General features: G+C 40.5%; 1 protein-coding gene across 1 annotated transcript; it reads right to left on the bottom strand.

Moving 5' to 3' along the window:
- Window positions 1–59,325: 59,325 nt before the first annotated feature.
- On the bottom strand, window positions 59,326–139,665 carry SLC39A12 (solute carrier family 39 member 12). The gene is made up of 13 exons (XM_029954476.1): window positions 139,627–139,665; window positions 137,190–137,536; window positions 129,318–129,599; window positions 125,296–125,503; window positions 113,352–113,524; window positions 108,404–108,575; window positions 102,695–102,867; window positions 99,864–100,016; window positions 97,656–97,766; window positions 93,473–93,539; window positions 89,309–89,467; window positions 87,247–87,434; window positions 59,326–59,857 (listed from the first exon to the last, which is right to left on the bottom strand). The coding sequence occupies exons 2-13, from the start codon at window positions 137,448–137,450 to the stop codon at window positions 59,729–59,731; spliced, it is 2,076 nt and encodes a 691-aa protein (XP_029810336.1). The 5' UTR covers window positions 137,451–137,536; window positions 139,627–139,665; the 3' UTR covers window positions 59,326–59,728.
- Window positions 139,666–144,179: the final 4,514 nt, after the last annotated feature.

Below are 144,179 nucleotides of genomic sequence, written 5' to 3'. Positions count from 1 at the left end.
TCCTAGAGTCAGTGCTCCACACAGCAGCCTGAGTGATACTCCTGAAATGTAAGTCAGATGGTGTCGCTCTGTTGTTGAATGCCCTGAGGTGGCTTCGCATGTCACCTGAGTAAAAGCCAAAGCCTTGTTGACTTCCAGGCATTATGGTATGGTTCTTGTAGCTTCCCCAACCTTCTCTGGCTACTCTGCCCTGGCTCCCAATCTCTCTGCTCTTCTTCCAAAATTCCGGGAAGATCCAGCCTTGGGGCTTTGCCATGATGTGGTGTCACCTTTCTGCATGCTCCTCCCCTCAATATAACCCCCCATCTTATCTCCTCTCCATCATTTACTGTCTGCCTCACACAGGATGCAGACTCTCTGAAGGGCAAGATCTTTCTGTTCTGTTCACTGATGACTCTTGAGCTTCTGAACAGAGCCTGGCACCTTAGTTAAAAACTCAATCATCATTTACTGAATTAGAGACTCCCATTTTCCCATTTTGAAGGGCCTTACGTGCAGTGGGAGACAATGTAGGGACACAATTAGTGTATTCAAAGTTGTTTGAGAATACAGAAAAAGAAGTCTTTTACTGTATTAGGTGTGGGGATGGGGCTGGTGAGCACTTCAGAAAAATGCAACAAGTGTCTCTGAGCTGAATCTCAAGGGAATGAGTCGGTCAGTGTCCCCATTTCTCTATTTCACCCACCTCCAACCCTCCCTCTTAAAACAAACAAGGAAGCAAACAAGACCAACAAAAGTCTCTTAACCCCTTTCTTAGCAAAGTTAGACTAGCAGCCCAGGGAAAGGGCAGAGCACTCCAAGTTCATTGGACTCTATTCTGTTGGCTATTTAAAGCTAGAATTCTTGAATCAAAGAAGGACAGAGAGGTCAAAATTTCCTGCATAAGGTAAGATCAGGAAGACACCTGGAGGGAAAGATCCAGGAAGGTGGATGAGGCTGGGGGTGGTAGTAGGGATAGGGCCAAAAAGAAAAAGGGGGCAAAGCTGGTAACTTTGAGCTACTGCCACAAAGACTGGAACTTATAGAAAAAAAAATCTGAGTTGTACAAAGTGTTCTCTTACTCACCAGAAAACTTCGGTAAGGAACAACATGGCAGTCCTTGCTTTTTGGAGTTAATTTGTGTTGGTTTAAAACACCCTTTGGCACTCCTATTAAGAAATGTGTGTACACACACACACACACACACACACACACATTCGTACAATTGATTTGGAAGTAGACTCGGTAGCTGAATTGACTTAGAAGGTAAAATTCAGAAAGTTTCTGAGGTTAGTAAGCCAGAGGCTTTGGTAGATGATGACACTACTTGGCCAAGAAAATAACTCTGGAGGAGAATGTTGGCAGCTAAGAAAGGGCATTACAATAATGTGTCCATCTTTAAAGACGGTGAATTTGAAAATCTAAGGGATATTCGAGGGAGATGTCCAAAGAGCCACTGGAATACAGATCTAAGGCTCAGAAAAGAGGGAAATGGAGAACTGGGTGCCATCACCAGACATGTGATTGTTGAAACCATGGACATGGACATGGATATGATCACCTAAGGACAGTGTGGAGAGGGAAACAAGGCATCTAAGGACTGCTAGAAAGGGGGTGGGCAGAAAAAATGAAGCCAGCAAAAAGATAAAGCAGTATAAAAACTGAAGGACACCCAGAAATTGTGTCATGTAAACAAAAGACAAGTTTCAAGTTTATTTTTGTCTCTCTCTCTTACACACACACACACCCACACACACACACACACACACACACACTCCCCTCCTTTTATGATCAAATAAGGTCCGGGGGTCTAAGCTGGGAATGGCTGAGAGAGAACACTGTCCACTCTTCATCTCCTCACATAACACCTTTTTAACATTTTATCTAACTCCAGATCCTTACTAGGAACAAGGAAATAATAATAACAATAAAAGCCAACCTTTGTTAAGGACTTGTTACTAAACTAAGACTTGACATACACTATCTCATCTAATCCTCATGACAACTCTATAGAAGTTTAAAATTTCTATTAAATATGCAACAATGTAGGCACAAATACTTAAATAATGTTCAAAGGTCAAAGATCCGAGCAAGTGGCCAAGCCGGGATTTAAGTCTGAACAGAACTCTGGGTTGGTCCCCACTTTGCACTGCACCTCAATGAGTTGCTACATTTTGAGTATTTCAGAGGTTGAAAACGATGAAGAATCCCACTTAATTATTTCCTTTGTAAGGCAGTTGGAAGATGTAAAATAAAATTTTAAAATCAGTGATTTTTTAAAAACAGTGATAAGGGCACCTAGGTGGCTCAGTTGGTTAAGCATCTGACTTCAGCACAGGTCATGAGCTCATGGTTTGTGGGTTCAAGCCCTGTGTCAACCTTTGTGCAGACAGCTCAGAGCTTGGAGCCTGTTTCAGATTTTTTGTCTCCCTCTCTCTCTGCCTTTCCTCCACTTATGCTCTGCTTCTGTCTCTTAAATAAATTAAATAAATTAACATTTAAAACATTTAGATAGAAGAAGGCAATGCTGGCATTTAAGAGCAAACATGAGTGTCATAAAAGAGATTTTAAAACATGAGATTATGAAGGGGCTACAGGAATATAAATAATCTCAAGTGTTGGAATATTTATTTTATTAGAAACATAGAAATACAAATGTTAGAAAAGCACTCACAAAAGCAAGCTGGTCTTCATTCCTACCCTGTAGATCACTTCTGACCACACGGCTGCCTCTCTTCCCCTTGTTAAACTCCTAATCCAGATAAATGTTTAGTCATTTCACTTTATCAGAGAATGTCCAAGTACCTGTCCTCAAGCCTTCCCTACATGTCCAAAAAAGGATCACATTTCCTGTGTTATGCTGGCTATTTCTGATAGCGGAATCTTCAGATACATTCTTTACGAGTCCCATGATCTAAGTCTGTTTTTAGAAGAACATTTTTCAGCTTAAATAAATGAAGAGCAATTTAACTTCATTTGTTATTAAAGATTCTGAGATTTTCCCCTCTCAGGACCCAAACTGCATTCTCTTTATAATATTTTACCTTTCAAGACTAACCTGAGTTGTGGGTTTATGGGTATCCGTCAATCTACTAAATTTGTTACTGAGTGTCACCATCCTGATGGTGTGAAATACAGGGAGTGGTAGGAAAGCCAGTGACTATTAAAATTTTCTATTTTCCAGATCACAAGCTATCTAAAATTGGCTCAACTTTTATGGTGTGGAGAATATGGTCAGATATATTTCAGTTTCTTATAATATAAACCCATTAAGAGAGAAACCTAGGTAGGTTTGCTAATTTTCAAAATCGCTGACTCTCTTGACTTCTACCTTTCCTACATTTTGCTATCTTACAAAACCATACCAGATAACAAAAACGTTGAAAGACTCACTTTGAAAAATCCAAAAAAAGAACAGAGAAGAACGATGCCAGTCACCCACCCTTGCACTCTTATCAGGAAGAGCAACTGGGAAAAAGCAGATAAAAGGAGGGCTGAGTGACATTTGGTCCTTGTCAGTGCAGGTGGGTGGTGGAATGCAGGGGCCCATTTGCCAGAAGTCAACAAATCGGACTTCGTTTCTGGGCTTGTCCGATAAGTAATTATTGGACTAGTAATAGCTCTTGGTAATATCAAGAACAGAAGCGATTTACTCAGCCATGTAACTATTCCTTCAACAAACATTCACCTGCTATACAACTAAGTATTTGCCAGAAGTATTTGCTATAGGTTTGGGTTGGTTGCTGGCAGAGCCCTACCCAAGTTTGACTTCTGCACAGAGCAAGTCTTGTTTCTCAGTTTCAGCCTCTCCTATGATGGCAGATTCCCCTGGTTTTGAAATACTATATCCCAGCAGAAACCTTTCTCTAACAATACAAATAAATAAGAAAATGAATACTTTAGTTTGCCACAAGTGTAGATTTTCTACACTTCACACTTTCCCTGATAGTTTTATTTACTTATTTTCTATCACAGGGTAGACAAAAATGGATGTCCTGGAGAACATAACAGAATGTTTTAGAACTCAGAAGGCTAAGAGCGTGAAGCAGGCACGTTTGTAACTTGTCATTAAGTTGGAAGCTATTGCATTTTTAACTTAAGTAAAATCCAGAACAAGAAGAAAAATTCCAAGGTAAAGTTTTTATGAAAAGATAGTTAGAGAGATCTTGAAGTCATGGCCATGCTAAAACAAAACAAAAACAAAAACAACAGGATGAGTTATGCTACTCAAGTATGAAAGATCAACGAAAACTAGGCTGAACTAAAGCAATGGTTATTACAAGCTAGTTATTAGTGAGAAAAGATACCTAAGCAACAATACGCTTTTAGACTTCCTTTAAATACTTTTACAATTTATGAATTGAAGACAATTTTTTTAATTTTTTTAATGTTTTATTTATTTTTGATACAGAGAGAGACAGAGCATGAGAGGGGGAGGGACAGAGAGAGGAGACACAGAACCGGAAGCAGGCTCCAGGCTCTGAGCTAGCTGTCAGCACAGAGCCCGACGTGGGGCTTGAACCCACGAACGTGAGATCTGACCTGAGCCGAAGTCAGAAGCTTAACTGATTGAGCCACCCAGGCGCCCCTGAAGACAATTTTTAAAATTTAATTCTATTATCATAGAGCAAGCACAACTGAGTGGGAAATTGTGGAATTTCTTTGACTCAGATGCCTTTGGACCAAGATCCCACTGAATAGCAAATACTGGAACTTCAGAAAAGTGAAATTACAGCCCCTCCCCCAGACTTCTCATCTTGCAGTTCCAAACCTGCAATGTGCAAAGACCAAGTGTCCTCTCCATTACCATCTCAGATCCTTGCCAACCTTCGTGGTTGCACCCCTTCCTCTGACCTCACATCCATCACCTGTATCCCTACAGTTCCCTCAAAAGCCTCTGAGTTAAGTTATGATCATGCTTTTGAGGTAAAGGCAAATGACTAGTTTGTTATTCTTTAGGCTTGAACCCACTAAATCACATTTCCAGTGTGGTTTGTTCAGTGAGTAATATTGGTCAGAAGGTACAGAATATCAAGTGTATTAAAAATTGGGTTGCTGTTCTAGATACGTCTCAATGATTTAGGATGTTTCTGGAAATGCAGAGTCAAACATTGGCCCGACCATTCACTGTATTTTGTCTACGTGTCCAAACTGCTGGACACACGTCCTTTGTCATTAATCTTCCAGACACAAAATGAGCAGGCCTACACCCAAAGGAAATATGGAATCTACAATGCCAAATATTTGTGGTAAGCACACAAGATCAGGATACAGTCTTCTTATACTAACAGAACGGTGGGATCTATAGTCCCAGTCATGAAGACCACCAACGTTGTCATTATGCACATATGGACATTTTCACCTCTTGCCATAATTACTAGCTTACCAGACCATGTTTAAAGCCAGGTCTATGATTTGTTCATTGTTATATTCTCAGTGTCCACATTGCCTGGCACAGAGTAATGGATCCTTGAGTGTTATGTAAATGGCATTTTTTTGGATGGACTTATGGGTTACATTGGAAGAGCTATAATCACTGGTCAGAGACAGAGAAGGATGCTGAATTTTCCCTTCCTAAAATCTTTTTTTTTCATTTTCTGTATCAGAAAATACAGGCTGGTCCAGCCAAGGGCAGCGTAACAAACTCTGGAACTCATTTCCTGGAGGACATGATGATGAAAGACCCTAGGACAGTAAGAGGTCATTGGTGTCTGAGACATCGAGTTATTGTCACCTACCTGGTACAGAATATTAGTCTCACTCATTTTTTCTTTAAAAATACTTTGACACGGTTTTGTATGTCCAGTAGGAGGTTCAGGAAAGAGAGAACCACCCCCCTCCCCCCAGTTTCTGGACGACTGCCACGTCAAGGAGAGGGCATCCCTTTATCAAAGTGAATTGGTGCTGCCTCAAGTGAACGCACATACAAATAGCCATCACAAATCAACATATTGTAATATGGCTTTTTAACAGAAAGTATTGCCCAGGTTCTCAAGAGGGATTCCATGCCCATGAAAACAGGACCAAAAATAGAAGTTACTTCAAACAACCCTGAATGATTTAGTGTGTTTCTGACAAGGGGAAAGACAAAGGGCATTTATTTTGCCTGCCACTGAACACCAGAAGGCATCAACATTATTTTTGGCCACGAGGAAGAAAATGCAAATCACTGCCAAAGTTTATCCTCAAAACCCTGTGTGCCCATTCATTTTCTAGAACACGTGGAAGTATTTGGACCATTCTTTTTGGAACTAAGCACCAAAGGTCATACTGAAAGTAATGGTGTGCCTAAGGTATTGATTTATTAGAACCTCTAGGGATTATGCTTATAAATTTTATTTACCATCTCATTTGAATAAATATGGAACTGTTAACAAATATGGTTTGTTGGAGAGCATGTCCCTTTCAGAACATTCCTTCAGAACACCCTCATTGTAGAGTTCTCATCTACAATGTGTGATGCACTCAGCTGGTCTCCTTTGTTACTGTCTTCACGGAATTCTGTCTATTTTCCTAACATCTAGATTGAGGGCACAGAAAACAGAAATTTAGTTGATCGAGTCCCTTGTCACCACCTTCCTCCCTCAAGCTTTTCTTGTCCCTGGCACTTAAGAAAAAGTACTTTCAGCAATCTTTATTGATTCCTTACTAAGGGCTTTGCATTGGGAAGTACACAGAAGAAGCTTAGAAGTTGTTCAGGCTTAGGGAAATCCTGCAAAGTTGGGGGCTAAGAATTAGGAGATATTGTCTAAAGATGTTCCACCACAACATTGGGAGTATATTGCAATGGTGAATTTTGTATGTCAACTTGACTGGGCTGGATTTCACCAAACTTTATTCTGGGTGTGCCTGCGAGGCTGTTTCTGGGTAAGATTAATATTTGAATCCGTTGACTGAGTGAAAAAGAATGCCCTCCCTAATGTGGGTGGGCCTCACTGAATCAGCTGAAGGCCTGACTAGAACAAAGGGACTGACTCTTCCCTGAATTAGAGGAAAGTCCTCCTGCCTGATTGCCTTTGAGCTAAGGCATTTCTTTTTCTTTTTCTTTTTTTTCCCCCCCTACCTTTGGGTTTACACTGAAATGTGGCCTCTTTTTGAGCCTCAACCTTGCTGACTTTTGGACTAGAATCACACCACTGCCTCTTCTAGGTTTCTAGCTCTCTAACTCACCTTGCAGATCTTGGGACTTACCTATCTCCATAATGACATGGGCCAATTTTTTTTCTAATATTTATTTTGAGTGAGAGAGAGAGAGACAGCATGCACATAAGAAGAGGAGGAGCAGAGAGAGAGAGAGAGAGAAGAGAGAGAATCCCAAGCAAGCTCCCAGAAGTCAGTGTAGAGCCTGAGGTGGGGCCCAATCTCACATACCATGAGATCATGACCTGAGCTGAAATCAGGAGTCTGATACTTAATTGGCTGAGCCACTCAGGTGCCCCACTGGGCCAATTCTTTATGATAAATACCCCTCTCTTTTTGTATGCATATACACATACACACTATTGATTCTGCTTCTCTGGAGAGCCTTGACTAATCCATATACCTAGGCCAAGGCTGGAAGGATTCACCCATTCACTACCTACCCGAGGAACTCTGCACTCAAATTGTAGATTGAAATTGATAAAGGTAATGACTTGGGGAAAATAGGATGAAGTTTTCTTTCCAGAACCACCATAATGAACCCACTTTAATAATTAACAATGCCATGTACCTAAATTCCAAATCTATCTCCAGGGTTCATCAATAAAATATAAAGGAGATTTTTCTCTATTAAAAAGGGAAAGTATTTGAAATGGAGTCAATCTGGCTTTAGCAGTTTTATTTCATTTGGGTTTTCAAATCAACAAAGATTGGAAAAAGTTACTATTGTTTTTGTTTGGTGTAGAGAGGATTGGTAATTTTAGTTCAAGCAATGGAATGGGAAAACTGGCAGAGTGAATGTATTCCACAAAATTTGCTTATGTCCCCAAGGCTGACTATGCCCTCTCATTAAAGTCAGTCATTCTCACCATATTAGGTTGCCTGAAACAAGATTTTGGCTTGACATCTGAAGAAAGGACTGTATATTTGTGTATGTGTGTAGGGGTGGGGGGGGAAGGGGGAGAGGGAGAGGGAGAGGGAGAGGGAGAGGGAGAGGGAGAGAGGGAGAGAGAGAGAGAGAGAGAGAGAGAGAGAGAGAGAGAGAGAGAGAGAGAGAGAATGTTGAAGCAAAGGTATTAGGAGGGTTTTTCTTCTTTTTCAATCAGAAGTGTCTCTAAAGAATGATTAAAGACAGAGAGAATTATCTTAACTATTATACTCAATCTTCTTATGACTGGAAAGGACATAATGTAATTCTAGTTCTTGATACTTACCTCCCATTCTTCTAAAAGAGAAATCTTTATTCCTTTAAAAAAATTCGTCCCTGCTTCTGAGAAATTCTCGTTTCCTAAACTTTTCTTGAAAACCCAAAGTATTCTAGCAATAGTTTTAGACACTAGACTACTTGTGAGCAATTTCTAACCTTGAGGACTATACAAACATAAGGGAGGCCAGATAGGTGGTTGATGGGTTCTGGCATTAGATAGACCTGGATTTTAACTCTACTGTTTACTGTGTGCACTTGAGATGGTTTCATGATGTCTGTGACCCTCAGTTTCCTCTTCTATAAGTAGGTTTATGATAGTACATACCTCAGAGTTGTCATAAGAGAGAATTGCAATAATGTGTCTATGTGTTTTGTATAGGAAGGAACACACAGTAAGTACTGAGAAGTGTTAGTGAAGATAATGGTCATGTTTACAAATCAAACTTATAGTAAAAATTATACATAATCAAATATAATAACCTTTTGTTGTATATGGTATTCCCCAACACCCCCTTAACCTCAGATGTCACAGCCATGTTTTCGACTCTAATGTCATTTATTTAGTATCTTTAATTGATGAAGAAATTTAGCTTTGTCATAAATAATATTTGTGAAATCACAGATTTAAGGTGCAAGTTGATTTTCTCTAATACATAACATAGGCTAAAACAGTTAAGAATGGTTGTCTGTACATCACTTAGAACCATCTCGTATCTCCCCAGGGGGCCACACGTCACATTTTAGGAATCAGGGAATGACATATAAGTGGGTATAAAGACAAACAAGATAAAGATAAACTGAGGAAGGCTTTGTTGAGAAGGGAGATTGGAGCTAGAGCTTGAGGATAAATAAAACTGTAAGACTTGTACAAGAAACAAGTGTTGAGTGAACTCACTGATGGACCACCAAGTCCATTAGACCGTTGTGTAAGAATGAGAAGAACACAAATGCTTGGTCACATTCCTGACTTAATCTGTGGTCCCCGGGCTGACCGGAGACTAACACACATGGAAAAGTTACAGACATGCTACTCTATCGTCTTATGTGGGATCACTCAAAGTAGAACAAAACAAAGCAAAACCAAATACCAGCCCCTAATTTCTTGTACGAATACTCTCCAACTCTGCCACTTCCTGGCTGTGTGGCCTGGGTAACTTATTTTCTCTCTCTCTAGGCCTTTGTTTCTTCATCTGTAAAATGGAGCTAATCCCAGTTTCACAGGTTATCATGAAGGTTCCATGAGAGAGTGTGTGTGAAGTCTTTCTTACTGGGCTGGTAAGTTCTCAATAAATGGTGGCTATTAAATTATCAGAATAATAGTTAATGGTTTATCACAAGAGTGCATATCAGTTTTGGCAATGAAGTATGAAGAAAAATCAGAGGGGTTCCAAGTCTGGCAAAGGAAATATTTCTATTGTCTGTAGGCACTTGGGGATATAACTAAGGCAGTTTAGTTGTCTCTGACAGAAGCACACACTGGGGGCATCTGGGGGGCTCAGTAGGTTAAGCGTTGGACTCTTGGTTTTCGCTCAGGTCATGATTTTGCGGTTTGTAAGTTCAAGCCTCCTGTCGGGCTCTGCTCTGGTACTGCCAAGCCTGCTTGGGATTCTCTCTCTCTCTCTCTCTCTCTCTCTCTCTCTCTCTCTCTCTCTCCCTCTCCCTCTCCCTCTCCCTCTCCCTCTCCCTCTCCCTCTCCCTCTCCCTCTCCCTCTCCCTCTATGCCCCTCCCCTGCTCACTTGCTCTCTCTCTCTGTCACCCTCTCTCAAAATAAATTTTTTTTAAACTTAAAAAAATAAGAATAAATAAAATGAAATAAATGCACAACGGTTATTCAGCACACTTCGGATACATCTTGTTCACATTCTCTTCTCTAAAGGACCCTGGGCACTTTCAAATGGAGCTTTTGGTAGACAATAGAGTGTGTGACAGTTTGCTCTACACCCTGAGGGTTCACTTAGCTATTTTAAGAGAAACCCTGGTCACTCAAGAAAGGACCAAGGTGTGGTCCTCTAGAACCTCTCAGGAGCTAAAAAATCTGTTGAGAATGATTCACATGAGCTCGTGGACTGATTTTGAGCAGACACCTGTGCATAGCTCTTCCATTAGTTACCTGTAGTGAAACAGTTATATTTGTGACTTGGTTTTACCAAGTGTGATTTTCAGACTACCATACACATGAAAATTCACATAGAATTGATTGGAACCAAGACTGTAAGGTCTTCAAGTATCAGAAACAAGCACATGGGCAAATACGATTTAATAGAAAGAGTATTTTACTAAAAGGTTTAAAAAGTAACCATTTCCTAGTACAAGCTTCTCTCTCTCTGAAGAACACAAAATATTTTACAAATGAAAAACGTTTTTAATTTTTTTTAAATGTTTATTTACTTTTGAGTCAGAGACAGAGTGTGAGTGGGGGAGGGGCAGAGAGAGAGAGAGAGGGACACACAGAATCCGAAGCAGTGAGCCCAACACCGGACTTGAACTCACGAACTGTGAGTTCATAATCTGAGCCAAAGTCAGACCCCTAACCGACTGAGCCACCCAGGCGCCCCATGAAAAAGCTTTTAATTTTCTTGCAAGACAGACAGGAGGACAGTACTCCCATTTTGCCAAGGAGAGCAATGAGATGATTTTTTTGCAGTCATCACCTCCCTTCAGAGTTTAATGATTTGAGCAATCTGTTGCCTATGACAACTGTTTAAATCTGAGCAACTTGAAATATTACCAGCAGGGCCTGGACAAAAGATGGTCAGCTCTTCAAAGGGGCGTCCCTGCAACTGCTGTCATCCATCTTCCAAAGCCAGAAAGCGCTCTGGGACTTGGGCTCTGACTCACCTTGCTTGTGGAAAACTCCTCCCACAGAAATAGTGCCTCACCTTCCTTGTTCTTCTTTCTCCTTTTAAAAACAACCCTATTCTGCATATTCCCAAGATCATAAATCACTCATTTACAAACAGATGAATGAGTAGCCCATGAAGTCAAATAGCAGCACTATTTCTAAGTGTTTGAGGTATTGACACTCAGGAACTCCCTGCGGCGCCAGTGAGCAGAGTTGTTTCATACCTTCCCAAATGGGGGCGGCGGGGAGAGTGACCTTGCATGAGTGTTGAAATGAAGGGTGAGTGGAATTGAAATACTGAGTGCTCTTGGTCATGCCTTAAAATCTTTTGAAAATGGGACTATCCCACAAATATTCTGGAAATTCTTTTCCCAGCCTTGGCATTGATGCCACTCTCTGAAACAGCAAGGTGTTTACAGATGGTACTATGAAGAGGAAAGGAACGTTATGAAGGCCATGGCATTGTGCTATGTAAGTCACAATTACAGGAAAATAATCAGGGACAAAAAGCCCATACTGACTCATCCTCGCAGATTAGGAGGAATGATTATTCCTAGCTACAGGCAGTTTTGTGGGTAGGAGTCAACCAGATGACGAGTTGTGGGGGTGACCAAGTCTCGAGGCTGAGCCTACCTGCCACAAACAAATCCAGAAGGTACTTGAATGGGGAGTACAAAAGACAGCACTTGCTCCCTCTTCATTTGTGATGCTTTTGTGTAGATGCTCCAAGGTTACAATTCCAGCGGCCTGGCATCTTTGCCAGAGATTTGGTCACTTACCAAAGGAGGACAGACTACTGATTAATCAGGATCCTTTTATCGCTGCAACAGGGCCTGAAAGAGGCTAGAGAGCAAGAAACCAAATCACCTGCCATGGAGAACCAACCACACAACTGTCCCTCGACAGGCACAAACCTAATTACAGAAAGATGGAAAAAACCTAAGCCCCAAACCCTTTATCATTTTCATTACATCCCTAAAAAAATTTGTTTGGAGGGGTGCCTGGATGGCTCAGTCGGTTAAGTATGCGACTTCAGCTCAGGTCATGATCTCGTGAGTTCAAGCCCCACATCAGGCTCTTTGCTGACAGCTCAGAGCCTGAAGCCTGCTTTGGATTCTGTCTCCTTCTCTCTCTCTGCCCCTCCCCCACTCATGCTCTGTCTCTCTCCATCTCTCAAAAATGAATAAACATTAAGAAACCTTAAAAAATTGATTAGAAATCTCAGCTTTTCCTAAACTCTTTGGAGCCTCTCAGATCTAGTTCATTCTCCTATGCTGGCTGTATAGGGGAATGTGGAAATCACACTGAACCTCCACCATATGCTAAGTTCTACAAATTGTATTTGTTTGCTACCTACCTGCCTACCTACTAATAACTAATCTTTAAGGTTAGCATTGGTATCTCAGTATTTCCTATGTAAGAAATATCTAGGGAAGTTAAGAATTTACTACATGTTAAAGACTATGGAGCTAGGATGAAAAGTCATGTGATACACACACACACACACACACACACACACAATGGAATATTATTCAGTCATAAGAAAGAACGACATCTTGTCATTTGGGACAACATGGGTGGACACAGAGGACATTACATTAAGTGAATTAAGTCAGACAGAGAAAGACAAATCCTCTATGACTTCACTTATATGTGAAATCTAAGAAACAAACAAAACAGAAATGGACTCATAAATAGAACAAACTGGTAGTTGCCAGAGAGGAGGTGGGGGAGGGATGGAAAGAATAAAGGAGAGTAAGAGTTACAAACTTCTAGTTATAAAATATATATAAGTCATGAGAATAAAAGCCACAGTGTAGAGAATACAGTCCAATATTGAGTACTAACTCTGTATGGTCAAAGATGCTAACTGCACATAGCATACATTTCATATTGTATATAGTTGTCAAATCACTGTTGTAAACCTGAAACGAATATAACGCTGTATGTCAACTATACTGAAATTAAAAGTTAAAATTTTTAAATCTAAAAAATTTTTAAATTAAAAATTAAATCGTGATGGTTGTACAAATGTGAAATAAACACTTGCACAAGATTTTATTCATTGACTAAGGATGAGGGAACCAGTAGAATGAGACCCACTGCTTCAAACACGAATGTCTAAAAATACACACTTAGATGCTGAAAGAAATGGACAGATCAAAGTAAAAGTGGTCAATGCCACATGGCAATAATCAACAGCATCTCCACATAATTTGCATTTTTATAAACAGAATCATTCCTATCACTACAGCTCTTCTACCTTCTAGAGTTGTAAAATAGCTCAACAGACAACAAAACCTGTAGGTCACATAGAGGGGGACTCTGGACACCAAGTCATTTTTTTTTACCCATTGCGAAATCTTTCACAATTTTTCTGGGTATCTTTTCCTCCTTCATTCTCCAAAGAACATTACTTTATACCTATATTTATTGGAGTTTAGGATTATTAAAAACTGGGACAATAATGTAGCACAGCATAATTTAGATAAGCAGGTGACAACTTGGACTTGGATATTGGGTGTCACTATTACTCCCCAGTCTCTTGGAGCAAAGAGACTTTCTCACTGGCCATCTTTCTCCTCAGAGAAAGGTCATCCTCACCAATGTCTGCTTTTCTTTCTATCCAGATAGATTTCCTCTCTTATCTACTAAGAGGACAGACTCTCTCCTTTTCTCATTTGGACTGGCTCTGACATTTATTTGTAGAACCTAATGGTGTTGTTAGGTATTTTCCCATATAAAGACCATTTTCCCACTTAAGCAGGATTCTGTCCCTCTAGGGAAGTCTGTCCTAAACTGGGCCAGTTTTGACAATAAGAGCATTTTTTTCCCTGCTTACCCAAGCATTTGGGCTCTTTGAGAATATCCTTGGGATTTTCACCACTTAGCACACAGCGAGTCTTCAATAAAATCTTGTACTTTTGTAGTTTATGTAACTGAACCCAAAGGGTACCCACTGATCTCAGAAGCCTTCCTTCCTTATACTCAAGGTATTCAGCTCTGAACATCATGATCTGGTCTGTCTGGGGACTTTTCCTAAGTCTTCTGGGGGGTGTATTATTCTTAGCCAAGAGAATATACTCTTGATTAATGTGAAAAAAGATCTCCCCCCGTCTCAAGCAAACTTTCAGCAGCCCGTCTTCCTCACCTAGCCTGTGGGTGGGAAGGGGTTAGACAAGAAACCTGGCTGATAATCTGAAATAATCAGAAGGCTAAAAAATAATTCAAACACAACGTTTCTGGTGCTTTAAATCATTGCTATTTGATGTATTTCCAGACTGTAGTAAGCTTTAACACTCAACTCTGTTATTGCAGAAGTTAAGCTTTCGATTTTTGTATTTTAAAAAAAGGCACTCAGTTAGGAAAAGATGGGTTTGTTTACAAGATAATTGCAGCGAATACAGAGACATTCTTAATTGGAAGGCCAAATGAAGGCCTGGTTAGAAGACTCACTGGGACCGAGGACAGTAATGCTTCTACATTACAGAAGTGTGTGCTTTCATTGTTTTGCTTTCTTAGGTTGCAAACTCTAATATCTACTGGGGTAGAGGGAAAGGCAAACAAAGTAAGTGTGCAAAGTGGGGCTTCAGAAAGGCATTTGTGAAAGGCACAGATTTTCTAAGTACGGGGATGATGGCATTGCAATGTGAAGGCAAACATGTCCTGTGAAATCTATGGCTGGTAATCGGCAAATCCATGGTCTACAACTTGGGACTGAACACGCCAGGTGTTCTTCAGATTTGCATACACTTCTGAAGGAAGAAAAGGAAAGGGGTCCTTTATGCTACGAACCTTCACCTACACTTAATCCTCACAACAACCTTCGGGAGCACTCATCCTCACTAGATTGCCCAAGGTCACGCCACTAAGAGCCCAGGTTGGAACATAGGCTTGTGACTCTCCACCATATATCCTCATTCTATTTTCTGTGCATATGCCACAGCTAGAAGACTGGGTAAGAAGGATGTAATCTTCAATGTACTCAGAAACTCAGCAAACATTATGTTTAAGGATATTTAGAGCATAAAATTGTAGGGAGAAGGAAAAACAAGAAATAATTAACAGTTCTTATATTTCCTGGCATGTATTTCAAAGACCTGAGCTACTCTCCATTCTCATCATTAACACCCTTGCCCAAGCTCTACCCACCACATGCCTGAATGGCTGTAGCAACTTCTCCGTGGGCTCTGTGACTCAATGCAGGTCATCCCTTCATGCTCCACCAACACACACACACTACTTGTCTCCACAAGGTCACACATGTGTTTTCATTCCGTTCCTCATTCTACCATGCCCAAGCTCTAGCTACCCATGAAGGTTTCTCAGACTGGCCCATCTCTCATGAATGCCTCTCTTCTCTGATTTCCTATAGTACTTTGGGCTCCCCTCTCTGAGTTCTATTTCCTTACTTAGATCATAATTTCTTTGAAGTGACTGAGTCTCAAGACTGGACATGTAGAAGGATCTATACAGGGCCCTGAATAGTACTGACCTCACAACAGGCATTCAACATGTGCCAATGAACTCTATCATTAATGTCAGAATATTAACAGAGTGGATGCCTGGGTATCAGTTAAGTGACTGACTCTTGATTTCGGCTCAGGTCATGATCTCACAGTTCATGAGTTTGAGCCCCACATCAGGCTCTGCACTGACAGTATGGAGCCTGCTTGGGATTCTCTCTCTCTCTCTGCCCCTCCGTTGCTCATACTCTCTCAAAAGTAAATAAACTTAAATACAAAAGAATATTAACAGAGAACAAAATGCCTTCAAAAAGTAAATACCTGCCTTGTGTGAGGGACACATAGGAAGGAAAAGAAATGTAAAAGGTGCTCCCAGCATTCATCAAATGCAACAATATATGAATGCAATTTGGAGCCACTTGACTGAATCTCAAGAATATCAGTATAAAACATTGTAATAAATTCCTCTTTACAATATTGCAAATTTAGTCAGGGGCTCTTCAGAGTTACTGTGTTCCCTCCTGGTCCCACTCTCCTTATGGTTCCCCCCTTCAAGGGCTGGGGAGGGCCTCACAATGCATGCCTTTCCAGGTCCATCTCCTCCCTCCAAGTACAGTCAAAGAATTCCAGGTACTGCCAATTCACTAAGCCTGATGGTGATGGACCCGAGTCAATCCCACTTGTGGTAAACAACAGATGATAAATGAAGTGTGTGGACCTGAATGAGCTCATCACTGACTCCATGAGGAGACTCATCTAGAGTGGCAGATGGGATACTTGGGCAGAACTCAAGCACCTGCTGGATGCAAGCCCCATCCTAGGCTGCCTGGTTCAGGTCTTCTTGCAAGAGCTCAAAGAGGTGATGTTGCCAGTTCAGACAGTCAAGGTATAAAAAGAGCAGGAAAGAATGAATGCAAATTGCAAAACTGCCCAGGCTCATGAGTAAGCTCATGTCCCAGGAATTCTGAAGGAACACTTAGTAGATCCTTGAAACTCAAAGAGATGTTGACTTAGCCCCTAATGTGCATTCCTACATGTATTTGCCAGGGAACGCCTGTAAAATATACTCATTGTAGCCCAGTTGACTTTACTTTGGAACTCTCAATATTTTCCCAACTATCAGAAGATCCTAGGTGACCCCCCACCAATCTATCCAATTTCCCACTTCTTGAATGGGCTTTGACTCAAGCTTTATTGTGTTCTGTCTCTAACTGTTCAGAGATTTACCAATTTCTCCATAAGTGGCATATCTGAACTTCCAGAACATATAGCCTTTCCAATATTATTTTAAATATTATAAGTATTCCTTCTTTGAAACCCCCAAAGATTATACTCTCTAAAAACATGAGTCCCCAAGCACTTGATCATTCCTTTGTCCATTCATTCATCATTGATTTGTTCATTTAGTCATTCAACACATAGTTACTGAGCACTTATAACTTGCAAGGCACTTGCTAGGCTCTGGGGAAACCATCCAATAAGACAGAGTAATTTTCCTGAAGGAGCTAATAAAATATCTATTGAAGAACTAGTTTTTAATTGTCTTATTATATACTTTAATCCTCATCGATCCACAAAGAATTATTCTGATTATCCCTCAAAAATTATCCCAATGTAGGCACCAAGGTGGCTCAGTCAGTTAAGCACCTGACTTTGGCTCAGGTCATGATCTCCTGGTTCATGAGTTCAAGCCCTGCATTGGGCTCTAAGCTGACAGCTCAGAGCCTGGAGTCTGCTCTCTTGCTCTCTCTCTCTCTCTCTCTCTCTCTCTCTCTCCCCCTTTCCTGCTTGCTCACTCTTTCTCACTCTCTTTCCCTCTCTCAAATAAATAAATGTTAAAAAAAAGAGAGAGAGATAATTGTATTTTGCGTATCTTTAAAGAATGGTGACGAGTTAAGGGAATCTCTGAAGATATCAAGTTAAATTTGAATAAAGGAATTTTAATTTGCCCCCTCCCAAGTTGGTGCCCATCCAAACCAGTCATCCAATCTGAAATCTGCATAGGCACCAAGTTGGAATCCTATCATTTTGGGGAAAATTATGTTATGGGAGTTTATACACAACTGCTCCTTTCTACATAAAGCCTTTGTTCCAACTACTCTGTAATTTCTAAAGCTTTGACATTTTGTGAAACCCACCCTCAAAATACAGCTTGGGTAAAGCTGCTGATTAAAGGCAACAGCCAGGGATACTAGGTGCAAGGAGACCAACACATTCTGAAATGGTTGGAGATCAGGCCACGAAGAGGAGCACCCTAGTCTTTTCTAAGACGGCGGCCACCTTTTATCTCCTGGGACTCGGAATCTGTTCAAAAATGGAGCTTTGAACTCTGCGTCGGGCACGCTTCCCAGGAACTCCACATATCTTCCTCTGGCCGGCGGCCAACAAAGGACAGCTCAAGGAGGCCGGGTTTGTTTGTTGGAAATGCTCTGAGAATTCTGGCTTCTCCTTCTGGGGGTGTCCACCATAGGCTGAGCTCTCTTTTCAGCCAATTGGAAGTCCTTCTTCTGAAAACAGTTTTGGCCCATGAACCAGAATGCAGGCTCCAATTCTCCCACTTCACCTTCCTTAACAGTCCCTAAGACTTCCAGAGAAAGTAACAGCTGTGTTTCCATGTTAAATTAAGTGCCTGTGATCAGTTGTCCTGCTCCATGGTCAAACATTTCCTTTTGAAATAGAGCACATCCTTCAGGTCATGGTCACCAAGTACTACGCTGTGAAATTAATGAGCTGATTGGGCCAAAACCACCAACAATGCAGACCTAGGACCCCCAGCTCAAATGTTGCAGAATTGGCTTTACAAAAAACATTTTTTTAATGATACTTGAAAAAATATATATGTGAAATGCCAAGTTGAATAATACTGTTTAGCATATGTTGCTCTTAAGACCTCAGTAAGTCATCAGTGACTTACTCTTCATGGAACTTTTAAAAACAATTCCTCACACATCAGGGTTTGAGTAACTCTAGAAAGGAAGGTCGCTACTGTTTTGTCACAGGGTCGGACTGTATCCCAAAGGAGGCCCAGGTCCCCACTTGATTGTTCCTGGTCAAAAATAGCTCCCCTGTGTCATCTACCGATTCACTTTTTGTTGGAAGTAGTAAAAGCTCAGCTTTTAAGAGGCAATCTGTGTGGAGAATGATCATGGCAGACTTTTTACCTATAGTGCCTACAGATTTAACACCCTACACAAACTCGGTTGCTCTGAGGAAAAGGGGGTTTGGAAGGGAGGATGAGGGAGGGAAAGAGTGAAATGGGGAGGCAACTCTTTTTTAATTTATTGGGAGAGAGAGAGCTTGAGTACGGGAGAGGAGCAGAGAGAGAGAATTGCAAGCAGGCTCTTGCTGTCAGCTCAGGGCCCCACGTGGGGATCAAACCCATGAACTGTGAGACCATGACCAGGGCTGAAATTAAGAGTTGGATGGTTAACTGACTGAGCCACCCAGGTGCCCCCAGGAAGGCACTTTTGGAAACAGAATGGCTGGGAGGGAGTGCTTAGTCATGAAGCTTTGACTAGTCCAAAGGAGACATCAGCACACAGGCGTCCTATCTCCTGGGGAGGGAGACAGAGGGTATGAGGAAGTAGAAGGGGAGGTGAGCTACTCCAGGACAAAGTCCGTCTGACATTCCCCTAAGCCCCTGGTAGCTGTCATCTCCTCCCACCACGCAGCAGGAAGATGTCCTCTCAGATTATCTACTCTAAGCACAGAACTTCATTCTTTAAATTTTGTTGACTGGTAGAGAGCTTCCTAAAGTTCACTGAGAAGGTAACTTTTGAGCAAAAGAGGGTGAGGGAGTTCACTATGTGGCTCCCAGGGGTATGAGCTCTCCAGGCAAAGGGAGGAGGGCAGAGGCTCTGGAAGGGACGAGCGCGGCACGTTCAGGGATACATGCAGAATGGAGGCATCGAGTTGGAGAAGGAAGGTCAGGTCTTGGAGAGCCCTGGATGTGATGGTCAGGGCTTGGGTTCTTACTCTGAGCGAGGTGGGACGAGTTGGAGGGTTTTGAGCAGAGGAGTATCATGATCTGATATAGATTTTAAAAGGTTCTAGCTGCTGTGTTTACTTAATAACTAACTACTGCTTGTGAGCGCATGCTTTACTCCAATAAATTCCAAATCCACTTATCTATACATGGACGATGTCATTCTTTAGCAATTCCAGAATGTTTATCTCAGAAGCACCCCAAACTAAGTAGAAATCATGTTATATATTGCATTGGAATATCTACTCTTTTTAAAAAATTTTTAATGTTTTTTATTTACTTTTGAGAGACAGAGAGAGCGTAGGCAGGAAAAGGTCAAAGAGAGAGGGAGGTACAGAATTTGAAGCAGGCTCCAGGTTCTGAGCTGTCAGCACAGAGCCCGATGTGGGGCTTGAACCCACGAACCGTGAGATCATGACCTGAGCCAAAGTCGGACACTTAACCGACTGAGCCACCCAGGCACCCCTGGAATATCTACTCTTATACCAGTTGACTAAAGTGTTGGGAACATTAAACACCTGTCATCTACAGATATCTAATGAAACTTGGCTTGACATTACAGATGCCTAGACAGTAAACTGACCTCTTTTCCTTATCCAGAAATTGAAGCATTTGAACCAGTGCATTCATTCATTAATTTTATCAAACATTTATTAATAAATATTTCTATTAAGAGCAGGGATTATGCTGAGGGAAGGTCCCCTTTCTTCTCAAGAAATTTTATTCTACTGGTGAGTGACCAGAAGTATTAAAGAAGTAAGTGATATATTTTGTTTTGTTTTGATGGGTCGAACTAAGTATTTTTTTTTAATTCTGAGGGAAAGGGGCTATAGATAAAAAGATATGGAAGATTCCAGAAAGCAGGAAGACTATCTATAAGCTGTGCTTTCTGGGAAGAAGGGGAGCTGGCCCCCAGAGGCCAGACAGAGAGGGTCATGTGACCCTTTGTGATACAAGTCTTACTAAAGAAGGTCACAGGTTCTGCAGGCTGGAAGGTGTGAGAATTTTATCATTAAAAAGGCTTCGATTTTCCCTCTGAAGTCACCTGCTAAGCATGAGAAGGGTGCTATGGGGCAGAAGAATTGAGAAAAAGCAGTAAACTCTTAAAATGGCCACTGTGGAGAATGGAAGAGTGAGGGCCCAGAGACAAATGCCTAGTGGTGCCAATCTGTACTTTCGGTGATTTTTATGTCCTGTGAGTACAAGTGAGGGGAGAACACAAGCAATTCAGTTGGTTCAAGGCTGGGGCATTGCTACACAGCATAATGTGGAGACCTTGGTAGCAAGGGCTGGAGGAAATTGGTAAAGACTAGTGGACGCACAGAAGGATTTGTTCTGGTTGGATGGGAGTGGAAGGGGAGGCTGGTGGGATGAGAGGAAAGCAGGTGGGAGACTGGGGTCAAAGGGAGGGGGAACCTCACTAAGACAAAGGCAGGTACAGTAGGAATCATGAGAGCGCTACAATGAGGCAAGGTAGAGTCAGCAAGGGCAAGGTTTGGATTTGAGATTTTACACAAGAGAAGTCTGAGGAATATGATATCAGGGGTCTGGTGGGGAGAGTGGACAGTGAGAGAAGAAGGGGGTTATGAGAGCTCAGGGGGCCTAAGAACTCTTGAGATGGGACAGGAGGATCACGGGGTTGCTTATGTGGAGATGAAGGTCACTAAAGGACCAGTAGGGTCTTGGGCAGAGAGGGTCATGGTCCCTTGTAGCTTAACATATTTTTGGGAACATATGAAAGTAACCAGTAAGTAAGAAAATCATGACTTTTGGTGAAGTTCAGTGAGTGATACTGGATAAAAAGGGGTTAAGAATTCCTTTATTTGACTAAAGTGATTCAATGTTCATCTCCAACCAAATATTATTGTATCATGGCATCATGGAAATGGGGTGAATTTTGATTCTGAAGTCAATCTGATCACACCATTTAGGATCAGTGTGGCTTAACTTTTCCAAGAATTTTTCATTATTTGTAAAATGGAAATGATTTCCTACGGCCACTGAGATTTTCGTATACTATGTCATATATGAAATGGGTTCGTAAGATGATTTGCTTGGTAACCCATCTTTCAACCCCCTGCACGTCCCTCCCTGGGTCCATGTGGAAGGTGCCACATTTAGGAAACATGCATGTCCTACGACCCAAGATTGGTTCCAGGGTGAGGACCTGGGCCAGGGGAAACCAACATGTCACCCTCTAACATTTTGCACTCCAATAACAATGAGCACGGTTAGTGTCCCCACCATGGCTGAAATCCTGGGGTGTCAAATGTAAAAGGAATTCTTTTTTTTTTTTTTTTGAGAGAGAGAGAGAGAGAGAAATGGAACTGATCTGTAGATAGGAGCCAAGATGTCCCCTCCTTTGCTTGAATGGCAGAGATGAATTTCTTGAAAATGTTGCAGACACAGTGTGTGAAAGTTACTAGCCGAGCACCCAACCCAGTTCACATGTTGCACAATGACTTTTATTTTCTTCAAGCATGGCTACGCAGCAGAGGAATTAGGACTCAGGAGTAATTACCTGATTTATCAGACACTGCACACACATGCAGGCATGTGACCGAGACAGAGACAGAGGTAGGACAGGAGGAATTGGAAGGCGGGCAAACACAAGAGGGAAGAATATGAGAAATCGCACCTGAGAAGGCTTTTCCAGCGACAGGATAAACAAGTCAGCAATATCCGCTGGAAGTACTGAACGTACTTCCTGTCCCCTACCCTCTCCATCAGGCAGCGCTCCTGGGGAAGGCACAAAATCATCAGATGCCTTAAAACCAGAAGGCAAGGAGAGAAACACAGTGACGAGGAGCCGGGAAACGGGGGAGGGTGACTGTTCTACTGGAAGTGCACCTTAGACTTCGAAAAACTTAGTCACCAGCCTCTGAGAACAGACAACAGAGCGGGAGGCTGGACTGAAGCACAGGAGAGGGAAAACATTTCCTAAGATTCAGGTGCTGAGGGCCGAGCTCCAAAACTCGCAGCCTCTGAAACCAGAAAGCTAGAAAACCAGCTCATGGGATAAAGAAGAGAAATCGTGTTGTATTTCAACGTGCAAAAATGACCAATGCCCATCTGATGGAGGCTTTTAAAGATGGAGACAATTCCAAAAGTATCATCTACCACCGAGCTCAATTCTATTCAATCCCCGAAAAATTCTCAAAATGTGCCTCAATTTTGAAAATTGCCATTTTGTGTCTAAAGGCCTTTTTCAAAACAAAAAATCTCCTTCACTATTTCACTCAATCTCATTATCCTTAGAGTTCTAACCATAAGCTTAAGGAAAACTGCATTAATTTTTTTCCCCAGTTCTGTGGGGGACAAGCACGCAGAAACAAATGTGGATGGTGACAGTGTCAGCACTGGTTATAAACACCCAGATGACTCAATATTTGTTTTAATTTTAGATCTTGTCATCAGAGTAAAGACACCAAAATTTTAAATGTGTATGGAGAAAATAAGAGATCCCAGAGAGGGGATCACCAAACTCTGCCAAGACCATGGACTCTGGTTTTAGGGATGCAGGGCCTGAGAGCCACCATGGTAAGAAAATTTCTTGCTGGTTTTGAGCAGGGTGACCTGGTCGGGTAAGGGGGTAAGTTGGAAGCAGACCTACCTCGGAGGTCATTGCAATAGCTGAGGAGGAAGGTGAATAGGCTGAAAGGCCAGAAGAAAAGGGAAGAGAGGATGGGAGGATTTTAAGAGATGGAAGGTTCGATGGCTCCTCATGGCTCACTAGAAGGACAAAGAAGGAGGAAACCGTGTTCCTAAATGTAAACCACATAACATATATTTTTGGTTTCAAGGATCCTCTTCAAAACTATATAACGTGGCAACAAGTTTCTGTGGACATCTGATGAAACAAAACGCTCTAGAAGGTATACGTAGGCCCACTTCAAGTGGGATTTGTAATTAGAACCCCTGGGCTCTCTGGTCAACTCTGCCAGTTCTGGGAAATTGAGGCCATCACAGTTTTGTTCCCCGGTCTGTAAAACGGTGGGTGTGGGGGGGAGAGGACTGGATGTTCGAAAAGAATCACAGAACAGCCTAACAAAAACACCCAGAGGGGAAAATGGTGCCAGTCAAAAATTAATTCTGGACGCCCTTTGGTAAATTATATCCACTAAAGTGAACTTCGTCTCTAAAAGAGAAAACCATGAAGTCAGAGATAAGATTTTGAGAAGTCATTTCAAATCATTGCTGTGTCCCCGGCAAACAGGAGTGAGCAGCTTGGCTTTCTGAATAAATGGCCATTTATAGCTGTCACCTCCGGGCAGGGCCACTAGCACAGCCACCCAGATCGCCCCCACACCACCTAATAGGGTCAAAGACACAGAAAGAATTTTCATACAAAAGGGTCTTTCTTCTAGCATTAGCAGCCATTGAGTCAGATTGTGATTGAAAAGCAGCACATTTATATTATTCGCACACCGAGGTTTGATTTTTGTACTGGCATAAAGAATGGAAAATTACCCCTTTTTTACTTCAAAGAGTCATGCTGATTTCCTCGAAATATGTAGCACTTTCTTGTTGCTCAGGGCAACTGATTTAATTCAAAGAGATCCTGCTTGCGACTGACAAGGAGGAAAGGTAAAGTTTATTTGTAATAGATTTGAGAATGGGTTATGCAGAGAGATAGCAAGCGGTTAGGGAAACAATGGCAGATTTCAGATAAGTTTAGGGAGCTAAGAGCCCATCATGTAAATCTGAGTTCTTGAGAGAATTTGCATGCGGGCTGTGGGTAACTTCTAAGAAAGAGATTAACCCGAGGCATAGAAATAAGTACACAAATCTGGCTAATGCAGTTTCACCCAGGGAACAGATGTCGCTTTGTAAAATTCAGTCCAAAACATTTTCTCCAAAGCTCCCCAGACTGGGTTAGAAGTCAGACAAAGGTATTCCATACATACATTAGTGAAACAGGCAGTCTGAAGTAGACTTTGGAGATTGCATTCAATCGCCTAAGCTCCCGATTTTATATCCAGTCATGGTAACGTATGACTGGATATGAAAATGATTACTGTCATTTTGTTGGTTTACTTCCCTTTGAAGAAAATAAGCAATGGGTAAAACTTCCAAAGACACGCATTTTCAACCAAAGAAACATCTGAAAATGAATTGTTTGTTGAACATGGCGTCCGGTGAATTCCAATTTGGTAGCTAAGTCTATAGCTTGACAGTAGTCATTACTGAGTCACACAGTGACTGATTTCAGATTGTGCTCAGAGCTTGTCAGAAACCATGAAAAGCACCTACGATATTCCCAGAGTCCTGTATTGTTTTATATGTTCTCCTCAGACCAAGATAGACCATTTATCCTTTTGTATTTCTTTGGTACCACATAGTGAAAGCAGCACCTAGGGCATTATATTTCACTTAAATTTCTTCCACATCGGTCTCCTGCTTGTACGAAAGCCTTAAAGAGCAAAGAATGAGGCTCATCCTTCTGTTTTTCGCTCCTGGCCAAGTGCTCGGTACAGCAGTACCCCTCAATAAAAATGTAGTAAATGAATGAATAAATGAATGGATAATTGCTTTCTTCAATTTTTATTAACCTTCACACATCAAAATCTAATACCATTTTAGAAAGCCGTTGAAGGGAATCAGAATAAGTCATCCCAAAATATGCCACTGTGGCATAAAGATTACTATCAGCTGGAGACAATTTAGAATCGACAGATACAGGAAGAGCTCTCTGTCCTTTCCTTTTCTGCCTAAAGACAGGGCACACATTTCCCTTGGAGGAGGTGTTCCTCTCTCTTCCCCACCCTGCCCAGAAAGGGCAACTCACATCTCCAGAGACCAGGGAGGCTGCAACAAGGTTAATTTGCTTAAACAGATCTTACTACAATAACCTTGATCTTCCCTTTGTTCTCTCACTTATTTGCTAGTTACTTCCCCAAAATGGATGGTGCCCTGAAACCCAGCCCCTCCTGTTTTGTTAAAAGTGAATGTAACCCAAGTCTAACCACTTCCTTGAGTTTTGCTTCTTTTGGTGAGCTCCCATTCATGTACATATTAATAAAAACTATGTGTCTTTTCTCTTAGGAATCTCTCTTTTGTTAATTTAATTGGCAGCACCCCAGGCTCTCAACCTAAGAAGGTAGAAGTTACACTTTCCTCCCTGACACCATTATATTTATTTCTTTTTTTCTTTCCTTTCTCTCCTTTTCCCTTTCCTTTTCCCTTCTTCCCTTTTTTCCTTATTTCCTTCCTTCCTTCCTTCCTCCTTTTCTTTCCTTCCTTCCTCCTTTCCTTTCCTTCCTTCCTTTTTTTCCTTCCTTCCTCCTTTCCTTCCTTCCTCCTTTCCTTCCTTCCTTCTTTCCTTCCTTCCTTCCTTCTTTCTTTCTTTCTTTCCTTCCTTCTTTCTTTCTTTCCTTCCTCCTTCCCTTCCCTTCCTTCCATCTTTCCTTTATTTTTTTCTTAGATACTACATGTATGTGAGCATGGGAGAGGAAAAGGGAGAGAGAGAATCTCAAGCACAGAACTCTACGCAGGGCTCAATCTCAGGAACTTGAGATCATGACCTGAGCCAAAATCAAGAGTGGGATGCTCAACCAACTGAGCCGCCCAGGCTCCCCTATTGTCTTTACTTCTTATCCTCTCTTGCCTCTTTTAACCCTTCAAAATACAAAACAAACAAAAAACAAAGTCTATCTTGACCACATGGGACTCTTCTTAAAGTCTTTTCCTCCCTGTTAACATCTCAAATCAAAAAATAAAAGATATCCATTTTTTTAGCCTCTGCCTTGATTACTTACTCTGTTTCTATACCTCTGGCAAGGCAATTTTCTTCTTTCCAAAGGCCACCCCCAAAGCTCATCTTTGTTATCAAAGACCACCGTGTCCTTGTGCAAATGTGAGTCAGCCTGCTCTGACCCTCTCCTCAACGAGGTCTCAACCTGGGGACTTTGGTATCCATCTGTGCATTGCCCAGTTGTAGCAAAAATCCTGCGAAGTCACGACAGAGAAATTCTCATGCTTGATAACTGATCACTTTGATGTCTGATCAAATTCCTGACACCCTCCCTTCCCCAAGGTGATGTCTAATCCCATGGCCTGCCTTCAGCAAAAGTCCTGTCAAGCAGAGTTAGCCACAATCCCCATGACCCCTGTTTCCTTAGTAATGTCCCAGTCGCTGACTCCCACCCTGCTCGTGGGCCATAAATCTCCATTAGCACATGCTGTCTTTAGAACTGAACCCAGATTTGGAGCACCTGTGTGTCTCAGTGGGTTAGGCATCCAAATCTTGACTTTGACTCAGGTCATGATCGAACAGTTCACGAGATCGAACCCTGAATTCGGCTCTGTGCTGACAGCATAGAGCTTGCTTAGGATTCTCTTTCTGCCCCTCTCTCTTTCTCCCTCTCTAAACAAATAAATTTTTTTTAAAGAACTTGTCCCCGTTCTATGTGGAGGCCTCTCTTCCCCTATTGCAATCATTCCTGAATAAAATCTCTTTTTTTCACTTACTATCAGGTTCTGATTTTCCTTAACAAGATGTACCGAAACCAGGATCTCAAAAAGGACCTCTAGCAAAGGCTCTTCCCTCCATTTGTCACTTGCTTTGCCCTGCTAGAGTATAACTTTCAAAATTTTCCAACATGGCTCTTATTCCGCTCAGCATCTATCTGGTAAGAGTCACCAAACAGACTGTAAAACTAAACTCCTCCTCATTGTGGCAACCGATGAGAAATGATGTAGCGGCCGTGCACAGAGTAGAATCGAAAGCAGCATACACACGCTCAGGAAACCGAAAACATTAGAGAGGACAAAAGAACCTACAGAACAGAGAGTCAGTAACAGAGAGTTAACGTTCTTTTGCTTTTTGTTATTCACTCCAGGAGCCAAGGAAAGATAAGGTTGGGTGTATGTGGCCCCTAGGGTTTACTTTGCAAGCAGTGCGTTTTACCAATGGAGCCCACTTGAACATGGCCCTACACCCTCCTACATCCTTAAGATATAATTTTTTAATGTTAAAGACCTATATCTCATACATATTTCAAAACTGAACATGGGGCATGTGGCTGGCTCAGTTGGTAGAGATGTGACTCTTGATCTTGGGGTTGTGAGTTCGAGCCCCATATTGGTAGAGAGTCCTTTAAAAAAGAATCTTAAAAAAAAAAAAAAAGAATGTGTCCAAGATTTTAACCAACTCAATAATCAAAGAAGGAACTGGTAAGATATGAAGGCTATTTCAAAAGAGACTAAAGAGGGCACTTGGGTGGCTCAGTTGTTAAGCATCTGACTTTGACTCATGGTTCATGAGTTTGAGTCCCACAACAGGTAAATAGAAGCCCCACTTGGGGTGGACCCTGCTTTTCTCACTCTCTCTGCCCCTCATGGGATTCTCTCTCTCTCTCTGTGCCCTTTGCTCACTTGTGCCCTTTCTCTCTCTCCAAAAAAAAAGAAAGACAGGAAGGAAAGAAGGAAGAAAGAAAGAGACTGGGGAACAGAGATACAGAATCAATTAGAAATACTGAAATAAATTTGTTAATAAAGGTAAAATGTGTTAATATCTTCCAGGGCAATCAGATGTAATGTGATCTTTTATACTAGGAGGAAATGAACTGTTTCTTTAGTGGAACAACATTCATTTGCATTGTTGTGGGGCAAGAATGATTCTCATGGCTATCTGTTTTCTGCAAGCTAAACCTCTTCCCTTACGTAGATGTACAACTGCCTAGATGATAAAGAGCAAAGGTACACATCACTACAGAATCAGATCATCTCCAAAGGAATTGCCAAGCCCTTTGTTGAAAAGATCCTTGGTAAGCTCTTTCACCTACTTCAAAGTCTTGGACAATTTCTCCTGACATCGTTTTGGAATCTTATTTATCTTCCCTATTCCTCTTCCTTTCTCATTATTATTTCTTTCCTTTTCTTCTCCTCAGGTGTATACTGATCCCTTACTGTGTTCTAGATCAGCACTGACCAATAGAACTCTTTATGATAATGGAATTATTTTCCATCTGTGCTCTTAAGTATGGGAGCCACTAACTGCACATGGCTATTGAACACTTGCAGGGTGGCTAGTATGACTAATAAATTGTAATTTGGCTTAAATGTGACCACTTTAAATCTAAATAGCCACACGTGGCCCTGGGTACTGTAAGGGAAGGCACAATGGTAGCTACTGTGCAGGATTCATCTGCGTGTAAGGTATCGTGCCCTCAATTCCCATCATTTTTCCCTATAAGCTTTATATGTTCATAGAGATGTTCAGGCAATAGGAAAGTCACTGTTTTAGAAGGAGGAACGTGAGCATGAAGACACGGTCTGTAAATTCAGAGGGGAGACCACTTCCAGTTGGGTGGATCTGTGAAGGCTTTAGACAATGTTGGATAAACCACACACTTGCCAAGATGGTAGAGAGAGACACTCAAATAGAGGGAACCGAACAGCACAAATACCAAGGTGCAATGCGTATCAAGAGACTAAGGAGTTATCTGGGAAGGCCAGAGCACAAAGCTCAAGTAGGCCAGTTGTGAGAGCTGACGTTTTCTAGAAATGAAAGGGGCTTAAAAACAGACTGTAAAGTCCTTTTGAAAATTACTGATGAGCTTAGGGGTTTGTCCTGTAAAAGTTATGGGAAGTCACTGAATGCTCTACACCAAGGTTGATATGACCAGATATTTATTTTTTTAAGAATCTCCATAAAGACATCACAGAAGACAGATTTAGCCCCAGTGTTGAGGATGCACATTGGAAGGCTGTCAAAACCACTGATGTGAGAGGTAGTGGGGTCTGTACTAGCATCGTGGTAACCAGTAACACGGGAAGCATCCCTTCCACGTTGCTATAGCGCAAGAGTGAGTTTAGTTTTGGATAGAATATCTATATATGTATGTATGTGTATATATGCATGTATGTATATATAGGTGTGTATGTGTATGTATGTATGTGTATATACAGGTACATATGTGTATATAGGTCTGTAGGTATATACAGTTATGTAGGTGTATACAGGACATATGTGTATATAGGTCTGTAGGTGTATACAGGTACGTATATGTATACAAGTCTTTAGGTTTATAGAGATACATAGGTATATGCAGGTATATGCAAGTAGGTAGGTGTATACAGGTACGTATATGTATAAAGGTACGTAGGTATATATAGGTATGTACGTATATACAGATACATATATGTATACAGGTCTGTAGATATATAGATATATGTAGGTGTATACAGGTACGTAAGTGTATGCAGGTACATAGGCATATATAGGTATGTAGGGGTATATAGGTATATATGTATATATGTACACACACGCACACACACACACACACACACACATTTTCCAGGCAGAATGGCTATTAGGGGTGAACTTAAACACAGCAACTATAGCTCTGACCATAAACAAGAGGAAAAACTATTTTAGTTTCTACACTCAGCTCTGTGAATCTCTATGTGATTCAGGAACAGGCCTTCAATGACGTATATGGGGTCAACCTTGGACAAAATTGTGAAAGGCTTTAGAAGCATTCAGCTCCCCTTTTCCCTAGTTACCTTGCATAGCTAACATGTATTTATTGATAACTTATTATGTACCTGGACCTTCCTTAGGATCTTTAAATATTAATTTCCTATGGCTGCTATAACAAAGCGCCACCGGATTAGTGGCTTGAAGTAACACAAATGTATTATGCCACACTTCTGAGGATTACAAATGCGACATCCTCACCAGGAAACAGTCACGATGTGAGCAAGGCTCCGTTTCTTGCTTGAGGCTCAAGGGGAGGATCCATTTCCTTGGACTTTTCAGCTTTGGGAGGCCGCCTGTATTCCTTGGCTCAGGGCCACTTCCTGCACCCCAAAGACTGCAATGCGGGTCAATTCTTTACATCCCTTTGACCTTCTCTTCTGCCTCCTTCTCCACTTTTAAGCATCCTTCTGAGGACACTTGGAGCTACACAGACAATTCAGGGTAGTTTCCCTATGTTAATTCCGTTGATGTGTATCCTCAATTCCACTTGTAACCTTAATTCCCCTTTGCCATTTTCCCATTCCAAGGTCCTTAACTGTAATCAACCACAAAGTCCCTTCTGACATATAAAGTAACATGTTCACAGATTCCTGGGATTAGTGTGCGCACATCTGGAGGGGGTAATACTCTGTCTACTACAAATATGTTATTTCATTCAACTCCCATCACATTATTAACATGATTATTTCCATTTTAAGGAGACTGAAGACTCTAGTACTAGGTTGTAGATAATGAAACTAAAGCTGAGGGAAGCTGAATTCAATGACCCAGTGGGATGTTTTGAGCATGAGCTTCTCTCCGTACTTCAGGGGAATGGACAGTGGTCTCCTCTGCTTACTGTGGGGAGAGCCTGGGTCCCAGGCAAGGCTTTGAGGTCAGCAGTGACGAGATTCCGAGAGTGTTGTGATCTCGGAGTCATGTCGGCGGCGCCTCACTGCCCTTCTTGTCCTGGGAGCCATCCACTCGCAGGATCAAAAGACACACTGGCGGCATACATTCAAACTTAGCTCCCCCTAAATAAAACATGAAGGTTATTTTTAAAATGAGGGAACAGCTAAAATGCTATGATAAGCTATATACGAAATACGTGCACAGGATCAGATGTGCTCATTTCAGAAATCCAGGAATATCAGGCACATTCGGTGGAAGCTCGTTTTTGAAAAGATCGGGTCTTTATCTTGAAAGATAGGGTTATTCTAAGGTCCGTTTGTTTGTTTTCTCGCCCTGGCCTCCTTCATCAGCTAAAAGTACAACGAATCAGCTGGAGGTCTCCTAGGTAGTACTGGATTTCTTTATTTGAAGCTGGTTTTACAGATGTATTCACCCTATGCAAATTCACGGAGCAGTGCACTTATGATTGGTGCCCTTTCAGCGTGTGTGTGACACTAATAAATTAAAAAGACACTAACAGGGGCACCTGGGTGGCTCAGTCGGTTGAAGTGTCTGGCTTCGGCTCAGGTCATTATCTCACGGTTCATGGGTTCGAGCCCCATGTTGGGCTCTGTGCTGAGCACTAGCTCAGAGCCTGGAGCCTGCTTCAGATTCTGTGTCTCCCTCTCTCTCTGCCTCTCCCTTGTTCATGTTCTGTCTCTCTCTGTCTCTCAAAAATAAATTAATGTAAAAAATAAAAAATAAACATAAAAAAATGAATGAAAAAAAAAAGACACTAATAGCAGAGAGTGAGTGCAAAGGGATGGAAGCAGGATTGCCGGGTAGCAGAGGGCTGTTTATTTATCCCAGAGATAATGCTCTAGGGCCCTCTCCCCTCTGGGTTCCCATGAGCAGGAGACACTGCTAAGGAGCAGGTGAGTATTCTGGGTGAGGAAGGGAAACCAGACTCCCATCAGAAATCACCTCCAGAAAACAGGAAAGAAGAACAGATTTTGGACAATCACAGGAGTGGTGTGATCTGAGCAAGACTATAACTGGCTCATTCTCAAACTGTACAGAGAGAAGACAATTTGAGTGCTGTTGTAGAAGCCAGGAAAAGAGTTTGGAGCCTAAGAAAATATCCAGGTAAAGACAGGAGAGCTGCCTGAGGGAAGAGGAGGTAAGGAGAAAAGGGATCCGATTGTTTACCCTTGAAGGCAGAGCAATAGGACTTCCAGACAGATTGGATGTAGGTTAGGAGAAAAGGAGAAGAGTCAAGAATGTTTCTAAGCTTTTTGAACTGAACAATGAAAACATACAACAGCCTCTAACAGTCCTGGGAAAATGTCAAAGGAATCATAAAGAAAGTGAAAATACAGACCACAGAATGGAAGAGAATATTTACAACTTAAATCTAATAATGGTCTAGTCCCAGAATATATAAAGAACACTTATCATTCATCAGTAAGAAGACAGGTAACACAGTTAAACATGGACAAAGGATTTGAATAGATATTTTTGCAGGGAAGGTATACAAATGGCCAACAAGTACATGGAAAGAAGCTCAACGTCACTAGTCATCAGACACAGAAATTAGGGGGCATCTGGGTGGCTCAGTCAATTAAGTGTCTGACTTGTTATTTCTGCTCAGGTCATGATCTCACAGTCTGAGGGATTGGGCCTGCATTGGCCTCTGTGTTGACAGTGTGGAGCCTGCTTGGGACTCTCTCTCTCCCACTCCATCTGTTCTTTCCCTGCACACTCACGCGCACGCACACACACACACACGCACACATGCACTCACACACTTGCTTTCTCTCTCTCTCTCAAAATAAAGAAACATTAAAAAATTAAAAAGAAAGAAAAAGAAACACGGAAAGCAAAATCAAAGGAGGTACCTCTCACACTTAGTAGAATGGCTGTATTCAAAAAGATGGACAGTGAACAAGCATGGGGAGAAATTGGAACCCTTGTACATTCCTGCTAAGAGTCTAAAATTGTGCGCTTTGGAAAACAGTTTGGGAGTCCCTCAAAAACTTAAATGTAAAGTTACTCTATGACGACCAATTTGACTCTTTGGTATATAACTAAAAGACTTGAAAACGAAGTTCACTCAAAAACAGGTACATGAATGCTCACAGGAGCATGATTTATGACAGTAAAAAGTAGAAACAAATATCTATTAGCTGATGAATGGATAAACGAAATGTGGTATATCCATACAGTAGAATATTATTCAGCAATAAAAATATTCAACACTACTGATACATACTAACAGACGAAACTTGAAAATGATCTGCAAAGTCAGAGAAGCCAGTCATGAAAGATCACATACTGTATTGTATGATTCCATTTAATTTACTTATTTTTGAGAGAGAGAGAGAGAATATGAACAAGTGGGGGGGGGGCAAAGAGAGAGGGAGAATAAGAGCCCCACGCAGGTGCCAAAATGTCAGCATAAAGCCTGACATGGGCTTGAATTCATGAACTGTGAGATCATGACCTGAGCTGAAATCAAGAGTCAGACGCTTAAGCAACTGAGCCACCCAGGTGCCCCAGTAGGATTCCATTTAAGTAAAATGTTTAGAATACTTAAATCCATAGAGATCAAAAGTAGATTAGAAGTTGCCAGGGGCTTGAGGAAGGCAAATAGAGAATCATCACTAGTGGGTATAGTTTCTTTTTAAGGAGGGGCACCTGGGCAGCCTGGTTGGTTGAGTGTCTGACTTCAGCTCAGGTCATGATCTTGCAGTTTGTGAGTTCAAGCCCCACGTCAGGCTCTGTGCTGACAGTTCAGAGCCTGAAGCCTGCTTTGAGTTTTCTGTCTCCCTCTATGTCCCTCCCCTCTCCTCTCCTTCTCTCTCTCTCCCCACCTCCTCAAGAATAAATAAACGTTAACAAATTTTTTAAAGGTTGTTTTTAAGGTAAGAAAAAGACTCTGATTAGAGTATAGTGATGGTTACAAATACACTAAACACCACTGGAATGCACACCATTAAAGGGAACATTTTACAATAGGGTGAATTATATCTCAAATTAAAAAAAAAGAATGAAGTCTTTTAAAGTTATTCCTAAAAGAGAATCTATGAGCAGGACATGCATCAATTATTAAGACTTACAATGAACACAGTTAAATAAAACCAGTGTAGTGTGGTTTCAAAGTAGACCAATAAAATAGAAAATAGAAGTCAGAGGCAGATCCATGTACACAGGGAAATTTAATATATAGTCAACTGGCACCACAAATCAATGCAGAAAGAATAGATTGTTTTGTAGCTACTGTTAGCAAAATGGACTAGTATCAGAAGCAAATAAACCTGACTTACTAGCTAACACCAGACAGACAGACTCCAAATGGATTAAAGACCTAAAGTTATTGGAAACCTAGATGAATGTTTTTTGTGACTTTCAATGGGGAAAATTCTTTTTTTTTTAAGTTTATTTATTTATTCTGTGAGAGAAAGAGAGAGAGTGAGAGAGGATCAGTGGAGGAGGGGCAGAGGGAGAAGGAAACAGAGGATCTGAGGCCGGCTCTGTGCTGACAGTACAGAGCCTGATAAGGGGCTCGACCCCACAAACTGTGAGATCGTGACCTGAGCCCAAGTCAGACATTAAAGTGACTGAGCCACCCAGGTGCTCCACAATGGGGAGAATTCTTCAAATAAAACCTCAAACAATAAATCTCAAACTTGATGAGTTCCATTACATTAAAATTTAAAAAGTCTGTTCAGTTAAGAACATCATGGACAAAATTAAGGATCGACAGAATGGAAAAATGAACCGCAATGGTTAAAATGAACAAAAGATGAGTAGCTGAGAATACAAGAGACAGTTTCATATCAAGGAAGAAAAGGTAACAATTCCAGTATAAAGTCAACAAAGGATACAACGAGGCAATTTACAGCAGAGAAAAGTCACATGACTATAGAACATAAGAAACAATGATGTGATAGTGACCAGAGACAGGACACAGCCCCTAATAAACAGGAAAACTTAGAAAGGTGGAAAATGACAAATGTTGACAAGGATGTGGGGACATCTGGCTCCTCATGCACAGCTGGAGGAACTGGAGACTGACGTTGTCCTTCTGGAAAATGAACAAGCACTTACACATACCCTGAGACCCAGGGACCCTGTTCGGGGTGTATGGTCAAAGAAATCCTCACCTGGATCCAGAAGGAGAAGTATTTGAGTATAATTATTGCAATATTGGTTTTGGTAACAGGAAGCAACAGACACTCTTGCAATGTATCACTTAGTAGAGTACATAAATAAAATACATATACAGTTTAAAATTCACCCACCCTTATGCGTGCACCCGAACATGCACGCCAGATATAAAAGCTCAGTAGCCTGAAGAAGAACTATATCTTTATTTCTGCAAATCTGATTTGCCTGAGCCTAGTCCTAATTCTAACCATAGAGCACCTTGTGTTTTTACTTGAGTCTCAACTCACCTAACTCCACACAAACCTTAGCAACCCAGGTTGGGATAACACGATTTCTAAAACCCACACTCTCCTAACACTCTGCCTGAAAGAACTATGGTTTTGCATTTTTTTCTACATTCTGAATTCCCAGTGGAGGTAAATACTGGTTCTTCAGGTTATCCTGTGAGCCCTGGAGACACACTTGATTTGTCTCCGTTTTCCTTCCAAGAGACTGGATCTTCTTTTGAAACAGAACCTAAGCAGGAGCTCTGGGTCTCCTGACAGATTCAGACCACTTGTCAGCTCTCGAGTTTGATCAGGATAGGAGTTAGTTGAGTTCTCTGAGACCTTGAATTTCCCCCTGTATGACGAAGGCTTCCTGCACTTGGGCACACTCTTCAGGACCCTGCCATAGGTGGCTCACCTGTCCTCAGGTCCTGGCCACCCCCATCTGCCTTTTATTCTCGCTTGAGGTGTAGGCTACAAGGCCCAATGCAGTAGGCTGATGGTCCCTGAGTTGAGTCCTCTTCCTGTATTCTGGCACCTGTGACTCTTGCCTTGTTTGGCAAAAAGGACTTTGCAGATATGATTAATTTCAAGGTCTTTAGAAGAGGGAGATGACCCTGGATTGCCCAATGGGCCCAAATGTAATCACAATAATCCTTGAAAGAAGAATGATGAAGGAGGTAGAGTAAGAGGAGAAGGTGACCTGAAATGGAAACAGATGCTGGAGTGATAGGCTTTGATCATCAGGCAGTGGCCACAAGCCAAGGAACACAGGTGGCCACTAGAAGCTGACAATGCAGGAAACATCAGAGCCTTCGTGTTGACAACTTGATTTTAACCCAGTGACACAGATTCTGGAGTTTTGACCTCTAGAACTTGAAGAGAATAAATCTGCATGAATTTAAGCCATTACATTTGTAGTGACTTGGTACGACAGCAATAGGAAACAAATAAATGCAATAAACGCTCTCAACATGTTATACTGAAGACCTGCTAATCCCTTCCTTCTGAGCATCTCCTGGGAGGCTGCCAGAAGCAGCAGCAGGAAAAATATGGGTTTTTAGGGGAAAAATCCAGATCTGGTTCTAATTAGTGTTTCCATGCAAGAATTCTTTCTTGTCATTTCTCAGAAAATTTGTATGTTTTTCTGCATCTTGAGGAAAATCAGTTGAGAAACTGGGGAAGGGAGGAAACATAATTCTCCAGCAAAAATGAAGGCTTAGCCCTCCACACAGAAGGGGAATATTTATGATCTAATTAGTTAGTCTTTCTTGTAGCTGTTGCTATATGTGTGCAATTCTGACTTCACCTGCTGCTAAGAGTGAGTCATTCTGGCACATAAAATAAATATTAGTAAGTTTATACACATTGAATGCTCTATTTAAGTCCTGTACATGATGTTTTAAGAAATAACAACCTTTAGAAGCAAATAAATCCTTAAACTGGCAATTTCTATACAAGACTTTTTGTTAGTTCTGGTAATCTTTTTAGGAGATCCAAATTAATATTTGAATACTAGCCAGTGCTGTTTGCTGGCATTTTCCAATGTTTGGACATTTGTTGTACTTTAATAATACTACTAAACTTAACATTTCTTACTTATTAAACACAAAATTTGAGATATCCATACTAATAAGTAACGTGCGTAAAGAATGCTGGAAGTATTTTAGGAATAACTTTTAATTTGGGGGAATTCCTGAGAAATCTTATAAATGATCATATCTCGTTCTTGAACCCCCCCAAATTAGTGTCTATTAGAAATTTGGATGCACTGGTTCAAATTCCTGCACTATCATTTTACAAGTTGCCCAATCTTGGGAAAGGTTTTATTTTAAGCTTAAAGGTTTTTCATTAATCAAAAGGGAACAGTAATACCACATAGATTTGCTGCAAGGATTAAATAGGATTATATATGGAAGGTGCCTGAGAAATAGGTCTTCAAAGAAGAAGTTCAAAACGACATGGGGTAAATTTTCATAACCTTGGATTTGGCTGTGGATCCTGAGGTAGATGACAACATCAACAGCAACAACAACAGCAGCAGCAGCAACAGCAAACAAGCAGCTAAAGGTAAAGGTGAGGGGCGTCCGGGTGGCTCAGTCAGTTAAGCATCTGACTCTTGATACCGGCACAGATTAGGATCTTGCGGTGGTGAGACTGAGTCCCACGTCAGGCTCAGTGCAGAGCCTGTTTGGGATGCTCTCTCTCCCCCTCCCCCTGCCAAAGTCAAGAAATAGAACTTAAAAAGGATTTTAAGGGTACAGTCGATTCGTTGAACGTCAGCAAAATTAAAACCTTCTGGGCATCAAAACCTATTATCAAGAGCATGAAAAGACCACCAACAGACTGGGAGAAAATATTTCCAAATTATGTATCTGATATATACTTGATCATATGTCCAGAATATATAAAGAGATCCTAAATCTCAACAACAGAGACCCAAACAACCTGATTTGAAAACTGGAAAAGATGTGAATAGGTATTTCTACAGAAAAGATACACAAATAACCAATAAGGACACAAAAGGATCCCAAGCATCCTTAGTCATCAGGGAAACACAAATGAAGAGCACAATGAGATGCCTCTTTACACCCTCTCAGATGGCAATAATAATAATAATAATAATAATAATAATAATGGAAAATAGTAATGTGAAGATTGAAACACTCACGTTGCTGGTGGGAATGTAAGGCTACAACTTCTGTGGAAAACAGTTTGGTGGTTCTTCAAAAAAAATGGTAAATACAGAATTGCTGAATGACCCAGCAATTCTGCTCCTATATTTATACCCAAAACAAGTGAAAGTAGGGACTTGGACAGACACTTGTGTGATAACATTCATTGCAGCATTATGCACAATAGGTAAAATGTGGAGGCAGCCCAAATGTCCATCAGCAGGTGAGGAAATAAACACAGAATAGTATATGCATACAATGGGTCATTCAATCATCAAAAGAAATAGATGAAGAAGGTGAACAAGATAATGGGGATTAAGAGTACACCTATCTTTTTACAATATTTGTGTATGTGTTTATTTATTCTTAATGTTTAATTTGAGAGAAAGACAGAGAGAGTATGAGCAGGAGAGGGACAGAAGGAAGAGGAGAGACAGAGTCTGAGGTAGACTGCAGGCTTTGAGCTATCAGCACTGAGCCCAAGGCGGAGCTTGAATTCATGAACTGTGAGATCATGACCTGAGCCTAGGTCAGCCACCCAACCAAATGAGCCCCCCAGGGGTCCCAGTGTTTATTTATTTTTTGAGAGAGTGGGAGGCAGGGGCAGAGAGAGGAAGAGAGAAGACACCAAGTGGGCTCCACATTGACAGTGCAGAGCCTGGAGTGGAGCTCAAACTCGTGAACTGTGAGCTCATGACCTGAGCCAAAGTCAGAGGCTTAACCAGCTGAGCCACCCAAGCGCCCAAGAGTACACCTTCCTTGATGAGCACGGAGTAATGTATAGAATCGTTGAATCACCATATTGCATTCCTGAAACTAAGAATGCACCATATGTTAATTATATTTCAATTTTAAAAAAAGATACTGAAGTTCTGCTACAACATGGATGAATCTTAAAAACGTTAGGCTGAATGAAATAAGCCAGACACAAAACGACAAATGCTGCATAATTATATGAAATTCCTAGAATAGCCCAATTCAAAGAGATGTAAAGTAGACTAGAGGTGACCCAGGCTGTGGTGGACATGGAGACTTCTCGCTTATTGTTTCTGGTGGCATGGTGGAAGTGTGACATGTAAGTAAGGACAGTAGCACATTCTGGGAATGTCATTATGCTTCTGCACTGTACATCTAAACATGGTTAAAATGCTAATTTTATATGAAATATATTTTACCTTGCCCCCCCCCCCATTCTCATTCTAATGGGGCTTCTTCATGAGATTGTGCTGGAAGCAAGGTTTCAGTGGCTGGGAGACAGAGAAGCCACTTTCCCACTGGGTGCTGTCCCTAGAGTACTAAAGTGTCCCTTGTCTTTCAAAAAAAATTTTTTTAAGCAGGCTCCACACCCAGTTGGAACTCATGATCATGAGATCAAGACCTGAGCTGAGATCAAGAGTCAGAGGCTTAACGGACTGAGCCACTCAGGCGCCCCGAGTGTCCCTTGTCTTAACAGATACTTTATTCCTTTGCCCGATAAAGTCTCTTGCATTGTTTGAATCTTCTCATAACAAAAGACGAATAAAAAGAATATATAGAAAATTCCATGTGCTCTGACCACAAGCATCATGATTTCACATGGTATGTGCAGAATAGAAATAAGAGAGAGCACACTCCCATTGGCTCTGTCCCTTACCTGCCCTGAGTGGGCACTGGAAAAACTGTGTGAAGGGCACCTGAGCGGCTCAGTTAAATGTCCGATTTGAGCTCAGGTCATGATCTCGAAGTTTGTGAGTTCAAGCCCCGCGTCGGGCTCTGTGCTGACAGCTCAGAACCTGGAGCCTGCTTCAGGTTCTGTGTCTCCCTCTCTCTCTCCCCCTCCCCCTTTCATGCTCTCTCTCATTCTTTGTCTCTCAAAAATAAATAAAAGTTAAAAAAAAACCTAAACGTTATATGAGACAAGAACACAACTCCCGGTCTGATCTAAAGTACAGCAGGTACGGTCGGTGAAGTAAGAAGATACCAGAAGGTAGAGAGGCTACCACTCTTAGTCCTGCCATGTTCACAAACCTTCAGGAGACCCTGGTAAGGGGCAGGTGTGGTAGGGAGTGGAGTGGGTTTGGGGTGGGCCTCACCAGGCAAAGACGACAAGCCCCCAGTGCAGGGCCAAGTGAGGTGATGTGTGGCCCCCCACGGGGTGACTGTCCTGTTAGCTTTTCCTAACACCGGATTCACTGCATCAAGAGACCCCGAGCCAGCCTATCTGTCACCATAAAACACCACCACGAGCCCAGGCCTACTGCAGAGTTCTCCTTATCTGAGAGGCATTATGCGATCAAGGAAGATTTGGCAAGATTTGTACATTCAGCTCCCCAGAAAAGACTCAAGTGCTGATTTTCGCTTCTCCAGCTCATTTCGGCTCAGCTAAATGAAGGAACAGCAAACGCGGCGTCAGTGTGATGACTGGAAGGACACAAACCAGACACGGGCTTGCTAAGTTAAGTACATTCAGTGAAGAAATATTTATATTTTACATTTTAAATAGTCCCCGAGGGAAGCGCGGTATGGTTTTCATCTCGCTTGTGTTTAAGAACTTATCGTGCTTACAAAAAGCAAAGCAGGCCCCGCAAGCTATGGATTGAACTGACAGGGATTTTCTTATCGTGCAGATCAAAATAACAGACGTGGAATCCAAGCAAGGCTTTCTGGGGAAATGCGTGAAATAGAGGTTACGCCGAAGAAAAGGGAAAAATCAGTGTACTGACAATGCGTGTCCATTCCGTCACACCTGAACCCAGGCAGCCGAGGTCATATGTCCCCACACTTCTCCAGTATCATTATGGAACACAAATGCGCATTTTTAGGGATCTGTCTCCTGAGATTTAGAGCAAAGGATATAGAGATTGGTGCAAAAGGGGAATTAGGAACATTCTAGAAAAACTCAGGGAAGGGGGCAAAAAGGCATATAGATTTCTGATCTGGGTTGGCCTGCAAGATACCGTGTGGATGGAAAAGGTGTTGTTTTAAACTGTAAGTCTCTAGAGGGACAAAGGACCACCCAGGTTGATGAAGACAGAGAGAGAAGTGGTTGTTAGGGGCTGGAAGAAATCATTATCTAGGGAAATGAGAGAAAGAGGTGACATAGAGGACAACTGAAGATGACCCTCATTTCCATATTTGCTCTGTCCCCTCAGTGGGAAGAAGGCAGGAATCAGCCTGCTAGGATTCTAGTTCCGGCTTCGCCTCTTGGTAGCTGTCTGACTCTGGCCCAGTCACAATCCCTGTGAGTCAATATCTCTATCTGATAAGTGAAAAAATAATAGTATTTATCTTTTTAAATTTTAATCAACTCTTATAGCACTTACTATATACCAGTTCCTGTGGTTACTACTTACACATATTTACTCCTTGATTCTCATAATGGTAAAGGTGGTTGTAAGCATTAAATGAGCTAATACAAGTAATTATTTATAAAACAGTACCCAAAGCATAGAAAGTGCTGGGCAAATGTTGCTAATGTTAATGTTATTGTCGCTTTTGAATGAACTCAATTTAACCTTTAGTTATTTTCTTATTTCTGGGCTGATAAAAAATACTATTAACAAAACATTAGTAACAAAAGCAACAATATAATGACAGCTATCATTTATGGATTGCTTGTTACATTCTAGGTTCTAGGGTATATTGCTTCTATATATCCTATCAACAAGGCAGAAAGTGCTACATCTGTCTCAGATGGGAATTCAGGTCCAGAGTGGTTACGGAATGTGTTCAAGTTACACAACAAACAAGTGTCAGAGGCCGGCCTTGGAGACCATGGTCTTTCTGTATTCCAGGCTATGGAAGCCGGAACTAATAAACAAGTTGCATTATCACTGAACAAACCACATGAAGAAGTAAATTCATCTGAGCTGTTGAATGATACCCATATGTGGCTCTATGTGTTCTCTAAACATCCACGGACTCACGTAAGAGTAACTTCCTCTAAGTAGTACATCCCCTCACATGCCTGGTGCACATTGGTGCTTCACAAATCAAGGGGGTGGTCCCAGGGCCAGCAAGGGTTTGGGGGGTAGCTGTTCCCTTTATGTGATATGATGTAGGTGTAGAATGATCCCCAACCTTCTCGTTCTTTCAGTTATAGAGTTACATACGTAGTATTGTTAATCCTTTTGCAAGGCTGAACAAAGAGACAATGGAGGTCCCAGAAAGAAGACCATAGCAGAACGTAAACTCAAAACAGACAGGCAGCGTGGAAGACCGAGGAGGAGTCAGGAGAGCTGGGTTCTGGGCTCAGCCCTGCAACTCACCAAGTGCAGTGCCCTGGCCAGGGTCAGTGTGACTCTCCAACCTCCATTTCCTGGATTCCCAAATCCTGTGATGGGCCAATAGTAGAGTGAGGCTTGGGGGTGGTGTTGAAATTCAGACACACTGATCTAATCTTGAGATACAGTGACCCAGCCATCAACCTTGTCAGACTCTCAAACCCCAGCTCGTCTGACTTCAGATCTTTAATGCTAATTGGAAAGAAAACTTCTGGAATTAGGATTGAGACTGTGAAACCCCTTCCAACATTGTGTCTGGACAGTTTTCTCTCACTTTCCCAGCAACTTTCCCCCCAAAGCCAGGTCGGTTTCTCTAAATCTCCTGCTGTAGTGCTCTTTCCTTTGCTGCCAACACTGTCATCTAGAACCTCTATTTTCCCCAAACATACTTCTAATCACACCACCTTGTACTAACCTCCTGCTTTTTTAAAGTTCTACTTTTGTAAAATGAAAGATTGAGCGGGAAGCCCTCAAAGTTTCCTTCTAGGCCAAGCATTCTCTGATTCTGTACACGGAGTTGTATATATTCACGTTACATGTCTATTTCAGAGAACTCTGTTTAACTTTTAAGGCTCTGACTTATCAGATCAACAATAATCCTGATGTAGGACATAATTACACAATCAGACAAATATTATTACGTGCGCTCAAATTTGAGTACGTCTCCTCTTTAAATAAATTGTGCTGAATGAAATAAGCTACTATTCATGTAGAAACGTACGGTTTGCAGACTCTCTCAATTGCACTGTCTCACATACTTCTTACAATAACCCTAAAAGATAGATGTTAACCCCTCACCAATTTCTTACAAACATCAGTGAACACATGTAAGAAGATCTACCTCAAAGTTGCACGAAGGGTTAAAGGAGATGAGATGTGTAGTATCTGAAACAGTGCCTGGTACACAGTTAGTGCTTAATAAGTGAAGACCGTGGCCGCAGTGCTGGCAGTGGCGTAAGGGGTCGTCAATCTCATCATGTGGAACGCTCCCCCAACCCTCATCTCTAACATCACTAGCTTCTAAAAAAACATACCTAAACCATGACCCTGTCACATGTTTTACCTATATTTTTCCATGTTAGTCAGAAAGGAACCTTCTGAATGGTGTCATGCCAACAGTTGAGTTCTGCGGCTGGAGTTCGGAAAAACAATCTATCAGTGGCTCACTAGCATTGCCTTTCCTGAAAACCACGGTGTCTTCGTCTGTTTGGGCTGCCCAAATAAAATACCTGCAACTGGGTAGCTTATAAATACCAGAATTTTACTTCTCACCGTGCTGGAGGCTTGGAAATCCTAGATCAAGTTATGTGTCCGGGGAAGGCCTGCTTCCTGGATAATAGAGGGCTGTCCTCTTGCTGCGTGCTGCCATGGTGGAGATGAGGCAGCTCTCTGGGGTCCTTTTCTAAGGACACTAATCCCATTCCTGAGAGCTCACCCTCATGACCTAATCACCTCCCAAAGGCCACACCTACACATACTATCCTTGGGGGTTAGAATGACAACAAATGAATATGGAGGGGGCACAAACAACATTTAGTCTGTAGCGCGAGGCTAACCATTTTATCCATCTTGTGACCCTATTAACATAGTAATGAAAAGACTTTCTAAGTAATTTATAAAAACACAAGACAAATGCTTGTTCAACTATGGGTAAATTCTTTGAATATCTTACTTGTGATCCCATCCAAAAGATTAGGCTGGGGCTTCATGAGATTGGTATCTTCTTTTCCACTCAGCAGTTTCAGGTCTGGAGGGTGATTGATAAATTTTAGCCCAGGAGAGAAATTGAAGAGATAATCCTAATTTCTTGATAATCTAAGCCTTCCAATTAAAACATTACTGGAAACAGAATTATATACTATTAAAACATACACACACACACACACACACACACACACACTTCTACAAAGTAATTCTTTGTAGCCTAGAGATTTGCAGAACTCCACCAAGGATTAACACTGGTCACCATAAATATCTATTTAAAATAAAGTAATGCATATTTCTAGACACACCTCAGCTAGTTTGGGAATCTATAGGGTAACCAGATAATCTGCTTATGGGAAGCAAATGGGGATAGTTCCTTCCTTTCACTGCCGTTTAGGTAGATTAGTTCTGCTTCTTAGTGAAGACAAAGCAATTTGGCATCTCTGTGAGGTTTCCTATTTGTTTTTCAAATAGACTTTGAAAACATTGAAACAAAACTTTGAAATATTGGTTGAATTTTCAATTCAGTTGCCAAAGCACTTTAATTGATTTAGGCAGCTATTAGTCAAATAGTTACTAAATGCCTTCTAAGGGCCAGGTGAAGGTCATGGCTCTGTAGATATCAAGATGAACAAAATATAGTATCTGTTCTCAAGAAGATTGCTGTCCGGTGGGGAAGAGCCTTGTCTAAACAATGACATACAATGGGAGGCATGGCTACCTGGATAGAGAGTGAATGGAAGGAGAAGAGATGGTGATAGACCCCCTGGACTTGGTGAAACTTAGGAGGAAGAATGAGGGAAGAACTCAAGGGAGTCACGGCCAAAGCATGCCAGATGGAGCGAACACCTCAGAAACCCACGGAGGTGAGACACGGCAATAGTACAAGGAAAATATACAAGCAGTCTGATATGGTTGGAATGTAAAACACAAACAAAGAGGGAATGAAAATGCAACAGAAGTCAAAACAGAACAAATCATACATTTGTTAAGTTATTCCATGTTAAGTAACTTGGACATTTTCCTGAAGGCAATAGGGAGAAACAAAATATTTCAAACAGGGGAACGACACCCTCTGATTTGTCTTTTAGAGAGTTCATTTTAACAAATTTTTCTTTAGCACATTTTGGGCAGTATGCTAGATTCTAAGAGTATAAACATGAATGAGAGCGAGCATTTTTACCCAAGAAGAACTCAAAGTCTAGTGGAAAACACAGACAAGGAGAAATGACTTCAAAATTTTTGCTGAGTGCTATGATAGTAACTGGCTATTTGAAAAGTCAACACTCAGGTAGGGTTGGCAAAGCTAAACTAGCTCCAAATATAGGTGGGAAGTGCTTCTCTTCCTTGACTTGTATGTAGTATGAAGAGTCTTCATAACACAAATATGCAGTCAATCTCCATTACCTCCAAGAAAATGCCTCTGTGCAGCTGTGAGCTCCTAGTCTTGGGGAATTGGTGAATGAGGGGTGCATAGAGGTCACCCATGTCCATGTCTCCTTAATAATAGCCTTTCCCACTTGGGGAATCACCTCATTCCTCATTTTTGTTGGAAGCAGAGGCATAAGAAAGGAGATTCCTACACAGCACTTCAGAATGACCTCTTCTAGAGATGCCTTTTGAGTTCTTTTCATTCTTGTCTGGGGCAGTGTGCGTAATGGGAAAGGCCCAAGACCATGGAATCACAGTGGCTCTGCATTTAGGGGCTGTGTCATCATTAAGCTACTTAAACCTCCTGCAAAATGGTTAAGTATGGGACTTAAATGACAGGAGAAGTATTATAGGAAAAGCAGTAAGTGCCTTGCATAAAGAAAGTCAATTAAATAATAGCTATTGCCATTATTATTAAAGTATAATCTGGATATGACCTCATCTCATTTTATTTAAAAGAAAGGCAAAACTTCCTTCCATGAACTCTCTCCAAACGTCGGTCTCAGTGCTGTACTTGTTATCTGGGTTTGTCACACATAACACTATCACAGAATACTCTCTCTCTTGAGCAGAAAAAAGATCAAGGTAACTTCTGACATCTCTTCCCATTAATTTTTTTATTGTGACTGTTGATCTGGGTGACTTAGTATCTACAAGAGCCTCTCTCTTTGCCAGGTTGGCCTGAGAGCCAGGTGTGTGTTTCTGCATTTTTTTAAAAAGGAAAATGCATTTGAAATTCCAAATAAGAAACACATTATGTGACCTTGCACATCTAACATTCTGCAGTTGTTTACGGTATTGCTCCAAATCGCAAGATAAATAAACAGCGTCTGGTTCAAGATGGGGATGTAGAAGAATCCGTAACTTGTCTCTTCCCACAGATAAATCTATAGCTACATAAGGAATAATTTCCTCTGGGGTAAAAAAAATATATCATCATATCATATCATATCATATCATATCATATCACCATATCAGGTGAATGAGAAAAAACTTACACTGAAGTGGGATGGAGAGGCTGAGACACAATGTGACCATAAAACCTCACCCCCAGCATGCAACCCACAATCAAGAGGGAACTCAAAATCCTGAGCTTTTTCCTGAAGAACAAAGAGTTTGAAGCCAACATCTGGCATCCAAACTTTAAGACCTCTACCTGGGATATGTGGCCCCAAAACATCTATTTTTGAAAGTCAGTGAGGTTAGGGGCCCCGGGTGGCTCAGTAGGCTAGGCAGCTGACTTCGGCTCAGGTCATGATCTTGTGGTCAGTGAGTTCGAGCCCTGTGTGGGGCTCTGTGCTGATAGCTCAGAGCCTGAAGCCTGCTTTGGATTCTATCTCCCTCTTTCTGCCTTTCCTCTGCTCATGCTCTGTTCTCTCTGTCTCTCAAAAATGAATAAAAGTTAAAAAATTTCTTTAATAAAAAATTAAAGCCTGTGGTGTTTACCCCCACTAGACCCATGAGGCTATGGTGAGCTAAGAAACAATTCTTAAATAGCTTACCCAGAGCCTCTTCCATACCAGGGCCCATTGCAAAGGCAACTGGATGAAAAGTGCCCAGACTTTTTGTGAAAGAGACTTTTTGCTTTTTTTTAAAAGCATCGGCCTGAGAGGCAGGCATCGAATATGACAAATAGTGAGGGGCCTAGTGAAATACTCTTCAAAGACAGAGGCTGGCAGACACCATCTTAGTGTGCCCCCCTGTCTCTTTCTCTATTTATCTGGTGCCCCGATTTTTGCAGCTGCTGCCCAGGGCAAACCTCTAGATTGTCAAGCTCTGGCGGCCAGTGAGACTTATGCTGGAGGGGTCCCACAGAACTGTCACAAACAGAGAAAGAGTTCTCAACCAGCTCCAATGCACAGAGCACAGCAGAGAGGCGACAGACTGAGGCAACCAGTCTTGCTGTTCAAGTTGTCTTTTTTTTTAAGTTTTTAAAATTTATTTTTGAGAGACAGAGAGAGACAGTGTGAGCAGGGGAGGGTCAGAGAGAGAGGGAGATACAGATTCTGAAGCAGGCTCCAGGCTCTGAGCTAGCTGTCAGTACAGAGCCTGACGTGGGGCTTGAACGCACAAACCAGGAGATCATGACCTGAGCCAAAGCTGAATGCTTAACAGACTGAGCCACCCAGGCGCCCCCAAGTTGTCGTGAATTAGGTTGTTTTTATAGCTGTGGCCTGAGGGGCAGGTGTCTAATTTAACACACATACAAGGGTTGACAGTAATCTTCAGAGACCTCGGAGGGTGGGTGCCATCTTTGTGTTCTCCCTCTGCTGTGTTCCAGAGCACTGGGAGACCCCAGAGGGGAGCTTGTGTACACATCCAGAGCTCCAGTTTTTACATCTGGTAGCCCAGCTTTTGTGTCTGCCATCCAGAGGACATACCCTTTGATAGCCTAACTGTGATGGCCAGTGTGGCTTGTGTTCAAGGTTCAATGGGATGGTGGCAAAAAAAAAAAAAACCCCAGCAGTTCTCTTATGGGGGCTCAGTGCCAAGGGAGCAGAAACACCTGCCTTCCAGTTTTCCTTTGAAGGAGGTAAATGTGCACACTTTACAAGTTACTACCTGTGGATCTGGCTTCTAATCAGCCTCAATCTAGGTATTGATTGGCATCCTCCCCTTTGAGACAGTGATAGATACTGGTACACCCTCAACTACTAGAAGTCATGGAAGTATAAAGAAGGCTGCTTGGACAATCACAAAAGTTTGAGGGGCAGCCAAGAGCTATGACAGGCTTGAACCGTCTATTTCATCTCTTGCACAAGAACACTCTTTCAAGACTGGGAGAGATGGCTGTTTCAGTTAATGCACAGAAACCATAGCAAGTCAAGGGAAAATGAAGAGAGAGAGGATACATTTCAAATGAAAGAATGAAATAAAACAGAAAAGGCCCTTAATGAAACAGAGATAAATGATTGACCTGAAAAAAGAGTGCCAATGATGGCCTTAAAGATGCTCACTGAGCTCAGGAGAAGAATAGATGAGTAAATTGACAATTTCAACAAAGATGTAAAAATATATATAAGAAAGTACCAAATAGAAGCCACAGAGCTGAAGAATATAATAGTTAAACTGAAAAGTGCAATAAAGTTTCAACAGCACATTAGATGAAACAGAAGAAAGGATCGGTGAACTTAACATACAGGATGATGGAACTAATCCAATCAAAACACCAAAAAGAAAGAAGAATGAATCCAGCTTAACAGACTTATAAGACACCATCAAACAAACCAACACACCAACACTTGCATTATAGGGGTCCAAGAAGAAGAGTGAAATGGAACAAAAATGTATTTGAAGAAATAATGGCTGAAAACTTCCCTACACTGGGGAGGGACGCATAAATACAAATTCAGGAATCCCACAGAAACCAAAAGAAGCCCATACCAAGACAATTTACAATTAAAGTGTCAAATTAAAAGACAAGGAGAAAATCTTCAAAGCAGCAAGAGAAACATACATTGTTTTAGGGGCGCCTGAGCGGCTCAGTCGGTTAAGTGTTCAACTCTGGCTCAGTACATGATCTCACCATTACCTGAGTTTGAGCCCTGCGTCAGGCTCTGTGCTGACACCTCGAGCCTGGAACCTGTTTCAGATTTTGTGTCTCCCTCTCTGTCTCTGTCCCTCCCCCACTCATGTTCTATCTCGTGAAAATGAGTAAACATTTAAAAAATTTTTTAAAGAGAAAAATAAGTTTTTGTGTACAAGAGAATCCCTACCATGTTATCAGCAGATATTTTCAGCAGAAATTTTGCAGGTCAGAAGGGAGTGGCATGATATATTCAAAGTGCTGAAAGCAAAAAATTGCCAATCTAGAATATTCTACTTGGCAAAATTTTTGTTCAGAATTGAAGAACAGATAAAGAGTTCTAGACAAATAAAAACTAAAGAAGCTGATTACCACCTGTCAGGCCTTCCTTATAAGAACTGTTCAAGGGACTTATTTAAGCTGAAACAAAATGGTGCTAATTAGTGAAGGGAAAACGTGAAAGTAAAAATTTCACTGGTAAAAGTAAATATGTAGTAAAATTAGAATAATCTACTGTAGGGGAGGTTGAGCATCTGACCTCGGCTCAGGTCGTAATCTCACTGTGTAGGTTCAAGCCCCACATCAGGCTCTGTGCTGACACTTCAGAGCCTGGAGCCCACTTCAGATTCTGTGTCTCCCTCTCTCTCTGCCCCTCCCCTACTCTTGTGCTCTGTCTCTCTCTCTCAAAAAATAAAGTAAAATGTTTTTTAAAAACTTAAAAAAATGAATAATCTACTGTAAAGGTGATGGATTAGTCACTTCTAAAGGCATATGAAAGTCAAAGATAATGTAGTAACAATTACTAAAACTTCAATAATTTGCAAATGGATGCCTGAGATAAAAAGATGTAAGTTGTGATATCAAAAATAAAATGTAGGGAGGAGTGTCTGAGTGGCTCAGTCAGGTAAGTGCCAACTTTGGCTCAGGTCATGATCTCATGGTTCATGAGTTCAAATCCCTTGTCAGGCTCTGTGCTGGCAGCTGAGAGCCTGGAGTCTCTTTTGGATTCTGTCTCTGTCTCTGTCTCTGTCTCTGTCTCTCTCAGAAATACAATAAACATCAAAAAAAATTAAAAAAAATAAAATGTGGGGAGGGAATGTAAGAATGTAGAGGTTTAAATGCATTCATACTTAACTTATTAGCAACATAGAATAGATTGTTATAAATGTAAGGGTATTTTTTTTAATGGAAGCCTTATAGTAACAGGAAGTAAAAACCTATAGTAGATACAAAAAAGAGAAAGAAAAAGAATCTAAGACCCCTATAGAAAACCATCAGATCACAAAGAAAGACAGTAAGAGAAGAAAGAAAAAAGGAATTACAAAACAGCCAGAAAAGAATTAACAAAATGGAAATAAGCACATGTTTATAAATAATTATTTTATTTTATTTTTATTATTTTATTTATTTATTTATTTAGAGAGAGTGAGTGTGGGAGGGGCAGACAGAGGAGTGAAACAGAGAGAGAATCCCAAGCTCAAACTTATGGGGCTCAAACTCATGAATTGTGATATTATGACCCAAGCTGAAACCAAGAGTTGGACACTTAACCAACTGAGCTACCTAGACATCCCAATAATTATTTTAAATGTAAATGGACTAAATGCTCTAATCAAAAGACACAGGATGGCTGAATGAGCAAAAACAAATATTCCCATTTATGCATAGTCCACAAGAGACTCACTTCAGAAGGAAGGACACACACAGACTGAAAGTGAAGTGATGGAAAAACGAGATTCTGGGCAGATGGAAAACAAAAGGAAACTGGGGTAGCTATACTTAAAACGATAAAACAGACTTTAAGACAAAGACCGTGACAAGAGACAAAGAAGGTCATTTTATAATGAAAAAAGGATCAGTCCAACAAGAGGACATAACCTTTGTAAGTATTTAGGCACACAACATAGCAGCGCATAAATATATAAAGCAAATATTAACAGATCTAAATAGGGAAATACACAGTAACACAATATACAAAAATTGGCACATTTTTATATGCTAGTAAAGAATTATTGATATCAGAAAGATAAACAGAAAATAATCCATTTACAATTGCATCAGAAAGAATAAAATATTTATGAAAAAATTTAAGTAAGGAAGTGAAAGGCCTGTACACAGAAAAGTATGACACTGATGAAAGAAACTGAAGACACAAATGAGTTGAAAGATATTCCATGCTCATGGATTGAATGAATTAATATTATTAAAATGTCCATGTTACTCAAAGCAATCACAGATTCAGTGATTTCCCCCATGAAAATTCCAATGGCATTTTTCACAGAAATAGGACAAATAATCCTAAAATTTGTATGAAACCCCAAAGACCCCTAAATAGCCAAAGCCATGCTTAGGAAGAAGAACAAAGCTGGAGGCGTCATGCTCCTTGATTTAAAACTATATTACAAAGCTAGAGTAGTCAAACATTAGAGTATTGGTAGACCCAAAAATGAGACAGGAATCCATCAAAATCCTAGAGAAGAACACCGGCAGCAACCTCTTTGACCTTGGACATCTCAACTTCTTACTAGATACATCTCAAGAGGCAAGGGAAACAAAAGCAAAAATGAACTATTGGGGCTTCATCAAGATAAAAAGCTTCAGCATAGCGAAAGAAACAAAACCAAAATGTAACCTATGGAATGGGAGAAGATACTTGCAGACACCTGGACCACTGTCTTATACCATTCACAAAAATTAACTTCAAATGGATTAAAGATGTGAAACCTGAAATCATAAAACTCTTAGAAGAAAACATAGGTGGTAAGCTCCTTGACACCAATCTTGGTGATGACCTTTTAGATTTGACACCCAAAGCATAGATAAAAATAGCAAAAATAAATGGATGGAACTATATAAAACCATGAAGGTCTGCACAGTGAAGGAAACCATTAGCAAAACAAAAAAGGAGCCTACCAAATGGGAGAGAATACATGCAAAGCAGGTATCTGATTTAATACCCAAAATAATAAGAATTCATACAATTCAATGGCAAAACAAACAAAACCAAAAAATCCAATTAAATAATGGACAGAAGACTTGAATATTTTTTTTTCAAATAAGACCTCCAAATGGCCAATATGTATATGAAAAGGCGTTCAGTATCATTCACAATCAAGGAAATACAAATCAAAACTACAATGAGCTATCATCTGTGTTAGAGGGTATCAAAAAGACAAGCAATAACCAGGGTTGGTGAGGATGTGTAGAAAAAGAAACTCGTGCACTGTCAATGGGAATGCAAATTGGTGCAGTCACTATGGAAAAGAGTATGGAGGTTCGGAAAATTAAAAGGAGACCTATTATAATGCAGCAATCCCACTTCTGGGTATTTGTTGGAGGGAAATGAAAACACCAACTCAGAATGATATCTCCACCCTGATTTTTGTTGTAGCATTATTTATAACAGCCGAGATACGGAAACTAAGTGTCCATCAGTGGATGGATGAAGAAAATTTAAGACTTATATTTTTACATGTATGTGGTAATAATATATATACCTCACCTCCATTTCATATATATATAACATACATATATACATATATAATTACACAGTTATAAACAGGAAGAAATCCTGCCATTTGTGACAACATGGATGGATCTTAAAAACATTAAGATGGGGAGCCCGGGTGGCTCAGTCGGTTAAGCGTCCGGCTTCCTGCTTCGGCTCAGGTCATGATCTCCCAGTTTGTGAGTTCGAGCTCCTCATTGGGCTCTGTGTTGACAGCTCAGAGCCTGGAGTCTGTTTCAGATCCTGTGTCTCCCTCTCTCTCTCTACACCTACCCCACTCCTGCCCTGACACTCTCTCTCTCAAAAGTAGTAAAAACATTAAAAATTAAAAAAAAAAATACTGTGTTGTGTATTTGAAAGTTGCTGAGAACAGATATTAAAAGTTTTCATCCCAAGAAAAGAAATGTGTTACTCTGTGTGGTGACAAATGTCAACTAGACGTACAGTGGTAAACATTTCATAATACATATGAATATCGAATTATTGTGTTGTATTTTTGAAATATAATGTTATATTCAGTTATATCTCAATTTTTAAAAAATTGCTGCTTAGACTCCAAATCTTCATGGGGAGAAATAAACACAACCTGGGTAGTAAAAGCAACCTTAAAAGATCTTATAGGTGTGGTTGGGCAGGACAAGGGGTGACTGGAGTTATTTAATATGGCTGGACTACACTCAGAGACCTAAATTAAGTCCTAGGTCAATGCGTTCATAGAGATGAGAGTTCAGGTGATCATTCAGACTCTCTGAACTTGAGTTTCCCCTCTGCAGAGACCATGTGCTCCAGGATTAAGATCAAAGATACTGGAGCCAGCCTGCCTTAGCTCTGGGCCTCAGTTGCTTCATCTGTAAAAGGGGGCATGAAAATTCTATTAGGCCTACAGTCTCAGGGTTCTCAAGAGGATGAAATGCATCTCCTAAAATATTTTTAATAGCGTCTGGCTATCATAGCACAGTTAGTGCTTTAAAAACATTTGCTATTATGACATTCCCATACAATCAGAGCTGAAGTAAATGTCTGACCTGGGTTCCAGTACCAGCCATATGTGATGGGGTGGGGGGCGCTGAGTCTCCGGGTGCTCTGCCTAACTTGTTATTTAAGGGAATCACTGAGACAATGAGACAAGCTAACTCAGAACACAGAAGTTCTAGATACTTGCCAAAAGTTTGAGGGAGGCCAAGGGTATAGATCAGAATCAGTGGGAGCCCAGGTGGGTTACAGTGGGACCAAGCATCCCTCTCTGCGGGCAGGGGGAAGAGGAAGATCTTTTTTTTAATTTTTTTAAAGTTTATTTATTTATTTTGCAAAAGACAAAGACAGCATAAGTAGCGGAGGGGCAGCAAGAGAGGAAGCAAGAGAGAGAGTGTGGGGCTCAAACTCACAAAACCATAAGATCAAGCCAAAGTTAAGAGTCAGATGCCCAATTGACTGAGCCAAACCAGATGCCCTGAGGAAGATCTTTTTGATGTTGTTCAGTATGATTAGGGAGGCAAAGGGAGTTAGTCATATAATGAAAGAAAAGCTTCTGAGAAACCAGAGGCATTGCAAAGCAGGTGAAGGGGGGTGTGTATTGGGGGCGGGGCATCCAGGAATATGCAGGAAAAAGGCCATATGATGATTATCTGCCACTGAGATGTGGACATCGTGGCAGGACAGGTACAGTCTGGCTGAGAAAATGCATTTCACAGGTACGCCCTTCAAAGAAACAACAGGTGTGGGGTAGGATCGCTTTGGATTTGGCAAAGTGTCGTTCGCTTCTCAAACTCCCTATGATTTGTTGGGTTTGAGAGTTGCCTATGTAAGTAAAAGTGTGAGTGTGGGGGGCTCATCCCTCCGCACCGAGGGGAGCTACAGCACTAGGGGTAGATGCTGCACCTGGGTGACATGGAGCGCCACTACCCATGGTGCCCCCGGGGTCCAGCGCGGGCTTTGGGTGCTGCCAGCCAGGTCTCCAGCTGGCAGATGCTCCCTTTACCCTGATGGGGCTGGTTTCATTGCCTCAGCAGGTGCATGGGAACAAGGGCAACTGGTTGACCTGCTTTTTGTCCCCCCAAGTTGAAATCAAATTGTAACACTAGCCACTGCCTAAGCCTGGTTTCTCTCCATCAGGCTCTATTATTGAACTTCCACATCCATAGTAGTGTGAGTGGAGTAGAACATAATAGGCTTTGGTTTGTTATGAGAGAGAAAGAGTAAGAGAGAGGGACTCACACTGAGTGCAGTCATGATGGTTGAAGGCTTTCCAGGGAGACGGGCAGAGTAGGATCCACCAGAGGGGACCCCCATCTCTCTGGCTCCAGAGTAAAGTGAAAGGCAGCTTTGAAGGACTGGTGGGGGCTGGTTGGAGGCGTCACTAGAGGATGACAGACATTGCATACAAAGCCTTGATCTCCATTCTCCACCAAGACATTTCCTTGACCCGAGATAGAGCCCTGAGAGGTAAACCCCAAAACTGATGACAAAGAGGGTACCAATGATAAACTTGTCTTTACAGAGCCATTCCTATTTTTAGGAACTGAGCTACATGCTTCCCAAACAGTAAGAATCTCATCACCACAATGGTAGGAGTTAGGTTCTATTTTCAGCCTTATTTTACATGAGACGAAATAGTTGTTTAAAAAGTTGCAAGACAATTAAGTGGCAGCCTTGGTATTTGAACCAAGATTCCAGTTTAATAAAATCCCGAGTTTTTAATTATCGCACAAAATCCCCAACCTGATTAATCCAGTCTACCTTAGCGAATAGCAGCCTCACAATAGAACCCTTTCCCTCAGCTTTGAGGGAGATAGGAAGTATAAATGTGCAGCATCCTGACAGGTGTGTCTTAAAGGAAGAGGCACAGTCTCACCGCCAAAGGCTGGATTCTTTGAGGAGTGGTATTGTGCCGGGGTCCAGCTCCAACAGGTCCAGGGCTCCCTGAAGGATGGACGGTGTTGGCAAAAGGGAGCGAGAGAGCCTCAGTTGTTTTCTGCTCACCAGGCAGGCACCTCTGCACTGACCGGAGAGTTAACCTTTTTAATTAAACAAGTGTATGGGATACAAAACAGGAGTAGCAATTGCCTTAGACCATGATTTCTGACGACAAATTCTTTGGTATGTAAAAATTTCCCAGAACATAGATTGGTAGAAGACTCATGCATAATCTTTATCAATAGTGACTGAAGTAGGTGACAGGACGTTTATCATATGGGGAAGGAAGGGATCTTTAGCATTCAAATACAAGGCGATGTTTTTAGTGCAGCAAAGGCAAAAGTTAGTTCTTTTGTGAGCAGGGGCCAACAGCCTATTTTCAGGGGAAGAAAAACAGGTTTTCTCAGGAAATGTAATGTTGGCTCCTATAATCACAAAAGAAGAAACTCCTATACCAAGTTTCTTCACAAGGTACAATTCACATATTTTTAGCATAAGAAGGCAAGTCACTCCTGACATCAGTCAGGCTCCTCAGGGACCAGTGCTCAAGCAGAAATTGAGTGGGGGTTGAGTGGGTGTAGATGCCGGTAGTCATCTGACTGTGGGAGGCCTTGCAAACTGCCTTACTTCAGAAATGGCTCCCAGAGTATTGGCCATAATGTATGCACATCGCCCCGAAGCACACAGTGCTGGACCATCTCCCCAGACCCCGCCCTTGGAACCACAGCGACAAGGTGTGAACTGAGTTCCATTGTGATGGCTGTCAGTGGGTGATGGATGTTCAAATAAGATCTCTGTGTGATTGGCGCCTTTATTTTTCTCTTGGACCGTTTCTAGCTCAGCTACTAAAAAACAAATCAATCACCAAGTGGAAATACAGCAGAAGCCTAAATTTAGGCCTAGTACACAGAAATACTCCACCGTTATTGAGAAATCTGACTTCAAGGAAAACACCATTTGCCCCAAATTTCAGTGAGCAACACATAGATTTCGATAACAGGATGATGATGTTCAGCTATCCCGCACTGAGTCTCTGTCCATATTTAGAAGGCAAAGAGTTGTCCTAGTATTTTTATCGTTACCACTCCGTTTTGAGGAAAAGACGATTGCTAGCAATTCTAAGGTTGCTTGTGGCTGGAGATCCATCTCAGGTTATTGGGTTGCTCAGGAAAGTAGCAAAGAGCCAGAAAATATAGCAGGAGGAAGGAGCAGTGAGCCTAGAAAAGTGTCCCTCAGAAGTCACTACCACAGTATTTTTAGGATAACATCCTACAAATGTCCTCCAGTGGCCAGGTCTCTGCTTAGGATCAGGGGACTAGTTACAGGCTTGCAAAATGCTCACTGGGACTGTCCTTCCAATGACTCCAGCACCTGGCTCTCCTATAGCCCCTCTGCACAGCGCCCACAACCTCGGACCAGAGGTCAAGCTAAGTTCACTTTCACTTGACGGTGATGCTGTGAGGCACTCACCCCAAACATTGTAATTTAGCCAACCCCAAACTGCTCTAGACTTGGACTCTGAATAAATCGTCCATCAAAACTTTTCTAATTAAATTGGCATAAGTTCGGGCTTAGTGTCAAAATCAGAACTTGGTCATAGAAACCAAAACACAGAGGCTGCCCTGTGCTTCTGGTAGCCAACCTCCACATCGTGGTGACCTGTATGAAAGTGTTTTTTGTTCAGCTACAAATTACTGTGTTTTTTTAACAAAAGAAAGGCCAAACTCTGTGTGTCGTGTCTGCTTACCTTTAAGGCAAATAGGAATACGAGGGTCTATCTGTGGACTCCTCATCCAGTAACTCCTGGAACTGAGCCGACGCTCCAAGGAGGCAAAGGGAAAGGAGTTTCAAGCTAGGAACGCTGGTTTAGTATGAGACTTTACAGAGCGGAGTCAACCTGATGAGAATCACAGTCCTCTGGCAAGAGTGGTGAGCCTTCCCTTTCTAGAAGCCAGGTGTGGCCAGTCTCTACCACACCAGCGGAGCACAAGGGGGCCTCGACCAGCAGCAACCGTATCACCTGGAAGTCGTTCAAAATCAAAGTCTCAAACCCTACCCAGGCTTACAGAATCAGAAACTCTCTAGCTGATCCGGGTGAGGTTTTTTTGGGGAGGTGATAGTGGGGTTCGCAGGGTTTGGAGTCGACTTCCAAGAAAGAATTCTTGAAGATGTCTTTGGTGCTAAAAGGTGATTTTATTAAAGCAGGAGGACAGGGCCCCTGGGCAGAAGTGCCGCCCCAGGGCCATGAAGAGACACTGGTTATACACTATGGAGGTGGGGGAGGTAAAGTCCAGGGAAAGTTTCCAGTGAGATTTTCATATGCTAAAGACTCACAGGATGTTGGGGGCCTAGCTATTGTCAAGCTAGGGTTGTTTTTCCCTCTAGCAAAACATTAGCATTAAGACAATAAGGATTTCCTGCAGAAACGTTTTACAAACCAGCCTCAAGTATTTGTCAATGGGCTGCAGGTTAGAAGGAAATGTAGTTGGATTTGCCATTTCATTCTGCCTTTGTTTCCCACATCACTGTGGAGGGTGATGGAGACTCAGGTCCTGCGGGACTAGGATCTCTGTCACTTAACCATGTTTTCCCCACTTTCCTTTGTTCTCAGGCAGCCAGGGGCACCCCAGAAATATCACACACGCCCCACCTGCCTGGGGGGCGGGGAATGTTTGCGATCTGTCAGTTTGCCTTCTGCTCCCTCATCAATCCTGTATGCCAACACCTGTGACCGTCTGTACTTTATCATGAGGACCCCTGAAATCAAGCTCTGGAGACAACTGAAGAAACCCAACTCACTGAAATCAAATAAAGGTGGTTTTTTTTGTTTTAATTTTCTTTAATGTATTATTTATTTTTGAGAGAGAGAGAGAGACAGCGTGAGCAGGGGTGGGTCAGAGAGAGAGGGAGACACAGAATCTGAAGACAGGCTCCAAGCTCTGAGCTGTCAGCATAGAGGCTGATGCGGGGCTCAAACCCTCGAACCCGCAAGATCATGACTTGAGCCGAAGCCTGAGCCACGCAGGCGCCCCAAATAAAGGTGGTTGAAAAAGATTGTTTTGGGGAGGGACAAGGCAGTGTATCTATTTACTGCTTAGAAAGGCAAGAGAGGTGTATTTGATTAGTTGCCATGAGTCATTTTGGCAGTCAGATGGGCTATTTCCCTTGTCAAGATATATCATTAAAAAAATAAGAAAAATATTAGACCTCTATTTTCCAAGAAAAATAACTAAATCAGGGTTATTTTCTATTTTAATAAATTTGCTAGGTTATCAGTAATGTTGTTTGCACATTTCATGAACTTACCTACTGGAATAATGTCAGGATTTCCTCCCCAAAATATAAATATATCCTATTGCCAGTAATATCATATCCATAAGCACACTCTGTTAAAACTGTGACAGTTTAGAGGCGCCTGCGTGGCTCAGCAGGTTGAGCTTCTGACTTTGGCTCACGTCCTGATCTCGCAATGGGCGGGTTCGAGCTCCGCCTTGGGCTCTGGGGTGCTGACAGCTCAGAGCCTGGAGCCTACTTCAGATTTTGTGTCTCCCTCACTCTCTCTGCCCCTCCCCCACTTGTGCTGTCTCTCTCTCTCTCTCTCTCTCTCTCTCTAAAAAATTAGTAAACATTAAAAAAAACTGACGGTTTATGCATTGATCTACTTTGTTGCTTAAAAAAAGTTTTTGGACCTCCCCACTTGTTTCCAGGTCCCTTTACCTAAAACAGGTTTCATTTGGTGATTAGATAGAATGTTCTGTATTATCTTCTAGGCTTCCTGAGTCTGCTGATTTGAAAGCATTTATAAGCCAGTGGGTAATAGGTGAACTATATACTATATTGGTTTTGCAAGAGTTGATTCAGAATCTGACACCCAGCCACAGAAGGTAATACAAATCACCACATTAACACTAGACTTTATTCTATTTGTCTGTCATTTCATTTCCTTATGGTTTATCATCTTACAAGCAGAAAAATATTGACATCAAAGAAGCTGCAGCCGATTGTATCCTAACAGACCTCTGTCCACTTCAAAAACTACAAACATTTCTTTATTAGCAAAACAATATTGTTTTAAAGTTTACCAGAATTAATTTAGAATTTATTAATTACTGAAAAAGGTATGAGTTTCATCATGGCGCTGGGGACTAAACCAGAATTTCAACTGAGAACAACCAGATATTTGCATCCTACAAAAATGCATCATAAAATACTTAACTTACAATCACTATAGAGTATGAAGAAAGAGACAACATGAGGCCATATAAATTCATTTTTGAAAAAGTGTGAGACTCTTAACTTATATTTTAATATTTTGTTCATATATAGCCAACAGAAAGAGAGAAAGCCAGCCTAGGGTCAATCCAAAGTTCTGCAGGAGAAACATCAACCAGGGTCGCCGTGTTTGAACATGAGTCATTTCAGGAAGCTAAAAAAAGAATAAAACATCAGAATAAGATCCAGATATATTCACTGCTGGGAAAAGTTTGGTGGGAAAACATGAGACTGTTATTCAGAACTTAATAACCTTTCAAATTCCCGAAAACAGTTACAAAATGCTTAATACCTACTCTCAACCAAAATTCTAAAATGTAAGATAAATCAAGTCATTTGATTGTGGTTAGCAGATTCCTAGTGTTGCCAGAAGTCTTAAAATGACATGGTTATCAACTGAAACCAAGCCCAATCCTTCTTATGCTTTTTTCATAAAGTGTTAAATGTGAAGTATATAATAGATGGAAAGTATTATTTTTGACTGTTCTCTTACGTTTATGAAGCCATTAAACTTACTGGTTGTTACAAAACACATGTTGGGTTCCTTTCAGAGATGTCACCAAGGTCTTCCTGACCTTTAGAAATCAAGGAATTATGCCCTAAAGCTACATTTTACTCTCCTAGAGACAAGTGACAACCCTTTTGCTTGCGCAATGGCTTTAACACCATTTAGGGCAAAATGTTCCTGCGAGCATGGGGGGCGGGGGGGCGGGAAGCACCTCAAGGTATTAGTTTTGAGTGTAAGTCATAGGGATTTACCACCTGTATACCCTATGCTCTGTTGACCGCACGTGGCACTACCATCTGTCATCTTACAACGCTCTTAATAGTGTGGACTCTATTCCCTAGGCTGTATCTTTCATCCCCGTGATGTATTTTTGTCACACATTCTTTCAAATCACTCACCCTGGGAAGGTGAGCATAGATCTCTTGTATGACAGTCATTTCTATTAGAAAAAAGGCTTAGGACACCATAGAGGGGAGACTTAGCCATGCCATTGCTGACATGTTGGGTTGGATAAATCTTTGTTACAGGGCTTGTTAGGACGTTTAACAGCATCAGCTTCTACCTGACCTGTGTCAGCTATGACTCTGACCCCAGTTGTGACAACCAAAAATGTCTCCAGATCTTGTCAAATTTCCCTGGGGAGTAAAAATCACATCTGGTTGAAAACTACTGGGTTATTTACAGCAAGAAAACAAAAAAACATAAAATATGCAAGGGTTTTAGATTTACGGCAATAGAAAGCAGGTTGATAGACTTTGTTTTTCTACGTTGACATGTTTTCTTAAGGCTTTTTGTTCCCTAAATGTTTATTTATTTGTGTGTGAGAGAGTTAGAGCATGAGTAGGAGAAGGGCAGAGAGAGGGAGACAGAATCCCAAGCAGGCTCCAGACTCCAAGTTGTCAGCATAGAGACACAGGGCTCAAACCCACGATCTGTGAGATCATGACCTGAGCTAAAGCTGGATGCCTAACCAACTGAGCCACCCAGGTGCCCTGGCATGTTTTTTTTAAGGCCTGTACAAGAGCCTTTTGAATGTTCTATTTGGGTATGCTTGAGTCGGATATTTCTCCCTTTTAAAATTAGATGGATGGACAGAATGAAGATTAGGATTACTGCGTCCTGCCATCTCACACCCTCCCATGGAGCAGTGCACTAAAAGGCAAAGTAGGATCCAGAAATTCTGTCCTGGGTGGATGACCTTAGAGAAATTATGTGTCCTATTGAGTTTTTCTGCCATGGTTAAACGTGAGGTTAACCATACAACTTTAGAGTAATACTGTTGGTTCATTATCTATTCTAAACTTAAAATGACATGTTGAAAATCCATAGACTATTCCCAAAGAGCCAGCAATTTATGGTACTCTTGAGGAATTAACAAGATACATGCACCAGAGTCACCCCATACATCTGAGTCTCAATAATTTGTAAGCAATTTCCAAGAGTCAACTCCAAGGCCAGAGAACAGAGGCCGCCAGTTCCCTTCTGTCTCAATAATTTATATTTCAGACCATCTGAGAGACACAATTATGCCATCGCTGGTAACATAAAGGCTCCAGCTCTGATTTTTAGGGAAAAATCTGTTATAAGATGGCTGACAGGACTGAGAGGGAAATTCCTGTCCCTGACCAAAGACTCCCCTTCCAGGTTCTTCCCACGCTGCTTGTCATGCACCAAATTACTACTAATGAGAAATGCGGAATGTCCCCTCTGCTTATGCTTGGTGCTCAGACCTCTAGAGAATGATCTCTGAGCCCACAGGTGTAAAATAAACTTCCTGCCTTCCAAGCCCTCCGAGTGCTGCTTGGTTCTTCCGCTGGGTGATCCAGACCAGGTTCTGTAACATGATTAGCCTTATTTCCAAATACATTAAGATATTGCATACTTACCTCTCCTCTTTGTTTTTCAAGCAAAGTAATTAATATTCATTTATGAGGTGCGGATGAATTAACAGCTCATCTTATTCCCTGCTGTGTCTAGTGCCACCTGATTGTTGTTCATCTCTGATGAAGTAGAAGTAATTTCTAAAAAGATTTTCTTGGCAAATGCTCACAAAATGTGAATAATTTACTGAACAATCATGTTGTTTTTAATGACTTGCTGAGAAAAGTACTTCAGACAAGATATAAAGCATTGTGGTGAAAATGGTTCTGATTCAATAGATAGAACTGGTGATGAATTTTCAAACCACCATTGTCTTAACTATACTTTAGAAAGCTCATTTTTTAATTTCCACCTTTGCCTCAAACGTCTACTCAGGACCTTTGGTTGGAAAGAAGTAGGTCTTGATTAGGTAGATTTAACAGCCAAAAAGTTTTAGGTACCAAGACACAGAAATTAAGTTAGTGTCCTGGGGCTTCCCGCAAAATCTCAATCAGTTTCTGTCACGACTCAATCCAAAAATACCACCATTTTTAAAAACAATTATTTTATGTATTGTTTTTCTCACTAGCCCGAGTTTGTAGACCTTCTGTTTGACTGTAGAGTGTAACACACGATAGAATTGAATGCATGTGTTTATAAGAGTTTCCAGACTCTGTCAGTGCCCCACTCCCAGTAAGAAAACCAAGAATCCTTTATTCTGAGTATGTAGAAGGCATTACCCACAAGAAAACAGCATGAATATTTTACAACTTCAGGGGCCACCATTCACATGAACTCAATGTCTTCTGGGACATTTTGCAACTTAAAATGACATTTTGAAAATCCATAGACTATTCCCAAAGGATTCCCTGTGCATCAGAAAGGGGAAAGACCATGTTATCTCTAACAGATTCATGGGAGGCCAAAGCATGCTTCCTGCCATCCCGGCCTTGGTGGACATTTTTAAGGTATGTATATTAATCTCCAAGGGGCCTAGAACACATGGCCCAAAGGCAGTTCACTGGGCAAACATTAACAAGATGGAGGACCAAAGATGGAGTTACAGCCTATGCTCCTCTGTCCACTAAAGTAATGAGATGAGCTGGCTTCTGGTCCTACTTCTGACATCACATCCATGTGACTTTGAGTAAGTCATTATCCTCCTTGAGCCATTGTTTCCTCATAGCCATAAGGAGTTAATAATGTAGCTCTTGCAGGATTATGAGGAGCGACTGGGGTGCAGGATGTAAGAAAGAGCATGATAAAATGGATGTAAATGAAAGTAAGTGCTACATGAGAACTTCAAGACTTCAAGGGACAGAGGAGCTACTAGAAGGCACACCTAAATGGATGGCAAGATATCACAGAGCCAGGGCACCTAGGGGACCTTCGGCGTAGGTCATGATCTCACGGTTCGTGGGTTCAAACCCCATGTTGGGCTCTGTGCTGACAGCTCAGAGCCTGGAGCCTGATTCAGCTTCTGTGTGTCTCTCTCTCTTTCTGCCCTTCTCCTGCTCATGCTCTATCTCTCAAAAATAAATAAACATTTAAAAAAATTTTTTTAAAAGACTAATTTTGTAAGCCTATAGAAATGGACAAACAATGAAAATCAACGTTTAAAAAAGTTTAAGGAGATTCTCAGCTTGATTTGTACAGTCTAGCTGAACTTCTCACGTCCATACGTAAGTGGGTTTTGTTAAAAAAAATCAAGCTTAGCTTGCTTTTGAGAAAATACTTGGCTCTTTTTTAGATGATTATGGATGAATATATAAATTGTAATATCTCTTGGATACACACCAAAATACCAGACAGTCTCACAAAAAGTCTTTCCAAAAGACACAAATGTAAAATGCCAAATATCAACCATGTCTGATTACAGCATTTCACTTACTTTGAACCTACCCATATTTTTAAAAAAATCATTCAGTCACTAATTTTGAAGGAAAACAAGGATCTATATGAATTAACTTTTAAGAGTATATATTTTATTTTTTCTTTTTAAATAATTCCTGACATGAGTTTCAGCGCTACCCATTTCCCCCTGAATTTCAAGAGAAAAAAGTCCCTTTTTCCTCCAGGGCAATTAAATCCTCTTATTGAACAATTTTACAGACCTTGATTATATCCTTAGACTACAGGGATGAAATGATGGATAGAGTATGTTAATAATGAAGCAAAAGGTTAGAAAAAAAGAGGAGGAATGTTAGCAAAACACTTTAGCTCAGAGATAGAGCTAAGAGATATTGTTTTTTTAGATTTCTGCCAGGAACTTGGAAATCTTGAAGTAGAAGGTAACTTTCTTTTTTACCTCCATGTTTAGCAAATTCCCCAACTCAAATCAGTGGATACCAAAATATGACAGACGACGAGTTGTGATTTTCTGTAATTTTCTTTTTCAAAAAGAAAGAAAGAAGGAAAGAAAATCTTTACCTAACAGATAGCCCTTTAACATGCCTTTCTTTTTTTTCAAATTTGAATCCGACACTGGAGACCAATTCCCTGAGATGTGCCAAGTCCACATGGTGACTGACCTATCTGTGGATAACGGTCCCTATATTTCTATTAACTAACTGGGATGTAGGTAGGACTGAACCACTGACTAGAATTTCTGAACATTTTAGAAAGTGATAGTAAGTACGTGAAATATATCTGAGTATGTTCCCATAACTGTATTCATAGTTCTAACTTTTTATTTTTATTTTTTTAATTTTTAATATTTCTTAAAAATTTATTTTTGAGAGACAGAGAGAGAGCATGCATGCAGGGGAGGGTCAGAGAGAGAGAGGGAGATACAGAATCTGAATCAGGCTCCAGGCTCTGAGCTAGCTGTCAGCACAGAGCCTGATGTGGTGCTCGAACCCATGAACTGTGAGATCATGACCTGAGCTGAAGCCAATGCTTAACCAACTGAGCCACCCAGGCACCCCATAGTTCTAACTTTTTAAAAGGAATGCTCACAGAAAATGTTAGAACACATCAGGAAAGAAAGTGGATAAATTCTAATGTCATGTGCCTTGTAATAATTATATACTAAGGAGGATTTATCACAAAGGAAGGTGATCTATAAAACTTTTTCTAACACATCTCTCCTTACACACCTAAGCTCAGAGTCCTGCCATGCAAGGCCTTCTCTGTCTACTTCTATCTGTAATTGAAACTGGCTTCCTGTGGGTATTAAAGATCGATCACTAGATATTTCAACATTTACTTTCAGCATGAATCATAAATATATGTACTGAAAAAGAAAGTGCAGCATCCAGTGCTTCTTAAAAAAAACACTGAAAAATCAAAGCCCTTTCATTATAAAAAATTTATAATTTAAATATACATATTCACCATACATTTATTTAAAAAATTTTTTAAATATGTATTCATTTTTTGAGAGAAAGAGAGACAAAGCATGAGTGTAGGAGGGGCAGAGAGAGAGGGAGACACAGAATTTGAAGCAGGCTCCAGGCTCTGAGCTGTCAGCACAGAGTCTGATGCAGGGATCAGACTCATAAACCCTGAGATCATGACCTGAGCTGAAGTCAGATGCTTAACCAACTGAACCACTTAAGGTGCTTCCCACTTCTTTTTAAAAAGTTTATTTATTTATTTTGAGAGAGAGAGATTGAGAGTGTGAGAAAGGGCAGGGCAGAGAAAGAGGGAAAAGGAATCCCAAGCAGTCTCTGCCCTGTTACCACAGAGCCAGACATGGGGCTCGAATTCGCAAACCATGAGATCATGACCTGAGCCAAAATCAAGAATCAGACACTTAACTGACGGAGTCACCCCAGGCACCCCTCGACATTCACTTAATTGAAGACATTTGGCGATGTCTGTTATGAAGGTAAAATTGTAATTTAAATATTTTTCCTCTCTCAGGAATGTGTAGTTTTTGACATTATTAACTTTCAAGAGAAATGATTTGCTGCTCCATTCATGAAGCTCCCTTGATAACTGATTATGCCATCTTCTTTTCAGAAGGACCCCAAGATCCGTTCACTATGCACATGGAGTTAGGTCTACATTTGCATTTGCTAAAAGGAGCCACTCTCGTTCCTAAGAAATAAGATGAGAGAAAAAACCTCAGAAACTTATTTTGTAGGCTGTCGTAATTATATTTATATATAAAATATATCCTTGCTGAACACCCACATCTCAGAATAAGATGGAAATTTGTTAGTGAAAGTCACGATTTGCCTTTTTTTTTTTTTTGGTATAAAAGATGAACAAACTGAAAAATCAACAACTCTTCTCAGATATGACAGAAAAGTGTGGTCAAATGGCTGACCCAAACATTGGAGAGAAAGTCAAGTAAATAGAGAGAATCACAACTTACCGGAGCAGAAACCTACAAGAAGAAACTTTTGTGGGACCCAGTGTCAAGGCAGGCAAAGAAACTCTAAGTGACACACTATTACAGACTTCATGTAGACAAGCCTAAGAATTAAAAAATTTAGGGGGACCCTAAATCTAAGCAGGCTCCCCACACTCTTGTGGATTTTACTGCCAGGAGCTCTACCAAATTCTTACCGTGAATATTGGAGGGGGGGAATCGCCTCATGCTTCTATCAGGAGGAAGATAAAGAAGCCATTTTGAAATGCTCTAGGGACGCTAATCTTAACAAGGATTTCCCTGAGGAGAAACTATTTTATCAAAGTCTAACCTGCTGGTGTTTTACCAGATTTTATCCTACCTAGGGAAAGGAAATCCTCAACGTCACCCCTCTCTAGTCATCTTCTTCCACCTAAGGGCAGAAGGAGACAAGAAGTTCACGGTGTGGAGGCACAGGCTGGCCAAAGTCCACGACCCAATCACAGGACAACAGAATGCTTCCCTGTCTCCATGCCTCCCACTACATTACTACAGGACTATTTACCACAGTTCCTTTTACCCAGGACAACATGTCATCCTTTCAACCAAAATAACATGAATTACTAGTAAGAAGGCAAAAAATACAGTTTAAAGACACTGAACCACTATCAGAACCAGAGTCAGATACGCCAGGAAAGTTGGCGTAATCAGACCAGCGATTAAAACAAACAATGATTAACATGGTAAGAGCTTTAATGGGAAAAGTAGACAACACAGGCAATAAGAGATAGATAATATAAGCAGAGAGATGAAAATTCTAAAAAAGAATCAAAAAGAAAAGTTAGAGATGAAAAACTGCAAGACCAATAAAGAATGATGGGTTCATTAGTATATTGGACATGGCTGAGGAAAAACTCTGAGTTTGAAGGTATGACAGTAGAAACTTCCAAAATTGAACAGCAGAGAGAAAACCCCCCCAAAACCCCAAACACAATATCCAAACTATGAGGGAAAAGGTATAATGTAGCTGTAATGGTAATACCAGAAAAAGAAAGAGAGAAAAAACCTGAAGCAATATTAGAAGCAATAATGGCTGTGAATTCCCCTCTCCCAAAACGTCAGGTACCAAATCCCAGATCCAAAGAAGCTCCGAGAATAGTGAGCAGAGAAATGCCAACCAAACCAAACCAACTAACCAACAACAAGCAAACAAAAACAAAACACCCTTCACATAGGCATGTCGTTTTCAGACTTCAGAGAAACAAAGGTAAGAAAACACCTTAAAAGATGGTAGAGTGAAAACAAAAACCAAACAAACAAATAAAACCTTACCTAGAGAGGAGCAAGGACAGAATTTTATCTGAATTCTCTTTGAAACTATGCAAGAAAAAGAAAGAGTGAGGGGGGAATGTTTAAAGTGTTGAGAGAGAAAATCATCAACTTAGGATTCTACACCTCCCAACTTATCCTTCAAGAGTGAAAGAAGGGAGCGCCTGGGTGGCTCAGTCAGTCAAGCATCTGACTCCTGATCTCGGCTCCGGTCATGACCTCACAATTTGTGAGTTTGCGTGCCACACTGAGTTCTGTGCTGACAGCAGAGAACCTGCTGGAATTCTCTCTCCCTCTCTCTACCCCTACCCGTCTCAGGCTCTCTCTCTCTCTCAAAATGATTAAATAAACTTAAAAAAAAAAGAGTGAAAGGAAAATTAGACTTTCTCAGACAAACAAAAATTGAATAAATTTTGCCAGCAAAAAAATGTTAAATGAACTTCTTTGGAGAGAGGAAAATGATAAAGGTCAGAAACAGGGATCTACACAAAGAAAGGAAGAGCATCAGAAAGTGAATAAACGAAACGAAAATAAAAACTTTTATTTTTTAAAGTTGTAATTGATCTGATAGATATGGTCTGTTCAAAATAATAATAGCAACAATGAATTCAATTCTGTATGCTCATGTGTGCATATTGATGTGTGCTTATATAATAATGAAATAAGTGACCAGAAATGATGCAAATAATGGGAAGGATGAATTAGAAATATTTTCTTATTATAAGGTACTTTTATTATCCATGGAGCAGTATTATTGGAAAGAGGAATTGGATAACTTGTAAATGTAGATTGAAAACTCTAGAGTAACCACTTAAAATACTAAGAAGAGAAGTATAATTAATGTGCTAATAAATGAGTCAAATGGTATTATATAAAATGCTCAGTTAAAATCATAAGACAGAAAATGTGTGGAATACAAAGTAAGTAATTACAAAGAACAAAAGGCAACAATTAGAAAACAGTAAGAAATATGGTAGATTTTAATCCAATTATATCAATATTTACTCTAAATGTCAATGAACTAAACACACACACACACACACACACACACACACACAAAGATGGATATTCGGAACAGATCAAAAAGTAAGACCCAACTATATGTTGTCTACAATAAGTCCATTTTAAATATAAAGACACATATAGATTAAAAGTAAAAGGATGGAAAAAGATATATCATGCTTAGCCTACGTAAAAGAAAGCAAGAATACCTATGTTAATTTCAGACAGAGCACACTTCAGAGCAAGGAATGGAATCAAGGATAAAGATGGGCATTAGATAAAAATAAAAGCCTTAGTACTCCAAAAAGACATGACAATCCTTAATGTGTGTGTACCTAATAAAAGAGAGTAAAAAAATGTGAGGCAAAAATGGATAGAAACAGCAAAGAGAAAGAGATGGATCCACTATTATTGTTGGAGATTTTAACACGCTTCTATCAGAAATTGACAGATGCAGCAAAAGCTGATTCTATGAAAAGATTAATAAAATCAATAAGCCTCTACCTGATCAAGAAAAAGACAGAAAACATAAATTACTAACATCAGAAATGAAAGGGGTATCACTACAAATACCAAGGACAATAAAAGCATAATAAAGAAATGTTATAAACAATTTTGTACCCACAAATTTGATAATCTAGGTGCAACACAAAAATTCTTTTAACAGACAACTGCCAAAACTCACACAAGAAAAAATAGGCCTATATCTATTTTTATAATTGAATTAATAATTAATAACCTTCCAAAACAGAAGTACCACACCAGTGAATTCAACCAAATGCTTAAGGAAGAAATGATACCGACTCTCTACAATCTTTTCCAGAAGACAGAAGCAGAGGGAATATTTCCGTACTCATTCTAAGAGGTTATAATATTGAAACTAAAAACATTGCAATAAAACCTTAGAGCAATATCTCTTATGACAGAGACATAAAACTTCTCAACAAAATATTAGCAAATTGAATCCAACAATATATAAAAAGAACTACACACCACAACCACATAGGATTTATCTAACTGTAAAAGGCTGGTTCAATTCTCAACAATCAATTAATATAATCTACATTACAACAATGACAGTCAAAAGATAGCAGCAATGGATGCACAAAAAGCACTGGCAAAATTCGACACCCATTTATGATAAAAACTCCCAACAACCTAGGATTAGAAAGAACCTTCCTCAAATTCATAATGAACATCTGTAGTTAAAAAACCTATAGGTAACATCATACCCTATTGCTAGAAACTAGCTTATTGCTAAGATCAGACACAAGGCAAGAATGTCCCATTCCACCACTGCTTTTCAACATCAAATTGAAAGGCCTAATGAATTCAATAGGAGAAGAAAAGGAAATAAAAGGAACACAGAAATGAACATTTATGTATAAAATCCAAAAGAATCATCAAAAAGACTCCTAGAACCAATAAGTGCTTATAGCAAAGATGCAAGATACATTAATAGACAAAAGCTGACTAACTGTTTACATATGAACAAATGGAATTTGAATTAAAAACACATTTGCATTTATATTAGCATCAAAAAATGAAATACCTAGGGGTAAATCTAAAAATTATGTACAAGATCTATTTGAGAAAAAGTATAAAATTCTAATGAAAGATATCAAGGAAAAACTAAATAAACACATAGATATTCTATGTTCATGGATAGGAAAAGTCAATATTGTCAAGATGTCAGTTATTCTATAGATTGAACACAGTACCATCCAAAATCTCAATAAGTTATTTCATGGACGTTTACAAACTATTGCAGAATTTATATGAAGAGGCAAGAGACCCAGAAAGGCCACCATAATATTGAAGAAGAATGAAGCTCGAGAGTTGACACTGTCAGTCTTCAAGACTTAAAAAACTGCAGTAATCACAACAGTGTGGAACTGGTGGAAGAACAGAAAAAAAAGATGAATGGAACAGAATAAAGAAGCCATAAATAGACTTATATAAATATAGCCAACTGGTCTTTGACAAAGGAGCAAAAGTGATAAAATGGAACAAAGGTAGTCTTTTCAACAAATGGCGTTGGAACTGGAAGACACTTACATGTAAAAGAAAAAACCAAAAAACCCTACATTGAATCAATACACAGACCTACACCCTTCACAAAAATTAAGTCAAGATGAATCATAGTGTAAATGGAAAACACAAACCTATGAAACTCCTAGAAGATAATAGAGGAGAAAACCTAGATGATCTTGGGTACAGTGATGCCTTTTTAGATACAATACAAGAGATATGATTTATGAGAGAAATAATTGATAAGCTGAATTTCCTTAAAATTAAATTTTCTTCTTTGCAAAAGACATATCAAGAAAATGAAAAGATAAGCTAGAGATTTGGAAAATTTTTTTCAGAAGACACATCTGATTAAAGACTGACTTCCAAAACATACAAAGAACTCTTGAAACACATAAATAAGAAACAACCCAGTTTTAAATAATGGTTAAAAGACCTGGATGACACCTACCCCAAAGAAGGTACACAGATGGCAAGTAAGCATATTAAAAGGTGTTTAACATCATACGTCACTAGGGAATTTCAAATGAAAACAGCAATGAGATATTACTACACAACTACTACCATAGCCAAAATCTAAACATTGACAACACTGAATGTTGACAAGGATCTGGAGCAACAGGAACTCTCATTTATTGCTGGTGGGAATGCAAAATGGTACAATCACTTTGGAAGGCATTTGGAAATCTTTTATAGGACTAGACATAATCTTATTATATGACCCAGGGACTACACTCCATGGTATTTTCCCAAATATATAGAAAATTTATGTTCACACAAAAACCTGCACATGAATATTTATAGCAGCTTTATTTGTAACTGCCCAAACATGGAAGCAACCAAGATGTTCTTCAGTAGGTGAAAAGATAAGGGCACTGTGGTATATCCAGACAATATTACATAGCACCAAAAAGAAATGAGCTATCAAGCCATTAAAGGACTTGGAGGGTCCTTAAAACCATATTACTAAGTGAAGAAGCCAGTTTCAAAAGGTACATACTGAATGATTCCAACTACAATACATCTGGCAAAGGCAAAAACTACAGAGATTAAAAAAGATTAGTGGTGGGGTGCCTGGGTAGCTCAGTCGGTTAAGCATCCAACTTTGGCTCAGGTTAGTGGGTTCGAGCCCTGCATCGGGCTCTGTGCTGACAGCTAGCTCAGTGTCTGAAGCCTGTCTTCAGATTCTGTATCTCCCTCTCTCTCTGACCCTCCCCTGCTAACGCTCTCTCTCTCTCTCAAAAATGAATAAAACATTTTAAAAAAGTATAAAATAAAAATAATTAAATAAATAAAAAAGATTAGTGGTTTCTTTTTTTTTTAATTTTTTTAATGTCTTTTATTTATTTTTAGAGACAGAGAGAGACAGTGCGAGCAAGGGAGGGTCAGAGAAGAGGGAGACACAGAATCGGAAGCAGGCTCCAGGCTCTGAGCCAGCTGTCAGCACAGAGCCCGATGCGGGGCTCGAACCCACGAACTGGTGAGATCATGACCTGAGCCCGAAGCCAGCCGCTTAACTGACTGAGCTACCCAGGCACCCCAAGATTAGTGGTTTCTAAGGGCTAATGGAAAGGGAGGGGGTGATGAGGCAGGACACAGGATTTTTAGGGAGGGGAACTATTCTATATGCTATTACAATGGTGGATACGTGTCATTTGTCAAGACCCATAAAATATATACCACCACACATGAAATAAATGTAAACTATGGACTTTAGATGATAGTAATTTATCAACACAGTTTATTAATGATAACAAATGGAATTCTGTGGTGTGGAATGTTGAGAGTGAGGAAAAGTATGCACATGTAGGGCAGATGTTATTTGGACACAATTTTGTCATGGACCTCAAACTGCTCTAAAAAATAAAGTTTTTTAATTAAAAAAATCCATTTCCCAGTTACACTAACCATTTTTCAAGTGCATGATAAGATAGCCACACATGGGCAGTGGCCACCATTGCCGACAGTACAGATTAAAAAAAATTGACAGTACAGATAAAAATATAGTCACTAGATAAATTAAAGAAACACTCTTTGCGGGAAGCATAAGCCCACTGGGAGAAGAATTAAAATGGTTATGGATCATCCTGTATGTCTTCTGTTCTGCCCACACATTCCTATTATTCTAAAAATGGGGGGGGGAGGAGAAGTAAAGGCTAAAGTATATTTTAAGTTACGGGACTGTCTAGTGGCTTAGGTCAAACTAGAGAGTGCCATTTCAAAGTCTTTTGTTTATACTCAGGACGGAAGGATTTTTCCACCTAGTATTTTCCAATCTTATACCATTAATATATCTAGATTTTTTTCAAGATCATCATTGCTACAAAGAGGCACTAGAACATCTGTATATTGTGAAACACATGAAAAAAAATAACTTTAGACTATTCACTCATCTGTGGATTTCCAACAATGTTAATAAGGCATTCAGCTAATTTTTCTTTTGATCTTTTGAAGGGTCATTTGATAATTATTCACTGGTAACATGTTATCCAAAAAATGATTACAAAGAGACATTGGTCTCTTTGGAGGATTTTTAAAATTAAATAAATAGGTAAGTAGATAGATTTATTATGGTTCTTAATGACACCCAAAAGTTCACCCAGTGTTTACAAAGCCTAACACTCAGTCTATATGATCCTTTATCCATGAGCTGTCTCCAAGAAAATTTTCTGAAGAAGGCATTGTTAGATCACGAGGACTTCCCGCTACCCGGGAGGGGCCGTTCGGCCGAACTAAAATAAAACCCTATTAATCAACTCCAGTTTCTTGTGGATTCTATTCTTGGTGACTTGAGCTGGGAAGAAAGGTCTAACAGCATCCATGAAATCACAACTTGCTAACAAACTGATAAATTAGAAGGACTGTTGGCCTTTATAAACCCAATAAGTAGATGGACTAGTTTTTGTCTTCTCTCATCTGTTGAGTGACCAACTTCCTGGTTTTAGTAAGTATTCAACCATAGAAACAATCACACGACCTTTTTGGTTTTCTTCCAGACTGCTGACAGCAGGGAGCCACATATAGGGTGGGTCTTCACAACAGTGATCTTCTCATGCATTCAATGAACTTTAGATGATCTGAATTGTTAACTACCTATGTTAGTTCTAATGAGTAAACAAGGTTGTATCTTGTACTCACTGTCACATAAATTTACCAGGGAAGTTGCTTTAGTAAATGAAAAATCACAAAGGATCGGATTTGTCATACAGTCTCTATTAAGAATTTAAGAAAACATCATCCCTTCTAACTTTAATAAAAAAAAGAGATTTCTTTTATTTACTTATTTCATGAATTCATGTTTATCTGTTCATATATCTAAAAATTAAGAAAGAAAAGAAAAAAGACAGTGGATAAAATTGAGGCAGATTTCTGCTTTTAGTGAGATAAAAAAAAAACCAAGGGAAATGATCTCATGTGATTAATGATGTAATCCTCTTGACTTGTAAATGTCTTTAACTTAAACAATTGCATTCACTATAGCATTACATTTTTTAAAAATCTGCTTACAAAACATGTCCTTCTGCTAAATAAATTTTGTTATCCAGTACCAATATCTTTTTTACTTTTGAGACGTTAAAATAGAATTTAAAGTTCAGCAGTTGTGTGAAACAAAATCAACACAAAAATATGCTGTTTCTATACACAAATAATGAACACTCTGAAAAGGAAGGATATTAAGAAAACAGGTCCATCTGCAATATAGTATCAAAAATAATAAAATACTTAGGAATAAACTTCACCAAGAAAACATAAATAAAGGGAAAGATATCCTATATTCATGGATTGGAAGACTTAATATTGCTTAGACATCAATACCAGGTAAAGTGATCTATAGATTTAATGTAATTCCTATCAAAATCCTTTTTTAAAATATTTTAATGTTTTATTTATTTTTGAGAGAGAGAAATAGAGAGGGAGAGAGACAGTGTGAGTAGGAGAGGGTCATAGAGAGAGGGAGACACAGAAACTCAAGACAGGCTCCAGGCTCTGAGCTAGCTGTCAGCACAAAGCCGGACATGGGACTCAAACCCATAAACCATGAGATCATGACCTGAGCCTAAGCCAGATGCTCAACCAACTGAGCCACCCAGGCGCCCCTCCTATCAAAATCTTAATGGTTTTTTAAACAGAAATAGAAAAATCTCTCTTAAGAGTCATATAAAATCTCAAGAAACCCTGAATAGCCAAAACAATCTTGAAAAAGAACAAAGTTGGAGGTTTTATACTTTTTGATTTCAAAATTAACTACAAAGCTATAATAATCAAGAGTGTGATCCTGGCATAAAGACAGACTATAGACCAATGAAATACAACAGGAAACCAGAAATAAATTTTTGCATAGATAGGTAATTTTGACAAGAGTGCCAAGTCTATTCTTTCTGAACAGTCCTTTCAACATAAGGTATTGAGAAAATTGGGTATCGACATGCAAAAAAATGAAGTTGGACTCTAACCTTATGTCATAGACAAAGTGAACTCAAAATGAACTCCAAGTGGATAAAAGACACAAATGTAAGACCTAAAACCATAAAACATTTAAGAGAAAACATAGTGAGAAATCTTCATGACACTGGATTTGGCAAAGATTTCTTGTATATGTCTTTAAAAGCTCAGGCAAGAAAACAATAGATTCAATTTGGGTTTACCAATATGTAAAACTTTTATGCATCAAGGGACATTATAAACAGAGTGAAAAAGCAATCCATGGAATGGGAGGAAACATCCATAAGTCATTTATCTGGTAAGGGGTTAATATACAAAATATGTAAAGAACTCCTACAACTCACACTCACACAAAAATCTAAACAAAATGGTCAGAGGGCTTTAATAAGCATCTCTCCAAAGAAGATATACAAATGGCCAATAAGCACATGAAAAGATGGTGAAGAACATCACTAATTCAGGAAATACAAACAAAAACAAGGAGATACCACTTCACATCCATTAGGATTGCTATTTTCAAAATGATGGGCTATACCAAGTGTTGATGATGATGCAGAGAAAGAGGGTTGGTAAAATGATGTAGCCATTATGGAAAACAAGCAATTAAAAATAGACTTACTCTATGATTCAGCAACTCCACTTCTGGATATATACATAAAAGAAGTGAAAGCAGGGACTTCAAGATATATTTGTATGCCCATGTTCACAGCAGCATTATTTGCAATAGTCAAAAGGTGAAAGCCACTTAATGTCCACTGATGGATAAATGAATAAGCAAAATGTTGTATAGAAATACAATGGAATGTTTTTTGGTAGTAAAAAGGAAGGAAATTCTGACATACACTCACATGGATCAACCTCGAAGCCCTTACGCTAAGTAAAATCAAGCAGTCACAAAAAGACAAATACTGTGTGATTCCACTTATATAAGGCACCTAGGGTAGTCAAATTCAGAGAGACAAAGAGTAAAAGCCAGAGAGTAGGGGCGGGCATAATGGGGAGTTAGTTTCATGAGTATAGAGTTTCAGTTTGGGAATATGAAAAAAGTTCTATAAATGGATAGAGGTGATAGATGCACATGAATGTGAACATACTTAGTCATTAAGCTATACACCTCAAATCGTTAAAATAATAAATTTCACATTCTGCATGTTTTACCATAATAAACACCACACATGCACACACACACATACTCCAAGGTTTCACAAGCTCCGCTTTGATTAACTCTTTAATAACAACACAATAAGCAGCACTTAACTACCTCCAAGAAAGTGTGTGATAGAAAGAGGTATCATGCCCTGCCTGGTAAGAATTCTTCATCATCATCACTTTGCAGCAAGACACATGTATTGTGTTTAGATCTCAAAGTTCTGGAGCATAGATGTTAAGGACTGAATGTTTTCTTTCCCTCAAAATGCGTATGTTGAAACCCTATGCCCCAGTGTGATGGTATTAGGAAGTTGTGCCTTGGATGAGGTCATGGGAACGAAGCCCTTTGGGATGAGTGCCCTTATTAGAGTCCTTTTTATTTTTATAGTCTGCAGTGTGGATTACGTAGAATTTCTTTGTGATTGTCATCTGTAACATGATGGAGGGAAGTCTGAGTTTCCTTTTCTTAAGGAAATCTGGCTATGTCCCGAATGTAACTGGTTGAGGAAGGTTGCCTATCCACAGAGAGGTATTATCACCTGCCAAACCTCAGGAGCTTGCTGGAGTTCTCTTTCTACCATATTCTAGAAAATGAAAATTTTCTCTGGAACAGTTGCTGGAAAATATCTTATCAAGCCTTCCCTTTAACAGTCTTCTAAGACCTGAATCCAATAAAAGTTGGTGTTTGGTTTTAATCTAATCTATCCTTTTGTCTATTATATGTTTTCTCTTTGGTTTTATTGAATTCATTTTCTTAGTCATTTCTTTGACAGCAATATAAAGGGGGAGGCTAGAAGTATGTTTGGTTTTCTGGGCAGAAGACATGAACATTTTTCCAGAGAAGACACCCAGATGGCCAACAGACACAGGGCAAGATCCTCAACATCACTCGTCACCAGGGAAATGCAAATCAAAACCACAGTGAGTGATTTTGGCTGTTAGAATAGCCAAAATCAAAACCACAAGAAATAACAACTGTTGGTGATGTGAAGAAAAAGGAACCTTCGTGCACTGTTGGTGGGAATGCAAACTGATGCAGTCACTGTGGAAAACAGTGTGCAAGTTCCTCAAAAAATTAAAATTAGAAATACCATATGATCCCGTAATTCCACTACTGGGTATTTACCCAAAGAATACAAAAACACTAATTCAAAAAGATATATGTGCCCCTATGTTTATTGCAGACCCATCGACAATATCCAAATTATGGAAGCAACTCATCCATTGATAGAAGAATGGATAAAGAGGGGCACCTCAGTGGCTCAGTCGGTTGAGGGTCTGACTTTGGCTCAGGTCATGATCTCACCATTTCTGGGTTCAAGCCCTGCATAGGACTCTGTGCTGACAGCTCAGAGCATGGAACCTGATTCAGATTTTGTCTCCTTCTCTCTCTGCCCCTCCCCAACTCATACTCTCTCTCTCAAAGAAAAAAAACCACAATAACAAAAGAAGAAGAATGGATAAAGAAGAGGGGAACTATCACTGGATATCAAGAGAATATCACTCAGCCACAAAAAAGAATGACATCTTGCCATTTGCAGTAACATGGATGGATCCTAGAGGGTAAAATGTTGATAGAAATAAGCCAGAGACAAATACCATATGATTTTATGCATAAGTGGCATTTAAGAAACAAAACAAATGAACAACAAAATAAGAGACAAACAAGAAAACAGAATTTTAAACAGAGAGAGTGAACTGATGGTTTCCAGAGGGGAGGTGGGGAAGGGGTTGGGAGAAATAGGTGATGGGGATTAAGCGCGCTTGTGATGAGCACTGGGTGATGTATGGAATTGTTGAATCACTCTATGGTACACCTGAAACATATAAAAGTGTATGTTAATTGTACTGGAATTTTAAAAAATTTCCATGGGGTAAAAGCAGTGGCCAGATTAATAATATTGTCTTGAAATAAAATTCACATGTTCTATAGGGAAAAGAGAGAGAGAGAGAGAGAGAGAGAGAGAGAGAGAAGCGCATTCTATTTTAGCATCATATTTCTTTTTTTCATGTTTATTTAGTTTTTGAGAGAGACAGAGTGTGAGCGGGAAGGGGGAGAGACAGAGGGAGACACAGAATCAGAAGCAGGCTCCAGGCTCTGAGCTGTTGGCACAGAGCCAGATGTGGGGCTCGAACTCACAGACTGTGAGATCATGACCTGAGTTGATGTTCAACACTTAACCGACTGAGCCACCCAGATGCCCCTTAGCATCATATTTGATTACTAACAGTAACATCCTCAACACAGATCACTGTGTTGACTCACTATACCTTCAAATTGGGAGATTTGCTCCCATTGACACAAGTTCTGTTTCGAATGTGGGTGTTTTTAAATTAGTAGCTCTGTTCACCAAACAACTTACTATAGCAATTTTAATTTCCCTCTTCAAGCAAGATAGTAAGGACCACAGTACATTACGTATCTGAGATCACCAAAGTGAAGATACCAAAGAGGAGATTTATCTGGAGGTTATATTTTGTAATCCAGCATTATTTTATTTAAATATTTAAATACAGGATATTATAGGCTTCTGACTTCCCACTCTTATTTCCCCAAGGGAATTGATGAAGCAATCTGCATCGGAAAATAAATGAAAATTTCTTCTTTTGAAAATTGAAGACAAAGACCACATCGTTGTCACACATAATTCAGAGAGACAAAGATGTTACCTGCTTCTAAGTTGTATCTAACAGTTCACTTCTCCATTTTTTTCCTTAGGGGAATGATTCAGTCAGGCATATTCTTCATTGTGTAGCTCAGGAAAGAGAGTCATTAGCCATTCTTTGTATTTTCCTAAAAAATGGATTACTTTGGAAGATGTGTGGGTGCATGCATGGTTTGAGAGGCTGGCTAGCTAGAAAAACATACAAGGAGCAGAAAAATGCAAACATTTCTGGTGGCGAAGTTTTTTAAATTACAGAGCTCAGCATTTATCAAAATTGGGTTTATTAATCATTTTCCCAGTAGAAAACACCTACGTGTAGAGTTTGACTGATTTATAGAGGAAGAGAATAAAAATCTTTCAAAATTGTTGGTAAGAATGATTCATACGTCTTGTTTTGGGGAAGAAATAATTGTGAATGTTGAATTATATTAACTTTGCTGCCTGACATGGTTTTTAAATGCTTGTCATTTTTTTCCCACAGAGAAAGAGTATGTTAAGTGATGTCAGTTGCACTCACTGATTTCAAATACAATATTTGTCAAAAGCAAATATGTCTATCAAGGTTATTTTATACGTTTTTCAAACAAAATACCCCCTTTCTATGGATGGATTTTGTATAAAGGGCATCACATCTAGGTATTGACAAACTTCAAAGAAAAGGTAGCTTAATAGTTTTCTTGGAGGGAAAATCTCTTTTATCAGAATCAACTTGGTGATTATAGATTACTGACTGAAGTACATTGGACATAACTAGATTTCTCTGAGAAAGCAAGACTCCAACAAAATCAATAAACTGGAAGATAAAGAATAATGGGGAAGTGGGAATAGGATCTATATCCTAAAAGTGTAGGATTGTTTCGGTTTAATTTTGTAGTCATGTGGTTAAGAAAAGATGAGAAGCCTCACTAGAAAGATGTCTGTTTAGTGAGTCAACTTACATTCTTTTCACCCTTTGTGAAAACTATTGAGGAGCTGTTAAATCCACTGAGCTAAAATAAATGTAGAGAAGCCAATGGATGATCATCATCTGACTGCTGATAATCCTCTTTATCGACTGGGTTTAATACGTAGATTTTATTTGTGTGTGTGTGTGTGTGTGTGTGTGTGTGTGTGTGTGTGCGCGCACACGCATCTAAAGTTTATTTATTTATTTTGACAGAGACAGAGACAGCATGAGTGGGGTAGGGGCAGAGAGAGAGGGAGAGAGAGAATCCCAAATGGGCTCTGCACTAGCAGCCCATGACATGGGGCTCGAGCCCATGAAATTGTGAGATCATGACCTGAGTGGAAACCAAAAGTCCCATGCTTAATGGATGGAGCCACCCAGGCACCCCTGGGTATATTTTAAAAGCAGAGGATCATGAGATGTCTGGCTAGCTCAGTCGGTTGAGCACGCAACTCTTAATTTTGGGATCGTGGGTTTGAGTCTCATGTTGGGCATGGAGCCTATTTAAAAAACAATTTTTTTTTTAAAGCAGAGGATCTTAAGTTCAGATTCAAAATACTTTTTACCCTGTCTTTCACATCTGGAAATCTGAAAACATTCCAGGCAAAACCTGGCTGTCATATTGTTTCACGGAAACATTCCCAAGAGTGGGTAGATAGGCAAGGTGCTCTAAGTGACTGTTCTTCAATCTTGTGGTTTCCTCCCCAACGGTTACGTAAGGGAAATCAAGACTGAGGGAACATGAGTAATAATCTTGAACAGGAAGAGAAGTTGGAAAAGAGCATCCTCTCAGGGTGCCTGGGTGGCTCAGTCAGTTAAGCATCCGACTCTGGAATTTGGCTCAGGTCATGATCCCAGGGTCGTGGGATGGAGCGCCATCAGGCTCGGTGTTGAGCACGGAGCTTGCTTAAGATTCATTCTCTCTCTCTCTCAAAAAAAAAAGAGCATTGTTCAAACAAACAAGCAAAAAGTACAGAGGGGAGAGAAAGAGAACCAGAGAACTGTGTAGTTAGGGAGATTAGTAGCAAAGAGGGCTAGAAATAAGGTCTGTTCCCAACTGGTTGGTCTTGATGTGCATGGAGGGGGCGCCTGAGTTTTGTTTCATGTTGTTGGGCATGAACTAGTGCATTCAGTGCTTCCTTCTCCACTACCTACCTCTAGGAGCTACAGCATCTCCACTATCAGCTTGGATGCTATTAATGTACTGGTTCCGGGCAGATGTCCAGTTCCGCCAATTCCAGGGACATCTCTCGCTACATCTGTGCTGATTGCCCCTTGAGGTTTCCATGGACTCGTTGTTATGGAAACAGTTTTGCAGGATCTAAAACCTTAGGGAAAAAATGCTTAAAGGTCTGAAACTTGTTTCAGATCCAAAATAAACCTTTCCTTGCCATCATGTCTAATGTTCTCTAAATGGAGTTAACTTATTATTTAAATAAGTCCTATTTATTAAAAAGAAAGTCTCTCTTATCCAAATGGCTAAAAAAAAAAAAAGAAAGAAAAGAAAAAGAAAGAAAAAAATACTTCCGGGCTTCTCTTTTCCTTCTATATGAGAAACTTGTAAACTTTAGAGAAGGTGAATGTGAGAAATCCTCTAGACCTTTTAGTTCTGAGAATTTTCTTAGAAGGAACGTTCGGTTCCCAAGCAGAACGAGAATCCAACGGTGCTGCCTCGGGCCTTAAGCACATCTAAACCAGGGTTAGTGGCAAAGGGATATGTGCATTTCCTCTGGCTGCTGTTAACAAATTACCACTAATCTGGTGATTTAAAATGATACATGTTTATTATCTTACAGTTCTAGAGGTGAGAAATCCGGCACGGGTCTCATGGGGCTACAATCCAGGAGTCGGCAGGGGTGTGTTCCTTCTGGAGGCCCGAGAATCTGGTACCTTGCCTTTTCCAACTTCCAGAGGTGACTGGTATTCCTTGGCTCCTGGTCCCCCCCTCCAACTCCACAGCCTGCAGCGCCAAATCTTTCTGACCCTCCTTCCGCCTTCACATCTCTCTCTGACTGCAGCTGGGGAAGGTTTCCTATTTTTAAAAACTCATGTGACGAAAATGTGACCACCGAGATAAGCCAGGATAATCTCCCCATCTGAAAGTCCTAAACCTTCATCACATCTGCAAAGTCTCCTTTGACCTGTAAGATAACATATTCACAGGTTCCCAAGAATAGGACATGTATATCTTGGGGAGGAGGGCATGATATCTATAGATGACAAATTTCATGAAATCTTTGTAGCAAACATGGAAGTACCCAAAAAACACACCAAAAACCAAAAAACCAAGAAACAAAAAGACAAAACCCACCAGACCAATGGATCTGATTATAAAGACAATTTGGGGAAGGTGGATAAAAAAGACAAATGGATACTAACCTATTAATCTCAGGGATTGCTGATTTATATCAGACACTCTGTTATGTGACACTTCAAATACTCTGTCAAGACCCCACCACTCACTTTCTACAGCCAGGAGAAGATAAAAGGATGAGAAAAAGTATTCTGTGCAAACAGTAAACAGAAAAGCAGAGGTGACTTGATTAACATCAGACAAAGGAGACTTCAAGACAAAGAGCTTTAACAGAGGTAAAGAGAGGGATCTCTCAGCCTGATAAAAGTGTCCATTCCATCAGGAAGACAGGACAACCTAAATATGCATGCATGTAATAACAGAGCTTCAAATGCATAAAGCAAAACTGAAAAACCAAGAAAGAAAGAGGCAAACCCGCACACCTAGGTCTATATTTTTAACGCCATCCCCTCATAATTAACACAAGTGGAGACAAAAAAAAATCAGTGTGGAATTTGAAAACATGAATAAAACCATCAACCAGCCTGACTTAACTGACATTCACAGAACTCTATACCCAACAGCTGTCACACTTATGTACTTTTCAAATGCATCTGAGATCATTTACCAGTATAGACTGTGCCCTGGGCCATTCAACAGGCCACAAGATATTTCAAAGAACTAACATAATATAGAGTGTACCTGACAATGAAGGAATTAAATTAAAATCAATAACCAAAAGCTACTTTTAAAAGTTACAAATATTGAGAAATCAGGCACCATACTTCTATATAACATGTATCAATTAAGAAAAAAGTTATGTGAGAAATTTAAGGACATTTCAAGGTGATCTGTATTGAAAACACCACATATTAAAATATATGGGGATCTGGGGCACCTGGGTGGCTCAGCCGGTTGAGCATCTGACTTCAGCTCAGGTCATGATCGCACAGTTCGTGGGTTTGAGCCCCGCGTTGGGCTTGCTGCTGTCGGCCTGTCAGTGCAGAGCCGCTATGGATTTTCTGTCCCCTTCTTTCTCAGCCCCTCCCCCGCTTTTGCTCTCTTTCCAAAAATAAAACATTAAAAAATTTCACAAAAATATATATGGGATCCAGCAAAGCAGTGCTTAGAGGAAAATGTATGCCTTTAAATGCTTAGATCTTCTAATCTAAGAGCAGAAAAGATTTAAAATCAGCGATATATCATTCCACCTCACAAAGGAAGAAAATAAGCAGAAAATTAATGCAAAGTGAATAGAAGGAAGGGAATCTTAGAGATAGCAGAAAGAGAGAAAATCAGGAGGCAAGGGGTAGATCGTCACTGCCAGCTCTTCCATTGGTAGAATTTGTGCTAGGGGTATGGCTACACAATGAAGGAAGCAAGACACACAGATCCAGAAATCAGGGGTTTCCTGTCTCTTGATGCTTGGTGACAATGGTGAATGCGCAACCACTGGAAACATGGCCCAACCAGCACAGAGCAGATCCTTCAGTGAAAAGACCTGGGTTGCCCTACCGGGAAAGAAATCTGGGTCAAAGTGCTCTCTGAAGGTAAGGAGATTCAAGGTTGGGTACTGGAGGACAGAGATGGTTGAATATCAAATATTGCCACAAGACCAATGGTGGGTGTTTGGGTGGCTCAGTCGGCTTAGGGACAGACTCTTGATTTTGGTCAGGTCATGATTTCCTGGTTTGTGGGATGGAGCCCCACACTGGGCTGTGTGCTGACAGTGCAGAGCCTGCTTGCGATTCTCTCTCCCCCTCTACCTCTCTGTCCCCCAATACCCCACCATCCTGCTCATGTTCTTTCTCTTAAAATAAATACATAAACATTAAGAGAGAGAGAGAGAGAGAGAGGGAGGGAGACCAGTAGGGCTTGGAGCTTATTCCACTAACTATCTGGTATTAAGTCTCTATGGAGTTTTTGGCTGGCTACCTACCACCCTGAAGGGATCTCTTCTATCACCTCTGGTGCTCAGCGCCTCCCCAGAGACCATTTCCAAGGAAGAGTTGGCAAGTTTTGCAGAAAGCTTTGCTTTAGCCCACACTGCATTTCTCTTTCTCCTGCCCTGGGCTTCTCCAATGTTCTGGCATGAGCCTATCGTATGAACTTCCCAGGTGCTCAAGCATGCATAGCCTGAAAGGGGTGTATGCTGTGGGGGGAGTATGCTGGTGGGGCTAGCTTTCAACAATGGCGACAGGAGCCTCCTCAGAAGGTCCGGAGGGGTGGGTCCCCATAGCGGTGGTCAAGTTAACGAAAACACATCATTCTATTGACTTGTTGTCACTTTCTGCTTCATTCCACCTGCCCTTGATTCCTGCTCCTGGACTCACCTCCCGAGTGAACTACATTTGTCTCTAGTTTCTGCTTGGGCACCCACAGCCTAGCACCCTCCTCTTTCTAACAGAGCGTGAATTTCCTCTGGCCACCCAGGCCTGCATTCATTCTTAAATTTCCTTAGAAACCATTCAATGCCTTGGAGAGTTAGTGTGCTTGGATAAGGCAATCCCACTTTGGAGAACCAAGGCTGGCAGATTTCCCTAGTGAAGACTTTTCTGCTTTGCTGACTTCATTGCTAATGGCCCCATTTTTGCCCCTAGTTCTTTCTCTTCTGGGAGTTTGAAATAACACACCCAATGTCTTTGAAACAAACAAGCAAAACAAAAATGTAGCTAATCTTTCCAAATTAGCCCAGCTCAGAAGGTGCCTGGTAAATTTCCAGCATTTAGTAAAGAACCAGTCTATGAAAGTATTCCCCCTCTCCTTACCCTTTACTCACTGTCATTTATTTTCTTTACTGTATTACAGAGGCTTGAAACCTTGTTTTCTTCCCTTTAAATGACAAAAGACTATTTTCTCTGGCACAGTCCCAGCACAGAGCAACAGTTAAAGTTGCTTCTATGTGAAAGAGTCCTATTTGTTTAGAAGTTACTCAAAAGGCCGTGAGAGCAGGCGACCTGGATTATAGGAAGTAGCCCCAGGAAACTCCAGAGTATTTTCTTTCCTGTCTTTTTGCCAGGATGCCAGTTCTCCCTTGGCCAATAGTAATTTGCAACAAGGTCAAGATTCATTCTAGTTGGAATCTCATAGGATATCTGCCGCATGTCTTACAAGCCATTCCTTCAACTGAGTCATAAAGAGAAAGGGAGTCAGAGCAGAAAACTGACCATCAGGAGACTCAGAGTGAATTCGAGGACTGACATACAGACATTTTAAACAAAAAGGAGCTCACCGCACCGATGATGAGTGACAGCGCGCTTCTGAAGCCACTATGCAAGGCCAGCAAACCAGATTTCTCAAACTGGAAAGACAATGGGACTCTGTAATACTGACCATGGCCTGAGGATTGGGGTTCAGAAGAGGTGGGTTGAACGTGCCCCACTAGTCTGTCTTCATCATCAAGATTAGGAACTTCCCTGAGTATCGTAAATAACATGTAAGAATATTTCTTAGCACGGAAGTACCCTTTGATGTTGACTTCATCTCTGAATCTCATGAGAATTAAGAAAAACAATGAAAAAGTCAAACCTTATTTAGACTGGGGTTTAAATGGCTGTGTTCACTTGAAGGGAAACTTTATCGAATTCTACTTCCAGAATTTGCTGTTACCTGGTTGTGTTAGCACAGGTTCCTGCCTTTCAGAATTTTTTCCTTGTGAAACATTTCTCTTTACTTAACTTCCAAGACAATAGCGAGATTCTGCGACATCCAGAGTCAATCCCAATGGTCCCAATTCCACATATTATTTGCTTATTTGACTTTTCTGCTCCAGGATATAGGTCATCACATATTTTACTTCCATTTGGATTGGCTTTCTATTTGTTTTCACTCTTAAGTATCTCTTTTATTCATGTATGTCATTTCTATTTGCATTATTCCAACACATAAGAAGGGATAGTTTCGTGGGTTTTTTTGTTTTGCTTTGTTTTGTTTTGTTCTGGTTTTAAGTAGACTTCACACTCATTGCAAAGACCAACATGGGGCCTGAACTCACAACCCTGAGATCAAGAATGAGCTGAGATCAGGAGTTGGATGCTTAACTGATGGAGCTATCCAGATGCCCCAAGAAGGGATAGTTATTAAAACTTCCACCTTAATGCATTTAAGTCCTAAAAAGTCCAACAGAGGGTGACCTTTAAAGGTCTGGTTTATTTTGCAGTTTCCAGACTCGAGAAAGAGTAAAATTTCCCAGCTTTAATTCCTTCATCAGATATTAGAGGTTGAAAAGGGATGACTGAGTTACCATCGGTATCAGCAAGGCCCTCTCTAGGAAATACACGTTGCAATGTTAGAGACTCAACACTATCTATCATCTTTTTCATTTACCAGTCTGATAGCCCTTCAGCAATTAAAACTTAAATCATTACTTTTAAAAATTACAGTTGGTTGGGGCACCTGGGGTGGTTCAGGTGGTTGAGCATCTACTCTTGATTTCAGCTCAGGTCATGATCTCAGGGTCGTGAGATCGAGTCTTGAGTTGGGCTTCATATTAAGCATGGAGCCTGCTTAAGATTCTCTCCCTCTATCTGCCCTCTCCTCCAACTCATGTGCTTTCTCTCTCCCTCTCCCTCCCCCTAAAAAAACCCTAAAGTTAGTTAATTAAGCCAAACAGCTCATCAATTAATGACAAATTCAGTTGAACTATTTTCCAATGTATAAACAACATAGCTGGCTGTATCACAGAACTTTCCATTTTTTCTGCTAGAAGGACAGGCCTCATCTAGAGGTACAAAGCCAGAGCAGAATGAACTAATGATCACTTTTTGGTAATTCTAAAGGTTTCGCTCATTCCACTTAAATTCACTAAAAGGATGTCAATATTTTCTGTATCTCAAATTATGTTTCTTCTGCCTACAACTTACTTTCTTGGGTTACACAGACTACTTCCTTAGCCTTTGATATTTTCGAACATATCCTTCTTCCCTTCTCCCCATCCATCCTTCCATTTTATGGCTTTGTCTCTGTTCTACATTTTCAGAGTTTAGAAAAACAAAATAGAAAAGCCACACAGCTTACCATTTCCACCAAGGATAAATATAAGAACATCCCTGCAGTCACTGTTAAGATCCAGTTCTGAACACACGGATCAGCTGATACTGAGAGACCAACATACAGTCCAACGAAGGCAGTTAGAGCACTTATGAAATTCATAAGGATGGCAATCCTAATGGGAAGTCCAGAGCTTAAGAGCACAGCAAAGTCTCCTGAAATTTAAGGGCAAAAGAAAATATAATCGTTGTTTAATTGATGATCCCTTTGGTGGAGGAATGTGTTATTAGGTTGTTCCAAATTTTAGCAACTGTGAGCGATTTTATAAGTAGAGTTGAGTAACCAGTTGACAAAGCACTTGCCTGTATTGCTCTGGGATTCAGAACCTTCTTATTATACAATTAGGAAGTTACATTTCAAGAACTGTCTTCCTTTTCTGTTCCTGAAGACAGCATATACCGAGAGAACTGTGACATATTCTTCAGTTCCCAATGCCCCGTGACATTTTCAACTTAAATAAATGCAGAATAAAGCACTTGCTTGTTCCAGGGTTTTTAAACCTTTTTTTTTTTTCCTGGAAACTTGCCAGGCTAAATCCCGTTATGTCGGCTTTTCTTATGTGCTTATGTAAGAACTGCTTTGGGGAGAGAAAACTACTTAATAGGAGATTTAAAAATCATTGCCAAAGTTGGTTAGGAAAACAGATTTTTCCTTTAGAAAGTGTTTTGTTGCCTCGATGATTATAGACACATGACCTTATTCTCTCTGCACCTTTCCTCCCAAAGAAGAATCACCTTTGAATCTGAGAGCCTCTAGTTCTTAGTTTGGGAGATATGGAAGAAGCTGAAATTCAGTAAGTCACCTGAGCACTCAGGTTCTTAGTCCCATAACATAACTGGTCCTACGGACAGGTCTTCAACCATCTTTGCTGGCCTACCTACCACAAACTGTCACACTCCTCTGTGGTTTTATTAAAATAGTGAGTGGGGTGCCTGGGTGGCTCAGTCATTTAAGCATCTGACTTCCACTCAGGTCATGATCTTGCAGTTCAGGGGTTTGAGCCCCGTGTTGAGCTCTGTGCTGACAACTCAGAACCTGGAGTCTACTTCAGGTGTGAGTCTCTCTCTCTCTCTCTCTCTCTCTCTCTCTCTCTCTCTCTGCCCCTCTCCCACTTGCTCTTTTCTTTCTCTCTCTCTTTCTTAAATATAAATAACCATTAAAATCATAATAATAAGAGTGAAAAGCAGGATCATGGTCCAGGGCACCCAGATCAGAGACATTTTAATGGATTCAGGAAGGGCCTTGGACACACTGCTCTAAGAAGGATGGGTGATGACTTGGTGACAGAATGTGGGGCAGTACACACTGAACACCAGAGGCCGGGGTGGTCCAAAGGGGCGATGTAGACCTGGAAATGGGGGCAGTGAGCCAGCCAAGAGCCCCCTCTCTAGGGCGCATGTGTGCCTGGAGGCAGCCTCTGCTCTTTCTGGGCCTGTTTCCGAAATGTCTATTCCGTCTCCTCTGGCTTCCTGGGAGGCAGAATTTGAATTACAGGGCTATTAAGATTATCCAGAAAAAGAACCTCATGTGCCTCTGCTACCATACGCCTGTCATTTTAATTTTATGCTTAGCCGTAGGTATTTTATATAAATCAAGTTGATGAAACCATGGCTTGGCTTTAATTTAAATGTTATTTTATCTCACTGGGCTGTTTGCTGACATAATGGGTAAAGTTCCCCTCTTATTGTTCTTCCCGCATTTAATATGTAGATTTTAAAGTCTTTGCCAAGGTCCTTTACGATGATGAGGTTTCTCTGAATGACTTTCTCCCATATAGGACTCTCCAGAATCCAAAAAGAGTGACTTAGGACCCTGGGAAACATCATAAAGAGTCTAGCTGAACTTTATCCCAAGGCACAGAATCTTTTTTTTTTTCTAGTTGTGTTATTCTTGCCATTTACATAGATAATGAATGGAAAGTATTCATCTTCCAGTGGCATTGGAAAGGGACACCTAGAGACCATTAGCTGGAAATAATCCTGTGGCATTCTCAGCAAGCAGGAAATCATGCCCCTACTATGTGACTTACCAATTTCATGTGGAATTTCATGACACAAGATAGCGAGGGTTGTGGTGGCTCCGGACTCGGACGAAGATGAGAAGGCAGCTCCTATCACGAGGCCGTCTGCAAAATTATGCAGGCTGTCCCCAACCAGTATCATGACTGCCAACAAGCTAATGGTTTTGTCTAAAGACCCAAACAAAGGTGTGAGAAAGCATTAACAGGGCACTAGATAGCTCATGGAACCCTTCCCACATGACCAACTTTCCCATCCACCCTTGACATTCTTAGATTGCATCAAATTAAGCAATCCCACTCTCTGCTTTCAAAATAAGCCAGGACTGGAGATGCGGTCTGGTAAGTGACACGTTTGGCTCATTGTTTTTCTAATGGCTCTGACTAACCATGAGACACATTAGACCATGGCATTTGCTATTCTCTCACCTTGTTTAGCCAACCCCAAAGGAAAAAAAAATAATACTGTTATAACCTTCCCAAATCCCACCAATGACCTTTCCATGTGTGTCTTCTGTAAAGCACCTTAATATAATTTAAGACCTTCCTTGCAGAAGGTCATTAAAATGGAGGCTAGTTTCCAAAATGGTCTTCTTTGGGTCAGACTGTCCCTGGAACTAATCCTCTGGAGTGTACTTCTGCCATTTTCTGCTCCTTGTTTCCCTTTCTGGTTGGCGCTCATGACCCTCCTGATGTATTTTGTTCTCTCTCCAGCCCCGTAGCCACGACAGAACTGCTATCAACTCGGCTGGCCCCCAAATTAGCTTTGGAACAAAGCTGTTCTTGTCTTTCTGGAAAGTAACTTTCAGTACTCGACCAGCTGGACAGTGAACAAAATTAAGAGACGCTGTTTCATGGGATTCTATTACATAATACACATTATCTGGTTAGTAGAGAGTCAACGAAACAATTAACGAAATATTTTAGATCATAATTGGGTTCAAGTTTTTAATGGACAGAATTTCTGTTTTCAAAATCCTAAAAGCATGTATGAGCACAACCCTATCATGAAATTGAACAACTAATAAATTCAAATAATACTGTGGGGATAATACCTATTCTGACAGTAAGCCACCTAGGCCTACCTTTTGCGAAGAATAGCCTTCCGAATCAATTTCCATGGTCTAAAATCTCATTAATTACTCAGTTGCTCTCCACTGCGTGCCCAAAGTAAGCAGTAGCTGTTGTTGCCATTAGTACTGAACACAATATTCTAACAATTGTACACTCAGTAAACAGAAAGAGGTGATCTCCTGGCTTCTGTTATGTGGTCGAAGATTATGGGGGCGCCATATTATAACATGGTTTTCTATTTTGTTTGCGGAACACAGTTTGACTCATTTCACATCCCACACCATAACATAAATAACTTCAGTCACGTAAACGGCAAGTGTAGTCCAGACTATCAGGCAAAAAACAGACTATTGACTCGTGCAAAGATGCCCCATGCATTTCACTTCTAAAAATCATGCTTTATTTACAGTTATGACTGTAAGACTAACTTATATCCTACCTGTGTTTCACTAATTCGTTTTATTCTTTATTAAAAACCAGGAGATTTCAGGCCTCCGTCATAAAAACAGAATAAATATCAAATTATTGAATTCAGGGAGTTCTTATTGGCATGGCCTGGAAGTTCTCAAAATTTAATAATCTTACCAGGTCACCTTGCTGTCCCTGCCAATATTCAGAAATAAAGCTCTTCTTTGTCAAAATAAAACAATTCAGAGCAATAGATTTGGCAACATGGGAGCACGCAAACAAACTGTGATTTCCATGTGCTTATATTTCGTTTTGATATGCGTGGCCTATACTCTAATGGAAATCTTTTTACTCAATTTATATTCTGCTAAGAAACAGTGTGGCCTATTTTTGTTGTCTATTATTTTATTTTCTCTGATTATGGGTCTCTAAATGTCAGATCCTGGATGTGTAATAAGCCACAAGGCAAAAAGACATATTTGCATGTAGGCTCCAAGGAAGCTGATTGTACACATGAAAATAATTTAAATATTATTCAGTGGGAGATAAGACCAGCCTTCATTGGTAATCTAATGAACTTATTACAGAATTATCAATAATATTTTATTTTGGCATATGTACCTGGCAGTCATATTCATTTCTACATTTCTAACTTATCAGAGGTTCTCTGCAGTGAGACATGGGCCAGACCTTGTATCATGTTGCTTTTTGTTTATTTAAATCAGACTGTGGGTAGAATTTTCACATCCTGTCTTTTGAAACATGAGCTGAGTTCCACCAATGAGGTAATGTGAAACAAGTAATCAAATATTTGAAGCTAATTCAATATGTCCCTGGCAAAAGGGCAGTTGAGTAATCAAATTTGGATTTGTTCACTGTTCATTCTGAATGCTAAGCTTGATATCCGAAGTGGAAAGATAGAGACCACCTTGACACTCGAATCGGACCATCGTCACTCCTTCATTTAGCATCTGCCACTCCACTCCTAAGGTGCCTGGGAGTTTCCTTCTTTTTTCCTCCTTTCCTTCAATAACAATAAATGAGGGGTGCCTGGGTGGCTCAGTTGGTTGTGTCCGACTTCATCTCAGGTCATGATCTCATGGTTCCTGAGTTCGAGCCCTGTGTCAGGCTCTGTGCTGACAGCTCAGAGCCTGGAGCCTGCTTCAGCTACTTGTCTCCCTCTCTTTCTGCCTCTGCTTGTGCTCCATCTCTCACTCAAAAATAAAAAGCATAAAAAAATTAAAAAAGAAAACAATAAGTGAAGAAATGTCTCTTGCATCCCTACTAGGTGCCGGGCGTTGTAACGTCTCTCCTGGAACTAAAGATTTAGAAGGAAAAATGTCAATAGCAACGTCCTGAAAGCAGAATTGGACAGACCCCATGATTACATATTTTGAATCAAAGCAATAAATTACAGAAGTTAATATATATAACACACTTAAAATAGTGATCGTCACAATTGTGTTTGTTCTTTCAGGGTTTATATCCCCAACCAGACTGCAAAGCAGAGATAAAGACCAGTCCTACTTTATTCTCCAGCACGTGCACAGTGCCTGAAACACGAAATATCTTCAAACATTTCTTGCATGAATGAAAGAGTGTGAGAAAAGACATGAATGCATGCATGCATGAATGACAACATCAAAACGGTCGGTCCATCCGCATTCCTGAGCTCCTCAGTGCTGGAGCTTTCTGGTTATGTAATCCTGGGCAGGAACTTATCCTCTCTAACAACTGTTTTCTCCAGGTATTTGTTGTTCTTACTTCGTTAAGTTGTAGGAATATTAAATAAAATAATCCATGACGCATTGAGCGCTATGCCTGGCATATAATGTTAGCTATTTTTATAAGTAACGAATCTATTATGGTAGAATGGGAATAACTAATCCTGACTGTGTAATATTAAAACATTGAGAGATTTGTGTCACAAAAGGGTAATCTCAGGGAGAAAAGTGGGGCAGAGATTAGGAAGCAACTAACAAAAACCACAAGAGACCAAAAATTTTTGGAAAATTATTCAGAAACATGAATATAAAGGAAGAAAGCTGTATACAAAAGGGGTACACTAAGTTCAGAAATAAAGAGAACGTTAGAAAAAAACTGGTTGAAAATTATATGAATAAGTGAGTTATAGAATAAGATGTGAATGATGAGTTATCAATTCATTGGAACTCTATCTCAATAACAACATCACACAGACATTTGAGCTCAGTTTCAATAGATTGTGATAGAAATTTCCGGACTTCACAGAGAAGCAAACGGCTCAATTACCATGTAAGCATGGATTTTTTTTTTTGAAATTGACATTTACTTGACACACGATGCTACATTAATTTCAGTGCCCAACATCGTTTGATTCTGCACATCTATACCTGACTAGCGCTATGCTCATGATTTGAAAGGAGCCCTTGAAAACTACATATGAATCTGCACTAATTGCAGTTCTTAGAATTTCAATTTCAAATAGTTTAGGAAGCCATCATTTTTAAAGAATAAAATTGATGTTAATGTGCAATGTGTGTGAAAGATGGATGGGAATGAGTATTAAACATTTTCTCATAGAGGCTGTAATAATGAAAAACAAACACAATGGGAAATCTATATGATTTCGACACACTGTTTCCAAACAGGCATAACCTTTTTTCTGTGGAACTTTCTACATTTAAAGTTTAGCTCTTTTCCATTGGTACTCACATTTTTTGTCAGAGGCTCTCATACTGCCTACAGGAATTTCAGCTGCCTGTGAATCTTCTGGGCCTTTCTAGTTTAAATGAAAAAAAAACTGATGAAAGATAGCAATGTCCATCATTTTATTGTAAAATTGAAATATCTGGACGGTTATGCTTGTTTGTAAACATTTTAATACCCCAGAGTAGAGCAGAACTTTGAAATTTCACAAGCAAGCAAAGACGTGAAGCTGGAGATCCATGAGCAAACTTCTGGCACTATGTACCTTTAGATGAAAATAGCACTTTATGTCCATACAGAGCTAGAGGCAACTGGGACAGTCTGTAATCCAGGCTCTTAAATTATGTATGCTTTTATGAAACTCAAAAGCTGTAGAAAGAAACAGTTCTTGCTTCCTGACCTTATTTGACACTTTTCCTGTGGGTTTGGACTATGGGTCTAAGATTCATTTTCTTTTCTTTTTTTTTTTTAATAGTTTGTTGTCAAATTAGTTTCCATACAACACCCAGTGCTCTTCCCCCCAAGTGCCCTCCACCATCACCACCACCTCTTTTCCCCCCTCCCCCTTCCCATTCAACCCTCAGTTCATTCTCAGTATTCAATAGTCTCTCAAGTTTTGCGTCCTTCTCTCTCCCCAACTCTCTTTCCCTCTTCCCCTCCCCCTGGTTCTCCATTAGGTCTCTCCTGTTCTCCTGTTAGACCTATGAGTGCAAACCTATGGTTTCTGTCCTTCTCCGCCTGGCTTACTTCGCTCAGCGTGACCCCCTCGAGGTCCACAGGATTCATTTTCTGATCTCTTAGCACATCATGCATTGTGGATAGAGAACAAACCCATGCAAACCCGACGCCTCACATTACCTGTGATAGAGTAATATTCTGCTTTTGGGATTGATGCCAGTGAGTAAAAGAATCTTGCTAATTAAGAAAGCAATTCAACGGGGGCACCTGGGTGTCTCCATTAGTGACGAGTCCGACTTTAGCTTAAGTCATGGTCTCACAGTTTGTGGGTTCAAGCCCTGCACAGGGCTCTGTGCTGACGGCTCAGAGCCTAGAGCCTGCTTCTGATTCTGTGTCTCCCTCTCTCTTGTCCTTTCTCCCACCAGCTCTCTGTCTCTGTCTCTCTCTTTCTCAAAAATAAATAAACATGTAAAAAAAGAAAGGAAATCAACAGACTTATAAAAGATAAGTATAATAAATCAAGATTTTTGTATCCTTTCATATGACAGAGAGGTTGGATTTTGAAATTGACTTCTGTGAGTTAATATGATGTGATTTTATTTTAGAGACTGACTCATGGATCAATTACGGGAAAGTCACTTCCCATCCCTGTGCTTCAGATTCTCATTCTATTATGTGAAAAGAATACCTTTCACAGGCAGTCCTCACTTTTCTTAAGTTCACGTTACACCAGGTCCCTTTTATGAAAAACCTACATTAGTACCCATTTTTCACTAACTGAAAAAAATCCAAAGAGGATTTTTGCTTTTATGAAAAAAAAAAGCCAAAGGCACAAAATAGCACTCAGACTTCATTCTGCAGCAAGCCTAGAGCGGCGCCGTGCACCCCACCTGTGACTGGTTCCCCCAAGCTCCTTCCCCAGGAACTCCACTCCGAATCTCAGCATCAAGCCGCCAGACCTTTGTTCTGCATCTGAGAGCATCTGTGTGGGGCACAACACAGGGTTTGAACTCACAACCCTGAGATCAAGACCTGAGCTGAGATCAAGAGTTGATGCTTAACCAACAGAGCCACCCAGGCGCCCCTGTGCTTTATTTTGTTTTATTTGTGTACCTCTTAGCCAAAGGTGTCCCCAGGTATCAAAAAATCCTACTAGAGGTTATTTTGGGGGACTGGGAATGCTCACAAACTTTTCCATGTAAATTAATGGTAATTGCTCCTTCATTTTATACCATTTTAGCATACAAAAGGTTTCATAGAAATGCTCTCTGTTTGGATAGTGAGGGAAAACTATCCTATTGAACATGTCCTTTTAAAAGCAATATTTATGAGGGCGCCTGGCTGGCTCATTTGGAAGAGGGTATGCCTCTTGATCTCAGGGTTATATGTTTCAGTCCCACATTAATTGTGGAGGTTACTTAAATAAATAAGCTTAAAAAAAATAAAAGCATATTCACATAATTCTATCACCCAAAGTTGTGAAAATTTTTAGTCTTGTTTAATGTGAAGCCTAAGCACCTTTTTTAAAAATGTGAAACAGGGGTGCCTAGGTGGCTTAGTCGGTTAAGCCTCCGGCTTCAGCTCAGGTCAGATCTCACATTTGTGGGTTCGAGCCCCTCATCAGTCTCCGTGCTGACAGTAGCTCAGAGCCTGGAGCCTGCTTCTGGTTCTGTGTTTCCTTCTCTCTCTCTGCCCCTCCCCCTCTCATGCTCTGTCTCTCTTTGTATCAAAATAAATAAAACATTTTTTAAAAAGTTTTTAAAAATGTGAAACAGAGAAAGTAAACTTCTATCTCACATAGTGGAGTAGCACTACTCAAAAGATAGAATGATGAGCAATTTTTGGATTAGTTGCTGAGAAGTCAGGTAGGACCTAAAGGATACAGGGTAAGAGCAAAGAAGAAAACAATGTGATTTTTTTTTAATATATCAAAAGCCTGGTTATAATAGAAAGGTTCTATAGTTCTATTAAAAGACAGGAGTTCAAATATTTTTACACTAGGATTTTCCCCCAAAACTATATACTATGTAAAGGAATTTAGAGGCAAGCACCCAGGACTTTTTGATGATGAGAATTAGGAAGTTTCCCTCCTTCCTTAAAAACCATGAACTTGAACCAAACAATCCTAAAAGTTCATATTATTTATATGCTTAAAGTCGATCTTGCAGCTAAAATAACCAAAGGAATAGTGACCATAGTATTAGTGAGCTGGCATATTCCAATAGTTCAAAACTCCCAAGGTTACCATCAGAGATTTATTTATATCATCAGTCTTGGGATTCTAAACCCTTCATTGAAACAGAAGGAATAAAATCAGTATTAAACGGATTTTAAAACTAATCTCAGCCTGAAATTATCTTCTTCCAAGCCATATGTGAAGTGCCTGAGCTGTAAGCATAATAAAGACTTTTAAAGTCACTTTTTCAAAGGGATGGTTTTGTTCATAATTGAGTTAGTTCTAGATCTGTGATTGATCTACCACCAGACTTCTGTTGGCTGTGGCAAGGTCTCAGGCAACAGCTTATCTATTTCCACTCAGTCAGGAATCTATCCCTGAACTGTAAACCCTTCCCCCAGTGGCCACAGTTAGAGTTGTTACATATTAGTTTCATATTCTTCCTGTCCCTTTCCTTGTTACTTAGAGAATTAGAGTGGGAGCATTGTTTTGAACGTGATTGGAGATCTGTTTTGCAAATTTGCGTGGAATATTTGTCCTGGAAATCTAAGTGTAACAGAAGCCACTTCTTCTTCCAAGCCACATCTTGTGGGGCAGAATCAACTATCTTCTGCAGTACGAAAAGATCACCCCCCTCCTAGAGCAGCAGGATTCTCGCACACAGAGTCCTGACACCGAGGCTTTTCTTTCCAGGAAGCAACTTTATTCCTGCCAGCACCGCTCAGTTGGGTTCATACCTGAAAAACTGAGCCCCAAATGCCACGTGGCGTAGTTTTTAAATATATTTTCTATTTATCTGTCTCCCATATTTGGTAACACACAGAAACATGTAGTCTGATGAAGTGGTCTCATGTTACAAGGTCATGAGGGATGTTGTCACATATGCGCATAGCCAGGTTATCTTGAGACTTGTTTTTTTTTTTCCCCCCTCCCTTAGGGAGGGAACCCTACCACACTAGCTGCACTAATTCCTTGCTCACCATTTATTTGGCCCCATCTGGTCATGGCTAAGGATTACTCAGAACGGAAAACCAGGAGATCAACTGGTTTATGACACCCTGTAGACAAAATGGTCACGATATATATTACACAATCTAATCATATCTGCTTCAAAGTAATGCAGATACCAAGCGTTTGAATCCATGCAAAAGCTTTTTACTCTTTAAAACAGCTTTCCGGTGCTCGGCAAAGTTTCCCAAACTACTTATCATGGTTCAGAACAGGCAAATCAGGAGTGGATTTTATTTATCTAGCCTACTGAATTTCATCTATTCATTAAGGAATAAAGGAAAGAAGGAAATCCGATCAGTAGACTACTTCAGATTGGTAACCTACCAACTGGATCGTTGAAGCAGATTTGCCTCTGCCTGACGGGTCACTTAATTCAGAGTTGAGTGCGAGATGGTGGGAATGTTCCACATGCCCATTAACCAACGACATGCTCTGCTGGGGGAGGATGGTTTAAAATTAGTGCGGAAGCCAGAAGAACACAGGTGCAGCCTTTGTCAATTTCATGGTTCTCATTAACATTTTGCTTATTGGCCAGAGTGGCGGGCAGCACACGAGAAAGCATTTCATCGTAGTCAATAGTAAAATGTCTCACCTTGGAGAAGCAGAGGACTTCTCTGAAACGTTGTGCATATTCTGAATGTCTTAAGAATGAAACTTTATGTCTAGTTATGATTTTAAAAGACTTGAACAGTCGTAGGTTTGATATTGTCTTTTGTATTTACTGAAAAACTGTATTTACTATGAAATTAAATTTTAAATTCTTTCTGCTGGAGACACCGAAAGTAGGATAATTGAAACTCTATTACACCCTATGACAATGAAATTAATATCTTCAGAAACATATTCATCTGCTAAAGCACTTGTACCTTCTAAAATATTCACATTCCCTTTATTTTACTCAATATAATGGGTCTCGAAATGTGTCCTTAAACTTTAAGTTCTCTGACAAGTCCAAGGACAATCTCAATAAACTTTACATTTTTGGACGTCCGGAATTTATTTCACTCACTTCCACCCTGGTGAAATTACTAGTTATCACATACAAGTTGGTAGGTTGACTTTGTAAGTTAGTTCTTCCAGGCTAAGAATTCTAATCTATTGCGTACAAACGGGATCTATTATTTTCTCTTGTGCTTCTTGAGATTATAATCCCTTTGTAGGAGGTTAAGTTGTTGAACGTGCAGGGTAGGCACTGTGGTCAAACCTGGTGTTCCTAATTTCTCAATTACCATAGCACCCCAGCTTTGTCCTGAACTCCAGGACAAAGAAAAACCTTGATTCACTAAAAAAGAGCATTTTATTTACTGTGAAAAGTTTCAAATGCCCAGAAAAGCTGCAAGAACTGTAAGGTGATCACTGAGCAACGCCTTCCCCAGATCCTACCATTTCCATTTGCTAAAACCATTTCACCACTTATCCATCCAGGTATCATTCCCTCTGTCCATCCATAAAACTGTCTTATTTTTTGATGCACAGACTTTGAACCTCAAATAAGTTTAGGATTAAGAATAAACGAGTGCTGATATTTTACATGACTGCTAATGTTTTCCCTGGGCGCAGACATTACAAACTATATGAACAAGCAGAAGAAGCCAGAAAATATGTAGAGAACCACGGTGGACTGCAGAACTCCAGGACTTTTGTAAGGAAAATTTATTTTTAGTCCCCTAGAGTTGTTTGCAAGTGTTTACCTTTTTAACCATCATCTACTGTCTCATAGAATAATGTGTAGGAGCAAAACAAATCCGTTAAAAAAAAATCATCCTGCATTTTATGTTTCATTGCAGACACAGAAATTGATCAAATATAGGCACAATGGAAGCAATTTTTCAAGCCGAACAAAAAAGCTCTGCCACAAATCCCATTTCTAAGCTCCTTGTTTTTATAATTATCAATAATCTTGAGATTGAAAATGATGGGTAATTTTGTGAATTTTCAGTTTTTGTCTCCATGTTTCTTTGGTTTTGCTTAGGAAAGACATCCAAAACACGGATTCGTAGGTAGGCCTTTCAATCCCTTCATTTCCAGACATGAAATGGTCTCCTGTTTCTAAACTATCCATGGGTGCACCTGGGTGGCTCAGTCGGTTGGGCGTCCGGCTTCGGCTCAGGTCATGATCTCGCGGTTAGTGGGTTCGAGCCCCGCGTCGGGCTCTGTGCTGACAGCTAGCTCAGAGCCTGGAGCCTGCTTTGGATTCTGTGTCTCCCTCTCTCTCTGACCCTCCCCTGTTCACACTGTCTCTCACTCTCTCTCTCTCAAAAAAATAAATAAAAACATTAAAAAAAAAAACTATCCATGAAGGTCAAATGGCAGGTTTTAACAAGTACCTTAACAGGCCAGCAACAGATGTGTAAAAAATTAATAAGCAGACTTATAGGGAAGATGCCAGTCAGAAGGACTGGAAATCAGAGTCCCATCCCTCACGTAGAGAGCTTCATGAAGAGGTCAACCACTCTGGAACAAGTACTTTTGAAAGAAAAGATGAATACTATGAAGCCCTAAGGCAGAAGGTAAATAAAATTTAAAATATACCTTGGTATTTGGTGATACAAGAAGAATAAAACATTTTTCTATCAAGAAAAATCCGTGGATGCCTCCAATTAATCCTAACAGTTTCCAAATATGGCTTTTGCTTTCATGGAAATGTCCAAACTCTGAGCCTTCCTGCTTATGTAAATCAAGCACCTTTAAAAAACCAAACACAAACACAAAAAGGAGACACAAAGAAATGACTTTTGAGGACCTAAATATTCATTAAAAGGTCTGATATTAAATATATTCACCTTTCATTCTGGGGAACCCCCTGACAACCACGGGAATCATTCAAAGCCACATTCGCTTTTGGTTGTGTGCATACTTCCGTTAAAAAACTAGATGATTTAATCAGGGTCACAAAAAATGTGCACAAGGGAAAAAAAGGAGAACTTTAAATAACTTCTGCTAATGAAGAGTGGAAAGCCTGAGCTTATTAACCAAGTAGCCTAAATTTTCAAATATTCTTAGTCCTTTTCTTTTCCTAGGAGTGCAATCCGTACCTGTTTGCACAGCAAGACTTTAACAACAGATCAATATATTTTATACCCAGAAGAAGTATAAAGATACATTTCATCCAGGGCTTACTCTGCCTGCACCCCACTGCAATCAAAGAAAACTTTTAATAAATGTTCTGATAAGGAAGAAATCCGCCTGAAAGGTATCTTCCACTGAGTGTATATTGTATACCTAGCAGCACAGTTAGCTTTCTGAGAAATGAAAGGATACATGAAATGCATTAGGAATTTTCCTCTAGTTGATTCATCCCATTGGCTGACCTCAGGATTTAGTGGGAGCTAGTTAATCATTATGTATCATATTCCCTCCCCAGGAGAAGGCAGTTTGGGAAACAGCTCAGTGGTTTCTGCATTTAGGATGTTAGTGACCATCAAATTAAAAAAAAATTCTATGCATACATATTGCATGTACATGTGTTCATATATACATGTGTACATATATGTGCATATATGTGCATGTGCACACGAGTCCACATGTGGGTGTATGTGTGCATGTAAGTGTATACAGTGAGTTTATGAACCTAACTAAAAACCAATTGACTACACATTAGTCAACTTTTCCTTTCAGTCAAGGCATTATAAGGGATACAATACAAATATTTGTAATTACCATTATTTTACAAAATAGGGGACCCAGTGAGGTCCTAAAACAACACAGAAGAAAATCCTACAATCTCAGAATAAAATGTCGACCTTTAAGGTTAATGAACTGTGCTAGTTAAAGAATAAGAAGTCATGACAGTTGTATTTTTTTCATTTTTGGGTAGCCTTCTGAACCTTGGCCTCAGATCACATTCAGGAACCACTGATTTTTCTAGCTCTCCACCACACTGGTACCGCATTGTTCTTCCTTTCCCCAATAACTTTTGTCCCCATCTCTTCCCTCGAGTAAAACACTTGCCTTCCAATTTTCATGAAACCTGGCTAATCTTTTAAGCTCTTCTCTGGAACGTGTCTCTGCAGAGCCAGCTGAAAGTCCTGCACACCCCCAGCCCATGCTCTGTTCCCCCCCCAGCTGTGAGCCCTGTCCCCCCCCCGCCCACTGGGGGAGGCATTGGAAGCCTTAAGACCCTTTCACTGTTTTGCAGGATCACGAGTAGTGAACAGCTCTGCAGCTACTAAAGGGATCTAGAAAAAGGTCTCAGCAGCTGCCTCCAGCCAATAAGCCCTGAAATATTTCCAGAAAATTAGATTAAAAGGGAAATTAAAACAAATAATGGTTTGTTTCATTTTCCAATGCTCGCTTTGTGATTTTTCAGAACATCTAATGATTATCGAGCCTCTGAGCAATAAGAGTGACCCTGTAGGAAATTGCCAGAGGCTTGTGGAAATTTTTAACATCTCCGGCTCTGCAAGAGGGGGGTCCATTTGCCCATCATTGTCTGTCTCAAGAGATTTCAGAGGGAAGAAATAACCTCGTCTGGAGCCCCTTCTGCCTGATCTCTCGCATCTCAGGTTCTGGGCCTTTCATTTTTGACAAATAAAGAGCCTCAGAAGACTTCAGCAAAGAGCCAGCCTACTGAGGCTTACATTTTTCTTAAGGAAAATTCAGCCATTATTAGGCAAAAAAAAAAAAAAAAAAAAATTCATTTTGATGGTTCAAATGAGGAGAGCTTAACGATGGTGTAATGGTAGAGGTGCGAACAGCAAGGGTAGGTACAAGGGATCATGAGACACCCAGAAGCTAGAAACCCCAGAAAACCAGTTCCACTCTTAAGGCAGAAAGGGAAAACGTTGGAAGGCCTCCCACAGGAGCTGTAATATTGTAGGTAATCAGCTGTTCCTAGAGCAGGTGCAGAGCCTGGAGAGAGTAAGGAAGAAATACCCCTGCTACTCTCTCCTCGGACCCTGGCTTTTCTGTCGTGCCTTCCATTGGCTCAGTCCAAACAACAATGTAGCCTGCCAGGGAGCTGAGGAAGCACAATCTCCTGGGCAGATAAAAACAGCAGCGAGGGCAGAGAAGGGATCTGATGAGAGTTGGGGGCAACCGCAGCAAACCCAACACAACATCTTATAAACCATTCATTTTTATTAACAGTTAGTGAAAAGTTTCTGAATTTTTCTTAATAGGAATCTACATCTGATCACCTTTTTTGGTTTATCTAAAAATTAAGAATCACATGTGGTAAACCTGAGGCTTGGTTATCTCTTTTCCCCTCTATGTGCTTTGGGAAAATAATACTTCCAAGGAAAACACTGGCCACTCTATTGACTCATCCAAGTCAATTTGAAATTTTGCATCAACACCGTCAGTGACTAAACAGAAATGGAAATGAGAAATAGGCCATTGCAAACAAAAAAAAAAAGACTTACCTGAGGGATAAGGTGGAGCAGGGCATCCCCAGAAAGCGTCCCAACGGCCAGACCCACAAACAGCTGCAAAATAAGCCTGTAGTTCTCCTTACAGTTGTGGAAGAGAATCAGCGTTGTCCCAAGCATGGAGCCCAGGGTGAGCAGGGCCACGGCCACTGTGCTGTAGCCGTATTCTAAGTCAAACCGAGATTGCAAAGCAGTCAGTGCTCATCCTCTGCTGGCAGTGCCCTGGCCAGCGAAAATGCCAGAAGAATCTATCTAACAATACAGGTGACGGGGAAACGGGATTGCTTTATGAGTGTAATAGTATGTAAAAGGTCTTAAATTTTCTTTTTTAAAGATGTTTATTTACTTATTTTGAGAGTGAGCTCTGAGAGGTGGAAAGGCAGAGAGACAGGGAGAGAGGGAATCTCAAGGAGGCTTCTCAACTTCCACACAGAGTCTGATGCAGGGTTCAATCTCACACACGGTGAAATCACGACATGGGCCCAAATCAAGAGTTGGACACTCAACAGACTGAACCACCCAGGCATTCCCTAAAAAGTCTTAATTTTTTAAGAAAAATAATGAAAAGACTTTCACCATTAACCTTTTTGTTTGAAGTTACCCTGACGACCCCTTACTAAAATCATGACAGAAAGCAAGGACCTAACTTACCTCCCACCCCCAAAGAAATTATTAATTTCTCCCACTTTAATCTAAAACATATGCTGCCATACACTGGTCATGACTTCCTTCTCATCACATCTAAATCTTTTTAATTTTTTAAATGTTTTTATTTATTTATTTACTTATTTTTATTTTTTAATGTTTTTATTTATTTTTGAAAGAGAGAGAGAGACAGCGTGAGCAGAGGAGGGTCAGAGAGAGAGGGAGTCACAAGATCTGAAGACAGACTCCAGCCTCTAAGCTTGCAGTCAGCATAGAGCCTAATGCGGGGCTCGAACCCACGAACTGTGAGATCATGACCTGAGCTGAAGTCAGATGCTTAACCGACTGAGCCCCCAGGTGCCCCAAATGTTTTTATTTATTTTTTAGAGAGAGAGAGAGAGAGACAGCGGGAGCAGGGGAGGGTCAGAGATAGAGGGAGACACAGAAATCGAGGCAGGCTCCAGGCTCTGAGCTGTCAGCACAGAGCTTGATGCGGGGCTCGAACCCACAAACCGTGAAATCATGACCTGAGCCGAAGTCGAACACTTAACTGACTGAGCCACCCAGGCGCCCTCACATCTAAATCTTTTAACATCAAGGAAGCAGAGTGGCAGAAGGAACCATTGAAGACCTCCATTTCTGTACAAGATGACTACTTTCTTCCAAAATTTTTCAAAATTATTTGTAATGAACGTGTTTATTACTCTGTGTCTAAAATGAGTGACTGTATTGGTGAAAACTGATCGATGACTGCGTAATGATTAATAACATAAATTCAGACAGCCTATGTTTTAAATTATTGCAATAACTTTTTATGGCCCCAAGAAACCATGTTTCTAGGTTTCTGAATTTTCAAAAAATGTTCAGGAAGTGCAACTTTTAATATTTTTCAAACAAAAGCAAATATGTATGAGGAAAGAAGAAAAGAGAAAAGATTAAGAGAAAGGGAAAAAATGTCTTTCAGTGTGAAGTAGAGTTGATCCTTGGAAAATGCAAGAGTTAAGCTACAGAGGGGCGCCTGGGTGGCTCAGTTGGTTAAGCGTCCAACTTCTGCTCAGGTCATGATCTCATGGTTTGTGAGTTCATGATGCTCTGCGTGGGGCTCTGAGCTGTTAGTTCAGAGCCTGGAGCCTGCTTTGGATTCTGTGTCTTCCTCTTTCTCTGTCTCTCCCACACTCATGCTCTGTCTCTCTCTGTCTCAAAAATAAATATTAAACAAGATTTTTTTTTTAAGTTACAGAAAAGAAAATGTTGTTAAGAAAATCATAAAAGGGGCACCTGGATGGTTCAGTTGGCTGAGCATCCAACTCTTGATTTTGCTTCAGGTCATGCTCCCAGGGTTATGAGATTGAGCCCCCCATGTTGGGCTCCACATTGAGCATGGAGCCTCTAAGAAAGAAAAGAGAAGAGAAGAGGAGAGGAGAGGAGAGGAGAGGAGAGGAGAGGAGAGGAGAGGAGAGGAGAGAAAAGAAGAAAGAAAAAGAAAGAAAGAAAGAAAGAAAGAAAGAAAGAAAGAAAGAAAGAAAGAAAGAAAGAAAAGAAAAGGAAAGAAAGAGAGAGAAAGAAAATACATTTACAGTGCTGTACTATATACAAGAAAATCTGCATATAAGTGGACCCCTGCTGTTCAAACTCATGATGTTCAAGGGTCACCGGCAAAAATAAATGATTTGGGGATAAATCATTTCAGGCTACCACTTTCTTTTGCAGATACTCAGAGGAGATACTCTGAGTATTTGCAATGGCAAATTGGTCTGTAAACAATGAAGGAATTTAATGACAAAATTAAACTATCCTTTACTGACTACAGATAAGTTAAATCAAACAATTCAGTTGTCATACTATTTAAAGTCTATTGTTGATTTTAAGAAAATTTGTTATGATAGAAAATTTTCTATTCTTATCATTCTTGTACTTTTCTGGAAGTTTCGCCCTCTACATTAATTTGTGGTAATGATAAAAGCTGGTAACATGATAATAGGCTTGTGGGTTTAAGAGGACTTTATTGAATTATACATCCTAAATTACACAGGAGTCTAATATTAAAATAGAGTTGGTAGTGTACTCAAAAGAAGCAAAAAACTGCAATTTTAATTTTCCCATGCTTATCATTATCCCTTCACTTCTAGGGAACCTCTCTATAAAACAGTTGTTGTTCAAAAGATAGAAATTGCAATTTTACAAGCTGAAAAAGTTCTAGAAATTTATTGCATGACAATGTGAAACCACTGAACCATTCACTTAAGAATGCTTAAATTTCATTTCAATTTCAATTTTTTACAACAATTAAAAATTTTAAAAATAGGGGCATGTGGGTGGGTTATCAGTTAAATGTCCAACCTTGATTTTGGCTCAAGACCCATATCAGGCTCTGCACTGACAGCACAGAGCCTATTTGGTATTCTGTCTATCTGTCTCTGTCTCCTTCCAGATAAATAAACTTGAAAAAAATAAACAATTAAAAAATAATAAAAATGGTTTGGAATGTCATACACTCACCTAGAGGTTTTATTTTATTCTGTCTTAATAAAAGTACCTATGTTGTAAAAACATCCCTGGAGATATTTAACCAAGGTTCATATCATATCTTATTCTTCTCATTGAATACATAAATTAAGGACATTTGAAGTTTAACATGAACACCTGGATGTCTAATAAACTTCAAAGTTGCCACATTTTTATGAAAGCTACAAAAGATCAGAAAATGTTGAGAATTCACAAGGATAAGTTAGGGTGTGGCATTTCCCAGGCAAAAGGCAAAGTTCCTAGTTCTTTGATTCTCCCCTTTGTCCTGAGGGCAACTACAGTGTGGTATTGGAGGAGAATGGACACTTCCTAACTCTAGAGCTTAGAAATCTGTGTAGGTCCTCTGTGAATCAGATTTCACCTGCTCCCATGTGACAAAGACAGCCTGAAAACCGTAAAATCTGATGTCTGTGGCCACAGGACTCTGCTAACTACCCCAGGTTCTCATATAGGTGTTATGGCATCTTGACTGGAGTGACGCAACTTCTAGAGTTTCTAATTGAATGTTTCCCATCACTACAATACAACTTGACCTAATAATTAAAAACATAGCCATTCTGGCACAGCTACTTTGAACAAATCTGAAACCTGATTTATACACGGCCATAACACTCTTTCCTGGAAACCCAACCCAACCTGGAACTCCAGGGTCCGATTCCAGCACATCAACACTTCTCTTAATAGCGTCTCCTATGCCTCCCACTTCTTACATTTTCTGTTATTAAAGCCTTTCCCTTAAGTTACATAATGCAGCGTTTTAAATTGAGCACAGTAATGTTGGTCTAGGTTCCATAGTGAGTGTGATTTCTCTGAATTTTTCTCAAGAAGATCGTTCCCCAGAAAGATCTAGGTGTTCATGAGAGAGAAAAAATATTCACAGATCTTCAGTTCAGAAAGCTATTTTGCAGTGGTCTGTAGGTAGCAGACGCCATGCCAGGTGGTGGGAATGTAAATGTAAACTCGGTCCTAGAGGCTCCTAAGTGCCATGATACTGTCCCCCTTTATCCATTTCTGAGCCATCACTGACCACCAGGTGCTGAATTATTTAGTTGCTCACTAATGACGCTTTTTTCCTTTTAGTGAATGTGAGTCTTAGATATTTAGGTCTGGCAGGTTTTTGTTCACATAAAATCTTCAAATGAGCCACTTAATGTTGCAAAGTTCCCTGTGAGTTACAGGTGAGTAGCTGGACAATTCATCCCTGATAGGCATCATGAGGCTATCCCAAAGAGAAACCAAAATGCCCCGAAAAGCATACGTCAGGCCCCCAGATCACTGGTAATAGTTTGAATGGTGCAGGGGTTCCTGTCACATGTTTGCTGTCTATCACAAATATTCTTAGGCCCTATTTTCTTTTCTTTTAAATATACGGTGCTTTAAATTCCAGAACACAATTTTATACATGTTATCCCATGTGAAAGTGCCAGCTACCCCGTGGAGCTGTAGAGCTCACCCACAGCAATGATTTCGTGGGCTATGGGTGGCTGCAAATTCACCCCCTGGGGGTGCCAGCCAAGTCTGGGAGGCTGGCACCTCCCTCCATGATCACTTCTATCCCAGGGCAGCTGTATGGTTTACCCCAAAGCCAAAGTACCTTCATTTTTTCGGTGTGTCATGATGTATGAAAGGATGGGGAGCCCTGTGTGATATCGCTGCTTTCCTACAGTGCAGGGAAAAAAAGACAAGCTCAAGGAAATAAAGAGATGGCTTACGATCATAGAGCTGGGTGGAGATAGAAGGTGTGGCTTAATTTTGCATTTCTGATCCCATTTCTAATGTTTTTTAAAAAGGTTTATTTTATTTTTGTGTGAGAGAGAGACAGAGCACAAGCTGTGGAAGAGCAGAGAGAGAGGGAGACACAGAATTCAAAGCAGGCTCCAGGCTCTGAGCTGTCAGCATAGAGCCTAAAGTGGGGCTCGAACTCATGAACCGTAAGATCATGACGTGAGCCGAAGTTGGATTCTTAACCAACTGAGCCACCAGGCGCCCTCTCTTCTTTTTTCTAATGTCCACTGCTAATGTTCTTTTTCTTATATCATGCCCCTTGTCACCTATGACCTAAGTTGATCCATAACTGAGTCATATATATGGGACAAAAATCAATCTATATACTGTACATACAAATACAAAATACTCAGTGAAGGGTAATATAGTATATGGCTGATAAAAACAAGGACTCTGGGGCCAACTTACCTGGGTTTGAATCCCAACTCTGTCACTTACGTACTGTGTGTCATTGGGAAAGTCACTTAACGTCTATGTGCCTGTTTCTTTATTTGTAAAATGGGGGAGATGATATTAGCTAGCTTATAGTGCGCTTGTGAGGATTAAATGAGTTGAGAAATGTAAAATGCATAGAACAGTGCATGATATGTAGTAAGTATCCTCCATTCGTTGTTTTACATACATGATGGGCACCAACTTTCCGTTCCCTGTTATTATTACATACATTATGTGTACCAACTTTCCGTTCCCTGTTATTATTACATACATTATGGGCACCAACTTTCTCAGGCGAGAACCATAACTTACTCTCCAGAGTGGTTGGTGGCAGTTTTGCGTGTTGGTCCTTGGGCAGCTGGCAAGAACAGCTGAGCAATTGCTGGATGATTCCTGGACTCATTTGCTTAAAGTCTTCCTTGGAAATGGGTGAAAGGCTGTTTTGTAGAAATATCTCTACCAGCTGCCCGGCAGAGAAGCACGTCTGCATGGGGAGAATGTCATTGTTACTAATCTCAGCAAACAAATTTACCATCAGTTTCCATTCTCAAGGAGTCACAACTAAACAGAATAGCTAAAAAGGACACATGAAGCCATGACTACATTTTTTTCCATGCAATTTTGGGCATATATAATTTCCAAGGATCATTTTTCATCTCTGATCAAAGTCAGCTGTATCTCACTTTCATTTTGAGTATTATTTAGTATGAGTTTTACACACTTTTTTCCTTCCTGAAAACACACTGTATTTTACAATGCGTGGAATGGTTTGCTAGCCGGCAGGCTAAGGAAGCCTTGATGTTTTTTAGCGGAGATGGCTTTGTACCAACAAAGCCAAGACTTCAAATGATAAACAGGAGCTCTGAGGTAATAAGATCATTGTCTTTACTATTCTCTGATTTAATAAGCCTGTGTAGACAACATGTATTTTCAAAAGCAATCAAAGTAAATACTTTACAAAGTGAATGCTGTGTCAACCAGCTGGTGTGTAAACACGAAGTGATACAGCTACCTTTGTAAGGGACATCCTTCTCCACAAAAACAACTGAAATCATCATTGTTGCCTCCTGCTGCTCATCTAAATCTTTAAAGTGTTTCTATACTGTATAAGCATATTTGTAAGAGATCAGGATAGTACACTTGGTCTTAGCCAAAAGGCCGAGAAGCGATGTAAGAGATCAGGATTAGAGGTAAACAACAAATGCCAGAGGTCTCCAAAAACGGCCAGAAGGAGTTTGTGCAGCTCGGAAGTGGTAAGGGCTGATTTGGGGTATCAGAAATTACATTAAAGGTTTTAATGTGTATATAGCTTCATCAGCACAAATGGATGACCTCTATTGAAATCAGACCCTCATGCAATATCTTTGTGACCTTTAGTCACAATCAATAAGGTATTTTAAGAAAATTAGTGATTTACAAGGCTTTTCTGATTTGCCATGCTTCAGAATGTAGGGATTTTTAACAAAGGCACATTCCTAATCAGGAAATAATGACGACAGATTTGCTGGGGTTTCCGGCATACACAGTTTTGGGAGGAGAAGATTCCATGAATAAAAAAATGTTCTATCTTGATCAGAACATGTCTGGTGGCAGGAATGAGAAGCCCCTTGAACCAGCGAGAACCCAGAGGAGATTGTATTGGAAGGAAACTAATGATCTTTGAGACTGGAAAGATAGCCATGCCTCAAAAGGAACTCAATTTGAAGCTAGGAAATCAGAACCAAAGTTGTTTTCTCTCGCTCTCTTTGGGGCCAAGTATTTTCTCCTTTCTCTTTCCCTCTGCATTTATTTATTTCCTTTGACCGTCCAGTGTTTTCCCTGCTAGTTAACACATGGACATGTGAGCCCCAACTCTGAAGCAACCTCTCAGCCCACAAACCCAAGACTGAGTTGAGCTTGCAAGTCCTGACGGAGATCTGATTGCTTCAGCAAAGCCGCAGATGAGCTCCTGTGGGTCAGACATCGCTCTGGTTCAATCAGTCTTGCCCACAAGATAGGAGTGGGATCATACTGTTCAAACATGGCTGCTGGCCTCAGGCCTGTGGGTGAGGCAGGCATTTCTCAGAAAAAGGCTGGGCAAAACTCCAAAAGGCTTCTACTACAAAGAGAAGCAACAGAAATCTAAATTTGGGATTTTTTTTTTCCCTTTGTCAAAATAATTTGTGTCAAAGACAGTATTTTCTGTTGCCCCATTTGTTACTAATGGAATATAATTACTTCATCATTAAAACTACTGATGACAACAAAGGAAAACTCGCAACAAACTTTTAATGATGAATCCTTCCTAAGTAATATTCTCATGGAAAAGCGCTTGACTGGTAAGTAGAGTGAGGAGAGAGAAAAATGAACAGAATGCCATGCATCTTTCCCCAGTTCATTGCCAAGAAATCGAATAGTTCTGGTCTTAGACTATCTTCTCCTAGATTAAGGATATTCTATTATAAGCTTCTGTGCCCTTGATCTTCATTTGCTGTTCCTGTACTATGCAGGTCCTTTGTAGGATTTAAATTTCTTTTGAAACCACTAACACAAATGGCCTTAAAGGTGACTCATTACATTCTATAAAATTTTAAACCCAAAATATTTATAAATAGGTTTTTTTAAAGTTTATTTTTTTTTTGAGAGAGAGAGAGAGAGACAGAGAGAGAGCAGGAAGGACCAGAGAGAGAGAGAGGGAGACATAGAATCTGAAGCAGGCTCCAGGCTCTGAGCTGTTAGCACAGAGCCCAATGTGGGGCTCAAACTCACAGACCATGAGATTATGACCTGAGCAAAAGTCAGCTGCTTAACTGACTGAGCCACCCAGGTGCCCCGAACCCAAAATGTTTTTAAATAAAGAATAAAAAGAATGAAAATTTAGATTATCTAGCTAACAACTTTTAAGCTATCTGTAGTCCCTTACATAAAATGTCAATATATGTGTATCTTTGTGTTGATGTCATCGGACTTCTACGGTACCTTTACAAACATATTCTTAAAGCAGTGGTTACTGAGCGTTAGTTTTAAGAATTGCTTGGATGGCTTGTTACATGGCAGAGTGCTGCACTCTCCTTCTCAGGGTTTCTGATTCAGAAGATGATGGGGTGGGAGCTGAGAATTTGCATTTCCGAGAAGTTCCCAGGTAATGCTGATACTGCTGATCCAGGGACAAAACTGAGAACCACTGGTCTAAATAACAGACACAAGTTCTTCAGACCTGGTCTTTCTCAGAGTCCTGTCAAGAGTCACAAGGAACGTGACAGTTTAGGATAGAGAAGAACCATTGAAAAGGTTGGTTTTGTTTATTTTGCATCATTAGCACAGCAAATGACTATTACTGTTCTTAGAAGTCACATGCTTGGGGCACCTGGGTGGCTCAGTCCGTTGAGCATCCAACTTCCACTCAGGTCATGGTCTCGAAGTTCATGAGTTTGAGCATAGTGTCGGGCTGTCTGCTGACGGCTCAGATTCTGTGTGTGTCTCTCTCTCTGCCCCTCCCCTGCTTGCCCTCTGTCTCCTTCTCTCTCAAAAATAAATAAAAACATTTTTTAAAAAATCTTTTTTTCAAGTCACATGCCTTAAGTAGGTAATTCTCAAATTTTAGGAAACAATCTTCATTCTTTATGAAGATAAGGTCTCCATTAGGCAAATTTGCCCCCTTTCTAGGAGTCCTGAAGAAGCATCTAAAAAGACTTGGCAAACAAAGACCAACACAGGCTTCAGCTCTTTTCACCATGGGTTCAATACAATAAGCATGAGTTTGAAAGAATCCGCTTTACTAAATGTCCTTCATATACAGCAGAAGTAACAAAAATTCACTTTTAAAAATATCTGATATTCTAAGTAATAATCTTGTTTTGTCTAAAAAAAAAAAAAAAGACCTAGTGAACAAACAACAATAAAAAAAAGAGACTCTTAACATATGGAGAATAAACCAGTGGTTGCCAGAGGGGAGGGTGGAAAGGGATGGGCAAAATAGCTGAAGGGTATTAAGAGATACAAATTTCCAGGGGAAGGGACAGAATATATGGTATTCTCAATCAGTATTCATAACTAACAGGAACAACATTCAGTATTGTTAGCAATCTGTAAGGGATTTTGCTCTTTTAAGGTACAAATTGTACCTTGCTCATCTAAGATACAAATAACAAAAATAGTTTTATTTAGGTCAACATTTCCCCAAACAATAGCACAGTTAAGAGCACAGAATATGTTATCAACTTAAATATATATCCTCAGTTTCTGGAAACATAGGCAGTTATATATTAGCTCCATGCATCAATTTCCTTATCTGTAGTACAGAAAAATATCTATAGTATGGAATAATATACTCTAATCTCATATAGTTGCTATAATAATTAAATGAGGCAATGCAGGTGAAATAGTGTTATGTCTAACACACATACTCAAGCATAAGTCATGCTCGTGGAACATCAGTTTCTCAGGATTTTCAATGCTTAGGGCAGGGAAGGATTCTACAGTCAAAATTTGAGAAATGCTGGGTTCAATAAGATCAAAGAAGTTTATTTGCTAAGAGACTTCCCCAGATACCTTAATATGCTTCAGTGCAATATGCATTTCTAGTATTTCCCACACCAATTTCATCATAGGACCCATTTTAAGAAATATCAAGGTAGACAAGTGAATGTACATTGGAGCACAACTTTAGGAAATATGGATAGAAATATGTTTATAGGCTCATGTATCACCTTTTCTCAAAAACCTCAGGGCTACCTACTATACAAACATCTCTCTGTTACTCACAGCCCAAAGTAAACTCTTCATAACCTTATCTAAGTTTAAAGCATTCATTCATCATTGTAAGTATATTTGCAATGTCTGTGTTCTACGCTTACCCTGTGGTCTCCAAAGGAGTTGTGTCTATTTTTGTTCAATACTATATCCCCAATGACCATGATGGTGACTGGCAGATAATAAATGCTCAGTATGTTTGCTGAATTAATTATTCATGTATTCAATATAGATATAAGGGAGGAAGGAGTAACATACATATATATATTTACTTACTATGTATGTATCTATATCTCTATTTATCTATATCTATCTATATATATTGTCTTACTCTCCTACATATGTTGGCCTCACATTTATGCCTGCAGAGACCCATTTGTAGAAGAAAAAAGCCATGACCACCCTGTACAAATAGAATATTTTCACATTTAAGGAAATACACATTATCCTTTAAATTTTGCAAAACTCTTACAGAATTTTCACAATTTGACAGTAGCAATTGGTGATATAAGAAGAATAATAAGAATACCTTCTCCCAGGAAACTGAACTGTCTTCCGAATCTTGGTCCGTGGATACAGACAGATTAGGGTACCCCCACTCAGAAATTGTTAGGTTTTTTTGTTTCCTTTCAAGGTGATGGAGTTCATCTTTTCTGATACAGGTACTTTTGGTCGAGAGAGTGTTGAGGAGTTGGTCTAGTTCTAGAAATTTCATACAAAATCTGGTCACATAGAATAAAGACAGGTCAATCTCAGAATAATTACAATTTCTTATGGCCACAGCATAGATATTTTGCTAAATAAATTTGGTTCTTTTTTTTTGAAATAAATTTGGTTCCAATGAAAAGTCAAAGTGTTATTCTGAACAGTAATAACATGCTTCACATGGATATTAATTTTCTCACAAGATCTTGACAAAGCTTTGGGGCTGAATCAGTCTTAAAAAGATGTTCCCACTACATTATCTCCTAGGGATGATAGAGTGGGCAATTCCTCCAAAGAAATACCTTCTCTTGAGCCAGCTATTTCTTTTTCTAGATGTTTCCTATAAAAATGGAAACAAAGGATAGAACTGGCCTAATCCATAGGAAATTCATTTCCTTGAGGTGCTATATACATCCTCAGTAGATTAACTATGACTTTAATATATTGAAGCCAATCAAATTATTTTCCTTTTAAGGGTTTGTTTATGCAGAAACAAGAAAGGAAATGAAAGAGATCTGAGATTGTAGAGACAATTGACTTGGTTTTCTAATGCTACTGCAGTATGGTTGTCAGTTTCTAGACTACAGTTTAGTTTCCCTTGGTACAGCTCTAGGCTTGTAAAAATTGGTACAGGGGCAGTATGCATTGTATTCAGTATGTTAAATGTCCAACTCTTGATTTCCACTCAGGCCACAATCTCATGATTCATGAGATCAAGCCCCATATCAGGCAGTTAGTTCCCTGACAGCATGGAGCCTGCTTGGAATTCTCTCTCTCTCTCTCTCTGCCCCTCCCACCTCTCAAAAATACATAACAATTAAAAAATTAATTGGTACAGAGAATAAATATAATGGTGAATTTCTTTGGATTTATCCATCTGCTTGCTTGGGAATACAATGTCCCTGGTATTTTCCTGAATGTTATCATCCATGACAGGAAAAATGACAAACTAGAGTTACTACAGTATTTTATTTTAAATGAGTAGCTTCAGAGAAAAGAAAGTTACAAGACTTGTAAAAAAAAAATGGGAAGGTGTGACCCAGAATCAGGGAGGAAAGCAGTGAATAAATATGTCTCTGAGTATTCCCAGATGCTGGATTAAGCAGAAAAAAGACTTCAAAGCAGCTATTATCAGTGTGCTGAAAGAACTAAAGGAAATCATAGTTAAAGACTTAAAGTGTGACAACAGTAGATCAACAAATAGAAGAAATAAGAAAATCAAAATGATATAGAAGTTCAAACGGAAATTCTGGTGTTGAATACAGTAAGTGAAATGAAAAGGTCACTAAAGGAGCTCCATCACATATTTGAAATAGTAAAAGGAAGAATTACTGAAAATGAAGATAGAGTAACAAAAATAATCCAATCTGACAGTTTGTGAGACCACACTGATAGCGCAGAGCCTTCTTGGGATTCATTTTCTTCCTCTCTGTCTGCCCTCTGTCCCTACTTGTGAGTTCTCTCTCAAAATAAGTAAACTTAAAAAAAAAAAGTATTTATTCTTACTTTATAAACCTCAATACAATGAAATTATGATGAGGGGAAGTTTTCCATTACAGAATTATTACACTAATAAATGGAGAAGAAAAGAGTACATTTGAAGAACACCATTTCATAAGTTGTAAAAAATCAATCTAGACAATTACCATCACTACCTTACAACTTCCCAAAAAAAGATAACTACGTGCTATGGACCTTCCGGTGGAAGGTACTAACTATAAGACAGTCTCCTCCAAATAAATAAACCACCTAATCAAATCTCTATAACATCCAATATACATGAAGCAAAGTGCCTAGAAATGCATATTGGATGACTAGAAATGGAATCAGCAAAATCCAGATGTGATAAACTGTCTCCCTTTTTTCTAACAAAAAGTTGCAACAAAATTGAGAAGGTGGAGTTGGGGGAGAGGCATGACATCTATAAAGGGAAACTGAAGAGATATACCAACAATTTAAATGTTATGAACATTATTTAAATCTTATTTTGATAAAAAGTAAAAAGTCTTTTTTTAGCCATCGGGAAAATGTGAACACTAATGGACTTTTTAATGATATTAAAGAATCAATATTAATTTTTTAGTTGTGATTGGGCATAAGGTGCTTTTAAAAACTCTTGTCTATTAGAGATTTGTACAGAAATATTTAATAATTATTTGCTTCAAAATAATCAAGTGATAGGGAAGGGTGGAAGCAAATATAAAATAAGGTTATCTAATTGCTGGTAACTGTTGGGGCTAGATACTGTGTGCATGGGGCTGACTATATTACTGTTTATATTTTTGTTTGTATTACATTTTTATTATATATCTTTTATTATTCAGAATTACTGTAACAAAAAAACACACAAAAACACACCAAAAAAACTTAAAACTGACTTCTGGAGAAGATGGCAGAGTAGGAGGACCTTAAATTGTATCTCTTGGATACAACCAGATAACACACCAGTGTAAATAACCCAGAAAACAACCTGAACACTGGAAGAACAAGTTCACCAAAGCTAAATTTAGGGAAGAGACTGCTTGGAAGAGGGAAGGAAGAGTGGAGACACAGTGCGGAGTGAAAAAAATTGCAGGAGAGTCTGTGGGAGGGTGGGACCCACAGTCCCAGAAAAAGGTAGAGAAAGAGATTCTCACACCAAGGAGCCAACATAGGAAAGTGAAATCCCCATAACGTTTGGCTTTGAAAACCAAAGGGACCAATGGGGCTTAAAACCTGGAAATTTAAATATCAGTGGGTTGGCTCTGAGAACTGGGAAGGGGAGAGGAAACTGACTCCCAGACCTTAAAGAAACAGTACAAAAAACAGCCCTGCTGTGATACAGCATAGAAGCAGTAGTTTGAAAAACACCAGGAGCATGAAGAAGAGAGAGAGAGAGAGATTTGTTTACTAGTCTCAGAGCTCTTGCTAGAAGGGCAGGGATCATTGAGACATTCTTCCAGGAGCAAAGATGCTGGTGGGTACCATTTTCCTTCCCTGCTCCCCCAGCCCAGACACACAGACACCTGTGGGCCCCCCCCATACAGCCCCTACATTCACCACATAATTTACAAAGAGCACACCCTGCCCCTTCTCCCCCTGCAGACACACTCCCTCCAGCCAGGCCTCTCCTCCATGTCCCCTCTCACAGCAGACCCAGACAAACCTTGCTAATACCATCCCTCCCACTCCACACACTGAGGATCTGCCCCTCCCAATATGTTCTTGGCTTAGCTAATCCAAAGTGGTACCACAAGCCTGGCAGTGTGCAAGCAGCCCAAACAGGAGCTAGCATCACTCCAAACTGACTCCTGCCCCAGGGAGAGGGAAAGATAACCACACACAAGCATCAGAGTAGAGGCTTAGCAGAGGGACAGACAGGGGATCTTATGACAGGCCCCACCCACCAATGAAAGCTTGTTAGGGTACAATACAGGGAAAGTGCCCTACAGTTTGGTATTACCCACTAACACTACAGGGACCAAACCCTGTCCACAATAGGCAGAGAGAGCCATTGCACATGACTGGACTGAAGGAAAACTGTTTCAGCCAAAATAGCAGGATGCATGCAAGAGACATAGAAGGCTCTCCTGATGCAGCAGGTTCTGAACAGGAGACACTGCACTCAGGGCACTACAGGATCTCTTCTTCATAAAGCCACTACTATCATGAGCAGGAGACCTAGCTGACTTTCCTAACACATAGAAACAGACACAGAGCGTTAGACAATAAGAATAGACAGGGGAATATGTCCCAAATGAAAGCACAGGACAAAATCACAGCAAGCAACCTAAATAAAATGGAGATAAGTAATATGCCTGCTAGATAATTTAAAGCAATGCTTATAAAGATACTCACAGGACTTGAGAAAAGACTGAAGGACATCAATGAGACCTTTAACACAGAGACAGAAAAAGAGCCAATTAAAAAGGACCAATCAGAGTTGAAGAACCCAATAAATAAAGTAAAAAATACACCAGATGGAGTAAATAGTTGACTAGAGGAAACCAAACAATGGATCACCAACCAGGAAGATAGAGCAATAGAAGGCAATCAGGGGAAAAGAAAATCATGAAATATGATGAAAATAGACTTAGGGAACTCAGCAATACTCACATCACAAGAAACCCAGGAGAAGAGGAGAAAGAAAAGGGGCTAGAAAATTTCTTTGAAGAAATAATAGCTGAAAATTTCCCAAATCTGCAGAAGGAAACAGATATCCATAACCATGGGGCACAGAGAGTCCCCAACAAAATCAACCCAAGAAGGTCCACACATAGTAATTAAAATGGCAAAAAGTAGTTAAAAAAAGAATTTTAAAAGCAGCATGAGAAAAGAAAATAGTTACATACAAAGTAAACCCCACAAGGCTATCAGCTAATTTTTCAGTAGAAACTTTGCAGGCCAGAATTAAATGGCACTATATATTCAAAGTGCTGAAAGAAAAAAACTTGGAACCAAGAGTACTCTATCCAGTAAAGGTAGCATTCAGAATAGAAGCAGAAATCAAGAACTTCTGAAACAAAAGTTAAGAGAATTCATGACCACTAAACCAGCCGTATAAGAAATACTAAAGTGGACTCTGTGTGGCAAGGGAAGAATATAAATTAGAGTAAGAAAAGAAGGAAGCAAAAAAGCAGTAAAAATAAGTATATCTATAAAAATCACTTAAAGGACGCACAAATAAAATGATGTAAAGTGTGACACCATGTACTTAAAACGTGGGGGTGGGGAGAGGATTAAAGAATGGGTTCAAATGTGAGTGACCATCAATTTAATATACAAAATTAATGGAAACCACAAATCAAAAACCAGTCATAGGTGTGCAAAGAAGAAAGAGAAAGGAACCCAAACATTGCTAAAGAAAGCCAACTAATTATGAGAGAAGAGAACAAGAAAAGGGAGGAACAGAGAACTACAAAAACAATCATAAAACAAGTAACAAAATGGTAATAAATACTTACCTATCAATAATTACCTTTAATGTAAATGGACTAAATGGTCCAATCAAAGACAAGATGACAAAATGAATAAAAAAGCAAGACCCATCTATATATATATATATATATAAGACTATATAAGACTATTTCAGACTTAAAGACACATACAGATTGAAATGAAGGAATGGAGAAGTATTTATTATGTAACTGGATTTGAAAAAAAAAAAAGCCAGGGTAGCAATACCTATATTGGATAAAATGGCTTTAAAACAAAGATTGAAATAAGAAACAAAGGACACTATAAAATCATTAAGGAGGTGGGGAGCCTGGGTGGCTCAGTTAACTCAGGTTACAATCTGATGGTCTGTGAGTTGGAACCCATATTGGGCTTTGTGTTGACAGTGTGGAGCTTACTTTGGATCTTCTGTCTGTCCCTCTCTCTCTCTGCCCCTCCCCAACTTGTGCTTGCTTGCTTGCTCTCTCTCTCAAAACTAAAAACATTATAAAAAAATCTTTAGTGGGGGCAATCCATCAAGATGATATAACAATTGTAAATATTCATGCACCCAACATGAGAGTATCCAAATACATAAAAGAGTTAATACAACCATAAAGGAAGTAATCAATAGTAATACAAAAATAGTATGGGACTTTAATACCCCACTTATATCAAAGGACAGATAATCTAAACAGAAAATCAACAAAGAAAGAGTGGTTTTGACACATTGAACCAGACAGGTCTAACATATATTCAGAACATTCCATCCTAACACAGCAGAATACATATTCTTTTTAAATGCACATGAAACATTCTATGGAGTAGATCACATATTAGGCCACAAAACAAGTCTGAACAAATTCAAAAAGATCAAAGTCATACCATGCATCTTTACTGAACATAATACTGTGAAACTAGAAATCGACAACAAGACAAAATCTGAACATAAATATATGGAGGTTAAATAATGTACTACTAAACAATAAATGAGTCAACCAAGAAAACAAAGAGGAAATTGAAAGATACATGGAGACAAATGAAAATGAAACCAGAACAGTCCAAAATTTGGGGGATGCAGGAAAAGCTGCTCTAAGAGGGAAGTTCATAGTAAGACAGGTCTACCTCAAGAAGCACAAAAAATCTCAAATTAACAAGGAAACCTTAGACCTAAAGGAGCTAGAAAAAGAAGAACAAACAAAACCCAAAACCAGTAAAGGGAAAAAAATAATAACTATTAGAGCAGAAATAAACAAAATAGAAACTAAAAAACAAAACAAAACAATAGATCAATGAAACCAGAAGCTTGTTCTTTGATAAGATAAACAAAATTGGTAAACCTTCAGCCAGAGAGAGGACTCAAATTTTAAAAATCAGAAATGAAAGAGAAGAAACAACAATTGACACCAAAGTAATATAAAGGGTTATAAGAGAATATTATAAAAAACCATATGCCAACCAATTGGACAACCTAGAAGACATGGATAGATTCTTAGAAACATGTGACCTAACAAAACACAATCAGGAAGAAATAGAAAATTTGAACAGACTGATTATTAGTATTGAATTAGTAATCTAAAACACTCCAACATACAAAAGTCCAGGACCAGAGAGCTTCACAGGTGAATTATACCAAACATTTAAAGAAGAGTTATATATATTCTTTTCACGCTATTCTTGAAAAAATAAGAGGAAGGAAATCTTCCAAATTCACTCTGTAAGGCCAGCATTACCCTGTACCAAAACAAGATAAAGACACCACAACAGAGAGTTGGGGAGAGAGAGGGATACAAAACTTGAGAGACTATTGAATGCTGAAAATGAACTGAGAGTTGAAGGGGAAGGGGGAGGGGGGAAAAGAGGTGGTGGTGATGGTGGAGGGCACTTATGGGGAAGAGCACTGGGTGTTGTATGGAAAACAACTTGACAATAAAATATTGAAAAAAAAGACACCACAAAAAAGAGAACTATAGACTAATATTGTTGATGAACAAAGATGCAAAAATCCTGAACAAAATATTAGCACACCCAAACCAACAATACATTAAAAAAAATCATTTACCACAATCAAATGGGATGTATTCCTAGGATGCAAGGGTGGTTCAATATTCGCAAATCAATGTGATACATCACATCAACAAAAGAAAAAATTAAAAAACCATATGATCTTTTCAATAGTTGCAGAAAAAGAATTTGAGAAAGTACAACATCCATTCATGATAAAAACCTTCAGCAAAGTAGGTTTTGAGGGAATATACCTCAACATAATAAAGGCCATTATAAAAACCCACAGCTAACATTATCCTCCATAGGGAGAAAATCTGAGAGCTTTTCCTCTCAGGTCAGGTGCAAGACAAGGAGGTCCACTCTTACCATTTTAATTCAACATAGTACTGGAAGTCCTGTCCATAGCTATCAAACAAGAAAATGAAATAGAAGACAACTAAATTGGTATGGAAGAAATAAAATTTTCACTATTTGCAGATGAGATAATACCATACAAAGAAAACCCTAACAACTTCCAAAAAAAACAAAAACCCTACTAGAACTAGTAAATGAATTCAGTAAGATTGAGGGATACCAAATCAATGGACAGAAACTGTTGCATCTCTCTTTTTTTTAATGTTTGTTTATTGGGGCAAGGGGGAGAGAGAGAGAGAGAGAGACCAACCAATGAGGGGAAGGGCAGAAAGAGAGGCAGAGAGAGAATCTCAAGCAGGCTCTGTGCTAAGAGCCTGATGTGGGTAGGGTTTGAACACATAACCATGGGATCATGACCTGAGTTGAAATCAAGAGTTGTATGCTTAGCTGACTGAGCTACCCAGGTGCCCCTGTTGCATTTTTATATACTAATAATAAAGCAGCAGAAAGAGAAATTAAGAAAACAGTCACATTTACAATTGCACCAAAAATAATAAAATACCTAGAAATAAACTTAACCAAGGAAGTGAAAGACCTATACTCTGAAAATAATAAAACACTGGTGAAAGAAATTGAAGAGGACACAAATAAATGGGAAACCATTCCATACTCATCGATTAGAAGAATAAATATTGTTAAAATGTCTAGAATACCCAAAGCACTCTACATATTTAATGAACTCCCTATCAAAATACCAACGGCACTTTTCACAGATCTGGAACAAGCAATCCTAAAATGTGTATGGAACCATAAGAATGTGAATAGCCAAAGCAATCTTGAAAACAAAAAACCAAACTGGAGGTATCACAATTATGGACTTCAAGTTATACTACAAAGCTGTAGTAATCAAAAGAGTATGGTACTGGTGCAGACATAGACACATAGACCAATGGAACAGAATAGAAAGCCCAGAAATGAACCCATGATGATCTGGTCAATTATTCTTTGACAAAGAAGGCAAGAATATGCAATGGGAAAAAAGACAGTCTCTTCAACAAATGGTGTTGGGGAAACTAGACAGCACACGCAGAAGAAACTGGACCACTTTCTTACACCAAACATAACAAAAAATTCAAAATGGATGAAAGACCTAACTGTGAGATAGGAAACCATCAAAATCCTAGCAGAGAACACAGGCAGCAATCTCTTTGACCCTGGCCAAGCAACTTCTTACTAGACACATTGCCAGAAGCAAGGGGGAAAAAAGCCAAAATAAACTATTGGGACCTCATCAAGATAAAAAGCTCCTGCAGAGCAAAGGAAACAATCCACAAGATTAAAACACACCCTACAGAATGAGAGAAGATATTTGTAAATGACATATTGAATAAAGGGGTAGTATCCAAAATCTATAAAGTACTTATCAAACACAACACCCCCAAAACAGATAATCCAATTAAGAAATGGACAGAAGACATGGATAGACATTTTTCCAAAGAAGACATTCAGATGGTCAACAGACACTTGAAAAGATGTCTCTCATCATCAGGGAAATACAAATCAAAGTTATATAAGATACCACCCTACACCTGTCAGGATGGCTAAAATTAACAACACAAGAAACAACAGATATTGTCAAGGATGTGGAGAAAGGGGAAATTCCTTACAATGTTGGTAGGAATGAGAATTGGTGCAGCCTCTGTGGAAAACAGTATGGCGGTTCCTCAAAAAGTTAAAATTAGAATTATTCCATGACTAGCAACTGAACTACTAGGTATTATTGACCCAAAGGACACAAACATATTGATTTGGAGGGGCACATGCACCCCAATGTTTATAACAGCATTCCCAACAATAGCCATATTATGGAGAGAACCCAAATGCCCATCAGCTGATGAATGGATAAAGAAGATTTCATATATAATGAAATATTATTCAACCATCAAAAAGAATCAAATCTTGCCATTTGCAAGGATATAGTATGCTAAGCAAAATGAGTCAGTCAGAGAAAGACAAATACCACATGATTTCACTTATATGTGGAATTTAAGAAACAAAACAGATGAACATAGGGGAAGGAAAAAAAAATAGGGAAGCAAACCGTAAGAGACTCTTAACTACAAAGAACAAACTGAGGGCTGATGGGGGGAAGGTGGGTGGAGGATGGGCTGTTAAGGAAGGCACTTGTATTGAGCACTAGGTGTTATATGTAAATGATGAATCACTAAATTCTACTCTTGAAACCAGTATTACACTGTATGTTAACTGAATAGAATTTAAATAACAATTTGAAAGAAGAAATAAAAACATCCAGATGGCCAACAGACACATGAAAAGAGGCTCAACACCACTCACATCAGGAAAATGCAAATCAAAACCACAAGATACCACCTCACACCTGTCAGAATGACTAAAATCAAAAACACAAGAAGTAACAAATGTTTGGCAAGGAGAAAAGGAACCTTCATGTGCTATTGGTAAAAATGCAGACTGGTGCAGCCAGTGTGGAAAACAGTATGTAGTTTCCTCAGAAAATTAAAAATAGAACTACCATATAATGCAGTAATCGCACTACTAGGTATCTTCCCAAAGAATACAAAAATACTAATTCAGAAGGTTATATACACCCCTGTGTTTATGCAGCATTCTTTACAATAGTTAAACTACGAAAGGAGCCCAAGTGCTACCGACAGATGAACGGTAAAGATGTGGTATATACACAATGGAATATTATCCAGCCACACAAAATGCAACCTTGTCATTTTCAAGAATGTGGACAAAGCGAAGAGTAAAACACTAAGCAAACTAAGTCAGTAGGAGGAAGATGATTACTATATGATTTCACTCATATGTAGGATTTAAGAAACAATACAAAGGAAAAAATCAAAGAAAGAGAGACAAACCAAAAAACAGATTCTTAACTGTAGAGAACAGATGGTCCCCAACGGGGAGGGGGGGGATGGGCGAAATAGGTGAAAGGGATGAAGAATACATTTATCCTGATGAGCAATGAGTAATGTCTAGCATTGAATCATTATATCGTACACCTGAAAGTAATATAACACCGTATGTTAAGTATACTGGTTTTACATGAAAAACAACAACACTTAAAACTAGCGTACTTTCTGCCTTCCCACTCCAGGACACAATCAATATCAGCAGAGCCCTAACTCGGAGGCAGCTATGAGAAAAATGGTCTAATGGCTTCGGGAACAAACACCTAATTGCACTGAGATGGAATGGCACTTGGACGTGGAATTCTGAATTCTCAAATGCAAAAGTGAGCGGTCCACTGGTATATCTCTCATGAACAGTTACTTGGGTATTTTAATGAAGGTCCACAATGACCCCTATCTACACAGCTTGCCTCTAACTTTATTCTGTATTGCAGTCTGATCACCTCCTATTTCTTGGGGTGATTGAGCCTTCAAGTGGCAGACATGTTGATGCCACTTTGAAAAGTGAAATCAGTGTTCTCCTCCACTTGCAACGGAAACTGCACTGCTAAAATTTCCCAACTCCTGTCTCCCACCTCAAAATTATTCTCGGTATAACATGCCTTTTCCTGGCTTATCTCCTAGGTATGACAGCTAGGTAACATGATTTAATTATATTTCAGCTTTTAACAGGAAATGCAAATGAACTGTAGAAAACCACATCTGTCATTCAAATTGTTGTGCAAACAAGTCCAGGGGAAGCTCCACACCGACAAGGATGGCTCCAGATCTCAAGCCCTCCTTTCCGAGTTGGGAGGTTTATCCAGATCACGGGTGGGTTGGTCCCTTGGTAAATTCACTTCTCCCTTTATGTCGTGACTTCCCAACAGGAAGTGCGTTAGCAGTTAGCAACAGCTATTATGCGACATTCCGGGAGCGCTTAGTGTGCAAGACAGGGCATTTTGATACAGGTTTTTTAAATGGCATTTCATTTTTAATGTCTTGTCAAGTACAAAGAAATCTGTAAAACATTCTGATTCCATCCCTGGCATCCCATTTCTTCGTGGAGTTCCAAAAAACCTGGCAGTCACAAATATAACCAGGATGGATAGTTCACATGACTTTTATTTAAAATTAAATAATAGATCCTTATGGTTACAAGAAAATGCTACCAAGGCTCTTGCACCATTGCACATACCATTTCTTCATTCAGGGCAAGAGTTTGCGACCCCTAGCCCAGGACTATGTATCAAATATACAAGTGTTCCTACGTACTTACGGCAGGTCCTAAAAATCTCTTCCTTGGCTCTACATCCATAGTATCATCATCATTGCTGAAACGGGCTGAGTCCCTATTTCTGCCTCATCACCACACAGATACGGCAGCCTGCTTGCCCTGAAGGGGCCACCTGAGCTGTCTTAATACATGCTAAGACACAATGGTGTTTAGAACCTACCTGAATAAATTGAGTCATCAAAAAGCATCACTCTTTCTTTTGGGCACAATTTATTTAGTAGGCATGACTTGATAGTTAAATTCATGAAAAGCATCCTTACCCGATAGGTGGAGAGTATTTGTACTATTCAAAAAACTGAAAATATATTCCGTAAAATAGTCTGGCGAAGGCAAGTTTCTTTGCCCCAGACAGACCCCTTGGAGGGACAAAGTGATGATCGTCGCTGCCAACCGAGGAAGTGTGTTTTCATCAGCACCATCCCTGCTCAGTATTCCAGACTTTTCCTGTAGCACTTTGGTTTCCAAACACTGAAATTAGATGCACAGTCAAAAGAAAAAGCTTGAACCTCTGAAGTTGTTTTGACTAAAATATCTCTAGGATTTCCCCAGAAGACAAGAGGTCTGACCTGTTTGTAGGAACATCACTGCAATCATTCTCTAGTCTCAGAGAGAATTCTGTTTGGAAAATGCTTGTTTCTTTTATCTGCCCTGACACTGTATTTTCTAACTCCCATTCTACTGGTCCTCCATCACCTAACCTTTTGCATTATTCTCTCAGAGTTGTGTCTTCTCCAAAGAGATCTCTTGCGCTTCCTGTTCACAAGCTTCCAGGTGAAATTGTTTCTCTCCAGCGTCACATACAGCCTGCAGTGTAAGGACTTTCAAATCTATATTCCTGACCTTGACTTCACACTGGCCCTGCTGCTCTGTATCACCACTGAGCACTTCCCTTTTCACACCTGCCTTTAGTCTCAGGCTCAATGTGTGCTATGTGCTAATCAGGGCTGGCACAGTCTCCATGTTCTCTGAACTCCCATCAGACATAGGATCTTTTCCATATGTAGATTGATTTCCTTCAGTTAAATTAGGAGCATCTGAAAGCCTAGAATCTCACCTTCCATTCCACTAGTATAACCATTCATCCATTTGAACATGTATTGAGTACCTACTGTGTGCCAGACACCATGCGAAGTCCATTACACCATATTCTCTTTTCATTGTCCCAGAGATCTGTGCACAGGATACCCTTTTCACAGACCACCTGGCCAGTAACAGGTAGAGTCCCAATGTGCTCTCAGATATGACTCCATAGCCTGTGCTCTTAGATACCCTTCCTCTTGTAGAGAGAAATAAATGGAAATACAAGTTGGTGATGGGACTTAGCTATCCTCAAAGTGAGTTCCATAGCATCATGCTCGGGACAGATAAGGTTTTAATACTATCTCTGCTATTTGTAACTGAGCAACCTTGGGCAAAATGATTAACTTTGCTCACCCTCATATTCTTATCAGTAAAAAGACAACACTGTCTACCACAAAGATTATTAAGATGAGATGAGCTCATGTGTGTAAAATACCTAATACAGTAGTTGGTCCATAGAACACACTCAGCGAATCTTAGCTACTATTCTTCTTGGTCCCAGTGTCTAGTGGTGCATCTGATAGAAGGCTGGAGAAGGTGGCAAGGGCCTTATATTCAGTGTTATGAAAACTTGCCCCCTAAAGGCTCCAGAGGAGCCACTAATGTTATAAACAAAAGAATAATACAATATGGTATGTTCTAGAAATATCACTCTGGTGGTAAAGTAGTGAATAAATTGCCAGGGATAGAAACTAAGGGCAGAAAGTCTAGTTCAGGAGTTATTTATTAATCCAAGATAACTCTTGATCTAAGATAATAGCACTAAGAGATGGAAAGAAGTGGATGTAATTTGAGGAACATTACAAAGGACTTGTAGGAAAATGTCACGGCATCCAGAGTTAAAAAATGACTCAGGTTTCTAGGTTTGTCACCTGTATAATGGAAATATGAACCACTACTTTTCTATGTAAGAGTCTGGAATGGTAGAGAAGTCTGTGGATACCCCTATTCATTTCCTCTGAAAACAGCAAACAGTGGGGGGAAAACAGAGAGAGGTGGAAGCAAGACACTGAGTCAAGAAGATAAAATAGTAGCTGGACGAAGGAGAATGAATGACTAGAGGCATATTTATACTCTGGACCATTAGGGAGGGTGGCAGCAATGTAAAGCTGCTTCTTGCTGAGCTGGTTAAGGACCACCTGGAGCGGCTGTTAGTGGCTTCACCTACCAAGTCTCAGTCCTCTGCAGTCCAAGACCTGGAGATGCTGGTAATGGTGGGCCTGGTCTGCCAGCACCTTCTGTGACCTCACACTCTCTAGTCCTTCTAGATCCTTCAATGAGATGCCAACAGACCTCCTGTAAAAGTCTCCATCTCCATCAAGTGACTGAGGATTCCTAAGGGAATTCTAGTCCAAATGAACAAACTAAAGGACACTTTCCAAGAGCTAGAGACAGTGCCCTCCTCCAGGAGACAACTAGTCTAAGGCCCAGCAAGGGTTCCAACTCAACAAGTGCTCTTAATTTTTCTTGACTGACTATAAGGAGAAAGTACATCTACACATAATATTGAATTATCTTATTCTGTTCTAGGAATGTTTAATCTCACATATGCTTGGAAGCCCAGGTATTTGTAGCATGTGTTGGATAACCAGAAATCTGCATCGAATATACACACACCATCTGCTTTGAAGCGCTGGGTTTTCATTCCCATTGAATCTGCATCAAAAGGCAGTAACAGATGGGCTGACTAAAACCTTCGTGGCTAATTTGAACGAATCTTGTATCATATAGATGGTGCAGTGAAGAAACTATATGTGGGCATACTTCCTTATTGAAGCAGAAACTGAATTCTAGAAAGGAACCCATTTTCTCAGTTGGAAGTGGAAACAAAAATATGGCCCCATTTCGAGATTCGTGAGATGAGTTCTCAAAATGATGCCCACAAAGTCCTCAGGAAACAGTCTTTCCCTCTGTGTGCCAATCACAAGAGAAATCAAACATTTTTACAGCAAACTGGAGGATATGTTGGCTGGTCATTAAGCTGTAGCATGAATGCACAGACACCTTTGGGCTCCTAGAAGCCAGAATGGAGGCCCAAAATCAACTACGTCTCCATATGTCACTACAGACGGAATGACTGTGTTCCCCCAAATTTCAAATGTTGATATCCTACCCCTTACTGTGATAGTATTATGAGGTGGGGCCATCGGGAGGTGACTGGGTCATGAGGGTGAAGCCCTCAGGAACGGGATTAGTGCCACTAGAAGAGAGAGTTCCTCCCCGCCACTTCCACCCTCTGAGGACCCAGTGAGGGGATGGTCTCTTATGAGTCAGCATAGGGGCTTTCACCAATTCTCAAATCTGCCCAGTACTTTGATCTTAGACTTTCAGCCTCCAGATCCATGAGAAATAAGTTTCTATTCTGTATAAGCCACTCAGTCTATGATATTTTTGTTATAGTAGCTCAAAGACGCAAGTCAATTAAAAATTTAAGAGGAAAAAAAACAGGTTTCATGGCCCTCTTCACTTTCATGGTGACTGCTCAATTAATTCTTTAAGAAAATGTGGCTTTAAAAACTTTCCTATGTTCAGAGAGCTTTGTCTGCTCAAACTCCCCATGGCAAGGCAGAAGGTATACAGGTCATTGAAAGGCCGGCTTTTGCTGGAATAGTAACGAAGGGCAGAAGGACCAGGTGCCTGGCTGCTCACAGCGGGAGCCGTGAGGAAAGGAAGGCACTTCAAGAGACCCTTGAACGTGTGCAGCACAAATCAAAAGCTACAGAGGAGATATTGTCTGTGCTGGCTGTCATGAATAATGCTTTTTGCAAGCTGTTTCTTCGGTGAAGCAACTAATGATAAATTCATCCCTCTCACACGGGCTCTGTCTTCCTTTTCCCTCGGCCAGAAGGGAAGGCAAAGAGGCACAGAGCCCTCCCCACCGTGGGTCAGGCCTTGGAGATTGGTCAGAAGCCATGAATCACTCACTTTCACGTTCAGGGAGAGAGAATTGCCCGGTCACTGCCTGTCCTGCCCACCCACCCACCCACCTTCTGGCTAGGACTCATTTTACAATAATTAGTCATCACACTTCCCCCTTCTGTACTCAGATTCTTACAAGATGTCATTCACATCCCATCACTATCCCCCACAAATACCTCTCTTAGAAGTCCGTGACCGTCATAGGAATCAATAAGTGACACAAAACAAGGCTCTCAGGCTGTGTCTTAGCAGCACACCCAGGAGGTACTTCCGTCCTTCTTACCTGGCTTCTAGAAGTGTTAAAGTGCTGCCTGGTGAAAGCCAGGATATCTTCTGTCTCATTCTGTGAAAGGAAATCGGAGTCTTCGTCCTGCCTGAGGCTGAGGAGGCTGTGCAGGTAAAATTTATACTCTTTATTACTCATGTTGAGCTTGGAGGAGCAGATCTCTTCCTGATGAATAATGTAATAGAGGAGGAGAATCGAAACACGCTGGACCACTTCCTCTCGGAGCTGACCCTCGACACCTCCTCCAGCGATCCGCAACAGGGCATCCGCTTCAAAGCACTGTTCCAAAAACAAAAAAATAAAACGAAAGTAGAAACAAAGTTTAGCAACTAGTCCTAGAATGCTAAATGACCATCGGATCTTCAGTGATTATTACTTTATGAATAGGAGGGGAATATGGTAGGTCTAACAGCCAGTTTCAAATAAGACAATCATGGCTGGACTTCTATACGCCGATGCTGTCCTCCCAAGGAGCCCTTATTCCCTGAGAGGAGTCTCTCTACGTCTAGGTGTCCATCTGCTGCCATGAGTAAAACCAGTTGGCTCTTTGGCTTTTAAAGTAATGACCCTACTGCATTTATTTATTTATTTACTTATTTATTTAATGCTTTTTATTTATTTTTGAGAGATGGAGAAACAGTGTGAGGGGGGCGGGCGGAGGGGGGGGGTGGTCAGAGAGAGAGGGAAACACAGAATCCAAAGCAGGCTCCAGGCTCTGAGCTGTCAGCACAGAGCCTGATTGTGGGGCTCAAACCCACGAACCATGAGATCATGACCTGAGCCGAAGCCGGACGCTCAACTGACTGAGGCACCCAGCCTTCCCCCCCCCCACCCCCCACTGCATTTAGAATGAAATCCAAGCTCCACACAATTTGGTCTGGCTCTTGCCTGCCTACTTCCCTCGTCTTACCTTGGCCTCTCTCCATGTCTCTCACTTCCCTTCTGCCCCTGTAATTTTTCATCAGTTCCACCACACTCTTTCCACCATCCTTCAGGTCTCCTTCCCCCTCCTTTCTCAGATCTCAGCTTAAAGAGATACCCCCTTGAGGATCCACACACTATCCAAAGTAGAAAGCCCCAACCCCGTCCCACGTTCTCCAACAGAGCACCGCTCGACAGAAACATAACTGCAGCCATGGAGGTGAGCCACACATCACTTTAAATTTTCTAGTAGCCACATTTTAAAAAGTGAAATTCATTTTAATAGTATATTTAATAATGTGTCTTATTGAAACCTATATATGTAAGATATGACCACTTCAACAGGTAATCAAAATTTTTAAAAAATTATTCATGAGCTATCTGACGTTTTGTCATGCTAAGTCTTCAAAATCTGGTGTGTGTATACTTTACACTTACCAGCACATCTTGATTCAGATGAGCCACGTATCATGTGTCCAATAGTCACACATAGCTAGTGGCAGCAGATACCATGTTTATTTTCTCTGAAGCACTAGTGTTCTAAAATTGCTTTCCCTTCATGTTATTTTCTCTCATCCCTCGAGAACAAGTAAGTGGTCCATTAAGGCCAGGTTTTGTCTGTGCACGGTTCTCTCCTCAGCATCTAGCACAATGCCTGGCACTTACAAGGCGTGAAATGGAATGAATGAACGCCATCTGCTTTGCCTTTATCCTACCTAAGAGAACTGCTAAAGAAAATATTTCCACGATGCTTTATTTGTTTCACACCCACAGCAAGACGCCTGGCACATCTAATCTGGGAAGTCTACATGGCAGAAGGTGCTTCGGGTAATGGGAAGGGACAATGGGGAAAAGATACACACAGGGTTCTGGAAGGGAAGCTCTCTCCACAAGACAGGAGCTGCCTTACTTCAAAGACAGTGGGGGGTTCCTGAGAATTCTCCTAGGATCGCAGAGGCAGCCCGCCACACAGCATAGGCCACTGAATGAAGGCCTGGAGAAATGCCTGTCCTGAGCCCCAGAAGGACTTTTCCCAATGTGGGACAATTTACTGCAGTATCTTTTAATCTATCCTCTGAGGTGGAAGTTTCAGGTGTCCTAATTCCATGTATGCTGTGTGTCCCACTGCATAACATCTGGGACATACCATCTGGGTCAGGAAGAAATATGTCATCTGTCTTCAAAGCAAAGCATTAATCACATTCTTCACTAGCCATACAGATTCCTTTTTCTCCCCAACTCAACTGCAATGGGATAAGAGCTCAGCAAACAGAGGGAGATCAGCTTCCCAACAAGTCACTCAGTGTGACCATTAAGCTCCACCACTGAAACCACCCCAGCACTTTCCTGTTTCTTGATTAGCAGACAAGAAAAGTCCATGGTTTGGTAGCTATTGGCAGGGCTGACACCAAGACTCAAGGAGGTTTATCAACTGAAACAAAACTGTAATCAAGCCTTTCTTTGTAACAACCTCCTGAAACCAAACTATTGGTGGTATTAGCTACCCTTTGCTGAAAGCCATGTGCTCAGGTTGTGCTACACACCTTATGTATTTGGGCATTCCTCAGTATATAAATCTAATTGGTTCTGGAAAAAAAAATGTTAGATAATACGTTGTTTTGAAGGTAAGACCATTATCCCAATATTTTAAATGGAAAACAAAATGGTTCCAGCCTGCCTGATAACCCACCATTTCTGCAATAATGTAAAGCATTTAGAATACCAATTACTCAATTATTTGATGCCTAGTGAATTAAATAATGGGTACATCTATGTGCACAGAACCCAACATGAGGTATGTCCTCCTTCTATGAGGAAGGAATACCTGTAGCATATGTGAAAACCAAGTCTGAGAAAGGGTAAGTAATGTACCTAAAGTCACAAAGCCAATAGCGGTTGCCCAATCTTAATTCTCACTCTGCCAACGACTTGCTTTATTTGCTTATCCCTTTGTTTTGTGCCATGAAGAATATAACCTGTAGACCCACTTATGTACCTAACGCACAACCACTTCAATCAGTGATTTTTCTCTCCTTTCTCTTCGATGGAAAAAGAGGTCAATGAGGAGGCCAAGTCATTGGTAAGACTCTAGTATAAACCAATGAGGGGATGTAGTACAACTTAAAAGGTTGAACGCGTTCCTGTTGAGAGGTTTTCAGATGATCTTTAGGGGGGTTGATGAGGTTGAGTAGGCAGAAAAAAGAATATCAGTGACGTGAGAAATGGGACCTCCATGAGGCCACCAGAGCAGACACATGTGGCCGGGGCTTGGTTGATAGCACACAACAGAGTATTTGGCTACACCTCATCCCATCTGATGTGCCTGAGGCCCCTGTCCATTTGTGATTCCTCCTCAATGTACCTTTCTAGGGTTGGAATAGGAGGATGTGGCCCGGGGCAGCAGGGAATAGGGCAAGACCTGTAATCATACCCATATTCACTCCAGAAGCGGTTTATAAAAAGCATATACATGGAAGGTATATTGATTTCTGGCTGAAAATTTGTAAATAGCCATAGAGCCTCTCATTTTCTCTGACTAGAGATTTCAATCATCTTGAATGAATGGAAGTTGCCTAAGCCTTGCTTTAATTTTTTGAGGCCTGCTGGAATAAAACTCAGCTGTGAATCAAATGACCACGGGCTGAAAATTTTCTGCCTCTTCATAATATTTGACTCTTTTTCTTAATGTTTACTAATTTTTGAGAGAGTGCAAGTGGGGGAGGAGCAGAGAGAGAGGGGGATGGAGGATCTGAGGCAGGTTCTGTACTTACAACAGCGAGCCTGATGTAGGGCTTGAACTCACAAACCACGAGATTATGACCTGAGTCAAAGTTGGATGCTCAACCGACTGAGCCACTCAGGTGCCCCCAAGATATTGGATTCTTAAATAAGTTACTTACCTTTGTATAGAACACAGTGGCTTGAGGAAAGAATACTGTAGGAAATACCAGAAAACCTAACAGACATTGACATGACAAAATGCACTGTGGGGGTTGATGGCGGACTGGGCTTGCCAGTTCATCATCACTAGACTTGTTTCAGTTGTTAGAAACCTTTTACCAGTGGCCAGGTTGTGTTTGGGGGAGGACATGTAGTCTAATTTTGCAAATACTTTTGCCTCATAGGCATCAAGATCCATCCAAAGCTCTGACCCTGGTGAAGTGATTCTTTGTTCAAGAAGAATGGACTCATTCAGGAATAATCCATCGATTTTCCTTTTAATCTTGTCATGTGGGGGCCTAAGTTTTCAGAGGGAAAAAGCACAAATTCTGGATTCCTAGAGCCAAATCACATCGCCTCCCCAAGCTGCTGCATTCAGCTTTGTTCATTGCTTCTGCCAGGAGAGCATCTCAGTGACAGAAAGCAATAGGAAATCTTTCTTCTACGTGAATAGGAGTTGTCAGACTTGATCAACTTTAAAGTTTTTAGCTCCAACGATGCCTGAAGTTGATTTTGGGTTATGGCTAAATCCACTGGCCTTTTTCAAGTTCTTAGACTTTTACAAGATCTTTGGGGGGGAGGGGGATGTCTTAGAATTGACTATAAAAGGGAAATGTTCTTCCTTTTCCTGGCAAACGAAGAGTTGGAGGGGTGTTTGCTGACAGCAGGCACTGGCTTTTTGTGGACCTATAACCAGACTTCGTGGCATTTCTGACTGACAAAGAGATAAGTCTTACTGAGAAGAGTCAAGAACACCTTGTTAGATCAACAACAAGTTAAGATAAAGCTCGATTCCGCCCACTCTTTGTGCCATGGCAGAGAAGACAAATGGAGGAGGGAGACTGAGTTAAATGCAGGACCTTAAGCAGTGGTTCTCTACCTTGAATGTGTCTGAGTGATTCCTGGAGATTATGAAAAAAAACCCGAAGCCCCTGGGACAGTGGAGTGGGGTCTGGGGAGGGGGCAGGAGTATCTTATTTCTCAGAAACACCACATTGGACGTATCCATAACACACAGGAATTGTGAAGGCACAGAGACATCTTGAGCTCTCATGCCCCAGTGTGTTCATACAGGGCCCTGTGGTCCTCACAGAGAACTCCCCGAGGAGAGGACCCGTACTGTGGTCTTACAGATGTGGAAGCCGAGGTTCAGCATGTCCCAATAGCTAGAAAGTGCCAGAATAAGGATTTGGGCCCAGGACTGGCTGACTCTTATCCCTTCACCACCTCTGGAACCCACATAAGGTCATGGTTCTCATCATTACCGAAGTGGAATTCATTCTCTTAGAGTTACTTAATCCCTTGTTACAGTCATTAAAACTCCATTTAGCCCTTCTCATTGAAAAAAAGAAAAAAGGCCACGATCAGGCAAGACTGTCCATTTTCAAAGGCTGAGGCTTGAATGGATTTATTTTTAAGTGCACAGTGCTTTCAGATACTTTAGATTGACCTAAAGTTTGCCCTGGCTTTTTACGGATGACACGGAGAGATTTCATCGGATCCCTGCTTATGGGTGATTCAGGTGAACTGTAGTCCTCTGAGCAGGTAAAGCTAAAATTTGTCTTTATATTTTTGTTTATTATTTATTTTGAAAGGGGAGGACAGAGAGAGAGGAGAGAGAAGATCCCAAGTGGGCTGCCAGCACAGAGCCCGATGTGGGGCTCGAACTCATGAACCGTGAGATCATAACCTGAGCCAAAGTCAAGAGTCAAACACTTAACTGACTGAGCCACCCACGTGCCCCGTGACTTTTTTTTTCTTTTTCCCTCAGTCTTTTAAACTAGCAGCAGCAAGAGGGTCAAGCTATTAAAGATTGTTTCACTTCATAGGAATAGAAAGAGCTCAAACGGAAGCCAAACTGGCCAAACTCTTGCTAATGTCACAGAAAACAAAAAGTGCAAAACAACGTCTCCCTCTGAAAACAAAACAAAACATAGAACAATTTTGCATGTTTACATTCCCCCTAGCTAGACTAATATTCAGCCAGCCTTAATAAGGCACTTTCTGTCATTAGAGGAGAACATTTCCCTGCAGCAAATTCTCAGAGGACATTAATAAGACATGACTCCTAGTTATTTCCATGGGGAAGTCTTATGTTGCTATATATATAAATTAATGTCATCACAGATGAGTTGCCTATTATAACACATGTTTTCTCTGGGAACCCTTGGGAATTTCACTCATTATTGAATTATTTACTGTTTGCACAGAGCAGAGACAAATTCTATTAGCAAGACCCTTCTGTCACGAAGAAAAAAAAAACACACAAAAAAATCCCAAAAAGAGCAAAAACACTTGGCCAGGAAATGCTTTCCCTAGAACTGTGATTGAGAAAGTCTGCCAAAATTTTTTCTCTGGACGCAGTTATTAGATTTATTTGTTTGTTTGTTTGTGTCTTCATTTACTTATTTGTAGATTCATTCTAGAAATAAAATCTCATCAGTCAGGAAAGGGATGGTGAAGCGTGTTTTTGTCTACACCTGTATGCAATCATGTTAAGACATGGGCTCCTACCTCTGGTGCTGCTCCTGCCGACCCCCTCCCCTACTGGAGACATTCTGATTTTACATTAAATGTTGAATTTACATTAATGTGGATTTTACATTCACGTAACCTGCAGAGAAGTTTTTTTTTTAATTCCATCCCAGGCAAGTTAATTCAATGTAATCCATGGAAGGAGGGGTCCCAGCCTGGTATTCGGTAAAAACAGCACAGGCAATGCTGAGGGACAGCCAGGCTCTGAGGGTCACCTGGAAAACCAGGGGAAGGTTGGGAATGGGGCCACAGGACCACAGACCTCATTTTAGCTCAGATACCTCATTTTTAAGAGGATGAGCCTCCAATTCATTAACTGCCCACCATGCAAAGTACTAGAAAACACCAATCAACAATCAGGCTAAAGTACTTCAAAATTCAACATTAGGGGTGCTTGGGTGGCACAGTCAGTTGAGCATCTGACTCTTTTTTTATTTATTTAATTTTAAGAGAGAAAGAGAGAGAGAGAGATTGACAGCATGAGCATGGGAAAGTCAGAGAGAGAGGGAGACACAGAATCTGAAGACAGGCTCCAGGCTCTGAGCTAGCCGTCAGCACAGAGTCCGACACGGGACTCGAACCCACGGACCGTGAGATCATGACCTGAGCTGAAGTTGGATGCTCAACCAACTGAGCCACCCAGGAACCCCACATCTGACTCTTAATTATGGCTCAGGTCTATCATCTCACAGGCGGTGGGATGGAGTCCCAAGTTGGACTCAGTGTGGAGCGTGGAGCCTGCTTGGGATTCTCTCTCTCTCTCCCCCCACCCCCTCCTGCTGCCCCTCCCTTGCGCATGCACATGCATGCTCTCTCTCTCTCTCAAAATAAATAAACTTAAAAAAATGCAACATTAGGCAAATATCATATCACTATCATTTTGCCACCCCAAAAAATAGCATCTAACTAGCGAATCAGAAAGAAGAGAGAATGAAAAGTTCACACTTGTGGGGCACCTGGGTGATTCTGTTGGTCAAGTGTCCAACTCTTGATTTTGACTCAGGTCATGAGCCCAGGGTTATGGGATCAAGCCCCATATCGGGCTCTGCACTGAGCATGGAGTCTGCTTAAGATTCATTCTCTCTCTCTCTCTCTCTCTCTCTCTCTCTCTCTCTCTCTCTCTTCCCCTGTGGTATCCCCTCCCTGGTTTGTGCCTGTATGCACTCTCTCTCTCTTAAAAGGAAAACGTTCACAATGATAACTAAATACCTCCAAACATGCAGAAGGATCGTAGAAAGGCTTCTGCAAACATTACCATTTGAATAAAACAAGATTCTCCCTGTTTTCAAATATTATTTGTAGAATGCTGGATGACTTGCTGTATCCTAAATATGGGAGATACGAAAACACAATGCACTGTCCCACTTGGGTCCTGTGTTTGATTTTCCTTCACTAAAGTAAATGGCTGGAGAAGCCATTGCTCTGTTTTGAACACGCCCCAGGACCTGGTCCCAATCTGTCTGTCGCACTGACCAGATTGCAGTCTTCTTGCGTCCCATGTGTCCTCTGTGGGCAGCCAGTTTTCTCCAACAACGTTTTCATGAGGCTTCTAGAATGGTTCCGAGGTAGGGAGTCATCGGCAGAGAGAGCTTGGAGTACTCCCGTCAGGTGGCCCGGATTCCAGGTGCTGCTGCTCTCCTGGGCCCGGGGTCTTTCTGTCTCAGTAGAGGGAACAAGGCTGGGTAGAAGGACAAATGGCACCCCAAGAGCTAGAAGCTCTTTCCAGAACCGCATTTCCACTCTTCCTTTACCTTGAGTCAGCGTCTGATGGACTTGGGTGGCTTGCTGTTCACGGTGTGAACTCGTAAGGGGAGGAATTTCTGTGATGAAGGGGAAAAAATAAAGGCTTTAATTATTGGGCCTGCAACATGTTTGAAAGGATTCATTAATTGGGCAGCTAAGCTGATTTGCAACGGCAAGCTGTTTCTGAACCGTAGGGGGTCTGTAGGTCATTTATGACCACGAACAGAAGGAAACTATCATGGCTGTAGACTTTCAAACTGTAGAACATCCAGAAAGTGTGTCACACTGTCTCTCTCTAAAATAAGAGTAAAAAAGTTAGGTAGAGTCAGTTTCTCTGTTTATCTTGCAGGCGGTACAAGTCATAGGACCCAGATACCCTCATTTTATCCCATCCTAATTTAGAACTCTGTGATGTGGGTCCTCATGGCTCAAGTAAGTGAATAAAATAAAGAGAAAATAAATTTCTTTTTATTATGTTAATTTCCTAAATGTTTATTTTTGAGAGAGAGAGAGATAGAATCTGAAGCAGGCTCTAGACTCTGAGCTGTCAGCACAGAGCCCAAAGTGGGGCTCGAACTCATGAACCATGAAATCATGATCTGAGCTGTAGTCGGATGCTTAACCCACTGAGCCACCCAGGCATCCCTGAGAGAATAAATTTCTACAAATTACCCACATCATGTTGAATGAGATGATTTTAGAGATAAGGAAAGGTACTACAGAAGAAAATACTCATGCCCAGAAAACACAGGTAATTTTTCAGTTTTTAGTTTATTAAAAGTACAAACTAGCAGAAAAGCAAGAGTGTTTCAAGACCGCAAGAGCCACGGTAAACCCACAGACTCAGTGGTCAGTAAAGGCGTAGGGGACAAGGTTAGAACCAATCAGCTTTCTGCAAAAAAAAAAAAAAAATTTTTTTTAATTAATCTCTTCAATCTGCTGCTTAAAGAATGCAAAGGGTTAACAGCATTTCATGTCACATCTTGGCCCAGAGATGAGCTAATAATAATTGTGGGGCAGTAACAAAGATACTGTGATTCCTTTTATGATTCAAAAAGGAGAGAGAAAGAGAGAGGTTAAGATTCTTATGTTAGCATTAAAAAATGACAGGCGATACAAACATTTCTAAACGCAGTGCTTTCCGTTAGAAGAAAGATAAATGATTATTTATCTGGAGCTCTGTGGCCTTTTAAATCTCGGAGACTATTTTGTAATTATAAAGTCCTCCATTTTTAAAATTCCGTGACTGCGCACTAGAAGCTGGAAAGGATTATTTCAACCCAGAGAAGTTTTCGGTTGCTGTGGAGAAAACTGCTCTGGGGATACCAATGAAGGCGGATAAAAGTGAGAACTTTCTGTCTGGCAGACTTTCAGGAAAAATCTAATAAAAGTGGCTAATGAACCTAACATTTTGGATCGATATTTACGAGTTCTCTCAGAAGTCTAAGAAAATCCTAGAATTTCTTAACCAGTCACTTGCCTTCTAAGGGACAGATCTAGGTCAAAGGATTGCACCTTGTAGAACGGAAAGGCTTTAGGGCTAGATCGAGATTTCTTTTTCTTTCCAGTTGATTCTGTTTTCTCAACCCTCCGACCAAAGACTTATTGAAAAGGTAAGCTCCTTAACACTTTAATTTTATAAGGTGCAGAGGCTTAAAAGATTGAAGGCATTAGAAATCCTGTAAAGAAGATATCTTCAAACAAGAGGAGAAGTATTTGTTGGAGGCATAAAGTTCTGACCTGGGGAGTAACTGGATGGGAGTGGGGAACTGTAATTAGCGTGTAGGTTCCGATCCCAGAGTCTGTGGTGGAAGTGCCCCATGAAACAGGCTCCAGCAAATTCTTAACGAAGGAGGGACTGAAAGAACCAAGTGGTAAATTGTATAGAAGGTAAGAAGTCAAAACCCACGATTTCAAAATGCACAGAGTGCATATAAATGGCACATGGTACATGGAAAACGGAGAGAAGCTGAAGGCGAAGGGAAGGGACGGAGTTCCGAGTTCAGGTCCGGGGCCAGGAGTGGGTGGGGGAGGGGGCTTCTGGAAGGAGGCGGAGGAAATGAAAAGAGAAAGAAATTGGGTGGATTAGCTCCTCCGTCACTAATTGGATATGAAAACTGGCAGCAGCAGGGTGAGATAATCCTAAGGGAACGCTGGTAATACTCACAGAAACGTGGAAGGCAAATGCTCCCAGAATTGCCCAGCTTCTCTTTAATGCACATCACGGAGCCCTTGGATTTGCCTAAACTGTCAAGGCCAGCGAGTTGGCCTGTTTCTGCCGAGCTCTCTGGAGAGATGAGCTGCAGTCAGTGTCCAGAATCATCATTCCCAAGAAGAGCGAGGGGCTGGCCAGGACCCCCCGCTGTGCTGCTAACGAGCTGGAGCTGAATCACAGGTGCTGAATCGGTCTTCCCTGACCTGGGTCTCATTGTATAACCTGCCGGGTTCCACGGAACCGGATCTTGATTTGCTCTAACCGATGGTGCCAGGACAGCGCTCCGATTCGCCCATGCTGATGTCGGGCCTGGAAGTCCCATTTCCTAGCCTAGGCTTGGCTGTGACTGGGGTTCCCTCCCAATATGGGCCCAGCACGTGACCTCCTGCAGGACTTCTCAGCCGCTCCCACCACCCCCAATCACCCTCTCCACAGGCGCACGACACCCCACTGGGTGGACTGCCTCCCACTGTCGCGTGCCCCAGCCCGCTCCGTTTGTCCCCAAAGCTGGCTGCACTCCCACAGTGGGCGCCTGACCACGTTCCTGTCCCTGTCCCTGTTGAGATGACGTTAATGTGGGGCAGGGAGAAGCCCTGGATGGGGCCTGCAAGTCCAACCAAGGCGTGGGGTGCCGGCAGGCAGATGGAGAAAAGTTGGAGTCATAAAGGGGGACAAGACACTTAGCAGAACATGGCGGTGGCACCTTCTCTTGACTCTGGGTTGTAGCCGAGTGCTTCCTCCGCGAGCCTGAAACCAACCTTTCTCAAACATGGTTGGTTGTATCTGCAATCCAAACCATCCTTTAGGGGTAATAAGTTTCAGATGTTAGCTAAGCAAATGCATAAAGAAGGAGCTAATTAACTCCTGATTGATAGTTACAAGGCATTTAGCCCCCTTGGGACCACTCCCATCTGATGCAGTATTTCTTAATATAGATACTTTGTGTCATCACAGCAAGATGTTGAGTCAAGTGGGAGGGAAGGCAGGGACCAACCAGTCCATCCTTCAGTGTGGATTCTGTATCTTTTGGTATATACTGAGTTTCAACCTCTTCTTCAAGTCTTATAAAGTATTGACATGTGTACTCTGCCTTGATCTAGAAAGAATTTAAAGACCCCCCCCCCCCCCCCCCCCCCCCCCCCCCCCCCCCCCCCCCCCCCCCCCCCGCCGGGGAAATGTAAAACACAAGATGGCAGCAGTTTAAGAGACTAAACACGGGAGAAAGCCATCTTGTGGGTATAGTTCTGGACTGCAGAGTACAGTTGTGCAGGTTGTGCATTGTACAACTTTAGGAATCATCATTCACCTTTGTAGTCATCACAGACTTATATATCTATTTCAACAATTTCCCAGCAAATTTCCTCAGGAAAGGAGGCTTTGAGCAAGTGACATGGTTGCATGTGTGCCTCGTCAGCATTCAGCCTTGTGGGCCCATCTCTGGCAGTAATAGGAGGGCCTACAACTCTGAGCTCCCTGTGGGCCCAGTTTCTCCCCATGTGCTCCTTTACATGGTCTTCGTCCCTCCTTTTCCATGACACTAAACTCTGTAAATAATATTTCATTATTATTATTTATAAATATTAATAATGTGTATTAACTTTTCTGAGTGTCTCTTATGCCTAGGCACTGTGCTAAGCGACTTCATGTATATTTTCTCGTCATATGGACGGAACCTAATGAACTCACTGGACACCTCAGAAATACTCAGTGTCACACAGCTTGTAGGTGCCACCAGAAATCTAGGCCCTGCCACAGTGCAACTGGTGTTTACGCCCCTGAGCAGCCTTCTGTTGGGATGGGGGTCCCTTGTTTCTATCAGGAAGTGCAGGCTTCTCTTACAGCACAGCAAGGAATCCGATGAGACCTCACCATTCAGGAAATAGTCGGCTACATTCTGATTTTTCAATTCTTCCCCAAACCTTTCAGCCCAAAAATTCTCAGAGGAAAAAAAAATGTAAGCCAAAATAGAACTTTCAAACCAATAGAATCTCAGACTCTACTTTTCGATAATACCTAATAGGACAACCTACCAGCATGTGAATCAAACGTGACTTGTTCACCAAACGATTTCTCAGAGGAAAAGCAGAATATTCCACCGAGAAGAAGCCCCTACAGGGTAGGGACTACCTGACACAACTTTTGATTCTGTGATACCGCCACCTCACGGTAGTGACAATGAGAAAATGTCACCTGTTTTGAATGTAGACCTGACGTCTACATTGATTTGGAAGCTAGTAGTAAAAATGATTCTTAGAAGAAACATTTATTTCATGTGCAGCTTTCAAACAACATTATTCTTCTCCTTATGAAAGAAAGCCATATATGATCACTAATTTAAAGACTATAGGGGCGCCTGGGTGGCTCAGTCAGTTAGGCATCCGACTTTGGCTCAGGTCATGATGTCATGGTTCATGGGTTCAAGTCCTGCGTCAGGCTCTGTGCAGACAGCTTGGAGCCTGGAGCCTGCCTTGGATTCTGTGTCTCCCTCTCTCTCTCTCTGCCCCTCCCCCACTCAAGCTCTGTCTCTATCTCTCAAAGAATGAATAAACATTATAAAAAATGTTTTAATTAAAAAAATAAAAAATAAAATAAACTACAGAAAACACCTAAGAGCATTTAAAAAAAGTGGCCTCTGTATTATATGTTAGCTTTTAGTTTATCTCTTCTTATTGTTTTAACATAATTTGGATTATGTTATATACATGATTTTGAAGCTCATCGTTTTTACTCATGTCAGTCTTGCTGGCAATGGGTCTATTTTATCAGCCATTTCAAAACTTCACCTTCCCATCTGGCTTTGGCGAATCCTCACATGTAGCTTGCTTTCTACATCATTGGTTCCTGCTCTGTTTATTTTGTCCCTTCATTTTTTTTTCTGTCTTTCCAAGGTTCTTTCTGTGAGAACAAAGCTTTGAGGGGCAAACTTTGCGAGGTGTCCCACCCTATACCCATCCGCCATGCTTTCCTTAGAAGTGCAGCATGTGACACAGCTATGAGGCGAGCGTGAGTGGAAGACTGCTGGTAACATCACAGGGAGCGCCCGGAAGGCAGAGATGACACTGCATGTGGCCCCAGTGACCCAAGGAGCAGGAAAGTTATCAGCCAAGTCACCGTTGGACCCTAGCATCCTGTCCCTGCGGTTTTGGTGGGGTGAAATGGAGCAGCCCCTACGTCTGGAACTCTGTGAGGTCCATTTGGCCAAGTCTTCTGTTCATTTGTGCCAAGTGCAAACACTGGCACCCCTTGAGACCACCATGATGTGTCTTGTCATCTTTTTCTGTTTCTTGAAAAATTTTTTAATGCTTTTTATTTATTTTGAGTGACAGAGAGAAACAGAGTTAGCAGGGGAGGATCAGAGAGAGAGGGAGATACAGAATCTGAAACAGGCTCCAGGCTCTGAGCTAGCTGTCAGCACAGAGCCCCATGTGGGGCTCGAACCCATGAACCATGAGATCACGACCTGAGCCGAAGCCGGGCGCTTAACCGACTGAGCCACCCAGGCGCCCCTCTTTTTCTGTTTCTTGAAGTGACTTTTTCAGACATGGGAAAAGCTAAGAGAAATGGAGAGTGGGTTTGAAGAGACCCAGTGACCACTTAATTTCACAACTACTTTCTGACTCACTCTGGGTGAATCACTGTGTAAACAGCTGGATGAGTCAGCTCCTCCTGCATAACCGATTAACACAGATTTAGACTATAAACAGGACACATTTGTGGGGCAGGAGTCCTGGCCCGGCTGACATGCATTCTTGGTTTTAGAGTTTCATCAGGCTGCCACCCAGGCGTCGGGCAGGGCTGGGGTTTCCCTTGAAGACTTACCCATGGAAGAATGGTCTTCCAAACTCACAGGACCGTGGGCAATTTTAGGAATTCTAAGCCCAGAGGGTCATTTCCTATTTCACTGGTCAGAAAGGAATCACGTGCCCCACCCACGCTGGGGCAGGAGAGTGGGGTATCCTAAGAAGGTGAATGCCAGGAGGTAGGGGTCACTGGGGGAGCAATAAGTTGTCAAAGGGAAAAACACAGAAGATTATGTAAGTAATTATGGCCACTGAGCATTCCAAAGGGTTGTATTTTTCATCCGTAATCTTTGCTGGGGAAGTGGACACAATGGAAGTTCTTACAACATCTTTCTTGATCTTCTAGCCATGCCCCAACTTCACTTGTTTCCCAGCCCTCCTGGGGTTAGCCACAAATATTACGAAAGAGATATTCAACATTTAATATTTATTCAGAATCTTGAGCGCCAGTCTAGAACATGGAATTTTTTCCTTTTTAATTTCTTATTCGCTTGTTCCTAAAATTAAGCTCTAATCCTTTGTAATTTGAGATGAAAGGATATTAAGGTACGTAACCAGCAAATGTACTTTTTACTCCACAAACCCAACCTATTGAGGTTTCTGGAATATTTTTAGAAAAGTACCAGAATTTTTATTTAACATTGTATCCTGCTTTGTTTTTAAGTATTTTTAAAAGTTTATTTAGTTGAGAGAAAGCATGAGAGA

Source organism: Suricata suricatta, chromosome 10 (genome assembly GCF_006229205.1).
Source record: "Suricata suricatta isolate VVHF042 chromosome 10, meerkat_22Aug2017_6uvM2_HiC, whole genome shotgun sequence".
In the NCBI taxonomy this organism is placed as follows: domain Eukaryota; kingdom Metazoa; phylum Chordata; class Mammalia; order Carnivora; family Herpestidae; genus Suricata; species Suricata suricatta.
The sequence above is the reverse complement of the archived record's forward strand: the minus strand, read 5'-3'. Positions and strand labels throughout refer to the sequence as shown.

Coding starts and splice junctions, on each gene's coding strand:
- SLC39A12 (XM_029954476.1), bottom strand. CDS start 137,450: ATGCGGTTCTGGAAAGAGCTTCTAGCTCTTGGGGTGCCATTTGTCCTT. Junction 113,525..125,295: donor AAATACTCTCCACCTATCGG/GTAAGGATGCTT, acceptor TGAAATTTCTAG/AACTAGACCAACTCCTCAAC. Junction 102,868..108,403: donor GCCACCAACCACTCTGGAGA/GTAAGTTATGGT, acceptor GGTTTGACTTAG/AATACGGCTACAGCACAGTG.